General features: G+C 47.5%; 1 protein-coding gene across 2 annotated transcripts; it reads left to right on the forward strand.

The window, feature by feature from the left end:
* Positions 1-4,341: 4,341 nt before the first annotated feature.
* tnfrsf19 (tumor necrosis factor receptor superfamily, member 19) lies at positions 4,342-116,700 on the forward strand. 2 transcript variants are annotated; one of them, XM_072476860.1, is made up of 10 exons: positions 4,342-4,647; positions 6,270-6,398; positions 11,717-11,827; positions 49,027-49,205; positions 58,417-58,502; positions 104,105-104,269; positions 105,985-106,110; positions 110,336-110,435; positions 113,842-114,265; positions 115,553-116,700. In XM_072476860.1, exons 2-10 carry the CDS (start codon positions 6,330-6,332, stop codon positions 115,562-115,564), a joined length of 1,272 nt encoding a protein of 423 aa, XP_072332961.1. In that variant the 5' UTR covers positions 4,342-4,647; positions 6,270-6,329; the 3' UTR covers positions 115,565-116,700. The 2 variants fall into 2 exon arrangements, with proteins under 2 accessions (XP_072332961.1, XP_072332963.1); XM_072476862.1 differs by lacking the exon at positions 4,342-4,647 and adding an exon at positions 5,040-5,058.
* Positions 116,701-144,179: the final 27,479 nt, after the last annotated feature.

Consider the following 144,179-nt stretch of genomic DNA (forward strand, 5'->3'; position numbering starts at 1 on the left):
AGCATCACTACAGGGTGTTGGCCCTGGGCGGGCAGTATCAGCGGGTCTTGTCCATGGGCCGGAGGATGATGATGGTTCGCTGTGAGATGAGCTCTGATGTTCCTCATCGTTTGACAAACTCTGACTCCTGCATTCAGGATCACATTCCACTGTCTGCTCAGGTGATCCCTACATCTGTGGTGGCCATTCCATCTCACGGGCCCATAAGGGGTGGGGCGGGTGGGGGGGGCAGTTAAGGACATGGTGAGCTGTGATGGGTAACTCATTAGGTAAGGTGTCCCACAAGCACCCTCTCATTTCTGGACCCGTTCCCTACCAGCTCTGAGGGTGACCACAGGTGGAACATTCAATTGTCCTGGGGATCATGCACATTACCATTCTCCAAAACCCACACCACCAACCTCCCACACACCCCCACATGGCGCACCCTCTACATCCAGCATGCCCAACCCTCAATCCTTCAGATAGAGAATTATGGCACAAAGGTGTTTAATTTTGCATTATTGTGCCCTGACCCCTACCTCTAACCTATTTACTGTGCCCGTGCCAACTTAACTGGTGTCAAACTTCCTTATTCCATGTGGCCTGCTGCTCCTTCTAGGTGTGATCCCAGACAGCAAACAGACATGGAGACGGCCTGCTGCGTATCTCACCCTCTGACCTGAGATGCCTTTGACAGCCGTCCTCTGGAGGGCATGGCCAACTTTTGGATGTCACAGGCGACGATGTGCTACCCTGTTCTACCCGCTGCCCATGAGAAGTGCCAGTGTCAGGTGGGAGGGATTCATAAGTGCTGAGGTGCTCCAGCACCACCCTTGTGGGAGGCACTGGCATGGGTTCCAGCACTTCCTTCTCCCTCGGGTGCTCAATGGCCCCTGGGATACTCCATGGGACAGAGGTGAGGCCGAAGTGATCTCTGGAGGCTTGACCATCACCTGGCACTGCCAGTCCTGGAGGCTTGCTCTCGTCTTAACCAGGGTCTCAATGCCCTCAACCATGAAGCACTGAGACTCTGCCATGTCCTCAACGAGTGAGTCATATCCCCCTCATTGCCTCGGTCATGTCCCTCTGTGACTGGCCAAGGTCAGTCAACACTGGGTCAATGCTCCTGACACCCTCAGTCATGGTCCTTTGTGACTGGGCCAAGCTCTGGAGAGCCGCAGCAATGTCCATGTGGGCCCGGTACATGGCTACCTGTGATTGGGTTTCCCTGTCCTGAGCCTCAGCCATCAATCGCACAGTGTGCCCCAAGCCTTGGATGTCTTGACCCATGACTCTGACTTTTTAACCCAAGGCTTCCACCGCGGATGCCACCGGTTCAGTGTTGGCCTGAGTACCGCGCATTGTTGGCATGATCTCCTGTACCTGAAGGCGGTTAGATTCCTCCAGCTGCACTTGCAGGTGCTGGCAGGTTGCTGACACCCCCTCCTGTACATCCTGACTCTGCATCTGCATCTCCACCAGTGATGGAATCATACTTTCCAGAAGCGCGACACCTGTCCGGACTACAACTTTTTCCTGTGATCGGGCAGCCCTCTGACTGTCTGCTCCCTTGAGAGTCCCTACCTCCAGCGGATGTGCTCCAACATGTGTAACGTGTGCACCAGAAGGTGACCCAGGAGCCTCCTCACTAAAATGCCCCACAGAGGTGATAGTTTCTGTGATGTTGGAGGATGCAGGTGAATAAAGTGCCGAGAAATCAGTTTTGTCTCCAGACTGGTCCTCTGGGGTGTGCTGGGATTGTGGCTGGAAGCAAGGCATACATGGTTTGATTCTGCAAGCCAAAAGACAAGACACCTGGTGAGATCTTGAGAAGGAGTGGTCTGGGAGACAGGGGTGCCTCACTTGCTACAGAAAGATCATTTTGCATTAGGGGCTCACTAGCTTGTCACATGTCGACCTCCACCTTGGATGTATCCCTCTCCTGCACCTCCCCAGATAATTCTATCGCCCTCTGATCGGCGGGGGTGAGAGTCCCGAGATCTGGGTCGCACCCTCCAACCTTCGCCCGCTCTCTGCCGTTATTCATAGAATCCCTACAGTGCAGAAGGAGGCCATTCGGCCTATCGGGTCTGTACCGACCTTCTCAAAGAGCACCACGAAGGGGCAATTTATTATAGTCAAGCCACCTACCTGCACATCTTTGGTCTGTGGGAGGAAACGAAGCATCAGGAGGAAACCCACGCAGATACGGGGAGAATGTGCAAACTCCAGACAGTCACCCAAGGCCGGAATCGAACCTGAATTACTGGAACTGTGAGGACAGTGGCAGGGAGTTACATGCGGGGTCCGTAGCTGGTGGTAGGTGTGTGGAAGGTACCTGGCCAAAGAGTTCATACAAGTTTGGGGATTTTGTACAGGGTGGGATGTGAGGGAGATGTAGGCACGTGGGTTTTGATTGGCCTCTCTGGGAGTGGGGGTGTGATGTGAGGAGTGGAGGACAGTGGCCACAGGTAGTGGCTCACCTGAGCTGCCCAAAGGAGGTTGTTCATCTTCTTGAGACACTGCGTGCCAGTCTGCACGGTTCATGATTATGGGCTGGAGCCTCCTGCGCACCCTGGGAAGAGGATGTCCCGCCTCTCCTCCACCATGTCAAACATTGTATCGAGCTCTGCATCCGTGAAGCATGGTGCTGGTCTTTACTCGGCCATCTTCTTGGCTGGAATGAGAGTGTGTGCTGAGTGGAGTGCTTATAAGCAGTCCCAGCTTGTCAAGTTCTCCAGTGTCAATACTGTCCCCAGCGAATCCGACACTGGCGGATGTGATAATTACTCTAGATGCGTGCGGGCAGAGTGCTGGCCCATTAGCATGTCCTGAAGTGCTTCACAAATAGCACCCGCAACAGAAACGCGAACCGCACACAATTCAGCCCAGGCGTCAACACTTCGGACGAGGTTTACTGACCAACCAGCCGCATGTTTTAGGTGTGGAGGCAGCCTTCCAGTGGCATTTTATGGTCCTGCCATTGTCAACTGGATTTTCTGTTGACTGTGCCCCTCGTCGCCAGGAAACCCATGCACCATTGGTGGGACCGGAATATCCCGCCGGCGTGAACAGCAGGTAGATTCTGCCCATAGTCTTCCAAACGGATAAATTCGGCACAGGTCTAGTTGGTAGGAATGTCTGCAAGCCACTCACATTGTGTGTTAGCTAATTCATATCTTTAAAAGGGAGCAGAACAAATGCATGGTCAGAATTCAGAGAAAGTGCAGGATAGCTACAAAATAGAACAAAAAATTGCTATCATGGTTCCAAATAACAAAGTCCCATGACATACCTAGTGAATAGTTCAATTACACAGCTATATAAAAGCAAATTACTGCGGAATCTGAAAGAGAAAATGCTGGAAAATCTCAGCAGGTCTGACAGCATCTGTAGGGAAGCTTTGACAAAGAGTCATCGGACTCGAAACATTAACTCTTTTCTCTCCCTACAGATGCTGTCTGTCAGACTTGCTGAGATTTTCCAGCATTTTCTCTTTCGTTTCAATTACACAGCTCCCAGGTTCATTAACAGTCGGTTATGACCCAAGCCAGAGTGTCAGTATCCCTGCGTTCAAGAGAGGAATATCGCCATAATTCCCACTGTGAATCACCATCGAACGATTGAAAATCTGCATGTCTGAACATTGGATCAGCCAAAATTCAGTTTTGAAGCTGCTTGTGGTCAAATAGGCTGCCCCGTATTCACTGTCGCGTTTAAACATGAACAATGGACAGGAGTGCGATTGGACCAACACTTCAGCTGGGAAGGAGTCAGCACTTACCGAACAGAGTGGAAAGGTGGCAGAGAGAAAAATATAACAAAAACACAGCGAAGTCAAATTTCCATATGAAAAATCCTGCCAATGTCACGATGCCTGAAAATAGTGTTTTTTGTACTCAGTTGTGTGAGGTTGTACATTACAGAGGGTAATATTTCATGCAATACACTTTCAACAATAAGAATCCAGCAGTCGTTTATTGCTACAAATAAGTGAGCACAGTATGAAGTCTTACAACACCAGGTTAAAGTCCAACAGGTTTGTTTTGATGTCACTAGCTTTCAGAGCGCTGCTCCTTCCTCAGGTGAGGTTCACCTTCACCTTCACCTGAGGAAGGAGCAGCGCTCTGAAAGCTAGTGACATCGAAACAAACCTGTTGGACTTTAACCTGGTGTTGTAAGACTTCATACTGTGCTCATCCCAGTCCAACGCCGGCATCTCCACATCACAAATAAGTGAGTTCACGCATTCATATAAATGTGTGTGGCTTTGTCCCGTGCTGGTCAGGATTACCTTCTCAATTTGAGCAGGCATGTGTGCAAACCCAGTCTGAAGGAGGATTAAAGTTTTGTTCTCCACTATTACCAACTTTCCCCAGGATGCCTCATTCCTAACCAATCCCCTCTGCAGTCTGGAGTTTAGATGATGTCATGGGACCTGAAGAGCGAGATGAAAGGGATAGACTGTAACCCCTGGCGCTGAGAAGTACTTCACAGAGAGAGTCTTCAAACTCCCCAAACACCGCAGAGCCGCTGCGATTACACAGATCAAATATCGCAGGAAGGCTGCCGCCGTTCGCTTAGTTTTCTTTACATTCCCGGATTGCTAGGGACAAGAAAGGGGATCTGCATCCGAAGGGAAAGAAAGTGGAGCCGACTTTCGAGGTACGACATGAAGTGTGTGTGTGTGGGGGGGGGAGGTCTGTGTCCTAACCCTTGCGCTCGGTGCTGTACCTGGTGATTGAATGCTGCTAGGTCCGCAGCAGCTTTTGATCGCTCAGTGATCTCTGCTCGGGTTACCAGAGGCTGCTTTGGCCCCACGGCTGCAACCTTTGATGTGGCTGCACCAGCCTTGAAAATGTTGCTGGGGCGATCAGAGGAGAGTTGTGCGGCGTGCTGGGCGGGGGTGGGGGAGGAGCAGTGTGCGGACAGGATCCGATCAGGAGAAAGTCAAGACCGCGAGTTTTTGGGGGGGGGGGGGGGGGGGCAGGTTAAAAAAAAAGGTGACTGCGGGCTTGGAGGGAATGGGCGGCAGATTGGCTCGCAGCCCCGCTTTCCCAACTTGTCATCGAACTGGTTGGTGGCCCGGGAACCGATCAGCAGGCTGGCACGGGGTGGATTTTCACATTTCGCCGCTTTGCCTAACACACGCGGGGAGAATGTGTTTTGGGGACTTTTTGTTTTGAGGAGTGAATGAACAGGGCGAGTTTGAACCCACCCTGAGGAGGGGGGGGGGGGGGGGGTTTATGATAATATTCACTCAGCCGCTAGAATCGGCGTCTAATGTTAAACTTACCTCCGATTTGGGGCTAGAATTGGAGACTGTGCGCGGATTGAATGTCGTGGAGATCTAAAAAAAAAACTCCATCTAGCTCAGGCTGTGTTTGGGGGGGCGTGGGGGGGATTTTCACGGAAAGTAAACAAGGGCTAAAATAACCATTAACGCCCTCGGCGCATCGAGGGATTATTATCTAAAATGGGAGAGAACTCCTTCCCTGGGAACGAGTAGTCTCGAGCCTGAAGATGTGACTGAGACAAACTGGAGTCACTCGAGGGACTGACCCCCGCTGACCTCCTGCCAATCCAACCGCAATTCGGGCGGAGTTGCAAAGGGAGCTTTGCGAATTCTGGCCACGTTTTAAAAAAAAAAAATTGTCTTTTTGTGGGGCGTCTCTCAAACACGACCTCTTGTTTCTAAAACCAACAGATAAATCCAGCAAGCTCAGCTGTCTGTGCTTAAATATTACACCCCCCCCCCCACACACACACACACAACTCCCTGCCTCCGTCCATGGAGTGGGAAGTGTGGCCTTTGAATTTGATAATCCTGCACTTGAGAATTCTTTAAATAATTTTGTGATCGACTGTGCGAACTCTTGGTTTTCTTTTTCAAAACCGGGCACTCAGAAGTACCGAATACACAGCATCTTCTGAGAAAAGACACGTTAATGTTTGGATGTAATCCTTCGGCAGGAGCATTGGGATATATTTACAATTTTAAAAAAAAGCAGAACAAGTTTTGTTGCAGTTTAACTTTAGAAAGAGGGGGTCACGGTTCCATATACTTCTGACCAATGCTGCTATTCTATTTATTTAAAGTGAACAGCATTCTGCTGGCATTGCATATCCATGTGTGTGGAACAGTGTCAGACATGACCAGTTCTTTTAAGCACTCCACTGGGGCATCTTACGTTACCGGTGGAAGAGCCGATTGTTGTGTGATGCAGTTTTGACTTAAAGAGAATTACAATGATTCGAGAATTACTAGAAAGCATTCTACTTTCCAGCCTTGTTTATTCATGAGAAAGCCGAGGTAGATCTCCGCGGAGACACTCTGTACCGCAGGAATGAGAGTCGGGATGTCCCACAAACAAAGACACATATTGCAACACCTGCTGATCGCTTTGTTGTGCCTGGTAAGGAGTTTGTATTTGATGTCTTTGTACCAGTCCTTGAAATAGTTCTTACTTTCCAGCAAATTGAAATGCACCATCGCAGGAACTAATGCAAATATTAGAAGACTCCAAAATGGTGATTATGGTGTTTTGTGTTGAAATGTATTTTGCCCCCAAATACAGAATGCTTTCACAAAAAGGGAGGGGAGCAAGGTGGCATTAAGTTCTCTTCTGCAGCTTGCGGTGCCCGCTGAGAGGCCCTTCCGAGGAGGGGCAGTCACCAGCCGGTTGCAACTCCGCTCGTGATTTTTTTACACTGCGACAGACTTCCGAACCGGGCGCCTTCTGCAGGACATACCTGTTCTCGGAGTCCTTCGTGCAGGATAGTAGGGGGACAGCCAAGTCACGCCCCACTCCCTTTTGGGCACGAGCTACCATATTTTAGTAAGTTTTCGTTTACTAACAGTGAAAAGCTTAGGTACATTTCAATAGCTTTTCAGCGTGTTAGAAAATGAGTGTGAGGTAAGTGGATAGGCTGGTGGGAGGTGGCAGGGTGAGTATAATAGTAAATGGTAAAGTGAGTAGGGTAGCAGGCTGGGTTAGGGTGCCAGGTGGGTGGGGGGGGGGGCAGGGTGGTGAGGTGGGGTCCAGGAGGTGTTGGAGGGTTGTGGGGCATCAAAGGGTTTAGGGACTCGCAAGGGAAGTTGAAGGGCCTGGGTGGAGTTAGGGTTGGGGGAGAGACAGTTGGGGAGTATAATTATTCAGGGGTTTGATATGGGTTTTGTCCCATCTGATATTTCCTCAGTAACTATTCTGGTCAAGTGAGTCTAACTCAGAGTTAGAGACTTTTCTGGAGGGTTCCAAATGCTGGGGAATTGTCCATTGGAAGTTGAAATGCCCTGGGAAATTTCCAGAGTCCTTGGATTGGGACTTCTGAGGTGTCCTGAGCACATCTTCTGGGGTACCTCCACGGGTCCTCTATTCAGAGACTGGAAGATCTGGACCAATGTTGGCTGAATACAGATTGTCTGTGATGTTGACTCAACTAAAGCAGAAGCGGAATATGAGTGAGAAGTATAGGATATTACTATCAGCTCTCTAATTCTCCAAAAGCATGTTACACAAAGGATTCTTGTTATATTTTTACACAGGATTGGCATTATAGCCATTCCAAATATAATTCTGCATTCCTTTTGCCAAATACCATTATGGCAGATAATCTTTCCAAAATATTCTTTCCAAATTGATGTGTTACTGTTAACCCTTTAATGCTTCATAGTTGTGCACATTTTTTTATATTTGTTTATTCAGAAGGGGCAGGAAAAAGGCTAGTTTATGTATATATATTTCAGAAACAACTGAATGCAGTCAATCTTTGTTATAACCAACTTATGGGGACTAACAAAGCATTTCTTATAATCAGGAATTTTGCTTTTGAGGTTTGAGCCTTTATACTCAACATTATAGCTTTTGCCTGACCTGAGAGCAAATATGTTCTCAAAAACTGTTTGTAATTTATGCTTTTAATGAATCTGAATAATTTTTGCCTTTGCCTTAAATCACCAGCCAAATGCATCCTTTCAGTTAAACATTTTAGGTCCCGTTTTACCCTTTGTTCATGAAAAGAGATCAAAACAAATATGGAAATCTTTGTAAAACTGCTACTCTCTGGAAAATAGATTTTCTTTTTACTTTCTAAAATTATCAGAAGAATTGATGGCGTACCACCAAATATTTCACATCTGTGCTGCAGTGACTTGCATTGGCTCTCTTTTGAGCAATGCCTCCATTTTAATATTGTTAGCTTTGTTTTCAAGTCTCCATGAACTTGCCTCTTTGTATCTGTGTAACCTCCTCCAGCACTACAATCCTTTGAGATATCGCCAGTCCTCGAATTCTGATCCCTTGGCATCCCCAATTTTAATTGCTCCACTATTAGCATCCATGCTTTTAGTGTCCAACTCTCTGTTTCTTTTCCCCCTTCAAGATTCTTAATAAAACTTGGGGCGGCATGGTGGCACAGTGGTTAGCACTGCTGCCTACAGCACTGAGGACCCAGGTTTGATCCTGGCCCTGGGTCACTATCTGTGTGGAGTTTGCACATTCTCCCCATGTCTGCATGGGTTTCCTCCCCCCACAACCCAAAGATGTGCAGGTTAGGTGGATTGGCCACACTAAATTTCCCCTGAATTGGAAAAAAAATAATTGGGTACTCAAAATTTATTTTAAAAAAGAAACAAAACTTATCTCTTTGAGCTTTCAGTTTTATTTGTTTGGTTCTTTTCTGCACCTAGTTGTGCTAAGGCAGATTTTCAGCTGTTTTTGTGGCAATCTTTTTGCTGGAACAGATCACTAGCCTGTCACCAGAGGCTTAAAGCTTGAGGGGCACCACACTGCATCAAGCCCGGCTGACCAAGGATTTCTCTCTCTTACCGCCCGCCATTGGTATTATGAATGCACAGTTCTTGGCCATCAGTCCTGGGGTGGAACTCAAACCAGGAGCTTAGGGCCGCTACCCACTGCACCACAAGGCCACTTGAGCTTTCAGTCACAAACACTAATATCTCCTTATGTGGCTCTGTGTCAGATTTTGTTTGATTATGCTCCCTTTGATGCACCTTAGGGTGTTTTACTATGTTTTGTTTTTAATTTAGAGTACCCAATTGTTTTTTCCAATGAAGGGGCAATTTAGTGCGGCCAATCCACCTAGCCTGCACATCTTTTTGGGTTGTGGGGGTGAAACCCACGCAGACACGGGGAAAATGTGCAAACTCCACACAGACAGTGACCCGGGGCCGGGATCGAACCGGGTCCTCAGCGCCATTGGCAGCAGTGCTAACCACTGTGCCGCCATGCCTCCCTCGGGTGTTTTACTATGTTAAAGATGCTATATAAATGCAAGTTGTTATTGCCTTGTTCTGTCATTACACCAGATTCTGCTCACCCATCCTTCCTGAGGTTGGTGATCTACGCTAGCTCCTAATCCCACAATACCTCCAGTTTAAATTATCGTTCTCATCTTCAAATCCTTTTCCTATCTCTGAAACCTCCTTCAGCCCCACAACTGTTTGAAAACATGCATCCTCTGACCTCTTCCCCACTTGTACAAAGCTCCATCCCCTTCAACCCTCCATCGGCAGTCTTGCCATCAGCCATTTAGACCCTAAAATCTGGAATTCTCTTCTTTAAGCCTCTGCCTTTCCACCTCCCTCATCTCTTTTCAGACCCTCCTTAAAATGTACTTCTTTCAGTCACCATTTTTTAACGCCTTTCTTTGGCTTGATGTCAGTTTTTGTTTGATAGCATTTCTGTGAGGCACATTGGGACATGTTTATATTTTAGAGCTGCAGGTATCAATGCAGGTATGACGACGTTATCCCAGTAAAGGATCTCTCCAATGTGTAAATCAAGCAATTGCTCGACTTTTCCACAAGGTGACTTGGATGTAACGCCCCATCAGTAAATCAGCTATTCTAATAAAATGTAAGAACCTTTCAAAACTATAATTTGAGAAAAGATAATTCAACCAGCACATTTGGTTCTATTTATGTTTCAATATTAAGGTGAAAAGAGCGAAGCAAAGTAAGAATATGCTTGTCCAATTAAGTTATCTTTTCGTACTCCTGCTGGGGTACTTTCATTTGTCTTAATGTCAAACATTTTACCCTACTCCTTGCTGAATTCTCTCAAATTCTTTTTGGATATTATTTGTTGAGTTGTAGTTAACTGCACTGGGTGACAGGCTAGCTCAGAAGTGAATAAAACCTTTTGGGGCTGCAAGTTACTTCTCAAATTACACTCAACCCATAGTTCACCAAGCTGATTACATATAATTTACAGTGCAGAAACCAGCTGTTCGGTCCAACATGCGGTTTATGCTTCACACAAGCCTTCTCCCACCTTCAACTCATAAGTTATTAACTTATCTTTCTATTCCCTTTTCCTCATATATTTATTTAGCTTCCTCTTAAATGCATCTAAAAATGACCTACCAGTCTGAAGATATGCCTGCCTTGCCATTTTTAACGTATTATATTTAGTACTGTTATCTCCTTGCAAGTCCAATTGGGGCCATGGAAAATTAGCAGCCTTTAATTATGCAAAATGAAGAATTACTTAAGAGTAGTGATTGCAAAAACATAAATCGGAGTGAATGCCTATGCAGTAGAAGGAGCATGTCAGATAACTGCTGTAATGGACTCCCAAGTAGATTCTTTACAACCCTTGCAGTGTTGGTGCAGCTAATCTCTCTTTCTATATCACAATGCAGCAACTGCACTAAAATTACATTGCACTTCACAGACGTTTGTTTCTGTGAAGCCCACTTAATGAGGCCTTGTTTATCTTTTATTTTTAAATGAACGTCAAGGACTTTTCAAGCTTGCTGTTCCTTAACCCCTTACATCTTTATTCAGATTTCAGTAGTTATGCTTTAACCACATATTCTTATACCTGTTTCAACATTTCTGAATTAAACAAAACCAGAGGCAACCGGTCGAGGAATTACCAGAATAATATTCAAGAGAAAAATTATGCAGTGAATAATAATAAATTTGGAACTTAAGTTGGCATCATGCTGAGGCCATTGCATGACCCAAATGCTGGGAGTTCCAGAAATAAATGTGCCCTTTGTCAGAGAAGGTTTTGATGTTGGAGACCACGCGGTTTATGTGGTGTTACCTCCCAGAGCAAAGTTATGCAGGTATGGTTCATTCTGGAACCTGCTGAGATGTTCGATACCCCCAACATTTACATCACTACAGGCGTCAGACCATGGATTTAAGCCCTGCATGCAGATAGAGAAGATTGTAAAACAGCAAAATCACACTGCCAGCCTTCTATTGGCCTGAAGACAAATGACACAGATCAAACATTCTTGCGAGAGGCTTTGTTTGCAGTGGCAGTGCCACTCTTGAGCTTGCAGTAGCAACTGATGCAAAATCCACTCCGGCATATAAGCTACATCAGACTTCTGCCAGCAACAAAAATCAGAATACTGCGGATGCTGAAAACCCAAAGTAGGAATACTCAACAGCATCTGTGAAAGAATAAAAGTCTGTGAACTGACATTTTGAGATTTAAAGACCTTTCCTCAGGCTTTATCTGCTCTGATTCCGCCTTGATTTAGGGAAGCCAGAAAACGTATACATTTGCTATATATGTTTCATTTGTCAATAGTGGCTTTTTAAATATTACCCTGTATACAAACAGAGAGGGATATTCTTTTTGAATTACCCGGTTACTACTTACCAACTTTTTTATTCTCTTTCAACTTCAATGAAAAACAAAAGATTTTAATGGAACTGAGTTTGTTCAGTAAATCTGCCTGTTTTCATTAGGTTCGCGGAGCTGCGGGTGAGACAGGAGACTGCCGGGAGCAGGAGTACAGAGACCAAGCTGGAAACTGTGTGGCCTGCAAACAGTGTGGTCCAGGGAAGGAACTCTCAAAGGTACGAAGAGCTGAATAATTTATTTCTCCAGTTTCATCCTTTGCTTCCTATAGTCAGAATGCATCAATGAATCGAATTCAGCATATTCTGAGTAAGTTCATTCTGAAATTTGAATCTCCATTGCATACACTTGCCAGCACAAGTTCTCAGTGAATGGAACTACAGACTAGTACTGGCAAAGTACAAAACACATGCCGCGAGTCATCGCTAAAAGCTGTGAGTTAATGCTACTTCCCCTGGGTACATTTGAAACAATTAATTTGAATCAGTTGCTGCCTCAGACTTGAAAATTGAGTGAGTTCATGTCATTTGGATTTGTTTATGGGTCATAGCACACAAAGGGGCACTGGTTCAGAGATCACAAGGAAATACAAAAAGGTCAGGCCCAGAGCCCTGCTGTGCTCTGCATTGTCTTTTTGTGCATACGTAGTAAAATCAACTCTCTACACACTGAGGCTTAGACTCATTCACAATAAATGCTGGAAAAGTCCATTTACATAGGGGAGGGGGCACACACTCAATAAAGAACAAAGTAACATTTGCACTGACATGAGATTTGTTTTAAATGTATTTTGGAACATTTTAGAATACATTTAGAATTATTGCCAAAAAATAAATACATTTTGCTTTTCTGAACTAAAACCCAGTTTGCTTTTACTCTGATGTGCTGCTTTGTGTTGCCAGGCAATCTGATAAAATGGTGGTAGGTGGTGTTTTCAAAACATGTGCACTAGAAGTTTTGCCGATGATGTGAATGCATAACCCAGGATATGGGTCTGGCATCCCAATGCTGGAATTTGAGGGTTAGCCTGATTTAGATCTTCTGGGGGCTCTGCCAATTCTCTGCTGCAAATTCAGAATAAAAGTTAACAGAATTGACTCCAGATTCACTGTGAAAATGAAGCTTAAGGCCAGAACTGATTAAGAGGCTCCTTTTTTAAAACAAAGAATATTAGAAACATACACTGTTCTTTAAAAAAAATATTTAGTTTGTTAACTCATTATGTTCAGAATGCGACAACCACTTGCTATTACTTTCAAAAAAATGTTATCCTAAAGGCTGCATGTTTGAGATGAAAATGAAGATAATATCGGAGTAACATTTTGCTATCAGTTAATTGAATCTCTGCAGAAATCAAAAATCTAATGTCTAAATATAAGTCTAAAATGCTCTCATATTTCTCGAGCGGTTAATAAACTTGTTATCAAAAGATCAAAACTAACTTGCAGCAGTTACAGTCCTAATTTAAAATGCAACTTGATTAAAATTGATTAATGATTAGCATGAAAATGGGAGGGGAAGAGAGAGAAAAGTGATTTAGAAGTCCTATTGTTGGGAAAACTAGATTAAGTTGTTGTTTACTTTGTCAGACATTGATGACTGTTTTGGCTTCAAGTTATCTTTAGTTCTATCATCTTGTTCCTATCCACATTAGAACTGCTTTACATGGTCATGCTAAGAAGTCAGGGACAATGGTGACTTTTTGTTTGTGAGAATACCATGTCATCCATTGAAATTCAAGTGTTTGTTCTTGAGCACATTGTGCCTTTGTGTTCAACTAACCTTTTGTTGTTCATGGACCATTACGAATTTTGATCGTTGGCCCGAGAACTAAGGAACAAAATTACACACAAGTTTAAACGAGTAGTCGAATTAATGATTCCTATTTACAGTCTCGTGGTCTTCCTCTGATATTCCTGTACTCGCAGCACAGATCCTGCTTTCCTTTTACACCCTTTAGTTTTGGAAAGAATATTTCTGTTACAATTATTGCATTGTGTGCCGAGTTAGCTAATCTCAGCTGGGGGAACAGCAGGAGCACTGCAATTGGACTGAGTGCCCCTGGGCTAGGGAGTGGAAATATCAGCCACATTTTCAACTCTCGATCAGTATTTGATTGCTGCTGGAAAGTGCATATGTGTGTGTTAAATGAAGTCAGCTGTGATGCCTTCTGTAACTTTATGGCCCTTTTGGGAGCACTCTTCAAACTGGATCAGAAGGATATGGCTTTAAGCCCCATAACAAGGATTGAATTTATAATCTAGGTTGACACTTGAAGCACAGGAGTATGGCATTACTGTAGATACTGACTTTAGGATTATTGCAAACTGAAGATCTTTGCTTGTTCCAGTCCCATCTGCATGCTCTGGTAGTTCCAGTGGAGGTTGAACATCACAAGGCAGAGAGAGAATTATCGTATGTTTTGGGCATAACCAACAGCACCAAAAAGCAAACTAAGCTGATGTACGCATAACCCCCTGTTTGTAAATGCTGTTAATGCGAGTGGCTGTCCTACTTGGTTACCAAGCAACAGTCACGGCACTCAAAAAGTAATTTATGAAGCATTTTGAAAAAGTTCCATTTGATTAAACGTATGGCTTACTATTAGTTATTAGGATGATTGAATCTGTCTTGTTTAAAGGCAACAATTTGCATTTATATAACTATAATACAGTCAAACATCCCAAAATGCAAGGGTGGCATGGTGGCACAGTGGTTAGCACTGCTGCCTCACGGCGCCGAGGTCCAATGTTCGATCCCGGCCCTGGGTCACTGTCCATGTGGAGTTTGCACATTCTCCCCATGTCTGCGTGGGTCTCGCCCCCATAACCAAAAGATGTGCAGGGTAGGTGGATTGGTCATGCTAAATTGTCCTTTAATTGGAAAAAAAATTGGATACTCTAAATTTATAAAAACAAAAATCCCAAAATGCTCACAGGAGCTGATCACATTTCTGTGTCATTACTAAGATCTTCCACTTCTATAGCATCATCTGACTGTGCCTCGGCGTCAGATCATTTGCTGCTGAAACCTTCATCTGTGCTTTTATTACCTCTAGATTGAACTCGTACACATTCCTGGCCAGTCTCCCATCTTCCGATCCTCCAAAAATGTAGGCTCATCCAAAATGCTGCTGTCCATATCCTAACATGCACTAAATTCCATTCACTCAACACCTCCCTGAGCGTTGACCTACATTGACTTCTGATTGATCAAGTTTAAAATTCTCATTCTTGTTTTCAACATTCCCAACCTCTGTAATGCCTCCGAGATAGCTGCCCTCCCCCCATTCTGATCTCTTGCACATTCTGGATTTTAATTGCTCCTCCACTGGCTGCTCTGTTGTCTGTTGCCAAGGCTGAAACACTCTCTTGAAGAATAACCCATTTGGCTTAACATTCAGAGTCAACTATAAAGCAGCATGGGTCTAGAGGGAGGAGAGTACATTACTTTGGCTTTGCAAAAATCTCTTGCTCTGTCACTTTAACTCAGCTGGTAGCATTTGTTACTGAGTCAGACGGTTCAAGTCCCAGTAAAGTACATTATCTAGGCTTGCATTTTAATGCAGTACTGAAAGGGTACTGATTATCTTTTACTTGAGATGTTAAGTCAAGACCCGGGTTTGCCTGCTCGGGTGAATGTAGTTGAAGAACAGTGATTTCACCGTATCCTTAACCAACACACTGGAAACAGTTTTTCAGGTCATTCGTTCAACATAGAACATAGAACATAGAAAATACAGCACAGAACAGGCCCTTCGGCCCACGATGTTGTGCCGAACCTTTGTCCTAGATTAATCATAGATTATCATTGAATTTACAGTGCAGAAGGAGGCCATTCGGCCCCCCGAGTCTGCACCAGCTCTTGGAAAGAGCACCCTACCCAAACTCAACACCTCCACCCAACACCAAGGGCAATTTGGACATTAAGGGCAATTTATCATTGGCCAATTCACCTAACCCGCACATCTTTGGACTGTGGGAGGAAACCGGAGCACCCGGAGGAAACCCACGCAGACACGGGGAGGACGTGCAGACTCCGCACAGACAATGACCCAAGCCGGAATCGAACCTGGGACCATGGATCTGTGAAGCAATTGTGCTATCCACAATGCTACCGTGCTGCCCTTAAGAACAAATAAATCTACACTATATCATTTTCCCGTAATCCATGTACCTATCCAACAGCTGCTTGAAGGTCCCTAATGTTTCCGACTCAACTACTTCCACAGGCAGTGCATTCCATGCCCCCACTACTCTCTGGGTAAAGAACCTACCTCTGATATCCCTCCTATATCTTCCACCTTTCACCTTAAATTTATGTCCCCTTGTAATGGTGTGTTCCACCTGGGGAAAACGTCTCTGACTGTCTACTCTATCTATTCCCCTGATCATCTTATAAACCTCTATCAAGTCGCCCCTCATCCTTCTCCGCTCTAATGAGAAAAGGCCTAGCACCCTCAACCTTTCCTCGTAAGACCTACTCTCCATTCCAGGCAACATCCTGGTAAATCTTCTTTGCACCTTTTCCAGAGCTTCCACATCCTTCCTAAAATGAGGCGACCAGAACTGTACACAGTACTCCAAATGTGGCCTTACCAAAGTTTTGTACAGCTGCATCATCACCTCACGGCTCTTAAATTCAATCCCTCTGTTAATGAACGCGAGCACACCATAGGCCTTCTTCACAGCTCTATCCACTTGAGTGGCAACTTTCAAAGATGTATGAACATAGACCCCAAGGTCTCTCTGCTCCTCCACAATGCCAAGAACTCGACCGTTAACCCTGTATTCCGCATTCATATTTGTCCTTCCAAAATGGACAACCTCACACTTTTCAGGGTTAAACTCCATCTGCCACTTCTCAGCCCAGCTCTGCATCCTATCTATGTCTCTTTGCAGCCGACAACAGCCCTCCTTACTATCCACAACTCCACCAATCTTCGTATCGTCTGCAAATTTACTGACCCACCCTTCAACTCCCTCATCCAAGTCATTAATGAAAATCACAAACAGCAGAGGACCCAGAACTGATCCCTGCGGTACACCACTGGTAACTGGGATCCAGGCTGAATATTTGCCATCCACCACCACTCTCTGACTTCTATCGGTTAGCCAGTTCGTTATCCAACTGGCCAAATTTCCCACTATCCCATGCCTCCTTACTTTGTGCAGAAGCCTACCATGGGGAACTTTATCAAATGCCTTACTAAAATCCATGTACACTACATCCACTGCTTTACCTTCATCCACATGCTTGGTCACCTCCTCAAAGAATTCAATAAGATTTGTAAGGCAAGACCTACCCCTCACAAATCCGTGCTGACTATCCCTAATCAAGCAGTGTCTTTCCAGATGCTCAGAAATCCTATCCTTCAGTACCCTTTCCATTACTTTGCCTATCACCGAAGTAAGACTAACTGGCCTGTAATTCCCAGGGTTATCCCTAGTTCCTTTTTTGAACAGGGGCACGACATTCGCCACTCTCCAATCCCCTGGTACCACCCCTGTTGACAGTGAGGACGAAAAGATAATTGCCAACGGCTCTGCAATTTCATCTCTTGCTTCCCATAGAATCCTTGGATATATCCCGTCAGGCCCGGGGCTCTTGTCTATCCTCAAGTTTTTCAAAATGCCCAACACATCTTCCTTCCTAACAAGTATTTCCTCGAGCTTACCAATCTGTTTCACACTGTCCTCTCCAACAATATCGCCCCTCTCATTTGTAAATACAGAAGAAAAGTACTCATTCAAGACCTCTCCTATCTCTTCAGACTCAATACACAATCTCCCGCTACTGTCCTTGATCGGACCTACCCTCGCTCTAGTCATTCTCATATTTCTCACATATGTGTAAAAGGCCTTGGGGTTTTCCTTGATCCTACCCGCCAAAGATTGTTCATGCCCTCTCTTAGCTCTCCTAATCCCTTTCTTCAGTTCCCTCCTGGCTATCTTGTATCCCTCCAATGCCCTGTCTGAACCTTGTTTCCTCAGCCTTACATAAGTCTCCTTTTTCCTCTTAACAAGACATTCAACCTCTCTTGTCAACCATGGTTCCCTCACTCGACCATCTCTTCCCTGCCTGACAGGGACATACATATCAAGGACACGTAGCACCTGTTCCTTGAACAAGTTCCACATTTCACTTGTGTCCTTCCCTGCCAGCCTATGTTCCCAACTTATGCACTTCAATTCTTGTCTGACAACATCGTATTTACCCTTCCCCCAATTGTAAACCTTGCCCTGTTGCACGTACCTATCCCTCTCCATTACTAAAGTGAAAGTCACAGAATTGTGGTCACTATCTCCAAAATGCTCCCCCACTAACAAATCTATCACTTGCCCTGGTTCATTACCCAGTACTAAATCTAATATTGCCCCTCCTCTGGTTGGACAATCTACATACTGTGTTAGAAAAGCTTCCTGGACACACTGCACAAACACCACCCCATCCAAACTATTTGATCTAAAGAGTTTCCACTCAATATTTGGGAAGTTAAAGTCGCCCATGACTACTACCCTATGACTTCTGCACCTTTCCAAAATCTGTTTCCCAATCTGTTCCTCCACATCTCTGCTACTATTGGGGGGCCTATAGAAAACTCCTAACAAGGTGACTGCTCCTTTCCTATTTCTGACTTCAACCCATACTACCTCAATAGGGTGATACTCCTCGAACTGCCTTTCTGCAGCTGTTATACTATCTCTAATTAATAATGCTACCCCCCCACCTCTTTTACCACCCTCCCTAATCTTATTGAAACATCTATACCCAGGGACCTCCAACAACCATTTCTGCCCCTCTTCTATCCAAGTTTCCGTGATGGCCACCACATCGTAGTCCCAAGTACCGATCCATGCCTTAAGTTCACCCACCTTATTCCTGATGCTTCTTGCGTTGAAGTATACACACTTCAACCCATCTCCGTGCCTGCAAATACTCTCCTTTGTCAGTGTTCCCTTCCCCACTGCCTCATTACATGCTTTGGCGTCCTGAATATCGGCTACCTTAGTTGCTGGACTACAAATCCGGTTCCCATTCCCCTGCCAAATTAGTTTAAACCCTCCCGAAGAGTACTAGCAAACCTCCCTCCCAGGATATTGGTGCCCCTCTGGTTCAGATGCAACCCGTCCTGCTTGTACAGGTCCCACCTTCCCCAGAATGCGCTCCAATTATCCAAATACCTGAAGCCCTCCCTCCTACACCATTCCTGCAGCCACGTGTTCAACTGCACTCTCTCCCTATTCCTAGCCTCGCTATCACGTGGCACCGGCAACAAACCAGAGATGACAACTCTGTCTGTCCTGGCTTTCAACTTCCAGCCTAACTCCCTAAACTTGTTTATTACCTCCACACCCCTTTTCCTACCTATGTCGTTGGTACCAATGTGCACCACGACTTCTGGCTGCTCCCCCTCCCCCTTAAGGATCCTGAAGACACGATCCGAGACATCCCTGGCCCTGGCACCCGGGAGGCAACATACCTTCCGGGAGTCTCGCTCGCGACCACAGAATCTCCTATCTATTCCCCTAACCATTGAATCTCCTACAACTATTGCTTTTCTATTCTCCCCCCTTCCCTTCTGAGCCCCAGAGCCAGACTCAGTGCCAGAGACCTGGCCGCTAGGGCCTTCCCCCGGTAGGTCATCCCCCCCAACAGCATCCAAAACGGTATACTTGTTTTGAAGGGGAACGGCCACGAGGGATCCCTGCACTGTCTGCCTGTTTGTTTTTTTCCCCCTGACTGTAACCCAGCTATTCTTGTCCTGTACCTTGGGTGTGGTTACCTCCCTGTAACTCTTCTCAATCACCCCCTCTGCCTCCCGGATGATCCGAAGTTCATCCAGCTTCAGCTCCAGTTCCCTAACACGGTCTTTGAGGAGCTGAAGTTGGGTGCACTTCCCGCAGGTATAGTCAGTGGGGACACCGGTGGTATCCCTCACCACCCACATCCTACAGGAGGAGCATGTAACTGGCCTAGCCTCCATCCCCTCTTACCTTACAGAATATAGCTGCTGTGTGGACTAACTAGATCTCCGCCCTCCGACTCTGCTACACTTCTTGTAAACTCCTGGCTCTCTTCGCACTCTTTGCGGAAACGTCGGAAACAAAATGAAAGGAGCACCTTACTCCCTCCTCACCTAACTCCCTCGGTCACCAAACTCTCACTATAGCACTCAAAAAGCACCAAATTCAGCACTCAGTGTAAAAAAAAAAAAAAAAAAAAAAAAAAAAAAAATAAATATTTGTAGGACCAGGAGAGGGGGATTGGCGAGCTCCCACTAAAAAGGGCGGAGAGGAGCTTCAGAAACTTGGGGGTCCAGGTGGCCAGGAGCTGGGGGGCCCTGCATAGGCTTAACTTTACAAGGCTGGTGGAGCAAATGGAGGAGGAGTTCAAGAGGTGGGACGCATTGCCGCTGTCCTTGGCGGGTAGACCATAAGACACAGGAGCGGAAGTAAGGCCATTCGGCCCATCGAGTCCACTCCACCATTCAATCATGGCTAATTTCAACTCCATTTACCTGCTCTCTCTCCATAGCCCTTAATTCCTCGAGAAATCAAGAATTTATCAACTTCTGTCTTAAAGACACTCAACGTGCCGGCCTCCACCGCCCTCTGTGGCAATGAATTCCACAGACCCACCACTCTCTGGCTGAAGAAATTTCTCCTCATCTCTGTTCTAAAGTGACTCCCTTTTATTCTAAGGCTGTGCCCCCGGGTCCTAGTCTCCCCTGCTAATGGAAACAACTTCCCTACGTCCACCCTATCTAAGCCATTCATTAGAACATAGAACACATAGAAATATTTGTAGGATTTTACAACATGAAAAGTGCCTGCCTGTCACATGGCTTATGTAACAACAATGACTACATTTTAAAAGTAATTAATCCAGGATGTGATAAGACATGAGATAAATACAAGTTCATACTTTATAATTATCTCCATAATTATCCATTTATTACCCATTGCCAATATTACCGCGTTGTATGATAGGAGTCATAGAGTTTTACAACATATAAAGAGATCCTTTGGTCCATCGTACCCATGCGGGCAATTAAGCATCGATCTATTCTAATTCCATTTTCCAGCACTTGGTCCGTATGCTATGGCATTATAAGTGTTCAGCCAAATGTTTCTTAAATGTTCTAAGGGTTCCCGCCCCATCACCCTTTTAGGCACACCGTTCCGGATTCCCACCACCCTCTGAGTGAAAAAGGTTTTTCTCAAATCCCCTCTAAATCTCCTGCCCCTTATCTTGAATCTATTCCCCCTATTTTGAACCCTCTACTAAGGGGAAAAGTTTCTCCCTTTCTACCCAATCTATGTTGCTCATAATTTTGTACACCTATTAAGCCTTCTCTGCTCTAAGAAATCAATCTCAGTTTTTTGTAAAGATCAAAAAAAAAGTGTTGACTGTCTGACACCTCGAGTAAACGCCCATTTGTTCTTAGCTCCTTTAAAATACCTTAGCGATTGTATATCATGATGCAAATCAAAGATAAGGAAAATATTATTATGTGTTTCTCAGCTTTTTCCAACACTGTTTGAATTGTTTTCAGCTTACACTGTTTGGTTTTGAAAGGATGGAACCTCCAATCCTTTCATATATAACGGCGTAACACACTTGTACACTACTCCTTTGTGAGCTATTTTTACGCACATCATAGCCTGTCTATATTTTAAAAGGTGAGCACATAGGGTGTAGTAGAATCATTTTATGTATATGGACAAATCATAGAATCCCTACAGTGCAGAAAGAGGCCATTTGGCCCATCAGGTCTGCACTGACCTGAGAGAGCACTCCAACCAAGCCCACTCAAAGAACAGTACAGCAGGAACAGGCCCTTCGGGCCTCCAAGCCTGCGCCAATCACGTGTCCTATCTAGACCAACCGCATGTATCCTTCTATACCCAGTCTGTTCACGTGCCTATCCAGATAAATCTTAAAGGTTGCTAACGTATCTGCCTCAACCACCTCACTTGGCAGTGCATTCTAGGCCACCACCACCCTCTGTGTAAAAAACGTCCCCTGCACATCTCCACTGAACCTTTCCCCCCCTCACCTTGAACTTGTGCCCCCTTGTAATTGTCATTTCTGCCCTGGGAAAAAGCATCCAACTGTTCATCCTATCTATACCCCTAATAATTTTATAAACTTCTATCAGGTTGCCCCTCAGCCTCCATCTCTCTGGGAAGAACAATCCCAGTTTATTCAATCTCTCCTCATAGCTAATACCCTCCAAACCAGGCAACATCCTGGTAAACATTTTCTGTTCTCCCCCACCGTATCCCAATAACTCCTTAACCTAACCTGCACATCTTTGGACTGTGGGAGGAAATCGGAGCACCCGGAGGAAGCCCATGCATAGGAAGAATGTGTAAACTCCACACAGTCAACCAAGGCCAGAATTGAACCCGGGTCCTTGGTGCTGTGACTGTGAGGCAGCAGTGCTAACTACTGTGCCACTCACACGTGTGTGAACTGTTCGGAAATTTTCTACTCAAATGTTTAATAAATGACCTGCATACTTGGTAACAAAAATCCCAAGAGCCAAATATTTTTAGTGGCCAACAATAGGGACTGTATTTGGGCATTTTTGGCAATTAGCACTTTTTTGTAGAATTTACTGACTTAGTTAAAACAGCAGCTGAGCCTCATTTTCTGTGGCACCCATTCTCATTAGAAACAATGACAGAACGTGAGACAATAGTAATACATCTGTAATAATAGTAGTCACATTTCTAAGTATAACTAGCTGTTACCATACCTGAATAAGAGCTTGGCATTCCTGCTCTGGTATGCATAATAATTATATATAATGACACCATAAAAATAGAGAAGATGCCAGTTTAGCAACACAAATCCACACAAAATACAAATTTCAAATCTTCTCACTGACGTGTTTCTCTGGTCCATTCCTGCTTGTGCATTTGCTTTAGAGATGCAAATTTTATAGGCATTAAAACATAATTTCTACATAATTGCAATAGATTCCAGCTACTTCACACAGCCTACTCTTTCTGTTTACCTATAAACTGCATGCACGCCATTAGCATGTGAACAAATGTCTCCTTGCAAATTGAATACATTTTACAAACTACTAATTCAATAAATACATGATGTGGAGATGCCGGTGTAGGACTGGGGTAAGCACAGTAAGAAGTCTTACAACACTAGGTTAAAGTCCAACAGGTTTGTTTCGAATCACTAGCTTTCAGAGCACTGCTCCTTCCCCAGGTGAATGAAGAGGTGGGTTCCAGAAACATATATATAGACAAAGTCAAAGATGCAATACGATACTTTGAATGCGAGTCTTTACAGGTAATTAAGTCTACAGGTCCAGACGGAGCAACTGGAGAGAGGGATAATCACAGGTTAAAGAGGTATGAATTGTCTCCAGCCAGGATAGTTGGTAGGATTTCGCAAGTCCAGGCCAGATGATGGGGGATGAATGTAATGCGACATGAATCCAAGGTCCTGGTTGAGGCTGTACTCATGTGTGAGGAACTTGGCTATAAGTTTCTGCTCGGCGATTCTGCGTTGTCACGCGTCCTTAAGGCCGCCTTGGAGAATGCTTACCCGGAGATCAGAGGCTGAATGCCCTTGACTGCTGAAGTGTTCCCCGACTGGAAGGGAACATTCCTGCCTGGCAATTGTCGCGCGATATCCGTTCATCCGTTGTCGCAGCATCTGCATGGTCTCGTCAATAAATACATGAAGAGATGACACAAGGACTTTGTACAAATCTTAACGAGTTGCCTCATCGAATGAGGACTTATTTTTGTGTCGGCCGACTATTAATGTACCGCAATTTGAAACAGATCCAAATGCCTATAATCATAGAATGATTACAGCACAAAAAATGATTTGTGCACCTATAGTCCCAGCTCTCTCAGAACTCTCACCGAACGCTGACCTTTGTTCTGCTATTAAGACATTCTGTTATCATACCTTTATGTCACTATCAGCACCTCCTTTGGTCTTTAACACTATCATTAACACTCCCCTTTTTCTTGTGCCCATAACATCTTTGTTAAATCTCCTAGTTCCCACCTATCACTGACCTTCCACTCTGCTCCAGCTGCTCCCTACCCTCTTAAACAGTATAAAATCCATTACATGTCTCCCTACCGTTAGCTCCGAGGAGGATTCATATGGACTCAAAATGTTAACTCTCTTCCCTTCAGGGCAGCACGGTGGCGTTGAGGACCCGAGTTCGAATCCCGGCCCTGGGTCACTGTCCGTGTGGAGTTTGCACATTCTCCCCGTGTCTGCGTGGGTTTCACCCCCATAACCCAACGATGTGCAGGATAGGTGGATTGGCCACGCTAAATTGTCCCTTAATTGAAAAAAAAAATAATTGGGTACTCTAAATTTATTTTTTAAAAACTCTGTTCTTCTCTCCACAGATGCTGCCACACCTGCTGAGTTTTTCCAGCATTTTCTGTTTTATTTCAGATTTACAGCACCCACAGCATTTTGCTTTTATTATATTATCCTCAGCTCTCTCTGTCCCTGCACCCCCTTTAGAATTGCATTCTTTTGCCTCGCCTTGTTCTTTCTATCAAACTTATCACTTCAATCTTTTTTGCATTAAATTTCATCTGCCACATGCTTGCCTATTCCACCAGATTTTAAGTCCACTGGAAATCTATAACTATCATCCGGAGAGTACACAATACTTCCAAGTTTTTGTCATTTGCAAATTTGTATCCTGTACACCCAAGTCTAGGTCATTAATATGTGTTAAGAAAAGCAATGATCCAGCACCTGGGAAATATTGTTGTACACTATGCTCCATTTCAAAAAAACAACCAATCACCATTACTCTCTATTTCCTTTCTAACTCAGCCAACTTCATATCCACATTTGCTTTACTTGGGTTTCAACTTTGCTGACAAGTCTACTATGAGGCACATTATCAAATGCTTTTTGAAGTCCACATGCACCATATCAACTATGTTATCCTCATCAGTCCTCCCTATGAACACATCAGAAAGTTCAATCAAGGGTGGCACGGTGGTGCAGTGATTAGCGTTGCTTTCGCCTTGTGGAGCCGAGGACCCGGGTTTGGTCCTGGTCCCGGGTCATTGTCCGTCTGGAGTTTGCACATTCTCCCCATGTTTGCGTGGGTCTCAGCCCCACAACCCAAAAGATGTGCAGACTAGATGCATTGGCCAGGCTAAATTGCCACTTAATTGGATAAAAAAGAATTGGGTACTCTAAATTAAAAAAAAAGAGAAAGCTCAATAAAGTTGGTTAAACACAATTTATATTTAACAAATCTGTGCTGATGGTCCTTAATTAATTAATTATTGTCAAATAATGTCATTTTGCCCTGGATTATTGTTTCTAAATGATGTCCTATCATCGAGGTTAAATTAACTGTTCTACAGTTGCTAGGTTTCTCCCGGCATCCTTTGTTGACATTTGGAATTCTCTAGTCCTCCAGCATGGAAAGGTCTGGCAAGGATCTCTGCAATTTCCACTCTTACACCTTCAGACTCCTCTGATGCATCTCACTCAGTCCTGGAGACTTATCAACTTTTAGTAGAGCTAACCTTTCTAATACCTCCATCTAATTTTAGTCCATCATGTAACTTTCATGATGACTTTGGCAGCAGATTCCTCCTTGGTAATGAACATGCAAAATATTAAGTTCACATCTCAGCCAAGTCCTTTGCCTCCTGATGTAGACCCTCTTTTTGGTTCCTCAACAGCCCCAATTCTCCTTTTGCTACCTTTTCACTATTTATTTGCCTATAGAAAAAAATACATCCTTTTTTATGTTAGCTGCCAGTCTCTTATACTCTCTTATTTCCTTTTTCATTTCCACCATGAACTTTCTGTATTCTGCCTGCTTCTCACTTGCATGACATCTGTCATATGCCTCCTTTTTCTGCTTCATCTTAGTCTCTATCTCTTTCATTATTCAGGGAGCCCTGGCTTTGATTGCCCTACATTTCCCCCCATGGGTATGTGCCCTGAATGTATCCAAATTACCTTCTGTTAAAAGACAGTCCACTGTACAATTACAGTTTTGCCAGCCATTTTTAAATTCAATTTTACATGGGACAGCTCTGTTCTCATCACACTGAAATCGGCCCTCCTCCAATTAAGTATTTTTACTTTAGATTGTCCCTTACCTTTTTCCATAGGTAACCTAAACCTTATGATACTATGATCTCTGTTCCATAAATGTCCCATCCTGTTACTTCATCCACCAATTCCAAAAAGATTCTGATCAAGATAATTCTTCCGTACACACTTTCGGGACTTTCCCCCCTCTCTGACAGCTACACTATCACTGTCCAAGTTTATATTAAGATAATTAGTCTCTCATTATCATTAGTTATAGCTTTTGCATCTCTCAGTAATTTTACTAGAAATTCGTTCCTCTTTTATCTTTCCTACTAGTTGTGGTTCAATGGCGACTTGTTTGTTTCTTAAGTCTAATCAAATGGATTCTATTCTTTACCCCAGCAGAGTGAAAGTTAGCACATGCAGCACCGTTATTCAAGAAATGAGGGAGAGAGAATGCTAGAACTGTGGGTCAGTTAGTCTGACCCAGTCAGGAAAATGCTGAAATCTATTATCAAATAAGTCTTAACAATGTATTTTTAAACATTTCTATTGTAATTCAATAGAGGTTCAGAAATAATACATTTTTATAATGCAGAAATCAACAGCAGAATTGTTGAGCTGAATTTTATGCTTCCCCAGGGATGGGTTGGCAGATGAGATTAAATTGGGCACAGTGCCATGGGTGTCATTCCTGATGCCTCGCCACCCACCTTCACCATAGGTTTACATGGCCGTCAATGGGCCAATTGAGTCCCATAATTCTACAATTAATGACCACAGAAAGACTGCTTACTGCCCCACGACAATCTTTCCCCTGGTGGGTGAAGGCCAGTGCCAGATGTGAGGCCCTGCAACTTTCATTGCTTAGGCTGGTGGCAAGGGCCTCCTTTACGGCCTCTCTTCAAGGTCAAATGTCCCCTACATTTCCTTCACCCCCACCCCCTGGAATGGCTATCCTCAGCCCCCATCCCACTCTCCAGGGCATGCTATTCTGGCCTCGGTGATCCTCCCTGCCACTTAGCTTGATGTTCGGTACCACAAGCAATCTCCGCTAGGGACTGGATGCAATTCTAGCAGTGGCCGCTGTTCCAGTTGACGCTCGGGACCAGAGGACTGCCAGCTGTTTGGTTAGCTGCCAGCTCTCTGAGGTGGGGCTTCTTGATGGCCGTTACATTGTTGCAGGGCAGGTAGACAGGGCAGGAACACGTTTGTCCCCTGATACTCACGTTAGGGGCATTGGGGACCCTGACACTGCGTAGAATTCCACCCATTTTCTCTGACCTCAATTGCATGCTGTGGCGATGTTTGGCATCCTTTCTGTTCAAAGCTGGCTATTGCCAGTTTGAAGTTTGTTAAGCTATTTTCATTTTCATCTACAATGTCCGTGTGCTGTGCTGAGCAACTTTTACTTTATTTGCATTACCAAAGTTTTAATAGCACTTAATAAAAATTATTATTTGTGGTAATTTTCAAACATTTTAGGATGGAAGCAAGGCTCAGAGGAGTGGTAATAAACAAAAGCATGAGTGCTGCTCTCCATCCACCTTGCTCACCTCCTGGCTCATTTTTGTGTTAAGTGAACCCAGAAGTACCTGTGAATTTTTTCTTTGCATGTGTATTGTTACCATTCATATTGCTGTTAAACCTTACTAGCATATGCTGCCTGGTATTGCTTGCAGGATATCTGGGGCTATCAATGTACTGTTAGCAGCAGGGTTTTTCAAACTGGGGGTTGAGGCCCACAGGTGGCTGTCGGAAGGGTTGCGGAGCGATCGGTCGTGGCGTTCCCAATCATGCGAGACGTGGTCAACGGCTACAATCGGCTTTTAAGAATGCCGGCTACGACCAGCTTTGAAGTTGAGAATGCCGGCCGCGTCTGGCCTGAACATGCGGATGTTGGAGTCTTCCCGTCATCAGATGCGGCGGCAGGGAGCAGGTCACATGCTCGGCACATACATTGCCATCACATGCCCTGTACGTCCGTGCTTTGAGTGCAAAATCACAGAGAAGGGATTCCTCCAATTCTGTAGCTGCCAGCAAAGCAAGCAACAGGACTGTGAAGAGCTGAAGATGGATCATTTTGTAATAAGGAAGAGAGGGCCAGAAACACAACAGACCAGGATCTCACAACTGAATCTGCTGGAGAGAGTGCACAGGAGAGTCTACGGCTGTTAGGAATGGGAGGGGGAAATGAGAGACCCCAGTCCAAGAGGCAGGCTGGGGACAGTTCCAGCCCCCAGGGTCAACGTGTGCAGGAAGTGTCTCCAGTTGCACTTTCAGAGCTGGAGCGGCTGCTGGAGACACTGTGGAGCATCCGCGAGTCGGAGAGCATCGTGGATAGCACGTATAGAGAGGGGGTCACTCCGCAGGCAGGAAGGGAATGGGTGACCACCAGGCAGAGCAAGAGAGTGAGGCAGGTAGTGCAGGAATCTCCTGTGGCCATTCCCCTGCAGAACAGATATACCGCTTTGGATACTGTTGAGGGGAATGGCCTCTCTGGGGAAAACAGCAACAGCCAAACTTGTGGCACCACGGTTGGTTCTGCTGCAGAGGGGAGGGGTGATAAGTGTGACAGTGCAATAGTTATAGGGGATTCAATTGTAAGGGGAATAGACAGGCGTTTCTGTGGCCGCAAACGAGACTGCAGGACGGTGTGTTGCCTCCCTGGTGCTAGGGTCAAGGATGTCTCGGAGCAAGTACAGGACATTCTGGAAGGGGAGGGTGAACAGCCAGTGGTCGTGGTATACATCGGTACAAACGACAGAGGTAAAAAAAGGGATGAGGTCCTAAAAGCAGAATACAGGGAGCTAGGAAGGAAGTTAAGAAATCGGACCTCGAAGGTAGTGATCTCAGGATTACTACCGGGGCCACATGCTAGTCAGAGTAGAAATGACAGGATATATAGGATGAATAGGTGGCTGAAGGGATGGTGTCAGGGGTAGGGTTTCAGATTCCTGGGGCCTGTACAAACTGGACGGGTTACACCTGGGGAGGACTGGAACTGATGTCCTAGGGGGGCTATTTGCTAGAGCGGTTGGGGAGTGTTTAAACTAATGTGGCAGGGGTCTGGGAACCGATGCAGGAAGTCGGAAGGTAGTAAAACAGGGACAGAAATAAAAGGCAGTAAGGGGGAAAGTGTAAGACAGAGAAGCCATAGTCAAAAATCAAAAAGGGTGACAGTACAAGGTACAGTGACTGAAGGGAGCTCAGTGAATAGGTCCAGTAATACTAAAAGGAATAAAATGGGAAGTAAAAACATAAATCGAAAGCGACGCAGCAGGTTGTTACATGAAGATATGGGTTCAACGACAAGGAAAATTAGGAGAAAAGTTAAGAGGAAAAATAACTTAGGAGAGGTTACTGATCACGGTGTTAAGATTCAAAACAGAGGTAAAAAAAGCCAACTTAAGTGTACTTTACCCGAATGCTCGTAGTATTCGGAATAAGGTGAATGAGTTGATGGCGCAAATCATCGTGAATGACTATGATTTAGTGGCCATTACGAAACATGGTTAAAGGATGGTCACGACTGGGAGTTAAATATCCAAGGGTATCAAGCTATTCGGAAGGACAGAGTGGATGGTAAGGGAGGTGGTGTAGCTCTGTTATTTAAGGATGACATCCGGGCAATAGTAAAGGATGACATCGGTGCTATGGAGGATAAGGTTGAATCCATTTGGGTGGAAATCAGGAATAGTAAGGTGAAAAAGTCACTAATAGGAGTAGTCTGTAGGCCACCAAATAGTAATAAACAAAGAAATAACAAATGCATGTAGAAATGGTACAGCAGTTATCATGGGGGATTTTAATCTACATGTCGATTGGTTTAACCAGGTCAGTCAAGGCAGCCTTGAGGAGGAGTTTATAGAATGTATCCGCGATAGTTTCCTAGAACAGTATGTAATGGAACCTACGAGGGAACCAGTGGTCCTAGATCTGGTCCTGTGTAATGAGACAGGATTGATTAATGATCTCATAGTTAGGGATCCTCTCGGAAGGAGCGATCACAATATGGTGGAATTTAAAATACAGATGGAGGGTGAGAAGGTCAAATCAAACACTAGTGTTTTGTGCTTAAACAAAGGGGATTACAATGGGATGAGAGAACAGCTAGCTAAGGTAGTTTGTAAAGGGTAGGCAGTTGCCCTTGAATGTGCTGCACTTGTTAAACATGGTGCTCTGCCCATCAGAAGAGGGTTAGCTGGAGATGGTGGTGGTGCTGGATGCGGAGAAGGCATTTGATCAAGTTATTTGTTTGTGGTGTTGGAGCGGTTTGGGATTGGGGCCTATTTTTGTGGCATGGGTCAAATTGTTTTATAAGGAACCGAAGGCCAGTGTTTGTTCAAATGAGGTGAACTCTGGATATTTTCAGCTGCATAGGGGAATGAGACAGGGTTCCATGTCCACACATTTGTTTGGAGATGGAGCCTTGGCCATTGCCAAGGTGCTTGGATAAGTGGAGAGGGATAGTAAGGGGGTGTGGAGCATAAGGTGTCGCTGTATGCCAACGACATTTTGCTGCATATTTCTAACCCGGGTCCCACGGTGACGGATATAATGGAGCAGCTCAGACGATTTTGGACTTTTTGGGATACACATTGAATTGAGGGAAGAACAAGTGCTTTTTAATTTCCTCTCTGCGGGTGGGAGCTGGCTTGGGGGGGTTGCTGTTTTGTATGGAGAATACTCACTTCAGGCACCTGGGGTGCATGTGGCTCCTTGAGACTAGGCCTGGCTATCTAAATTGAATTTTATGAGCCTGATGGGTAGGGTCAAGGCAAATTTGTTGAGGTGGGGCAGCCTTCCCCTATCATTGGCAGGCCGGGAGCAAACGGTAAAGATGAATATCTTGCCGCGGTTTTAATTTTTATTTCATTGCTTTTTACCGAAGGCATTTTTTGTGGGGGTTGATTTTGTCGTTTGGTAAGATGGCGAGGATTCGGAATTCGGTGCTTCAGAGAGGGTGACAGTCGGTGGGTTTGGCTCTTCCGAATCTGATGTATTTGGAGAAGCTTACCTTGAAAGGGGTGATTGAGAGGTTCCACAGGAGACTTAGAGTCTGTTTATTCCTCACTTTAAAGAGTTGTTTACTGTCAACTACTGGAGGGGGGGGGGGGGTAGGGATGGGCGGGCTATTCTTTGATTTATTGGGGTGTTGTTTGGTAGAGTGGGGCTCTGTTGTTCTTGCTGTTTTGCATTGTTTTGTTTTATGTATAAAATGTTAAGAACCAAATTGAAATAAGGTGAACCCTCACATGGACAAGGGGAAAATCCACCTTCCAAACGCAGAAGGGGACCAGCGACATGGACATCCCCTCCACGGAGATGGATCTACTCCCCCCCCCCCCCCCCCCCCCCCCCCCCCCCTCCCACAGGTAAGGGGGCAGTGCCAGGGTACTTCCTAGCCACCTTAACTGGCCTCCAAGCTCCCCACCCCGCAGTGTGGTACATGCCTGGTGCTCTGCTCTGCACCATTCTCATGGGCCTCTCACCTCTGAGTCACAAGGTTATGGATTCAACTCAACTTGAGCACTAAATCTAGGATGACATTCCAATGCAGTACTGAGGGAATGCTGCACTGTTGGCGATACCATCTTTCAGATGAAATGTTAAGTTGGGGCCCTATATGCTCACTCACATCAAAAGTTTCTATCCACACCAGCCTGCCTTTCTACCATACCTCGCTGCAGGTGGGCTTAACAAGGTCTCTGTGGAACTTCCACCCCTCACTGGGAAGGAAGTCCTGTTGGCCGGCAGGTCCCTCAGTCCCGGCAGGGCCAAGTGCACATTAGTGTCCGCTGCCAGGACTGCAGGAAGAAAATGAGGAAGGCCCAGCGATCCATGAAACCAGTAAGTACGGGGTATTGAGCAGGTTTTGGGATGGTCAGGGGGAGGGCCCTGTATGTTGGGGGTTGGTTTTAAGGAATTGGGGATTAGAAAGAAGGGGGGTTTGTAACAAGGGGGTTGGTAACAAGCCTAATTGACCCTTGATTATCTATTTAAAAATGATGGGTGGACTGTTAATTTCACCACCTGCCCCCCTCCCCTGTATTATGGGTGAGAGCTCATGGGTGGGTGGTAAGTGGTAGGGTGGCTACCGGCTGAAGAGGAAGGGAGTCCTTCGTAGTCCTGGAAAATATTTATCCCTCACCATTTCCTTATATAACAACAGTGGCGAAAAAAAAGTATTTGATTAGGTACAAAGTCCTGAAGTGCTATATTAATGAAGGCGATTTATTTTATGTTGAAAAGTCAACCAACCCAACCATTAGCATTCACTGATGGACTACAGTGTTTCTAAAACATTTAGTTATATTGTTTGCACTGGAGATACTAAACTCATTCTATCATCTGTCACCTGTACACCAATGATTGCTTTCACTAAGTGGGTCCTTTCAAATTGAGGACACATTCCAAAAACACTGGATAATTAATTCCAACCCACAGGACAATGCAGCAAACAATTAACTTTATTAAATTAATACTGCACTAGTTTTGCAGTTCTTTTGACAGAAAGCCAGAAGATTCTGTGTACTGTAGCCAAAAAGGGATATGATGCAGAATGTGCAGTTTCCACTATAAACCTGAGTGAATATATAATCTGTAGTTTACCAGCATTCAACGGGGAATATAACATGTCCAGAGGTGTTTGGAGATGTTTGAATTGTTGCTTATTTAACAGGTTACATTTATATAGCGGAATATATCATGTCCACGATCCAGTGTGGGAGGATATTCTTTTAAAGAATGGTGTTACCTCTACACAATCCACATCTTTGCTCTTATCTAAATGTTACTCTGCATTCTTTTCAATAGATGTCAGGAAATAGGATTTTCACAAAGCCATTTCTATGTTTTACTCATGCTTGGTGCACACTTCAAAGTCATTCAAACTTGTTAATATTACAGCAGTTTATGCCTGAATAATTTGGCTCTGACTGTCCCTTTTTCCATGTAGTCTCATATAAACTCATGTTTGCAGCCCCAATCTGACAGGCCCCTTCATCATTTTATTTGGCTGGGGACGTTCTAATTAATGTTTGTTTTGGTTCTGTTTCATATATTTTGGGAAGATAGCTTTGAAAACGGGCTCAGCTCAGCAAGGGAGTATACTGCAGAAGATAAGGACATTCTCCTTGTTATAGGAAATAATAAGACAACATTATTTTTTTTAAATATCAATAAATGCACTACCAATTATGGAAGGGAGCTATGCAGGTAGAAAGTAAATTCAGCTATCCTGCCCAGAATTAGCTGATCTAATTTGGACAGTGGTGGGCACTTCAGGGGCGTCATTCTCCGACCCCCCCGCCGGGTCGGAGAATGGCCGTTGGCCGCCGTGAATCCCGCCCCCGCCGAAGTCTCCGGTACTGGAGATTGGACGGGGGCGGGAATCGGGCCGCGTCGGTTGGCGGGACCCCCCACTCAATTCTCCGGCCCGGATGGGCCGAAGTCCCGCCCAGAAATTGCCTGTCCCGCCGGCATAAATCAAAGCTAGTATTTACCGGCGGGACCAGGCAGCGTGGGTGGGCTCCGGGGTCCTGGGGGGGGGGGGGCGCAGGGCGATCTGACCCCGGGGGGTGCCCTCACGGTGGCCTGGCCCGCGATCGGGGCCCACCGATCCGCGGGCGGGCTTGTGCCGTGGGGGCACTCTTTGCCTTCCGCCTCCGCCACGGCCTCCACCATGGCGGAGGCAGAAGAGACTCTCCCCACTGCGCATGCGCGGGAAACTGTCGGCGGCCGCTGACGCTCCCGCGCATGCGCCGCATTTCCGCGCCAGCTGGCAGGGCACCAAACGCCATTTCCGCCAGCTGGCGGGGCAACAAATGCCATTTCCGCCAGCTGGCGGGGCGGAAATCCCTCCGGCGCCGGCCTAGCCCCTCAATGTTGGGGCTCGGCCCCCAAAGATGCGGAGCATTCCGCACCTTTGGGCCGGCGCGATGCCCGTCTGATTGGCGCCGTTTTTGGCGCCAGTCGGCGGACATCGCGCCGTTGGGGGAGAATTTCGCCCCAGGTTTCCATTGGTTCCCTCAATCAGCAGGAGGAAAAGTCAGCCTGGCTTCTCATTCTGATAGTGATTGTTGCTGGAAATTTAATGCTAATATTGGATGAGGACAGGATTGAGCATACTTTTGGTGCCCTGCCAACGTGCACAACCTGATCGCACCCATTCTAAGGTGGGATATTAGAGTGCTGACATGCCAGTGGAACCAAATGCCAGTAGGGATCATATCGAACATCCCCAATTCTGACCTTATGATGCTGGGAAGCAACTGAGGATTTCTTGCAGCAACTGAAATAAATAGCCTCCAACAATCAAGATTTTTCTTTAGGCATGACTCCAACCAGTGGAAAATTTTCCCCTTGATTCCCATTGACTTCGGTTTTGCCAGAGCTCGATTTTGCTAGTCGCATTTGATTTGTCCTGGACAGGACACACCTGAGCTATTTTCCATCGAGTAGATGCCAGAGTTGTAGTTGTTCTGAAACAGCTTGGCTAGGATCACAAGTCTTCAGCAATACCTCTGGATGTTGTCAGGATCCATTGCCGTTGCTGTATCCAGTGCTTTCAACAGTTCGTTGATATCACGTGGAATTAATTAAACTGACCTGAGGACTGGCATCTGTGATTCTGGGGGCTTCAGAAGAGGATGAGATGAATTATCTATTCAGCACTTCTGGCTGAAGGTGGTTGCAAATGCTTCAGCCTTATGCACTGACACGCTGGGCTCCCCCATCATAGAAGATACGGATGCTTGACGAGCCTCTGCCTTTGCTTAGTTGTTTCATTGTCCACCATTCATGACAAGATGTGTCAGGACTGTAGCGCTTTGATCTGGTTTGTTGGTTGTTGGATCGCTCAGCTCTCAATCACAGCTGCTTCTGCTGTTTGGCATGCATAAAGTCCTGTGTTGCAGTTCACCAAGTTGGCAATCTTGTTTTGATACCTGGTGCTGCTCCTGGCATGCCCTTCTACCCTCCTCAGTGTAGAACCAGGGTTGAGCCCCTTGTTTGATGGTAATGGCAATGTGAGGAATAGGGCGATCTGACCCCGGGGGGTGCCCTCACGGTGGCCTGGCCCGCGATCGGGGCCCACCGATCCGCGGGCGGGCTTGTGCCGTGGGGGCACTCTTTGCCTTCCGCCTCCGCCACGGCCTCCACCATGGCGGAGGCAGAAGAGACTCTCCCCACTGCGCATGCGCGGGAAACTGTCGGCGGCCGCTGACGCTCCCGCGCATGCGCCGCATTTCCGCGCCAGCTGGCGGGGCACCAAACGCCATTTCCGCCAGCTGGCGGGGCAACAAATGCCATTTCCGCCAGCTGGCGGGGCGGAAATCCCTCCGGCGCCGGCCTAGCCCCTCAATGTTGGGGCTCGGCCCCCAAAGATGCGGAGCATTCCGCACCTTTGGGCCGGCGCGATGCCCGTCTGATTGGCGCCGTTTTTGGCGCCAGTCGGCGGACATCGCGCCGTTGGGGGAGAATTTCGCCCCAGGTTTCCATTGGTTCCCTCAATCAGCAGGAGGAAAAGTCAGCCTGGCTTCTCATTCTGATAGTGATTGTTGCTGGAAATTTAATGCTAATATTGGATGAGGACAGGATTGAGCATACTTTTGGTGCCCTGCCAACGTGCACAACCTGATCGCACCCATTCTAAGGTGGGATATTAGAGTGCTGACATGCCAGTGGAACCAAATGCCAGTAGGGATCATATCGAACATCCCCAATTCTGACCTTATGATGCTGGGAAGCAACTGAGGATTTCTTGCAGCAACTGAAATAAATAGCCTCCAACAATCAAGATTTTTCTTTAGGCATGACTCCAACCAGTGGAAAATTTTCCCCTTGATTCCCATTGACTTCGGTTTTGCCAGAGCTCGATTTTGCTAGTCGCATTTGATTTGTCCTGGACAGGACACACCTGAGCTATTTTCCATCGAGTAGATGCCAGAGTTGTAGTTGTTCTGAAACAGCTTGGCTAGGATCACAAGTCTTCAGCAATACCTCTGGATGTTGTCAGGATCCATTGCCGTTGCTGTATCCAGTGCTTTCAACAGCTCGTTGATATCACGTGGAATTAATTAAACTGACCTGAGGACTGGCATCTGTGATTCTGGGGGCTTCAGAAGAGGATGAGATGAATCATCTATTCAGCACTTCTGGCTGAAGGTGGTTGCAAATGCTTCAGCCTTATGCACTGACACGCTGGGCTCCCCCATCATAGAAGATACGGATGCTTGACGAGCCTCTGCCTTTGCTTAGTTGTTTCATTGTCCACCATTCATGACAAGATGTGTCAGGACTGTAGCGCTTTGATCTGGTTTGTTGGTTGTTGGATCGCTCAGCTCTCAATCACAGCTGCTTCTGCTGTTTGGCATGCATAAAGTCCTGTGTTGCAGTTCACCAAGTTGGCAATCTTGTTTTGATACCTGGTGCTGCTCCTGGCATGCCCTTCTACCCTCCTCAGTGTAGAACCAGGGTTGAGCCCCTTGTTTGATGGTAATGGCAATGTGAGGAATATGGATTACAGATTCTGGTTGAATACAATTCTGCTGATAGCCCACAGCACCTCATGGATGCCCAGTCTTGAGGTGCCAGATCGGTTCTGAATCTACTCCATTTAGCATGGTTGTAGTGCCACACAGCACGATGGATGGTATCTTCAGTGTGAAGACAGGTCTCCATAAAGACTTTGCAGTGTTCACTCCTTTTTTAAAAAATTTAGCGTACACATTTTCTTTCCAATTAAAGGGCAACTTAGCATGACCATATCGCCTACCTTGCACACCTTTTTGGGTTGGAGTGGTGAGACCCACGCAGATACGGGGAGAATGTGCTGTTGCTAACTTTTGGTTGGTTCAATTGGCTCTGTTTTATAACCTTTGCTCTAGAGTCGCCAGGTATCTTTATGATACCGCCACGAGGTTCAAGTTCAAGTAATGATCAATAACTCAACACACCAATTAGTAAGATTCAAATCAAAACACATTTATTATACACAGTAAATCGCTACTCATGTATAAATTTTACTTCTAAGCTATTTTTACAACTAACAGGCCTATACTTAGCTTCGGACTGGCCCACCAGGTCAGGGGAACAAATGGCCTTTCGTTCGGGTTCTGAGTCTGTGGGATTCAAAAGCTGGTATGGACTGGTAGCTAGGAGCCCCTATCTCGTAGCGAGCGTTGATTTGAAACTTACAGTCTTCGGCGGCAGCTGAATGGGTCACTGTCAAGGGTTGGTTCGCGTTGCTGAGTGACCCTGTCAAGAAGGACGATTTGAACTTGGGGGCTTTACTTTATAGTCCCCAGGGGCTTCCCACCTTTCGGGGCGGACCCCATACCTGGTTCCAGGTGATTGGACTTCGTTCCAATCGCTTGGTTCGATTTCTCCAATACTGGAGCGGTTCCCTGATCGATGGGCGATCTTTAGGTGTCCGTTAACCTCTTTTGTGTTGGCTCCTGCTGGCGCCGAGGAGTCTGGCTTGGCCTTGTTTATCTCAAATGTTTTGATTGCTCCCGGGGATCGCGCATTAGTATGTAGATGGCTGCTACATTATTACGCAGATGGCTGCTTGTATCGATGCTGTCTGGGCTTTTGCAGAGTTTAATACACAGTAAACTTGCACCTGCTAGTTTCTGCCTGTGTTGGCTGAATTTCCCTTCAGCCTTTGCTGTTCTCCATTTTACATCGGGAATTGGCCAACCCAGGTGGCTACAGTGCAAATTCCACATGGACAGTCACCCAGGGCCGGGATTGAGCCCGGGTCCTCAGTTCTGTAAGGCAGCAGTGTTAACCACTGCACAGCCATGCCGCCCATCCATGTGCAGTGTTCACTCCTACCAATACTGTCATGGACGGATGCATTTGTGACAGGTAGTTTAGTGGGGCCAAGGTTAGGTAGGTTTTTCCCTCTTGTTAATTGTCCACCATTCTATCTATCAAGATAAAGATAGATAGTTTTTTGAAGAATAAAGGGTTATGGTTTTCAGGTGGGAAAGTGGAGCTGAGTCCACAAAAGATCAGCCATGATCTCATTGAATGGTGGAGCAGGCTCGAGGGGCCAGATGGCCTACTCCTGCACCTAGTTCTTATGTTCTTCGTTCTCTCACCAACTACTGCAGATCCAGTCTAGCCAATATGTGCTTCTGGACTCGGTCAGTAGTGGTGCTACATAGCCCATGGTTGGTTTGATGCCACGAGAATTCATGGGGCCTGTATTCAATGTTGAGGATTCCCTGGGCCACATGGGTACCGCCACCTCTGGTGGATCAGGACATACCCAAGAATGGCTATGGAAGAATCTGGTGCATTGGTTAAAAGATATGGGGTGGGATTCTCCCCTACCCGGCGGGGCGGGGAGTCCCGGCGGGACGGAGTGGTGTGAACCACTCCGGCGTCGGTCCATCCCAAAGGTGCGGAATCCTCCACACCTTTAGGGGCTAGGTCCGCACCTTTAGGGGCTAGGCCCGCCCCGGAGAGGTTGGCGCCCCGTTGGCTGGTGTGGAAGGCCTTTGGCGTCATGCCAGCCGGGCTGAAGGGACTCCGCCGCGAGTCCGCGCATGCGCGGGAGCGTCAGCGGCTGCTGACATCATCCCCGCGCATGCGCGGGGGGGGGGGGGGGGAGTTCACCTACGTGTCGGCCATGGCGGAGGCTGATGGTCGGCGCATAGGAAAAGAGTGCCCCCACGGCACAGGCCTGCCCGCCGATCGCCAGATAGCCCCCCCCAGGACCCCGGAGCCCGCCCGCGCCGCCAGGTCCTGCCGGTAAGAGACCTGGTTCAATTAACGCCGGCGGGACCGGCATAGAAGCAGCGGGACTTCGGCCCATCGCGAGCCGGAGAATCGCCGGGGGGCGCCCGCCGACCGGCGCAGCGCGATTTCCGCCCCCGCCGAATCTCCGGTGCCAGAAAATTTGGCAGCCGGCGGGGGCGGGACCCTCTGGTGGCGTTAGGAGAATCCCGCCCATGATTGTGCGAGTATGGTCATGCCAGATTGTTACATGACTAGTCTGTGGGACAGCTCTCTGAATTTTAGCACAAGTTTCTAGATGCCAGTGAGGATTGAGGATTGATTGATTGATTTGATTTATCGTCACATGTACCGAGGTACAGTGAAAAGTATTGTTCTGCGTACAGTCCACACAGATCATATCATACATGAAAAAACATAGGACATACATAAATACACAATGTAAATATATAGACACAAGCGTCGGGTGAGCATACGGAGTGTAATACTACTAAGCAGAGGTGTGAATAGATCAGCTCAGTCCATAACAGGGTCATTCAGGAGTCTGGTAACAGCGGGAAAATTGGACCTGCTGCTGACTCTGGAGCAGGTGTCACAGCCTTAATAACTTGAAGAGCCTTTTGTATATTTTGTTAAAAAGACACTGAGCTGCTAGCTCCAATGCCAATAGAACTGGACAGACACATTTCAACAACATTTCAAAGATGTTTAAAAGAAAGTTGTGAACTGAGTGATACTTTCGCACAAGTACAGTGTTAATCAAAAATGAAAATAAAATGAAACAAGCCATTTAATTAGCATCAAAATTGGTTCCATCAATCTAGGCCAGGAACCACATACGACTTCAGAGCTGCAGACCCTTCCTTGCCTTAAATGGAGACCCCCCCAAAACAAATTACTTCTAAAAAATTGTTGATTTGCCAAATTGCCATTTTTAAAATCCCAGATAATGACTTAAAAAACTGTTTAAAGTTGAGATTCAGTATAAATGTTGATTTATTTAAAAATATTGCTCCAAGTGTATTTTAGTATTTATGTCCCCACCCCCACCCTTGACATCAATTTGCTCCTTTCTTGCCTCCACAACTCGCTGGGACAGAGAATTCCAAACAATCACACCCCTTCGAGTGATGAAATTTCTCCTTATCTCAACCCTGAATGATTGAAGCCTGAGCCCTAGATACATCAGCCAGGAGAAACATTTTTTCAGCATGTACCCTGTCAATCCAGGGGCGGCAGGGTAACACAGTGGTTAGCACTGTTACTTCACAGCTCCAGGGTCCCAGGTTCAGTTCCCGGCTTGGGTCACTGTCTGTGCGGAGTCTTCAGTTTTCTCCGTGTCTGCGTGGGTTTCCTCCGGGTGCTCCGGTTTCCTCCCACAGTCCAAAGATGTGCAGGTTAGGCGGATTGGCCATGCTAAATTGCCTTTAGTGTCCAAAAAAGTGAGGTTACTGGATTACAGGGATGGGGTGGAGGTGTGGGCTTAAGTAGGGTGCTCTTTCCAAGGGCCTGTGCAGACTCGATGGGCTGAATGGCCTCCTTCTGCACTGTAACTTCTATGATTCTATGAAGCCCTTTAATTAAGAATTTTATATGTTTCAATTAAATTTCTTCTTCTGAACTCAAAGCAAATTTCTACAGTTCATCTCTCCTCATAGAACAATCCCCTCATCCCAAGAAACAGTTTAACGAACATTTGCTGTACTTCCTCTAGGACAAAGAACAATGGATAACCAGGAAGCCTCGAGATTTGTCCCTCTTAGTCCAGGGATGCTGAAGACAATTCTTGTACCCCAAATACTGCCCTGGCTGTTATTTCCCAAATCAGCACAGACTGTTTATTGAGCATGCAACCTTTGGGTCTGCGTGGCTTAGTGCTGCATTTGACACTGCCAATAGTTATTTATGGAGCTGCTCTATTCTATTTTCTGAAAGTAATTTTCAAAAGATGTGTGCAGACATTGAGGAGGAATTTCTTCTCTCAGAGGGTAGTGAATCTGTGGAATTCTTTACCGCAGAGGGCTGTAAAGGCTGAGTCGTTAGGTATGTTCAAGGCTGAGATGGGCCTATTTTTAATCAGTAAGGTGCTCAATGGTTATAGGGATAAGGCAGGGAAGTGGAGTTGAGGATTATTTGTCAGATAAGTCACAATCTTATTGAATGGCGGAGCAGACTCCATTGGCCGAATGGCCTACCCCTGCTCCTATGTCTTATGGTCTTTAAGTCTTCAACTTTAGTTTTTTTCAGGAGTAACCTTCACCAGAGGAGATACATTAGTTTCAGTGGTTGATTTTGGATATCTGCAGAATTAGAATTTAGCCTTTGTCTGCAAAAATAATGTTTTCTTTCATCATGATATTTGAATTGTGTGCAAAATGCATCAGTATGTTTTTAATGGGTCATGCCTTATGTTCCATGTGCGTGGAAGACTGGGAGCTGGTAACATCTCTTTCAACATTGTTTATCTGAGTCCCCTTGTTTAGGACTGTGAGATAATGCACCAAGACACAATCTGTTCTATTAAATCAATAATGAGGTGGGGCTTTAAAAGGCAATGACTCATTATTATGGTTCAATAAAACATGATGGACTCTGACTTCAGAGGGTTTTCCTTTTACAAATAATGAACTAATTAAACATAATAAAGTAACTATAGGATGAATAATGTATCATCAAAAACTAGAAAGAATTTACAAGTAGATCACTTTAAGTAGAATGCGGCCATTTATTTCATGCAGCAAGTTGTCATAATTGCTTTAATGAGCTCCTGAGGGTAAAGTTTTCATTTAAATTATTTTATTATCTGAACATCTGGAAAATCATTTCATTCCTAAGGCAAGCACTTCAACTTACATTCAAATCTAATGCATATTGGTTCTGTACCACATTTTAATGATACTCAGGCTGTCTCTGAGCTTCATTTTGAGCACAAGGCTGAAGTTTATAGTATTTGCACTGATTCAACAACTTAAAGATGGCATTGTGCCTTGAAGCCCACTGCTGCCTGTAAACAAACCAGGAGAGCTTGCTGCAGGCAGGCTACATAATTGTAAGCTCAAACAAGAATGGGAAAATGGATCCCAAACATTGACAGATGATCAGGAACCCCATCTTCTTACCTGCAACCATTGGTTGGGAGGTAGTCAATCCCATTTAAATGTTCTATCCGAGTTCCAATCAAAGAAGTTAAAGGCCACAGAATCCATACAGTGCAGAAGGAGGCCATGCGGCCTATTGAGTCTGGACTGACCCTCCAAAAGAACATTCGACACAGGCGTACCCTGTCTCCGTAACCTAACCTGCACATCTTTGGACTGTTGGAGGAAACCCTCGCATCCGGAGGAAACCCTCGCTGATATGAGGAGAATGTGCAAATTCACACAGTCACCCAAGACTAGAACGAACCCGGATCCCTAGCGCTGTGAGGCAGCAGTGTGAACCACCGTGCCACCTAATGAATTAGCTTTTGCAGCTGCAGTGAGACACCGGCTTAGTGGAACGGCCAGAGTTACATTCAGCATTCATCACTTGCATTGCAAGAAAGAAAAACAAAACTACACAAAAATGCAGTTTTTTAGGAGGAGATGGAAAATGATTTAAGTGTTGTGTGAGGACTGAGGGTTTAACATTTGTTTCAGAGGGTGGGGCGCAGTGCAAAGGCAAAACAAAGAGGTTGCAATGAGAAAATTCTCTTGGGACTTGGGAGGACAGTAAATGAGATCTTAATAAAAGAAACTAGCAGAATTCTATATTTTTGAAAAGAGACAGTAAGAAGCCTCACAACACCAGGTTAAAGTCCAACAGGTTTATTTGAAATCATAAGCTTTTGGAGTGCCCAAACCAGTCCAGTGCCAGCATTTCCACATCATGGCTACCTTTGAAAAGAGAGACATAGAATCATAGAATTTAGACTACAGAAGGAGGCCATTCAGCCCATCGAGTCTGCACCGGCACTTGGAAAGACCACCCTACTTAAGCCCACACCTCCACCCTATCCCAGTAACCCCACCTAACCTTTTTGGACACTAAGGGCAGTTTAGCATGGCCAATCCACCTAACATGCACATAAGACGTAGGAGTGGAAGTAAGGCCATTCGGCCCATCGAGTCCACTCCACCATTCAAACATGGCTGATTTCAACTCCATTTACCTGCTCTCTCTCCATAGCCCTTAATTCCTCGAGAAATCAAGAATTTATCAACTTCTGTCTTAAAGACACTCAACGTTCTGGCCTCCACCGCCCTCTGTGGCAATGAATTCCACAGACCCACCACTCTCTGGCTGAAGAAATTTCTCCTCATCTCTGTTCTAAAGTGACTCCCTTTTATTCTAAGGCTGTGCCCCCGGGTCCTAGTCTCCCCAGCTAATGGAAACAGCTTCCCTACATCCACCCTATCTAAGCCATTCATTATCTTGTAAGTTTCTATTAGATCTCCCCTCAACCTCCTAAACTCCAATGAATATAATCCCAGGATCCTCAGACGTTCATCGTATGTTAGGCCTACCATTCCTGGGATCATCCGTGTGAATCTCCGCTGGACCCGCTCCAGTGCCAGTATGTCCTTCCTGAGGTGTGGCCCAAAATTGCTCACAGTATTCTAAATGGGGCCTAACTAATGCTTTATAAAGCTTCAGAAGTACATCCCTGCTTTTATATTCCAAGCCTCTTGAGATGAATGACAACATTGCATTTGCTTTCTTAATTACGGACTCAACCTGCAAGTTTACCTTTAGAGAATCCTGGACTAGGACTCCCAAGTCCCTTTGCACTTCAGCATTATGAATTTTGTCACCGTTTAGAAAATAGTCCATGCCTCTATTCTTTTTTCCAAAGTGCAAGACCTCGCACTTGCCCACGTTGAATTTCATCAGCCATTTCTTGGACCACTCTCCTAAACTGTCTAAATCTTTCTGCAGCCTCCCCACCTCCTCTATACTACCTGCCCCTCCACCTATCTTTGTATCATCGGCAAACTTAGCCAGAATGCCCCCAGTCCCGTCATCTAGATCGTTAATATATAAAGAGAACAGCTGTGGCCCCAACACTGAACCCTGCGGGACACCACTCGTCACCTGTTGCCATTCCGAAAAAGAACCTTTTATCCCAACTCTCTGCCTTCTGCCTAACAGCCAATCGTCAATCCATGTTGGTACCTTGCCTCGAATACCATGGGCCCTTATTTTACTCAGCAGTCTCCCGTGAGGCACCTTATCAAAGGCCTTTTGGAAGTCAAGATAGATAACATCCATTGGCTCTCCTTGGTCTAAACTATTTGCTATCTCTTCAAAGAACTTTAACAGGTTTGTCAGGCACGACCGCCCCTTACTAAATCCATGCTGATTTGTCCTAATCTGACCCTGCACTTCCAAGAATTTAGAAATCTCATCCTTTTTTAAAAAATATTTTCTTGAAAATTTTTGGTCAACCATCACAGTACATTGTGTATCCTTTACACAATAATATAACAGTATAAATAACAATGACCTGTTTTATAAACAAAGAATAAATAATATATAACAAAAACTAAAACTAAATGGCAACTGCCTTGTCTCAGATTAACACTCTCCAAAAATATGATTTAACAGTCCAATATACAATTATTTATAGCAACGACCTATACATATTATACATATATATTAACAACCCTGAGAGTCCTTCTGGTTCCTCCCCCCCTGCTGCTGCCTTCTTCTTTTCCATTCCCTCTATCTTTCTGTGAGGTATTCGACGAACGGTTGCCACCGCCTGGTGAACCCTTGAGCCGATCCCCTTAGGACGAACTTAATCCGTTCCAGCTTTATAAACCCTGCCATGTCATTTATCCAGGTCTCCACCCCCGGGGGCTTGGCTTCCTTCCACATCAACAGTATCCTGCGCCGGGCTACTAGGGACGCAAAGGCCAAAACATCAGCCTCTCTCGCCTCCTGCACTCCCGGCTCTTGTGCAACCCCAAATATAGCCAACCCCCAGCTTGGTTCGACCTGGACCCCCACTACTTTCGAAAGCACCTTTGTCACCCCCACCCAGAACCCCTGTAGTGCCGGACATGACCAGAACATGTGGGTATGATTCGCTGGGCTTCTCGAGCATCTCGCACACCTATCCTCTACCCCCAAAAATTTACTGAGCCGTGCTCCAGTCATATGCGCCCTGTGTAACACCTTAAATTGAATCAGGCTTAGTCTGGCACACGAGGACGATGAGTTTACCCTACTTAGGGCATCCGCCCACAGCCCCTCCTCAATCTCCTCCCCCAGCTCTTCTTCCCATTTCCCTTTCAGCTCATCTACCATAATCTCCCCCTCGTCCCTCATTTCCCTATATATATCCCCCTTGGCCCCGCCCCCAATGGCCAACGCCCCATCTCCTCCACCTCCTTTCCTCCCCCCACCACCTCCTGTGGAAGAGAGAAAAGTTACCACATCGCAGGATTAATAACATAAAACTCCTCTTTCCCCCCTTTTTACCCCCCTCTTCGCCCCCCATACTCGCCCCACCACTTTGTTTCAAACGTTCTTTTTTTCATAACCCGCTCATTCCAATTTTTCTTCCACGATAAAAGTCCACGCCTCATCCGCCGTCTCAAAGTAGTGGTGCCTCCCTTGATATGTGACCCACAGTCTTGCCGGTTGCAGCATTCCGAATGTTATCTTCTTTTTGTGAAGCACCGCCTTGGCCCGATTAAAGCTCACCCTCCTTCTCGCCACCTCCGCACTCCAGTCTTGGTATACGCGGATCACCGCGTTCTCCCACTTACTGCTCCGAGTTTTCTTTGCCCATCTAAGGACCATCTCTCTATCCTTAAAACGGAGGAATCTCACCACTATGGCTCTAGGAATTTCTCCTGCTCTCGGTCCTCGCACCATCACTCGGTATGCTCCCTCCACCTCCAGCGGACCCGCCGGGGCCTCCGCTCCCATTAACGAGTGCAGCATCGTGCTCACATATGCCCCGACGTCCGCTCCCTCCGCACCTTCAGGAAGACCAAGAATCCTTAGGTTGTTCCTCCTCGCGTTGTTCTCCAGCGCCTCCAGCCTTTCCACACATTGTTTATGGTGTGCCTCGTGCATCTCCGTCTTCACCACCAGGCCCTGTATGTCGTCCTCATTCTCGGCAGCCTTTGCCTTCACGACCCGAAGCTCCCGCTCCTGGGTCTTTTGCTCCTCCTTTAGCCCTTCGATCGCCTGTAATATCGGGGCCAACAGCTCCTTCTTCATTTCCTTTTTGAGTTCTTCCACGCAGCGTTTCAAAAACTCGTGTTGTTCAGGGCCCTATATTAAACTGCCACCTTCCGACGCCATCTTGGTTTTTGCTTGTCTTCCTTGCCGCTGCTCTAAAGGATCCACCGCAATCCGGCCACCTTCCTCTCCTATTTTCCTCCGTATCTAGGGGGGATTCCCTTCTGGTTCACCGCACAGTACTTTTAGCCGTTAAAATTGCCGTTGGGGCTCTTATTAAGAGCCCAAAAGTCCGTTCCACCGGGAGCTGCCGAAACGTGCGACTCAGCTGGTCATCGCCGCACCCGGAAGTTCGAGAAATCTCATCCTTAACAATGGATTCTAGAATCTTGCCAACAACCGAGGTTAGGCTAATTGGCCTATAATTTTCCATCTTTTTCCTTGTTCCCTTCTTGAACAGGGGGGTTACAACAGCCATTTTCCAATCCTCTGGTACTTTCCCTGACTCAGTGACTTTTGAAACATCATCACCAACGCCTCCACTATTTCTTCAGCTATCTCCTTTCGAACTCTAGGATGTAGCCCATCTGGGCCCGGAGATTTATCAATTTTTAGACCTCTTAGTTTCTCTAGCACTTTCTCCTTTGTGATGGCTACCATATTCAACTCTGCCCCCTGACTCTCCGGAATTGTTGGGATATTACTCATGTCTTCTACTGTGAAGACTGACGCAAAGTACTTATTCAGTTCCTCAGCTATTTCCTTGTCTCCCATCACAAAATTACCAGCGTCATTTTGGAGCGGCCCAATGTCAACTTTTGCCTCCCGTTTGTTTTTAATGTATTTAAATAAACTTTTACTATCATTCCTAATGTTACTGGCTAGCCTACCTTCATATTTGATCCTCTCTTTCCTTATTTCTCTCTTTGTTATCCTCTGTTTGTTTTTGTAGCCTTCCCAATCTTCTGACTTCCCACTACTCTTTGCCACATTATAGGTTTTCTCTTTTGCTTTGATGCATTCCCTAACTTCCTTTGTCAGCCATGGCTGCCTAATCCCCCTCTGATAACCTTTCTTTTCTTTGGGATGAACCTCTGTACTGTGTCCTCAATTACTCCCAGAAACTCCTGCCATTGCTGTTCTACTGTCTTTCCCACTAGGCTCTGCTCCCAGTCGATTTTCGTCAGTTCCTCCCTCATGCCCCTGTAGTTACCTTTATTTAACTGTAACACCTTTACATCTTTGGACTGAGGGAGGAAACCGGAGCACCCAAAGGAAACCCATGCAGACACTGGGAGAACATGCAGACTCCGCACAGACAGTAACCCAAGCTGGGAATCGAATCTGGGACCCTGGAGCTGTGAAGCAACAATGCTAACCACTGTGCTACCGTGACGTCCCAAAGATTTTTGGCTTGCACTAACAGGACAATTGCAAGAATGTCAAATTTCAAACGATTGCTACAACTCAAACTACAGGCAGACAAGCTGCTGATTGGTTGGCAAGTTGATTTTTGATTGGCCAAGTTATTGCCACGGTGAAAGCAGCAGGGAACTATTGGCTAGTCAGCTCCTGGGTAATTCAGCAAACTCGCCTGGCTTGAACTTATGAGCTGAACAACAAAAGGAATATGTTCAAGCCTTGCATTTTTAAAAAATTACCCAAGAGCTTGGGAAACAATATTTCCCCATTGTTTGCTCATTGGCAATGGCTCAGCCAATCAGTCAATTTGCTAACCAATCAGCACTCTTTTCTCCTGTTGCGATTGTTGGAAACTTGGCATTCTTGCATTAGTCCTGATGAGTGCAAGATGAAAAGCTTCAGCAACTTGTCTCTCTTTTCAGTAATATTCAAGTTCTTTGTTCAGAATTGCAGAGGGTCATGTGGGGAGGCGGTGGCATAGTGGTATTGTCACTGAACTAATAAACCAGAGACCCAGAGTAATGTTCTGGAGACCAAGGTTCAAATCCGGCCATCGCAGATGGTGAAATTTGAATGAAATTTAAAGTCTAATGATGACCATGAAACCATTGTCGATTGTTGTAAAAACCCATCTGGTTCACTCATGTCCTTTAGGGAAGAGAAATCTGCCCCCTTACCTGGTCTGGCCTACATGTGATTCCAGATCCACAGCAATGTGGTTGACTCTTAACTGCCCTCTCAATATATTAAGTCATAATTTTTTTTTAAATAAGTTATAGAATTTTGCTAGCAGTGGAGCAGGTGACTAGGAGTTGTGCCATCAGGGAGAATTGAAATGAAGTAGGATGTTTCTTTAAGCAGCAGCAGGCATGCCAACAGACTACATTGGAGGGAAACAACCTTGAGCAGTGGCTGGGAGGATCAACGGAGGAGCAGCAGCAAATTAGTTGGACAACCAAAAGGGTGATGTGGGATGTATTATTAATAGAGCCAAGTAGGAAAGGGGACAAGAGGAGGAGTGTGCTGCGCAGTCAGACCAAAGATGAGAAAGAAGAGAGCAGCACGAATCCAGAGCAACAATGAAAGGGGTGGTAGAACTTACAACTAGTAGGGCACCCTCGGTGAGGAAGAAGTGAGTTCCAAACAACCTATACGAGTCAATGCAGGTTGGGAAATTTGGGTATAAAAGTGTATTCAGACTTGATTAGTTGGTTGGCATTCAGTATCTGCGATTTGGATAGCAATGGGAGTCTGAGGCAGTGGATTTTGGCCTGGCTGGCAGGAAAGGCCTAGGGCTGAGCTGTCTGGCGGACGAACAGGGAGCCTGGTGGACACAAATTATTTTTTCTGTCAACAATGAAACATATGGATGCCTAATAATTGAGTGGTTGGAGTATGGAAATTCTTAAATTACACTCAGGGTTCCAGAGCTTTAATGCTGTTTTTTCATTGGTTTGGGGAATGTAAACAACATTTCTGAGCACACAAATTAAATTGAGTACTATAATTTACAAATAGATATTCAGCCTCAAACAGAGTCCTTGAGGGTACATAAATAATCTATTCCACAGAAGCAAATTAATCTAACTGCACTGTTCAGATTTTAGAACGACACAATGAATGAATGCAGAAGCATTTCATTTACCCTCTACTCCTGGGTATTCACATGACTGACTTAATTTTAAAAAAATAACTCCACCATAGCTATTAATAATGTAGCTGTAGGAGACCTCAAGCCTTATTGTCATTCAAATTATCTGTGTATTGTGAAATAACTGAATGATTAAGTGTTGATTAAAGCAGTAAGGGAGATTATTAGTAGTGAAAGGAACATTTGAATCTACTGAAAGGTTGCCATTGTCTCCTGACTGAGGCCTGTCTGCAGTAATCATTACACATGCCTCTTGTTTTTATCGTAGTAATTTCTCCTTATTCACGCTCCGTTTTCTCCCTAACAGTGGGTATTTCTTGTTAATCCTTCCAGGAATGTGGATTTGGATATGGGGATGATGGACAGTGCGTGACCTGCAGGCCAAGCAGGTTCAAGGAAGACTGGGGATTTCAAAAGTGTAAGCCATGCTTGGACTGCACTCTCGTAAACCGCATCCAAAAGGCCAACTGCACAGCCAGCAGTAATGCTGTGTGTGGAGACTGCTTGTCGGGGTAAGTTCAAGGAGCATCAGATTTGAGCTGCGTATTTCCCAAGAGTCAAAGGTGACCCAATTTCATTTTCCCTCAACTCAAAAGTGTTGGCAAAGCCGCACTTGTCAGTTCCCACGGGACACTTGTTTACAAAATGAAACCGCTCATTATCAATACACTTTTGTAAAATAATCCACCATTCCAAAAGCTTCCCCACTCATCCCAATGTCATTTATTCCACTTTCTGTTGTAACAACATTTTCTTGATGGTGAGAAATTTGAAGCGATTGTATACAAATAAAATATCGTCTGGTTTAGGAGAATTTAACAAGATAGCCGGTGTAGAATTTACTCTCTCATTGGATGCAAACCCTTTTCTGAATATCTGAATATCTTTTGGGAATCATGCAAGAATTTTGATTGTGCCTAAAGGTCTACAGACAAGTAAGAGGGATATCTCCCCGCGAAGTTCACGATATTCTGTAAGCAGCCATTGGGAGGTGGACAAGTCTCTCAGATGAAGATGTTTTCCCTCTCTCTCTCTTTCTATATTGCATGCACTCAACGCTTCCCCACAGCAATACAACTAAAAGATCAGGAGCTTAGTGCTGTGTGTTTGTGCGGTGAGGATTGAGGGAAAGGTTCATTGTGATATGACATAGAATGGTTACAGCACAGAAGGAGGCCATTCAGCCCATCGTGTTCACGCCAGCTCTCTGCAACAGCAACTCAGTCACACTCCTCCTCCCTTTCACAGCAGCAGTGCAAATGTTCTTGGTCTTGGTGACATATGTTTGAATTTCATCAAACTTCACTGCCTAGGTCTTGTATTAATCAAAACATGTCAGGCGTCAGTACTTCTGTCAGTGAGATGAGGGATTGTGAACTCTCTTTTTCAACTTGGTGGTACTGGTCCTCCACCAAGCATCCTCAACATAAACATTGCCCTGTAAATTGCACTAAAGAAAGTAGAATCCTAACCGACCTGGTCTTCCCTCATTTGACAGTCCCGCCATGCCAGGAATCAGCCTGGTAAACCTTCGCTGGAGTTCTGTACTGCACTGTGCTACACTTCACTAAAACTAGTTATCTGCACATAACAGGGACAGAGAAAGCGCAAGCTCAGCTGAAGATCCCCCTTCACTCCTCCCGAATATTTTCTCTCACTCACTCACTCAACTGCTCCGTTCCCAATCTCTTCCCTCCATCCCCAACTCATTCCCTTATTCCCTCTTGGAAATCGCCCCTCCCTAACCTTTTTCTTCTTTTCACCTCCCCCTCCAGGCTCGGTCCTTCCACCCCTTCCCTCCCCTTCACTGACCTTAACGGCATCTGACCTGAATACTGCACCTGGTCTTAATTTACTGTGGGCAACCCCACAGGAGATTGATTCATTATTTACGCATAGAAACATACATAGCAAATAGAAACAAGTGAAGGCCATTTGGCCCTTTGAGCCTGCTCCGTCATTCATTGTGATCATGGCTGTTCATCAAATTCAATACCCTGATCCCCCTATCCCTTGAGTCCCAAGAGCTATATCTAATCCCTTCTTGAAATCACACAACATTTTGGCCTCAACTACTTTCTGTGTAGTGAATTCCACAGATTCACCACTCGGTGAAGACATTTCTCCTCATCTCAGTCCTTCAAGGTTTACCCCTTATCCTCAAACTCTGACCCCTAGTTCTGGATTTCCCCACCATTAGGAACATTCGTTCTGAATCTACCTTTCTAATCCTGTTAGAATTTTCTAAGTTTCTATGAGATATCCTCTCACTCTTCTAAACTCCAATGAATATAATTATAACCAACTTAGTCTCTCCTCCACGACAATTCTGCATCCTGCGAATCAGCCTGGTAAACCTTTGCTGCAGTCCCTCCATAGCAAGAACATCCTTCCTCAGATAAGGACACCAAAACTGCACACAATACACCAGGGGTTGCCTCACCAACGCCCTATACAATTGCAGTAAAACATCTCTGTTCCTGTACTCAAATTCTCTCATTATGAAGGCCTATATACCTTCTTTACTGCCTGCCGTACCTGCGCGCTTACTTTCAGTATATAGAATTTACAGTGCAGAAGCGTCTGATGCACAAGGCCACCAAGGTCTCACATACTAATACTAATTCCCTTCAGCTCCTCACTGAAACTTGTGTCTCTCAGAACTTCCGGTACATTATTCATGTCTTCCTTTGTGAAGACAGAAGCAAAGTACGAATTAGCCCCTCAGCCATTTCTTTCTTTTTAGTTTAACATATTGAGGCCTAACTAGACGTTACTTTAATATCCCATGATGAAAATCATAATAATATGAAAATCATAAGTAACACTGATATTGTACTGTGGCCATTGCATTGCAAAGTTATTTCTAAGTGTTCTCGTATTTTTCTTCCTCCTTCTCCTGTGTTTGCCCCTTTGTGTCAGGTAGCTTTGTATGATTATGTCGACAGGCCTCTGCATGTACTTCATAGCCAGCTGTACAAAAGCTATCTCCCCAACATTCCCTTATCCCTTAAAAAAAAAAGCCATCAATCATCACCTTTCTTTAACATCTTAAAATGAGCAAGTTATGAGAAACCAGGGCCATGATCTTGCAGCCCCAATAGCCATGGGTCCAAATCCCCAGCACTTTGAAATTGCAGAGAGTGCTGTTAAATCAGGTGGGAAAATTCCTGGAGATCATAATCTCGCTTGATGCAGAGAAGGCATTCGACTGGGTAGAGTGGGACTATCTGTTTGGGGTATTTAAAAAATTTGAATTTGGGCCAGGCTTTGTAGCATGGGAGCAGTTGTTATATACGGTCCCATTTGCCAGTGTTTGCAATAACAAAGTGACCTCCGCCCCCTTTTGTCTCTGCCAGGGTACCAGGCAGGGATGTATGATGTCCCTTTTAATAATAATAATAATAATCTTTATTCGTGTCACAAGTAGGCTTACATTAATATTTCAATGAAGTTACTGTGAAAATCCCCTTTGCTGTTTGCACTAGCAGTAGAGCCACTAGCCATGACCCTGAATACATGGGGAGGAATAGTTAGAGATGGGGTGGAACACAGGGTCTCGCTTTACACCACCGACTTACTATTATCTGTGAGGGATCTGGAGGCATCAATAGATAACATCATAGGAATCTTGCAGCGTTTTGGGGCCTCCTCTGGTTATAAGATAAACATAGGGAAGAGTGAATACCTTGTGGTTGGGGTGCAGAGACAGAGAAGGTCTTTAGGGGAGTGCCGTTCTGGCTAGCTGGAAATCATTTTCCGTATTTGGGTGTCCAGATAGCAAGGGACTGGGGGAAACTCCAGAGATTGAATTATACAAATCTGCTGACAAAGGTCAAAGCGAACTTGCAAAGGTGGAACGGCCTCCCATTATTCCTGGTAGGCCGAGTGCAATCGGTTAAGATGAACACCTTGCCGAGATTTAATTTTTATTCCAGTGCCTTCTGATATTCTTGCCCAAGGCTTTTTTCAGAGAGATTGACCGTCTGTGACTGGATTTACTTGGGTAAGAACCCAAGGATCAGGAGGACGTTGCTCCTGAGGGAGAGACAATTAGAGGGTCTTGCCAAACTTTCAATACTATTATTGGACAGTTAATGTTGAAAAGGTGTTGGAGTGATTTGGATGGGTTCGGGTGGAAGCAGAGTCTGAGAGGGGAGCAAGCCTTGCGGCGCTGGTACTAGCTCCGTTTCTGGTGATACCAAAGAAAAACTCGTCTAGCTCGGTAGTAGTAGCCACGTAAAAAATTTGGAGGCAACACCGCCATCCTTTTAATTTGAGAGCTGCCTCTAAGCTGCTCCCCATCTGTGCGAACCAGTTATTCGAGCCTGCTAGGTCGGAGGTGAAATTTAGGGAGTGGAAGGATAAAACTTGAGAGAAAGTGGGAGACTTATTTTTAGAAGGTCGGTTCGCTACCTTAAGGAAACTGAAAGAAAAATGGGCTTACAGTTGCTGATGGGTCAGGTACCTCAGGTGCGCAGCTGGGTCAAAAAGTACGATTCAGCCTTTCCGAAGAAGCAGCCTTTACCTTGCTCGAGATGGTCTTATCCTGCTCTAGTTCGGAGGCGGCCAGCACGTCAGGTATACCAGTGGATGATAGGGGAGGAGACGGGATCTGTTGAGGGCATAAAGGCAAAGTGGAAGGAGCTGCTGGGACCGATTTTAGAGGTTTGGAGTGAGGCGCTGAGGAGGGTGAACTCGATCTTGTCCTGCACAAGGCCGAGTCTCATCATGCTAAAAGTGGTGTTCCGGGCTCACCTGACAAAGGTCAGAATGAGTTGATTTTTTGAAGAGGCAGATGATGATTGTGGTCGTTTCTGGGGGGGCCTGGCGCATCATGTACACATGTTCTGGTCATGCTCAAAGCTGGCGGACCTCTGGAGGTCCTTTCTTGAGACTCTGTCGGCAATCATTGGTGGTGATTTTTGATTTTGTCTGAAGTCTGGGCAGGGGAGGCATCCTGGCCTTTGCCTCACTGGTAGCAAGAAGGCAGATGTTCATGGGCTGGAGGTCGACTACACCGCCCAGCGCCTCGACGTGGCTTGGTGACTTGATGGAGTTTTTACACTTCAAGAAAGTTAAGTTTACCATGAGAGGGTCAGTGGAAGGGTTTTACCTCAGATGGCGGCCTTTTAAGGGGCTGGTCACTGTTAGCTGTTAGGTGGGGGAGATAGGGTGAGTGGGGAGGATTTGGTAACTAGGGGTTTTACTGTTGTAAGGGAAGGGGGTGAGTTATTTGTAGATTTTATATAAAAATTGTTAAAAAATTTAATTAAAATATTTCCAGAAAAAAATCAGGCGAGAAGAGGCCAGTGGGTTTAACACAGCTTTTTCTGCCTAATCCAACACTCTGCAATTTGGGGGAAATTGTACCTCATGAATGTAAACTTAAAATTTACAATCTGCTGCATAAAGCAATGAAATGCACCATGGTCTACATCAGCCTGATGTTCATCAGAGTTCACCGTGATCTGTGCAATCTTCAATTTATTTATGATAATATGTTAGCAGAAACATTGTTGTATTAATCATGAAATTAAATTTGGACATAGATTGTTTAAAGTTTTTCAAAATCACATGTGCCACTACTTTTTTATTTGTTTATGTATGTGATGACTTGATCCTTTGGCTAACACTGACAACTGTGACAATTAGAGAAGGTTTTTACAAACCATTAGCATGTCTCAGTTTTATTGCCTGCCATTCTGTTTATTGCTCACTCTGAGATGAACAGCCTGACGCAGGCCCTTTAACCACCCCTTTGTTCACTAACTATGCTTTTAAAGGAAATAATGGAAGGTCAGTTTGTAAAACGAGTGTCTATCATTTTATTTAAATGCTTGAATTTAATACTTTGTCAATTTACTTTTGTGAGGAATTAACTCAGGAAATGAGAACTGTAAACAAGGGTGGATACCAAGAATGTTCAAACAGCAATGTCCCTGGCCCTGACATGTAAAGTAAAAGGTAAAGTTGCCATAGTCCCAGGTGACCATAGATTGCTCTCCCCTTTGAGGGGGAGAGCTTGACTGGTGGTGATTTAACCTGAGGATCACCAGAACTCAGGCGAGAGCAATGATTAACCTGACAAATATGTGTGACTTTTACACTATTTCAGCACAAAACAAGCAAACTCTCCCAGCTTATCAAAACAAAAAACTTTTCCTTTCATATTTATGATTAGAATTTTTTTTTGGGGGGGATAGGGAATCTCAATTGAAGGGCCTGCAACCACATCACCAAGATTGAAAAGAGTTGGTGGAAAAGAGTAGTGGTTAACTGACGCCTAGCTTGGGCTTTCAGAAGTAGGTTGTTGGAGAAGCTCTCCAAAAACAAAAGATAACGGGTAAAATTCTCAGTTTGGGAGACTGGGTGGTATTCTCTGTCGGTCGACGCCAAAATCAGGAAAGGCGATTGGGCGGGGAATCGGTTTTGACGCTGAAACTGTGGCACGCCAAATTGCAATTCTCCGGTGCCTCAACAGCAGTGTCAAAATGTTCCACTCCTCACATACAGTAAACGCCGTTTGAATATCCTTAGTGGGCCTGACTCGGTATTCTCCAGGGCCTCCGCCTCCACCGAGGGGAATTCCTGACGGCGAGGGTCACTTGTGCTTTTAAAAATTGAAAAGCAGCCGCCGTGGCTGATGAGGGTCAGAGAGGAGGTAGGACATGTAGAGGCGCAACTGTGGGCTGCTGGACCTGACACTGGCTGGTGTTGGGGGCTGCCAGGGTGACGGACTGGGTTGGTGTCCAGGCATGGATTGCCATTGCCACAGCTTACAAGGCAGCCATCTTGCTGTGCGCCCCACTGACCACCCACCATGGTCCATGGTTCTGCAGAGTGCCACCTGCATCCCAGCCCCTGCACCCCACACTCCATCATATCACCCCTCCCCCCCCAAACTGGTCATCACCCACCGCCTGGGAACCACGTGGCCCGCCCAAGGGCAACGGCCACAATAGCCCCTGCAGAGGGCAGCTGGATGGGGGCCGTGGACCGTACCACTGGCAAGGGCCCCACCAGCCAACGGTACCCCAGCAGCAGGGATGAGCGCCAGGGCCAGAGGTGTGGGGGTGGGGGACATACGGGGCAGGGTCCGCAGTGCTAACCGGTTCCACCATGAAGGCCATTGGCATGGTTGGGCGCGGGGGTTTGCACCATGCTAACATGACAGCCTTTCACCCCCTGCAGACAGTGGATATTGGAATACAACCAGCAATTGTGGCCTTCCTCTTTTTAAAAATAGTTTTACTAAGGCATTTATGTATATACATTAAACACAACCGGAACCAAAAAGAAAAAAAACGGGAAGTCTTATAATAGATAAATAACGCCCCACCCTCCCTGCCGCTCCCCTCCATTCTGCTCTCCCCCATGTTTACCCCTATAACTCGTTTGTGTCGAGATCTCACAGAGCACTGTGCAGAGGTGCATCCGTATCATCACGAAGGCCCTGTATGTCCACTAGGAACAATACATCCATTTCAATGTGGACCAAGTCCACCAGTATGTCAGGGCAGCAGGGTTCGTTGCCATGGCCGAGATGCCCCGGGTCCAGGGAATGATCGAAAAGATGTATATTGCCCTATGAATACCTGCAGATAACAGGTCGATCTTCACAAACCGAAAGGGGTTCCACTCGATGAACGTGCAGCTGGTGTGTGACCAGCAGCTGTGCATCATGCAGGTCTGCGCCCGATATCATGGCACACTTGGCAGTTCCTGGCCTCTTCGAGATGCAGCCCCGGCTGGTGGATTGGCTCCTGGACGACAGGGCTTACCCATTGCGGACGTGGCTGATGACGCCTATCCAAGGCCACCAACTGACACGGAGACCCGCTACAACGATGCCCTTGCAATAATCAAATAGTTCTTCAGCATCCTGAAGATGCAGTTCAGGTGCCTGGACTACTCTGGAGGGGCCCTCCAGTATAGTGTTGGGAGAGTCGTCTACATCATGGTGGCCTGCTGCGTCCTCCACAACATCGCGCAGCTGAGGGGCAACATTCAGGAGAAGAAGGATCAACACCAGGCGTCGTATGACGAAGAAGATGCGGGGGAGGGCAAGGATGGACAGGGCATGGGGGATCTGGCCAGGGGCACGGATACCGCATCCTGCCACCTCCCCCCTGCCTGCCTGCAACCCCCTCCATGATACATACCTGCTGCACTATGGAGTACAGGCCCTACCTTGGCAGCCACAACGGATATGGTCCATGGGATGGAGGATGATGATAACCTGCTCTGGGATGAGCTCTGGTGCTCCACATCATTTGACAGCATCTGACTCCTGCCCACGGTAGCACTTCGCACCACCCATCAGGATGATCCCTTCATGCTCGGCCTGCAGTGATTCCCGCCCTCGGTGACCTGAGGCCCCTTTGGTGGCCGTCTTCTGGCGTGGATGTGCACCTGCAGGTACTGGATGCTCACCGACAACCCCTCATGTAGTCCCTGGCACTGTGACTGTTTCTCCACAGTCGTTAGGACCTTCTCTTCCAGAAGCCCGAAACCGTCTGAATGGCAGCTAGTCCCTGGGGACAGCCACCCTACGACTATCCGCCTCCTCGGAAATTCCTACCTCCACCTGCTGTACCGTGAGCATGTGTAGCCCGAAACCGTCTGAACGGCAGCTAGTCCCTGGGGACAGCTACCCTACGACTATCCGCCTCCTCGGAAATTCCTACCTCCACCTGCTGTACCGTGAGCATGTGTTTGGTGCGCACCAGATAGTGTCCCAGGAGCCTCTTCACTCGCATGCGCAAACGAAGTGAGTGTCTCTGGGATGGTGGAGGGTGTTTGAGACAGCTGTGATGGGAAATCAGTATCATCCCTGATAACAGGCCATGTTAAGATTTTTCTCCTTTATTTCATTTTACATAGAAGCATACATAGAAAATATCAGCAGGAGGAGGCTATTCGGCTCTTTGAGGCTTCTCCGCCATTCATTCTGATCATGGCTGATCATCATGCTCAATACCCTGATCCCGCCTTCCCCTGCCCCATATCCCTTGATCCCTTTAGCTCCAAGAACTATATCTAATCCCTTCTTGAAATTACTCAAAGTTTTGGCCTTAACTACGTTCTGTGGTAGCGAATACCACAAATTCATCATTCTCTGGGTGAAGAAACTTCTCCTCACCTCAGTCCTAAAAAGTTCTCCTTATCCTCAAACTATGACCCCTAGTTCTGAACTTCCTCACCATCGGGAACATTCTTTCTGAATCCTGTTGGAATTTTATAAGTTTCTATGAGATCCCCTCTCACTCTTCTAAACTCCAATGAATATAATCCTAACCAATTTTAAGTCTCTCCTCATATATGACAGTCCCACTATCCCAGGAAACAGCCTGGTAAACCTTCGCTGCAGTCCCTCCATAGCAAGAACACCCTTCCTCAGATGAGGACACAAAAAATATGATGTAAATTATTCAATGGATTTTACATTATGAAATATTCTGCTTCCTTCTGGTGGGCATTGTTTCCCCTCTCACAAGACTCAAGACCTTCGGTTTTACAGCTGCTACTGCTATAAAGAGTGAGCCAGCTGCAGACTCTCTGAATACTGGAAGTATAGTGGTTCCCAGGTGCTTGGATCTATGTTACTAAAGGGATCAAGGGATATGTGGGGGGAGAAAGGCAAATATTGAGTGCATTACTGGATCCCATAAAATTATATGTTCAATAAAACTGACATGGTCTTCTCTCCTCTCCTCCCAGATTTTATAGGAAGACCAAATTGGGTGGTTTTCAGGAAATGGAGTGCATTCCATGTGGGAACCCTCCTCCTCCTTATGAGCCTCACTGTAAGTAAACAGATTGATTTAAATATCTTTCAAACCAAGGACTGATGTTGCAATTCTTTTCGAGCTGGACCATTTGCTTTTGAAAGTGTAACAGAATCACTGCACAACAGGCAAATGGCATCACATTCAATCACCTCTACATTACAACAGTGCATTTCAAAAGAATCGTAAGATCATGAGAAATAGGAGCAAAAGAAGGCCATTCGGGACATCGAGCCTGCTCCGCCACTCAATAAGATCATGGCTAATCTGAATGGCACCTCACTGCTTGCCCCCTTTCCTGCCTTGCACCCTTATTTGGCTGCAAAGCACTTTGGGAGGTCCAGTGGCCATGTAAGTGCGATATAAATGCGAGTTTTTCTTAATTTTATTCCAAACTTTTAAAAAAATAATAGAGCAAATGTAACAGCCTTGGGCATATAGAATGCAAAAATAAAAGAAGTCAAATTAACTTTGCACTGAAAAGTATATAAAGAGTTCAGAATACAGATGCAGAGTAAATATTACAGAATAATTTTAAGCACATTTCTACCAATTATCCCTCGTTTTGAGCTCTATTAAGAAAATAGTGGTCAGAAAGTATCTGAAAGAATGTCAAGCTGCGTATTTATATCTAGTCTGATGCAAGAAATAAAATAATGCAGCTCTGATCTGGCCAAAAAGTGAGTCCGAGAAGATGCATATCGAAAGGCCTTGGGTATTATTGTATAATTGCAGAATCTCCACATAATTCATTCACACTAAACTATTGCCACACAGACATTGGAAAAATTAACAAACATACGTCCAAGACATCCTTGAAGAAAGTAGTTCAAGTGTGACTTTGAATAAACTACTCAATTTAGTCTTGTGGCTGACAAGAATTGGTATGTTTGCTGGTATGTTTTGCTTCGTTAAATGATTATGCTGGGCAGGGGAGGCTGCAGCCTTACTTGTAAGGTCCGGAACACCTCGGGGGAAATTCTCCGGCCTCATTGCACAAAGTCCTAGTCCCCTATGTCGGAAGAATTGCGGGAGAGCCACAAAATGGGATAAACGGCTGCCACCTCCGGCGAACCCTAGCATCGATCCTCTCAAGGCGAACTTGATCTTCTCAAGCCTGAGAAACCCAGCTGTGTCATTAACCCAAACCCCCGATTTTCGGGGTTCCGAGTCCCTCCACGCCAATAAGATCTGTCTCCAGGCTACCAGGGAAGCAAAGGCCAAAACATCAGCCTCACTCGCCCCCTGGACTTGCGGGTCTTCCAACACACCAAAAATCGCCACCTCTGGACTTGGAAGCACCCGTACCTTCAAAACTGTGGACATGATATCGGCAAATGCTTGCCAGAATCCCCTAAGCTTCGAACATTTTCACGGGCCATCCCGCACACCGCCCACACCTTCAAAGAACCTGCTCATACGGGCCACAGTCGATCAGCATATTTAAAGGTGGCTTTTGGCAGGCAGCCTACCTGTCTAAAATCTTTAGTAAGATTCACAGTCGGTGGATCCAGGAAATCTTTTGGGAGGAGATTTCAACTGCCATGTATTCAGTTTGGTTGAGTAGGGTTATGTAGCCTTCTGGGATGGCCACTTACAACCAGGAACAGAGAAGCTCACAAAGCATGGTGGGTAAAATGGACAGAGCAAGATTCAGGCAGGCTCAGAGCCTGAAATGTACATTTGCAAATATCGAAACCCCGACCAATTAGCATTTGATGGACCGATTACCATTTGATGGCCCATCTCCACCAGACAAAGGACTGGTACTTGAGCGACCGGTACAGTCCCAGACATTTCGGTGCTGCTCCCTGTTCTAGGGAAGCGTAAACAACGGGGTCAGTGACCGCTTGGGACACGCCCAGCCATCCAGGCACCCGCCATTTATTGGTTCGAAATCGAACATAGTGATCAGTGATCACCCAATTAGTGGGGTCCAAACTGAAGGACCGCCCAAAAGAGCGCGAAAACCCCAAGCAAAAGAAGAGAGTCCACCATGAGTTCGTCCTCTTTTGGACCTGGCGCCCGGCTACGTCTGTTTCCAAGTGCAGCAACACCAGATGCAAGTCCAAGTTCAATGCTCACTACCAGACGGATGATCCTAGCTGAGCAGCAGTTACTTCTACAGACCCGATAGATCCAGAATCGAACAACGGCCACTGTTCCTCTGACCTAAGCCGGGTGGCTGACGTTAAGTACAGGTTGTCTTAGTCGATAGATGTAGTTTAACTGGTAGTGTTTGACTAATTGTGTGCATGATTAATTGTGTGTGTAAATAAAGTACCTTTGACCTTGAACTAACTAACTGGTGTTTGGCTCTTTGATCGATAGCCGGTTGAACCTTGTGGTGGTATCATTTGATACCTGGCGACTCTGAGCATTAGAATATTGATATCCAATGGAAGGAGGGCAACCTCACTGACTGCCATATTTACAGTACGTAAAAAAGGCAACAGTTAACACCAACCCTTCTTCTTCAAGATACTTGTGTTTGATTTTGATTTTTCCTGAAATCCTAATCATTTTCAATTCAATCTTATATTTGACTAAACGCAATAACGTAGAACAGTGAGAATGCTTTCGGAACAATGTGTGGGTAAGCAGCATTATATTTGAATGGTCAGTTATCTTACAGGACTCAGCAGAGAGAGAAATTACAGAAAGTTGAACACTGAGTTGGGGCAATTTACCACTTTTTAAAAAAGGATACCTCAGTTTTTAGTTTATTCAGTGAAGGATTGGGTGTGCATGTGGTATTTATCAGGTCTGAGATATCCCCTTGATGGATGGAATCACCCAGTAAATGGAGAGAATCGCCCATCTGGTGTCAGAGTGCGATTTCCTGAATGCAGCTCGGTGTGGAAGGGCAAGTGGGGTCAGTGATCACACTGAGGTTAGACTAGAACAGGTGTGCCAAGTCAAGCATGTTTATGTAACATTAGCCCCTTTAATATCTGCGCGAAGAAGACGGTGATTAATGAGTGTTACCACAAGCTACAGTGACTGCACTTTCAAATCAGCCGGTGTACCGCAAGCACTTACCTCCCTAAAACAAATCCTACTGGAGCGACAGCAAGTAGCGCATTTGCTATTCGCTAATTCGAAATGTCACTGGAATCTTCACGCATTGTCTCCCGTGGTGTCTTTTGGAGCAAAGAATGACAACTTGATATCTAGGCTGACAAATGATAGCCCTCCATTGATGATTGTTTTTAATGTATACGCATAAACCAAGGATCAGAGAAACAAAACTCCCTTGAGCTTGCTGCAGTGTAAACGTGTGTGTGCATGGGTTGGAGATGCTCCAGACTAAAAGGACAGTAAAGTGGAGTCAAGAGGCTTCCTCCACAATAGTGACAGTTTTATGTTTAGATAATGAATTGTCCGCTCACATTCCTTCACTGTTCTCCAGCATTGCTTGTTGAAATTCCTCCTCTGAAATGGTAAGTGGTTGAACCCACATCAACAGTAAGGCCTCTTTGTGAGCAGATTAGGTGTTTTTTTTTAACTGTTAAAAAGCTTTCAACTGAATAATTAAGTAAAGTCAAGACTCGATCTGCCAAACTACAAATTTGTCTCATTGTGGTTTTACCTTTTTCAATTGTTTGTAAATAGGTTTGATGACAAAGATCTGTCAGTTTTGTCCAGTTAGAATGGATAGAATTTAATAAGAAGGGGAGTGGAGGGAAAATCCCATTGAATGTTAATTCATCCTTATCCCATTAGGCAATCCTTAACAGACAGCTATTTGCTTGTGGTCAGGCCAGTGTGCTCCAGACTGAGCAAGTACACATTCAGGTGTAAAAATAAATAGAAGTGGGCTGATGAATGGCTCCACCCACTGACAATATCACAATGAGGTACTTCCCAGCCTGAGTAATTCTTCGAAAAATATTTGATGCAAGAACTTTACCCAAGTTCTGTGGCTGAATTTTTATTCCCTTGAAAAAGGAGACTTAATTTAGCTTTCCTTTTCTGCTCATTTTAATACATCAAAAATGTTCAGCCTTTTTCATCATGATCAGTTAAGATCGCATCATTCCCCCTATTGCTGTGTACACGTGAGATCAATTGATTTTTTGTTATAACCTGCATGAGACCTAAGGGGTTGGAGCAATCAGTCTCCCCATGAGTCTTGCCAAATACGAGCTCCCCCGCTGAAGGGGCGGGGAGTTTGAGGACATTCATGATTGAGAGCTGTATAAAGTGAGGCTAGGTATGGAATCGACAGAGAAGACTCGGCTGGGATCTGATGTCTATTGTAAATATAATTGCTTTGCAGTAAAGTTTTCTTTTGACCAACTTGGCTCATTTGTGGCCTAATAAACTGGCGATGAGGATACATCTGGATTACTGTCGATGCTGCTACACTGTGTAACAAACAGCCATCTCCTTTCCACTGCTGGACTACAGTTGGAGATTTTTTTCTCTATTGCAAATATACCTTTGATCGGAAGATTGGACATGTTTGACGCAAGTATGCAGAACGCATGCATTACTTTTTCCGAACGAACAGTTAACACTGTTGAATGGCAGACAGTGGCATTGCTGCCTGCTTGTGAAGCTCATACCAATAGAGTGATAAAAAGCCTTACATATCCTGCAACAAATCCAATACCAGTAGAGGCTAGAGCATTACCCCAAGTGGGTCAAGGCGCCAAAATGAGAGAGGTCGTAGATACGGCTTCTGAAATGGTTACCCAAGTGTCAGAATTCTCCGATGCGAAGCAAGCAGAGCAACAGCCACAGACAGCGCATCCACCAAGGTGTTCTGAAATGAAGCGGCATTCACTGCCCAGACAAACACCGCCTGATCCAGCTCCACGAGTGCAGGAAATGCAGCCAAGGGCGAAGAGAGTCCGGCTCCCACCAACTCCGCAGTCATCAGAAGACTTTGGGGGGAAGGATGTTATAACCCGCACGAGACCTACGGTGTTGAAGCAATCAATCTCCCCATGAGTCTCGCCAAATACGAGCTCCCCCGCTAAGGGGGAGGGGTTCCCGAGGACATTCCATGATTGAGATCTGTATAAAGTCGGCCAGGTATGGAATCGACAGAGCAGACCCAGCTGGGATCTGATGTACATTGTAAATAAAATTGCGTTGCAATAAACCAAGTTTTCTTTTGACCAACTCGGTTCATGCTCATTACTAAATTTTTATTTAATGTTTCCTCTCAATGTTCTTTTCCTTTCTCCCCTCCTTTCACTCATGTAAGGTTTCCATAGCCCTCCAGTGGTATTCCTTATGTATGAATCTAGGCAGCAAGAATTGATGTTCCATTAATTTATTGAGGGCATCACAGCCAAGTCTGGTTCTTGTGCTGCCGAGACTATACATTTCCACATAAAAGACCTAGTGATGCTTTCTTATTGATTACACTGCCCACTGTGGTGAGTCACACAGCTTAGAAAGATCCCAGTTTTTATCCTGGCTTGCCTTGATACTTTTGTTATTGTGATGTGGGTGATGCTGGCAAGGCCACAAGAATTGTCAATCCCTAGTTATTCTGAAAGTTTGGTAGGTAGCCTTCTTTCCTGTCATTGTTTCCTTATGGTAATGGAACTGCAACCCAGCATCAGTATTATTTTTAAACTTCTTTCGCAGGATGCGGGCTTCGCTGGCTAGGCCTGCATTTATTACCATCCCTAATTGCCCTTGAGATAGTGATGGTGAGTGGCCTTGTTGAACTACTGCAGTCCCTATCATGCAGGTACACCCACAGTGCTATTTTCTAGTTCAAATGCTCTAAATCTGCTGATAGGGCACCTCAAGCCTGCAACAACAGTGCTATAAGATTTTGACCCAGTGAATGAGCTTATATATCCCAAATCAATAAACAATATGAGTTGATGGGGAACTTGGAGGCGATGGCGTTCCAATATATTGCTGCCTTTGGCCTTTTCTGTGACAGCCATCATGAACTTGGAAGCTGCTTTAATGTAACCTTAGTTACATTTAATTTAATGTAACCTCACTGTCTGTGCGGAGTCTGCACATTCTCCCCATGTCTGCGTGGGTTTCCTCCGGGTGCACCGGTTTCCTCCCACAAGTCCCGAAAGATGTGCTGTTAGGTAATTCGGACATTCTGAATTCTCCCTCTGTGTAACCAAACAGGCGCCGGAATATGGCGACTAGGGGCTTTTCACAGTAACTTCATTGCAGTGTTAATGTAAGCCTACAAACAAAGAACAAAGAACAAAGAACAAAGAAATGTACAGCACAGGAACAGGCCCTTCGGCCCTCCAAGCCCGTGCCGACCATACTGCCCGACTAAACTACAATCTTCTACACTTCCTGGGTCCGTATCCTTCTATTCCCATCCTATTCATATATTTGTCAAGATGCCCCTTAAATGTCCCTATCGTCCCTGCCTCCACTACCTCCTCCGGTAGTGAGTTCCAGGCACCCACTACCCTCTGCGTAAAAAACTTGCCTCGTACATCTACTCTAAACTTTGCCCCTCTCACCTTAAACCTATGCCCCCTAGTAATTGACCCCTCTACCCTGGGGAAAAGCCTCTGACTATCCACTCTGTCTATGCCCCTCATAATTTTGTATACCTCTATCAGGTCGCCCCTCAACCTCCTTCGTTCCAGTGAGAACAAACCGAGTTTATTCAATCGCTCCTCATAGCTTATGCCCTCCATACCAGGCAACATTCTGGTAAATCTCTTCTGCACCCTCTCTAAAGCCTCCACATCCTTCTGGTAGTGTGGCGACCAGAATTGAACACTATACTCCAAGTGTGGCCTAACTAAGGTTCTATACAGCTGCAACATGACTTGCCAATTCTTATACTCAATGCCCCGGCCAATGAAGGCAAGCATGCCGTATGCCTTCTTGACTACCTTCTCCACCTGTGTAGCCCCTTTCAGTGATCTGTGGACCTGTACTCCTAGATCTCTTTGACTTTCAATACTCTTGAGGGTTCTACCATTCACTGTATATTCCCTACCTGCATTAGCCCTTCCAAAATGCATTACCTCACATTTGTCCAGGTTAAACTCCATCTGCCATCTCTCCGCCCAAGTCTCCAGACAATCTAAATCCTGCTGTATCCTCAGACAGTCCTCATCGCTATCCGCAATTCCACCAACCTTTGTGTCGTCTGCAAACTTACTAATCAGACCAGTTACAATAAAGATTATTATTATAAATTGCTGCAATGCATTCTGTAGGTTGTATATTCAACAGAAACAATGCAGAAGGAGGCCATTTGGCCCATTGAATCTGCACCGGCCCTTTTGTTTTGAAAGAGCACCACACCTCCACCCTATCCCTGTAACCCAACCTAACCTTTTGGCCACTAACGGACAATTTTGCATGACCAATCCACCTAACCTGCACATCTTTCGACTGGGAGGAAACCGGAGCACCCGGAGGAAACCCACGCAGTCACGGGGACAAAGTGCAAACTCCACACAGACAGTCACCCGAGGCCGGAATTGAACCCGGACCCTGGAGCTGTGAGGCAGCAGTGTTAATCACTGTGCCATCATGCCGCCCTATTGAATATTGAGCCTAGCGGCAGGAAAGCTGTGTGTTGCGCCTCCACAATGGTGGTCTCTCAGCTGTGGCCATTTTCTAGTTCAAATGCTCTAAATCTGCTGATAGGGCACCTCAAGCCTGCAACAACTGGCTGCAGCTCCTTTCTTGCTGGAGAACCCCCAGCTTCAAGAGCCTGCCCTCCATTCTTCATTAGATGGTGAGTGCAGCCTCTAGGCCATATTTGGTCAGTCCAGGCAAAATCAATGTTGGCTTGCCCCTCCTGACACAGTTGCAGGGTTGGGGCCTACATTCGATGCCAACTTCGGTCTTCTGCTCCAAAACGGAAAATCCTGCTCCGTGTTGTGGTGCTACATTTCATTCCCTTCTTATTTATTTTAAATCTATTCCCTTAAAGTACTCACGCACAATATGTATTTAAATCTGAACTTAAAGCAATGTGGAGATTTTGATCGTGATAGCATTGGAATTTGCTTTCCAATTGAAAACAAAAGAAATATTGTTTGTTTGAGTGTTTACCACTGTCCCGTGAAGAGGCACCAATCTTAATATTTTTCAAGTCTGTACAGAGGGATTGATTTTGATCAGACGGAAAGGTACAATTTTTGTTCACCTTGCAATTTTATATTAAACTGGTTCACCTGAGATCTTGGCAAGCAAGAGAATGATTACACAATGTGTTGAGTGTACATTGAAAAAGTTCACAATATAGTGAAAAGCTACAGCAGAGCAACCTTCCTCATATTGATGAAACTCTGTTTTATCGTTCGCCATTCCTATTGATTAGGTGTCCTGCACCATCAATTTCCTGTTGATGCTCTCAAACACTTTGGCCACGAGCCTTTATATTATAAATTGTATTTAATTTGTATCTAAGAGATCAGACCTAATAAGGCCACCAGGAATCCAGCATACCCCATTGGAAGTTTCTGGGATTTTTTGTTCAATCTTGTGAGGTGTGCAATCTCAACACATCCTTCACAAGACTAATAACATTAGAGGGTAGATTTGGTAGGGTTGAGACTCCCGGCAATGGGATGTGGACCTGACAGAGTTGCAAGCTGATATGCAGGACAAAAATTTAGCCTTTGAACGCAGGATAGGCTGCAGGGATTTCCGGTGGTGGCCATGGAGTGGGTGGTCGTACACAGGATGGCCCATGCTTGAAGGCATTGGTTTTGGGCCTTTTTACCCGAGTTTTGAATAGTTTCAATGGAAAAATGATACGGAGAATGTAGGGGAAAGTTACTCCCCTGGATGGGCATGTTTATGGGTTATCAAACTCGGCAGAAAACTGTGAACGACCTGGCGAAAGAGTTGGAGGAGGCTCGTGGCGCAGCATCTATGACAAAAATGGCGGCAGGGGAAGGATCGTCATCGGCTGGAAAACTGCAAATGGAGCAGTTGTTGAGTTTCATCAAGGAGGAATTTCAGCTGCAATGACAGGAAAGCAGAACGACTGGTCAAAGGCAATGAGGTGGCAGTGGCCTCTTCGCAGGACCCTGGAACGGGTGGAGAAGTGCCTTGAGATGCAGGGGGCAACGGTCCAGGAGGTAGAGAAGGTGGTGTCCGACCAGAGTGACCGTATTGTGTCGTTGGAAACAGAGATGGCGATCTTGGGGGATGTGTAAGTTGCTGCATGTGAAGGTGGAGGACCAGTAAAACCGGTCCAGGCGGCAAAATCTGCAGAGTGTGGGCCTGCCGGAGGGAGTGGAGGGAATGAGTGCAACGAGCAGCGTTGCAAGGATGCTGGCCAGGTCGGTGGAGGAGAAGGTATTGGCCAAGGCCCTGGAGGTGGATCGGCCTCCCTCGAAGGTGTCTGAAGCCTGTCCTGAGCAAAGTCTCACATCTAACCAGCAGGAATATTGATTTTAGACTATGCTCCGCACTGGTTAGATGTGAGACTTTGCTCGGGACAGGCGCAGAGGTCGGGGTAGAGGTTGGATTCCGGGCTTTTGGCCGACGAGGAGTTCTGTGGGAAGATGAAAGTGGCGATTAAGAACAATGTTGAGCTTAATCAGAACAGTGAGGTGTTGGCGGCTATGTTTTGGGAGGCCTTGAAAGCTGTGATCCGGGGGGGGGGGGACTATTTTGTTCAACGTTCAAAGGGATAGGATGAGGAGGGAGGAGCACCAGTGGTTTTTGGAGGAGATAGCTGAGGTCGACAGGACGTATTTGGTGGCTCCCACGAAGGAGCTGTTGGCAGAGAGAAAGAAGTTGCAGGGGCAGTTTGACTGATTAACGACAGGGGAGGACAGTGGTTCAACTGCAGTGGGCGTGGGAGATGCAGTGTGAGTATGGGGAGCAGGCAGCACCAGCTGCGGCATCAGGCAGCATCGATGGTGAGGGCGGAGGGGAATGTGGTGTCGGACCCAGAGAGGATAAATGAGGTGTTTACGTCCTATTGATTTTGATTTATTATTGTCACGTGTTAGTATACAGTACAAACAATGCAAACCGTACATAGGGAAGGAAGGAGAGACTGCAGAATATAATGTTACAGTTATAGCAAGGTGTAGAGAAAAGATCAACTTAATACGAGGTTAAGTCTGATGGCAGTAGAAAAGAAGCTGTTCTTGAGTCGGTTGGTACGTGACCTCAAACTTTGGTATCTTTTTCCTGACGGAAGAAGGTGGAAGTGTGTCCGGGGTGCGTGGAGTCCTTAATTATGCTGGCTGCCTTTCCGAGGCAGCAGGATTTTAGACAGAGTCAATGGATGGGAGGCTGGTTTGCATGATGGACTGGGCTACATTCACAACCTTTTGTCATTTCCTGCGATCTTGGGCAGAGCAGGATCCATACCAGGCTGTGATACCACTAGAAAGAATGCTTTCTATGGTGCATCTGTAGAAGTTGGTGAGAGTCGTAGGTGACATGCCAAATGTTCTCAGTTTTCTGAGAAAGTAGTCGTTGGTGGGCTTTCTTAACTATAGTGCCGGCATGGGTGGACCAGGACAGGTTGTTGGTGATCTGGACACCCCCCGGCCCGTGGCATCAGATGCAAACTGGTATTCAAACTCATTTAAATATGCATTGCTGGGTTTTAGCTGGAGTCTCCCGGCTCCCGGGATTCACCACCCCTGCCGTTGCAGCAAGAGGCCCGCGGGAATCACTGCTGATTTTCATCAACGGAGACCAGACCTGATGACCGCACCAGGGTGCTTGGGAGGCCATTGGAGTCTCAGACAGGGCACTGTCAGGGTGCCAGGGAAGTGCCAGGGTGCAAAGGGGCACTGCCAAGGGGTGGGGCCTGAGGGGGGCATGGCCAATGAAAGGGACCCCATACTGGGGTGTCAGTCACTTGGGAGGGGGGCACTGGTACCAGCGATTGGGAAGTGGGGGTGGCGCCTGATTCCTGCACATGGTGGAGCGGAGGTCTCTGCTGGTGAGTGGCAGGAGAGTAACAGTAGGGTTGTCTGGTGTTTAGGACATCCTTTAAAAATGGCGGCCTGGCTGACATCTTTAGGTCCTGGACACCTGGAGCGAAATTCTCCATCCCGCCCCGCCACGTTTCTGCCCCGACCGGCCGGCGGGAGTCTCCGTTACACCGGCCGGTCAATGGGGTTTCCCATTGTGGGGCAGCCCCACGCCGTCGGGAAACCCCCGGGCGCCGGCAAAACGAAGACTCCCGCCGGCGGAGAATGACGCCCCTGTTTCCCGACGGGAATCTCCCCAAAATGCTCCAGCAAAATGATGAAGTGTGGGGGCATTGTGATGGGAATCACGGCATAAAATTCAGTGGGTTCCTCACTGGTATTTCCGCCCGAAATGACACTTAGGGTGGAATTATCCCTCCGTTCACGGCAGTGGGATTCTTTGATCCCGCTGCCGTGAATCTGAGATTTGGCTGAGTGCCAAATTCTTCATCCTCGCCAGCAGCAGCAGTGGTGTGGACTTGCAACAGAGAATCCTGGCCGTGGCAGAATTCCACCCACCATTATACCTTCATTTATATCTTGCATGTGTTGCATAACTAAGCATGTTTTGGAACCTTTGTGATCCTTTTCATAAAAGCAACGTGTGAACTCCCTCCGGCCCTCTCCACCAGTCCTTGCAAACTACTGCCTCATTTTCAAAGTACTTGAATGTGTCGCCACTTCCAAAATCTCCCCATTTTTCCTGAAAGTCTATGGGCTGGACTCTCTGAATCTGAGGTTATGCCCGGAGGATGCATGTGGTCGTCCGACCAAAAAGTTGGTGCCATCTCCACACTGATGCTCCATCCGGTGGAGGGCTAGCAGCCACGCCACGTAAAGCCCCCGGCTTTACCTGCCGATATGGCCGCAGAATGCCCGGGTCCAGGACCGCGCGCACCGTATAACATGGAGCCGGCCGCGCACGGGTCTGGCCTTCCAGAATCTGTCCCCCTGTAACCCCCACGCCACCCCCGGACCACCTCCCACCAGTCTTCCCCGTCCCCGCCGAAGAACCCCCTGCCAGCGGAACGTCCCACCACCCCACTGTGGCAGCGCTGAACACAGTCCGCAGCCGCCACTCCAGGTTTCCGAAAGTTGAGAGGACACGCGACCGACACCGTCCGGAAGTCGGCCCATCGGGGCGGAGCATCAGGGGAGGGCTTAGGTGATGTCCTGAAGCCGTCCCAACGCCGTGCGCCGTACTCCTCAAGTATGCCGTTTTTGAGGGGGTCGGAACATTGGGAAAAGGGCACCGCCCTCCATTTCGGTGTAAAGAGGGATTCTCTGGCCAATCGCCGAACGCAATTTTGGCGTCAGCAATTGGAGAATCCCGCCTGAGATTTGAATCCCGTGAATCAGGTTCTTGCCTGTGCCACAGTACAAAACGGCGTTTACTAAAGTAAAAAATTACATCCTATGGGACAGTGAATATGATAAACTACCCTTCCTCATCCTTCTCAGTCTATCTATAACCTTTGACATGGTTGAACCATCGTACTCTGACATCTCTCCATGGTCATCCAGCTGGGTGGGACTGCACTCACGTGTTTCCATTCTTATCTGCCTCATCGTAGTCAGAGTATTTCCTGCAATGGCTTCCCTCCTACTTCCATACAGTTACTTTTGGAATCCACCAAGGATCTATTCTTGGCCCTGTCTTATTTCCCAACTATGTGCTGTCCTCAGCAATATCACCTGACAGTGCCAGTTTCTACAGGAATGCTGATGACAACCTGCTCGACCACATCACCGCCTTTTTTGACCCCCTCCGTTGTCTGTAAATTGCGAACCTTTTGTCCAGAATCTGGGGCGGGATTCTCCGAAAACTGGCGCGATGTCCGGGACCCGGCGCCAAAATCGGCGCGGATCACTCGGGCGTCAGCCCCCCCCCAAACAACGCAAATTCTCCAGCCCCGAATGGGCTACCAGCGGCGTGACGCCATTCGCGATGGCGGCACCTCCCATGGATGGTAATGCCGTGTGGCGTCATTGACGCCGCACGGCATGACGGCTCCAAAGACGCACCCCCCCACCCCGGAAGACCCGACAAGATGGCCGCCCGCCGCGCAGCCCCGAGATTCCAGGACCGCGACATCGAGGCGCTCCTGGACGCAGTGGAGGAGAGGAGGGAGTCCCTGTACCCCGGACACGGCCGCAGGGCCGCCCCACGCCTCAGCCGGCGTCTGTGGAGGGAGGTGGCAGAGGCCGTCGGCGCTGTGGCTCTGACACCACGGACAGGCACCCAGTGCCACAAGAAGGTGAACGACCTCGTCAGGGCAGCCAGGGTGAGTCCCCCCTCTCCCTGCCCGATGTGCGGCACACCCCCAGGTGAAACCAACCCTAACCCGAACCTCTGCACCATACGCGCAACCGATGGCGTGCATTCATATACCTGTCTAGCACTCTTGCCCTTTACCCCTGACACCCACCCGCCCCCACAGGAGAAGCGCGCACACAACAATAGGGAGCATGAGAGGTCTGGAGGGGGCCCAGCTGATGAGAGGCCACTGACCGAACATGAGGAAAGGGCCATGGAACTGGCTGGCGGACCTGAGGACCGGGAGGTTGCCAATGCAGAGGACGGGGGTTCACCAGCAAGTGAGCCACCGACAGCCCCTCCCCCATATCCCCCCTCCCCCATATCCCCCCTCCCCCATATCCCCCCTCCCCATATCCCCCCCTCCCCCATATCCCCCCCGCCTCCCCCATATCACCTGATCACCGCCTGCGTGTCTAACCATGCATGCTTCATTGTGTATCGCAGGAGCAAACGTCGAGGCATCCATCCCCGCAGAGGCCGACCGCCCACAGGATGCCCCAGGGCGACCACGGGATATGGAGAGACCAGGACCCTCTGGCACGCGACGCCCACAGGATGCCCCAGGGCGACCATGGGATACGGAGATACCCGGATCCTCTGGCACGCGACGCCCGCAGGATGCCCCAGGGCGACCACGGGATATGGAGAGACCAGGACCCTCTGGCACGCGACGCCCACAGGATGCCCCAGGGCGACCACGGGATACGGAGAGATCCGGATCCTCTGGCACGCAACGCCCGCAGGATGCTCCACGGCGACCACGGGAGACGGAGAGACCTGGAGCAATAGAGAGACGACGCCCCCGCCTCGTGCGGGTGCGGCGACGCAGGCGTGTGCCACCCAGCAACGAGGGGGGCAGCCACAACCACCGTCGCAGCCGAGCCACGAAACCACTACCCAGGACAGCCCTACCCACGACACCACTACCCAGGACAGCCCTACCCAGGACACCCCTACCCAGGAGACCCCTACCCAGGACTCCCCTACCCAGGAAACCAAAATACAGGACAGTGACACAGAGTGGATGGGTGGAGACGAACCGCCACCCCAAAGTACCGTGGACTCAGAGTCGGACGATGCGCACGACACAACGCCACTGCTGTCTCCAACACCCTCCACCATCGCAGAGACACTCACCTCGGTTGGGCACAATAGTGCTGAGGCATCTGGTACACTCACTGGTGCGCACAACACAGCCGTACAGGTACAGCATAGAACATAGAACGATACAGCGCAGTACAGGCCCTTCGGCCCACGATGTTGCACCGAAACAAAAGCCATCTAACCTACACTATGCCATTATCATCCATAGCAGGTGGAGGTTGGAGCAGCAGATGGGCCGGGAGGTCGGAGGGCATCCTGGCACAAGCGAATATCTGCCGCCCAGATGGATCCCGGGCTCCTGGAGTTACCACACCCATCCATAGCCCCGATGCAACCACCGAACCTGGGACGAGCGAAGAGGGTGACGGCCGGCTTGCGGCGGCTGCAGTCGCAGGTGGAGGAGTGCACCCGCGTCCAGGAGCTGGGAGTGGTGCCGGTCATGCGTGCCACCCAGGCCGACACCGCAGGGTGGCGTCCGCGGTGGAGGCAATGGGTGCGACGGTGTCAGACATGGCAGCAGTAGGCGAGGCCTGGGCAGGCGGCGTCTGTGGCTCAGGACATGGCTGCCCTCTCACAGGAGGCCATGAGCCAGCACCAGCGGCAGATGGCAGAGGAGCTCAACGCCGTGGCCCTGCCTCAGCAGGCAATGGCCCAATCCCTGCAGGCCATGACCCAGTCTCAGCAGGCAATGGCCCAATCCCTGCAGGCCATGGCCCAGTCTCAGCAGGCCATCGCTGAGGGCATCGGCGCCATTGCCCATGTGCTAGCCGGCGTCGCACAGTCACAGACAGGGATGGCCAACTCCCAGAGCTCCATGGCTGCCAACCTGCAGACCCTTGTCGATACCAGCATGGGCCTCCACGACTGGCAGTGAAAGGTGTCGGAGGGGCGTCAGATGGCCAGTCCGTTTGCACCCCCGACCCATGTAGAGGCCTGGGGGCCATTGGGCACCCCGAGGGAGGAGGAGTTGCTGGCGCCTGTCCTTGGTCCCCCTGTAAGGGAAGTCCAGGAACACTCTCTCCCCCCCCCCCCCCCCCCTTCCGTCCCAGGTGCATCGGGTGGGCAACGGGCAGGACAGGCTGGAAGCTCGCCATCCCAGTCGCCCGGGCCGCAGCCTGGCCCATCTAGGCCAGGACGCCCCAGGAAACGGCCGCCAAAGGGATCCCGAGTCAGAGGGCAGGAATCGCAGGAGCCCACCTCCAGTTCTGCTGTACCGTCTGGGGAACCACCTAGGTGTAGTCAAAGGGCCTGTAAGGCCAAACAATTAGACACTGAATAAGTTGGCACCAGTGCAGGGCACAGACGAGTTTTAGGGGCTAGGGCACGTGTATGCACTGTTATTAAAATCACTTTAACATCTACAGATGTGCTCTGTGCGAAGCGTGCGGCGGTGTCATGTACGTTGAGCGCCAGTGTGTGTGTGAGGGGTGGTCTTACGTTGGCCTCAGGTGTGTCTGCCCCCTTCCCCCTGGGCCACCCTCACCATCCCCCTGGGCAGAGGACGGGACCGTGCGCTGCAGTGTCACAGCCGCATGCAGGGATGGTCCAGGTGGATGGTGGTACTGGGGCCATGGGTCAGACATCGTCCAACGATGTGGAGTCAGGAGCTCATCGCAGGGCGGGTTGTCATCATCCTCCATGGCCTGCAATAGACACGTTTCCACCGGCGCCCGTGAGAGCCCGGCCGTCGTGCCGCAGGTGGATCTGCAATGGAGGGGTGGTGTGCATGCGGGTAGGGTGGGTGTGGTTGGGGGGGAGGGGTGAGGGTGCTGGGTGGGGGGGTGAGGGTGTTCGGGTGTTGCCATGGTGTGCGGTATGTGGCCATACTCGCCGATTCCCACGCCCCCTAGTCAGTGAAGCGGGCGGCTATCAGCCTGTCCCGTGCCCGCTGGCCCAGCCGGTAACGGTGGACAGCCACCCGTCCATGTCTAGCCCATCTGCCCTGACCATTGCCCCCATCCCCCTCATCTGGGGAGGACTGCGCCTCTTCCTGCTGCTCCTCCACTCCGCCCTCTCTGCCTGCGGAACATCGCCCCTCTGCTGGGCTATGTTGCGCAGGACGCAGCACACCACAATGATGCGGCCGACCCTATCTGACGGATACTGGAGGGCGCCCCCAGAGAGGTCCAGGCACCTGAAACGCATTTTGTGCACGCCAAAGCACCTCTCTATCACACCCCTTGTCACTGCATGGGCATCATTGTAGCTGTTCTCCGTATCATTCTGTGGCTTCCGTATAGGCGTCATCAGCCACGACCGCAATGGGTAACCCCTGTCGCCCAGCAACCAGCCCCGCAGCCGGGGGTGGTGTCCCTCGTACATGCCGGGGATGTAAGACGTATGAGTCATGTACACTTCCCGGGTATCGGGCGCAGACGTGCAGGATAATCATGCGGTGATCGCAGACCACCTGGATGTTCATAAGACCATAAGACATAGGAGCGGAAGTAAGGCCCATTCGGGCCATCGAGTCCACTCCACCATTCAATCATGGCTGATTTCAACTCCATTTACCCGCTCTCTCTCCATAGCCCTTAATTCCTCAAGAAATCAAGAATTTATCAACTTCTGTCTTAAAGACACTCACCGTCCCGGCCTCCACCGCCCTCTGTGGCAATGAATTCCACAGACCCACCACTCTGGCTGAAGAAATTTCTCCTCATCTCTGTTCTAAAGTGACTCCCTTTTATTCTATGGCTGTGCCCCTGGATCCTAGTCTCCCCTGCTAATGGAAACAACTTCCCTACGTTCACCCTATCTAAGCCATTCATTATCTTGTAAGTTTCTATTAGATCTCCCCTCAACCTCCTAAACTCCAATGAATATAATCCCAGGATCCTCAGACGTTCATCGTATGTTAGGCCTACCATTCCTGGGATCATCCGTGTGAATCTCCGCTGGCATGGAATAGGTCCCCTTCCTATTGGTGAACACGGCCCTGTTATCTGCAGGTGGCCGCACGGCGAGATGCATCCCATCGATCGCGCCCTGGACCATGGGAAACCCGGCCACGGCAGAGAAGCCCACGGCCCGGGCATCCTGGATGTAGCGGTCCGCAATGGCATATAGGGCGTCTGTCACTGCCCGGATGAACTGGTGCACCGATGTCTGCGAGATGCCGGACAGGTCCCCACCTGGCGTCTGGAATGACCCCGTGGCATAAAAGTTCAGGGCCACCGTAGCCTTGACGGACACGGGGAGAGGTGTGCCCCCCCCAGTGCCACGCCAGGTGTGCCAGCAGGTGGCAGATGTGTGCCATGGTTTCCCGGCTCATCCGGAGTCTCCTCCTGCATTCCCGGTCCGTGAGGTCCCGGTACGACAACCGGGGCTGGAACACGTGAGGCCTCCTCGGGTGCCTCAGTTGCCGTGGGGCCGCGACGCCCTCCCCCCCCCTCCTCGTGTTCCTCCTCCACTACGTGCTCCCCCTGCTTCTCATCCTCGTCCTGTCGGAGTGTGTCCCTCCAGTCTGGGCGGCTGCCGCCTGCCCCTCTGCGGCAGCCTGCGCTGCCTCTCTGGCACGCTCCTCCTCCTCCTCCTCCAGGGCAACATGGAGAATAGCGGCTGGCGCCACGGCGGCCATCATCGCTGGCTGATCTGAAAACATGACGGCCTGCGGAGGGGGGGGGGTAACGATGACCTGTCATCATTGCCTGTACCCCCCCCCTCCCCCAGCCAGGTGGCATGGGCTGCATGGGCGCGACTGTTGAAGGTTGGCACCTGGCCAGGCGGACAAACTCCCTTGCCATCACACCCCCCTCCCCGGCACTCACCCCTCCTTCCCGGCACTCACCCCCCCCCCCCCCTCTCCCCCCGGCACTCATCCGTCCCCCCGTCCCCGGCACTCACCCATCCCCGGCACTCACCCACCCCCCGTCCCTGGCACTCACCCATCCCCGGCACTCACCCACCCCCCGTACCCGGCACTCATCCCCCCGTAACCGGCACTCGGCCCCCTCGCCGGCACCCCGTCCCCGTCCCAGGCACTCATTCTCTCTCTCTCTCTTCTCCCCGCCCTCGCCGGCACTCACCCCCCCCCTGGCACTCATTCCCCCCCCCGTAACAGGCACTCGCCCCCCTCGCCGGCACTCACCCCCCCGTCACCGGCACTCACCCCCGTCCCCCTCCCCCCTCGCCGGCACTCCCCCGTAGCCCACCCCCGTCGCGCACACACCCACACACACCTCTCCCCCACACACACCTCTCCCCCACACATACAGACTGCGGCCACGCCATCACCTCTCCTGCGGCCACCCCCCAGGCCGTGACCTACCTCCACGCTGGACGGCGTCAACCATTAGCACTGGTTGACGCCGTTAAAAAGGTGTTTTGATTTCGGCCCATCTGGCCGGGAGAATATGGGCATTCTCCGAGGCGGACGGCGTGATTGACTCCCCACCGACTTTTCACCCTTCGGAGAATTCAGCGGGGGCGGGATTTACGCCGCCCCCCCCCCCCCCCCCCCCCCCCCGCGATTCTCCAACCCGGCGGGAGGTCGGAGAATCCCGCCCTGGTACTGGATGAGCAGAAATTCCCTCCCACTAAACATTGAGGTGACCAGAGTCATTGTGTTCATTGCCCACAACAGACTCCAGGGGCGAAATTCTCCCCCAACGGCGCGAAGTCCGCTGACTGGCGCCAAAAACGGCGCCAATCAGACGGGCATCGCGCCGGCCCAAAGGTGCGGAATGCTCCGCATCTTTGGCGGCCTAGCCCCAACATTGAGGGGCTAAGCCGACGTCGGAGGGATTTCCGCCCCGCCAGCTGGCGGAAATGGCGTTTGTTGCCCCGCCAGCTGGCGCGGAAATGCGGCGCATGCGCGGGAGCGTCAGCGGCTGACAGTTTCCCGGCGCATGCGCGGGAGCGTCAGCGGGCGCCGACAGTTTCCCGCGCATGCGCAGTGGGGAGAGTCTCTTCCGCCTCCGCCATGGTGGAGGCCGTGGCGGAGGCGGAAGGGAAAGAGTGCCCCCACGGCACAGGCCCGCCCGCGGATCAGTGGGCCCCGATTGCGACCAGGCCACCGTGGGGGCACCCCCCCGGGGTCAGATCGCCCCGCGCCCCCCCCCCCCCCAGGACCCTGGAGCCCGCCCACGCCGCCTGGTCCCGCCGGTAAATACCAGGTTTGATTTACGCCGGCGGGACAGGCAATTTCTGGGCGGGACTTCGGCCCATCCGGGCCGGAGAATTGAGCGGGGGGTCCCGCCAACCGGCGCGGCCCGATTCCCGTCCCCGCCCAATCTCCGGTACCGGAGACTTCGGCAGGGGAGGGGGCGGGATTCACGGCGGCCAACGGCCATTCTCTGACCCGGCGGGGGGTCGAAGAATGACGCCCCATAACCTGGTCACTGACTCCATCCCTGTCCCCAACAATTGCCGGATGCTGAACCAGACCCTTCGCCACCTTGTTTTCATATTATAGCCCGAAATAAGCCTCCCACTACATACCCATGTCATCACTAACAGAGCCTATTTCCACCTCCATCACGTTGCAAACTTTGCACCTGCCTCCGCTTATCTTTTGCTGAAACTCTTATCGATGGCTTTGTTATATCGAGACTTCATTATTCCAATACTTTCCTGGCCAATCTCGTACATTCCACCACCCTCTGCAAACTTGAGGTCCAAAACTCTGCAATCCAAAACTCTGCAATCCCTATCCTAATTTGCACCAAACCCTGTTCACCCATCACCACCATGCTCTCTGACCAACATTGGCTCTGGGTTAAGCAATGCCTGGAGAGACCTGGACCCTCTGGCACGCGACGCCCACAGGGTGACCTCACCCTTCCCTATCTCTAATCCCCTCCAGCCCCACAAATCTCCGAGACACCTGCATCCCTGAATTAATTGCTCCACCTTTAGAGGTCAGACCCTCTGCTGCCTGGGGCCTAAGCTCTGGAATTCACTCCTTACCTTTCCACCTCTAAGACATTAAAGCCTATCTCTTGGAACACCTGGCCTAATATCTCCTTATATTTATGATGTTCCCCTGATGTACCTAGGAGCATTTTCAACATTAGACACTATATAAATACAATTTGTTATAATTATATATTTGTAGAACTTTAAGAAGGATTTTTCCAAACAGGGGAATCAAATGTTAAATGATTACCCTGTTCATTCTCTCCCACTGGCAGAGCTGAAGATTTTCGTTGTAATTGTAGACTACACTTTGTAATCAATGTTTTGACTAGAAAATGAATATGGTATTTATATATGTACTATTCTTGGCTAGAAATATTGTTATCATGATATTACCCCTGCAAAATTCCAATTCTTGACAGCTTTAAAGAGCCCAAGAGCAAATGTTAACACTTGCTAATTTGATAACATATCCTAAGGGTAGTGTTATTAAAACATTCCTGTGAGTCAGAAACACAAAATTAGCATTTGTCATGAAGTTAAAGAGAGTGTAAAACCCAGTGTGAGCATTATAGGAACAGTGAGAACTAACAAAGGTTAAGACTTGGTAGAGGCGGTCAGGTCCTATAATCAACGTGTGAAATTCAGGAACATTTTCTTTTCATTATACACTGTTAAGTATGTATTAGTGAAAGTGAAGGGTTACTTGTGAACCACATTAAAATTAACATTTTATTGTTTAAAAAAGATTACTGCATTGGTCTTACTAGGTATATTGCCTGCCTGTAGTTGAATGAAAATCATTGAGAAGCTAAAGAAACACACGCTGGAAATCTGAGTGTGTTTCCTCCGGGTGCTCCAGTCTCCACCCACAAGCCCCGAATGCTTGTTAGATGAATTTGACATTCTGAATTCTCCCTCAGTGTACCCGAATAGGCGCCAGAGTGCGGTGACGAAGAGATTTTCACAGTAACTTCATTGATGTGTTAATGCAAGCCTACTTGTGGCAATAATAAAGATTATAAAAAAGTAAAGGTGGAATTGTTCAGCAGCCCAGTCAACATTTGAGGGAGAGAAGAAGAAACATTTGGGGCTCGATTCAACCAAAAAGGGAACAAAGTCCCATAGCGAGCACATTTAGCCGCGTGTTTCCCAGCGCTCGCAGCTCCGATAAACACGTCTATTCAACACGACTCGCGTTGTATAAGGGACCTCAGCGGGGATGCACAGCCAAGGCCGCACATAGCCACGTTTTGTAGTCTGGGGAGCTCTGCTCGCTGGAATTCCCCAGTGTAGCGAAAGATCTGGACGCCTTTTTAAAATGGGGTACCGAACTCCGAGCCGCCCAAAGCGATCCCCAACCCCACCCCCCACCCCGAGCCCGAACGTATAATGAGAGGGTGGGAGGGTCCCCTCACCCAAGACCGATGCAGGGCACCCTGGCCCAATCATGCATGCGCAAAAATTGCCAGCATGCCACATTGGCAGTGCCAACCTGGCAGTGCCCATTCCAGCTAGCAGTGCCACCTGGCATTGCTAGCCTAGTTCCACGGGACAACCCTGCCCAAAGGGCATGGAACTGAGGGCCTCCAATTCCCTGAGAGACACAGAGCTCGAGCTCACAGAACTCCTCCTGGACGCCGTGGAGGAGAGGCGGATGACCTGTACCCTGGCCTGGGAAGGAGTCTGTCAGCCGCCACCATTTGCCGTGCCTGGGCGCAGGTGGCACAGGCAGTCAGCACAGTGGGCAACACAAGCCTAGCCAGTAGTGCTGAAAAAAACTGCACGACCTCCTCAGATTGGCCAGGGTGAGTAGGCACTATTGTGCTCCTGGCACCAACACCCGACCCACACAGCCGTAACCAGACCCCCCATGCATCCGGAGGGTGGAGAACCCCCACCCTGCAACATATGTTGGCATCCATACTGGCCGTCATGGCCGGGTGCCCTGGCCACTGATGCTACCAGCTACTCACCCCCTGCATGCGTCAGACTGTCTAGTACTGTCATTTTATGTTTTCCCCCTCCAGGAGACGGCTGCCCATAACCACCAGAAACGTGAGAAGACAGGAAGGGGACCGCCGGATCTGAAGCCCCTAACCATGGCAGAGCAGAGGGCCCTGGATGTGGTCAGCGGCCTGGAGAAAAGGGAGGTCGCCGGGGTGGAGTTCGGCTGCGGGCAAGGAAGTGAGACCCTGCTTACTTGCGGTTTCGGGCTTCTGGAGCAGACAATCCCATCAATTGTGGAGATGCAGTCTCAGAGCCAGGGACTACATGAGGGGTTGTTGGTGAACATCCAGCACCTGCAGATGCACTTGGAGGAGTCCAACCACGTGCAGGAGCAGAAGGTGGTACCGACCATGTGTGCCACCCAGGCCAGCTCTGCATGGGTTCCGTCCATGGTAGAGGCATTGGGGGTGATGGTTTTGGCTATGGTCCAACCTGGGGCATTCTGTGCAGGCTCTTGCCGTGACCCAGGACAGGGTTGCCAACTCACAGGTGACTATGTGCCAGAGCCACCTAGAAATCACAGCGGCGCTCCAGTGTGTGGCCCAGTCATAGCAAGCCATGGCTGGGAACGTTGGTGGCATTGCCCAGGTGGTGGCCGACATGGCACAGATGCAGAGGGAGATGGTCCAGTCCCAGAGGGAGATGGTGCAGTCGCTGACTGATATGGTGCAGTTCCAGACGGAGATCTGCATCAATGGCTCTGAAGGGGAGATGGTCGATAGCTTTAAGTTCCTGGGGGTCACCATCACCAACAGTCTGTGCTGGTCCACTCACGTTGATACAACGGTCAAGGAAGCCCAAATACTCTCTACTTCCTACAGAGGCTAAAGAAATTTGGCATGGCTGCATCGACTCTCTCAAACATCTCCAGATGTGCGATAGAGAGCATCCTATCCGGCTGCATCACAGCCTGGTATGGCAACTGCTCGGCTCAAGATCGCAAGAAACTGCAGACTGTGGTGAACTCAGCCCAACGTATCACACAAACTTGCCACCCCCACATTGATTCTGTCTACACCTCGCTGCCTCAGGAAGGCAGACAACATTATCAGAGACCCCTCCCACCCAGGCATTGCATTCTTCCAGACTCTTCCATCAGGCTGAAGGTACAGAAATCTGAAGACTCGCACATCTAGACATAGGAACAACTTCTTCCCCACAACTACAAGACTCCTCAACGACTCCCCCTCGGACTGATTTGTCCCCTGTAAGAACACTATTCACGACGCCCTATGCTGCTCTCGCTCATGTATTTGCTTCGTTTGGCCCCTTGTTCCACACTGTAACCAATCACTGTTTTGTCGATGTACCATTTGTCAATGTTGATTATTCTTGTGTCTACTATGTACGTACTGTGTACGTTCCTCGGCCGCAGAAAAATACTTTTCACTGTACTTTGGTACATGTTGCAATAAATCAAATCAAAGATGTGCTCCATGGCTGCCAGCATGCAGACCCTGGTCGAATCCAGAGCGGGCCTACAGGACTGGCAGTGCCTGGTGGCGGGAGAGCTTCAGGGGTTAGCTCCGCTTGCACCCCCGTCCCATGGAATAGCTTGGCAGTCATCGGGCACCCCGAGGGAGGAGGAGGTGATGGGACCTGTGCTGGTGACTCCCACAGGGAGTACCCTCCTCCGCCAGTCCCCTCCAGTTGGTGAACCTGAAGGCGATCAGAGCGTCTGGTGCGCATTGGCACTGGCGCACACGTCGTGCGGGCTCCAGGGCCCCCAGGTTCAATTCTCGGCTTGGGTCATTGGCTGTGCGGAGTCTGCATGTTCTCACAGTGTGTGCGTGGGTTTCCTCTGGGTGCACGGTTTCCTCCCACAGTCCAAAGATGTGCCGATTAGGTGGATTGGCCATGCTAAATTGTCCTTAGTGTTCAAAAAGGATAGGTGGAGTTACTGGTTTACAGGGATATGGTAGAGGTGTGGAATTAAGTGGGCTGCTCTTTACAAGGGCCTGTACAGACCCGATAGGCTGAATGGCCTCCTTCTGCACTGTAAATTCTATTATTCTATGACCTGCCCATCCTCCCCCTCCCCGCATCCTCCTCGTTGGACGTTCCTCCTCCTCCAGCACGTCGTCCCTCTGCTGCCTGATGTTGTTGAGGGTGCAGCAGGCCGCCACGATGCAGGTGACCCTCCCAGCGGCATACTGGAGAGCCCCTCCACAGTGGTCCAGGCACCTGAACTGCATCTGCAGGAGGCCGAAGCACTGCTTGATCACGCTTCTGGCTGCAGCATGGGTGTCATTGTAGAGGTCTGAGCATTGGTCTGTGACATCCAGATAGGTGTCACCAGCCACGACCGCAGCGGATAATCCCTGTCACCCAGGAGCTAACCATCCAGCCGGGTGGGGTGTCCCGAACATGTCAGGAATTGTTGAGTGTGCCAGAATGACGCCGTCGTGCACACTGCCCGGGGATCCGATGCAGACGTGAGACGTGTATGATGCGCAGCTGATGGTCACATATCAGCTGCACGTTCATTGAGTGGAACCCCTTTCGATTTGTGTAGAGCGGCCTGTCATCTGCAGGTACTGTAGGGAGATATGTATCCAGTCGATCACCCCCTGGACCTGGGACATCCCATCGGTGGCGGCGAACCCTGATGCCAGGGCATCCTGGTGGGCTCGGTCCTCATTGAAATGGATGTATTGAGCCACCTGGGCATATATGGCCTCGGTGACGGCTTGGTGAGGTCTGTATGATCCCGGCAGGTCCCTACTCAGCGCCTGGAAGGAACCCGTGGCGTAAACGTTCAGGGTGACCATTGCCACCGGGAGCAGGTGTCCTCCCCCATACCCTCGCGGTACCAGGTATGCCAGGATCTGGCAGATATGTCGGACTGTCTCCCTGCTCAGCCGGAGTCTTCGACGGCGTGCCCGGTCCGGCAGGTTCTCAAATGACTGGTGCTGCCGGTACACACTGGGCCTCATGTGTTGTCTCCTTGGCACCTCATCTTCCTCCTCTGCCAGTTGGGCAGCCGGCTCTCCATGCTGGGCAATTTCCACCTGTCTCTCTGTGGCACTTTCCGCTGCTGCCCACTCCGCTGCTGCAGCTTCCTCCTCCTCGAGCAGCTCCAGCTCGTACAGGCGCAGGGCATCCCCCAGGGATGCGGCAACCTGCAGGGGGTGAAAGGCCAACATGCTAGCATGGCGTGTACCCCTGTGCCCAACTAGGTCCAATGGGCTACATGGTGACCCCAGTTGGCACTGCGAGCTCTACCCCCTCATGTCCCAGCCCACAGCCCCGTCCATACTCAGCACCGTGGTAGCCTCTGGCCATGGCGCCCATCTCTGATGCCGAAGATATTGTCGGCTGGCGCTGCCCTTGCCAGCGGTATGCTCCACGGCCCCGCCTGGCACCCCCATAAGGGCTACAGTGGACGTTTCCCTTGCGTTGGCCGCCTGATTCCCTGCCGGTGGGTGGTGGCCATGTGGGGAGAGGGTGTATGACGGAGGGTGGTGTGCAGGGGGATGCACCCATACGACCGGTGTCACTCTGCAGAACTAGGGGCCAGGGTGGGTGATCAGTGGGGTGTGCAGCAAGATGGCTGCCTTGCAGGCCGTGGTAATGGCGGTCCATGACTGGACACTGCCACAGTCCTGTGGGAGGTCACCCCGGCCAGTGATCAGTCCGGCAGCCCACAGTACCGCCTCTCCCTCTCCTACCTCCTCTCTCCCTCATCAGCCACAAAGCCGGTTTCACGATATTTAAAAGCACAAGCGAACCACATGGTCAGGAATTCAGCCCATCGGAGGTGAAGAATCGCGGAGGCCTTGGAGAATACTGGATCAGGCACGCTAATGACATGCAAACGGTGTTTGCTGTATGTGCGTTCCAGACTGCATTGACGCCACTGTCGAGGTGACGGAGAATTGCAATTTGGCGTCAAGTCAGCGCCCACCATGATTTTGGCGTCAGAACCGATTCTCCGCCCAATCACAGTTTGCGATTTTGGCGTCAGCCAACGGAGAATCCCGCCCGTTTTATAATTTCATACTGGAACATTGGCCTCAAAATGCCACCCACTAATGCTGCCTAGCATTGACCCACACTTTAACATGGAACGTCAGCTCATTTGCATACTGATGTTGGTGGTAGCTGCTTGAAAGACAGAGTGAGGCTTCAGAAGGCAGTGGGACCCTGTCAATAGCCGTAGCAGGTAAGTGATCAAGTGTTTGACACGGTTATTTACTGTCGTCACATGTATAATGCATAACGCAGGTGGCAGTCTATGGTAGATAGAGCACTTGGGGCAAAGGGGATCAAAGGATATGGCGGAGGGGGCGGTGAGATGGGATCAGCCATGATCATAATGAATGGGGGAGCAGGCTCAAAGGGCCTGCTCCTATTTTCTATATTTCTGTGTACTGTGAGAGATATGGGGGATTCCTATTTACTAATGGGTTGGGAAAAGGGGTTGACAGCACACAGGAAACCTGCAAGTTTAGATTTCCTCACATGCTATAGAGTTTGAACCCTCATTGATATGCATGATAAAGGAAGATCTCCAGAAGGCTGTGGAATCTGGATCACAGCTGTTAGTGGACAGAAAGCAGATAGAATGGCACCCACCCAACATTACCGGCAGCATCAAAGAATCATTGGAAATGGTGTTAGATTTCAAGCTATTCTGTGGCTCGTAGGCTGCTCAGTGCTTCTTCCTCTTTGGGACTGATCAGGATACTTAAATTATAAATATCAATGATACATTGAGATAGAGGAGCATAGTGGTTACCATTACTGGGCAAGTACCAGAGGCCCAGAGTAACATGCCAAAAATATGAGTTCAAATTCCATCAAGGCAGAAGGGGAATTTAAAATCAGTTAATTAAATAAATCTGAAAAATATAATTAAATAAATTGGAAAAATATACTCGTATTGGTAATGTGATCATGCAATTGCTTGGATTGCCATAGAAACCCATTATGCTTAACTTCGTGTCCTTTTTCTTGTCATGTCGCCACACCTTCCCTCGATGCTATTCCATGCAGGCTCTGGAAATCTGGGTGGCAGAGTGTAATGTTGTGGAATGATTTGCAGGCTGCACAAAGGCTGACAGGGACTGTGATGTGAACACTCCTTCTGTGCCCCCACACAAAATGTTCCCTCGGGAAGGGAACCTGCCCTCCCCAACCCCAGGCCTATATGTGACTCCAGGCACACAGCTACTTGGTTGATTCTTAATTGTCCTTTGAAATGGCCTAGCAAGCCAATCAGAGGTGTAAGATGTGCTGGACCTGTCAGCAACTCCCACACCCTGTGAATGAATAATTTTAAAAAGCATCATCCAACAAAGCTAATTCTTTTGGTATTCTAAGTGTGTAAGTAGATATTTTAAAAATTAATATTCATCATAAACATTTACAGGTCTTATGGTTTTTCTCCTAATTCAATTAAAAGAGTGAACATTTCAACACATCAGTATGATACGTGATGCTAAAATTACTTAATTGAAGGTAAAGAAAGCTATTCAGCCTGAGGAAGAAAGTCAAATTCACATGATATTTACGATCAAATCCTTTAAATTGCAGAAGACTAGTATGCAAATTTCATCGTGCAAATCCTGTGCAAACAGATATGTGATGGGAGAGGCCAGATTCTGCTCCATCGTTACGCCACTAATGATTCATCTCCATTAAAAGCGGTAATTACAGTAAAGAATCAGTAACCCTTTAGCCAAGCAACTCTTTCAGCTTATACCAGAACAGAAGCTGTAAAAAAGAAAACAAATCAATGATTGCAGCACAATAATTGTACTACTGGTTAACGGTATTTACCTGTCCCTTTCAAAATACAGATTACGAACCAGACTGTCAATAACCATATGATAATGAGTTATATTCTAGAACGGAGGGTCACTGTTTAAAAATAAGGGTTGTTCATTCAAGACAAAGATAAAGAAATAGTTTTCTCTCAGCGGATCATGAGTCTTTCATAGATTATCATAGAATTTACAGTGCAGAAGGAGGCCATTCGGCCCATCGAGTCTGCACTGGCTCTTGGAAAGAGCGCCCTACCCAAGGTCAACACTTCCACCCTATCCCCATAACCCAGTAACCCGAACCCAACACTAAGGGCAATTTTGGACACTAAGGGCAATTTATCATGGTCAATCCACCTAACCTGCACATCTTTGGACTGTGGGAGGAAACTGGAGCACCCGGAGGAAACCCACGCACACACGGGGAGGATGTGCAGACTCCACACAGACAGTGACCCAAGCCGGAATCGAACCTGGGACCCTGGAGCTGTGAAGCAATTGTGCTATCCACAATGCTACCGTGCTGCCCATGAACTTTTTAAATTCATTTTCGGGATGTGGGCATCGCCTCATCCCATGAAGTAATTTAAAAAAAGATCACAATGAGTCTCTGTCATTGATGCCGTTCAGCCTATCGCTCCAGTTTGAACCGGCACAGTAATCTCTCCTGCTGCGGATATCCTCTGCTTAAATTAAAGGCACGGGCCACTTGCCTTAAAGACACATGTCCATTAAACACCAATGCAATGGCAAAAATGAAAGAAAGGAGAAATAAAGGAACAAACGGTGAACAAACACAGTCCAGTGACAACACCACTGTCATGTCGTCACACCTTCCCTTGATACTATTCCATGTAGGTTCTGGAAATCTGGGTGGCAGAGTGTAATGTTGTAGAATGATTTGCAGGCTGCACAAATTCATTCACAGGGTGTGGGCGTTGCTGACAGGTCCAGCACATCTTACACCTCTGATTGGCTTGCTAGGCCATTTCAAAGGACAATTAAGAATCGACCAAGTAGCTCTGTGCCTGGAGTCACATATAGGCCTGGGGTTGGGGAAGGCAGGTTCCCTTCCCTAGGGAACATTTTGTGTGGGGGCACAGTAGGAGTGTTATGCCACTGCCTCCTTGATCGATCCCCCTTCTACTCCAGCCAAATATCCCTCCCAATCCTCATGTCCCATATCTCAAAAATGCCTGCAATTCCTCTGCATGCTCTTATGACTCAGTTGCATTTTTTTACCCCTTTACTGCACATTAGCTCCTGCACGTTAGCATTTCCTTTGTGATTAGAAAGTCTGTAAAATACATTATTATACTTTTTATACTTCCCATTTGATTAACGCTTTTTATTGAGCCAAGATTAAAAGATTCAAACTTATTATGAGAAAATCACTGATTAAGGAAGGCTTTGGAAGGAAGAAATATGTCTTGACTCCTAAAATGATCAAAATCTTACCGTAGCCTAGGGATGAACTTAATTCCTCCATTCGGATGTGAGTCTCCTATTTAGGCCACCATATATTTTGCGATAAGTTTTCAGTGGATACTGAATTTAATCATCTTTAGCTGAGATCTATATTTGAAAACACTAGTAGTTTGAATAGTAAATAAACATATGTTGCCATACACTATCTTTTGTGGTGAAAATTAAATAAAAACATTCCTCCATCTAAAAAGACCAGGGGCGAAATTCTCCGGAAACGGCGTGATGTCCGCCGACTGGCGCCTAAAATGGCGCCAGACGGGCATCGCGCCGCCCAAAAAGCTCCGGAATGCTCCGCATCTTTGGGGGCCGAGCCCCAACATTGAGGGGCTAGGCCGACGCCGGAGGAATTTCCGCCCCGCCAGCTGGCGGAAACGGCCTTTGTTGCCACGCCAGCTGGCGCGGAAATGACATCTCCGGGCGGCGCTTGCACGGGAGCATCAGCGGCCGCTGACAGTTTCCCACGCCTGGGCAGTGGAGGGAGTCTCTTCCGCCTCCGCCATGGTGGAGACCGTGGCGGAGGCGGAAGGGAAAGAGTGCCCCCACGGCACAGGCCCGCCCGCGGATCGGTGGGCCCCGATCGCGGGCCAGGCCACCGTGGGTGCACCCCCGGGGTCAGATCGCCCCGCGCCCCCCCCAGGACCCCGGAGCCCGCCCACGCCGCCTTGTCCCGCCGGTAAGGTAGGTGATTTAATTTACGCCGGCGGGACAGGCAATTTATCGACGGGACTTCGGCCCATCCGGGCCGGAGAATCGAGCGGGGGGGCCCGCCAACCGGCACGGCGCGATTCCCGCCCCCGCCGAATATCCGGTGCCGGAGACTTCGGCAACTGGCGGGGGCGGGATTCACGCCAGCCCCCAGCGATTCTCCGACCCGGCAGGAGGTCGGAGAATGTCGCCCCAGAATAGGATTGTTCAGTTAAAGTCAGACTGAAAGTAGAATTGTTTTTTTTTTTTGTAAACATTTTATTGAGGTATTTATGGTTTTATAATAGTAACAGAAGAAACAGTGTACATACAAATACAAACATAGTGCAAAAACCGTCTTCCTCTCTCACAGGTCCCACCTTTTCTCGCCTCCTACTCTACACTAAACTACCCCCCCTTCTGCTGACAGTTAATTTTCCCTAAAGAAGTCGACGAACGGCTGCCACCTCCAGGCGAACCCTAACATTGACCCTCTCAGGGCGAACTTGATTTTCTCCAAAGAGAGAAAGCTAGCCATGTCAGATAGCCAGGTCTCTGACTTGGGGGCTTTGAGTCCCTCCAAGTTAATAATATTCGTCTCCGGGCTGCCAGGGAAGCAAAAGCCAGAACGTCTGCCTCTTTCTCCTCCTGGACGAAAGTACAATTGTTGTACTTACCTAAACAACACAATAGCGCCAAGAGTTACTACCTATGCTGTTAGAAAGCACAACTAGTTAAAATTGAGGGTCTAATCAACAGTTTCATCAACGTATCTTTTTTATGTTCTCAACAATTTTTCAAGCAGACTTTTAGTTGCAATTCCAAGGATTTTCGTTTGCGAGATTAAATGGCTCCAAGGCCAGTTGAGATTATTGCAAAATTGGTATGCAGCTAGACCTGCGAATTCTGATATGTTCATGTAAGGTTTAACATTCCTAAACTTGGACATTTTTTGACAGTAAATATATTGCCTTGCAGCACCTCAATCATGTAAACCTTTGGTGGCTGAAATAGAATTTGTTCAGCACTGCTGCTGCCCTATTCCCTGCATTAAGAGTTATGTTGTGTTCTTCTAAGACTTTTATAAATTTGCAACAAAATCACCTTTACATATGTTCTGTGAAAGAAAATTTGCCCAACAACATAGTATGCCACAGACGGAAGCACAAGATATTTACTCATTTAAACTGGGGATCAGTGCCAAACCCATTTCAACATATACACTTGACATCCTCCCACCAGCTAGTGGATAGCCCACTTAAAAATTCAATGTCAACCGAGATGAACCAGGACAATTTAATTAATCATCTTATTTTTTTTACTGCTTGTTTTGAACAATTTCAAAGGAGTTTGCAAGAACTCACATGAGTCAACTCCGGCCTCAGTCAGTACCCATCCTAATTCAAGATTCTACCTGTCATCATTCAGTATGTACACAGACAGGACTCATTTTGGGTGTAACTTCAAGTAAAGCACACACTTCAGAAAATGCTGTTTAAACTTGCATGTTCATTTTCCAACCGGAAAATATTAAAGTTGTCCAATGTACATTAGCCAGATGCTTGCTTTCACAGGAACAGGCCATTCAACCCTTTGAACCTGTTCTGCCATCCAATTAGATCATATATTGTAACTCCAGTCCCCCACCTTAGTTCCATAAACCTTAATAACATTCCCAACAAAACGACTTATTAATTAAAAATTTTGTTCTGGAGCAAAGTGCGAACCCTCATCCCAGAATCTTTTAGCGGACACAGTGAACAAGCTGCAGCAAGTGTGGGCTACAGAAGTGGCTCCCGAGTAACGGAATGGTGGCCATTGTGTCTCTAGGTGCTGGTTCAGTAGGAGGCTCAAATAGCTGCTATCTCAGGGGTGAGTGCAGTGTGACTGGGCAGGGGAACTGGCACTTCTGCAGGAAACAGGTTTGAGGCTGTGGTGATGGAGCATGTGCAGGTGGCTCACTCCCTGCCCGACACAGAAGTGGAAATGCTGGGAGTGAATGAGCAATGCCTCAGCACAGTCCCAGCAACACCGACTGACGGGTTGCCAAGCTGGGGGAGAAAGTCGGGGTCCATGACAGGTGTCAGCAGCACTGGCTCATCCCTTCCTGGGCAGTGACCAAGAGTGAGTCTTGCTGTTCAATGGCCAGAAGCCACTTTGCCATCGCTGCCAAGCTGCAGCTAATGATCCCGGGCAAGGATGGCATGCTGGTGTGCATGTCTGGAACCTTCCTGCTACAGCTCAGAAAGTGGCACTGAATCACCAGGCAATTAAACTGCTGGAACATCATCATGAGCTTCCTCTCACCTCCGAGGGGGACTGTGCACAGACGTTTCTGATTCTGATACCTCACTCTGCACTCTAGTGCGGTGACTTTCATTCACCCTGTGTCACCCACTCTACACAAGTGCACATCCCTACAATGTCGGCACGGGGCGGCAGAGTAGCATTGTGGTTAGCACAATTGCTTCACAGCTCCAGGGTCCCAGGTTCGATTCCGGCTTGGGTCACTGTCTATGCGGAGTCTGCACATCCTCCCCGTGTGTGCGTGGGTTTCCTCCGGGTGATCCGGTTTCCTCCCACATTCCAAAGATGTGCTGGTTAGATGGATTGGTCTTGATAAATTGCCCTTAGTGTCCAAAATTGCCCTTAGTGTTGGATGGGGTTACAGGGTTATGGGGATAGGGGGGTGGTGTTGATCTTGGGTAGGGTGCTCTTTCCAAGAGCCGGTGCAGACTCGACAGGCCGAATGGCCTCCTTCTGCATTGTAAATTCTATGATCTATGATGTGCTTGTATCTGAGGGGGTAGAATGTGGGCGAGTCGGATGTGACGCTGCCTCCTCAGACTTCTTTTCCTCTTCATGTCTGAGGGTCGATGCAGCCTGAGGGATTAAGAGAGCAAAGCTGGGACCTGTGATGGACACAAAAGGCGTTATTTAACTCTAGCCCTTCTCATTGTGAATGTACACTCTGATGTACAACATTGACGTATCCGGTTGTTGTACTCCCTCTCATGCCAACATTCCCCAGTGCTCAGTGAAATGACAGTTTGACCTCCACCATCACCATCAGGTGCCATGGTGATTTCGACACCTCCTTTATCACTTACTACCACGATTCACCATCACCAGCAGACAGCTGTTCAGGCACCCTGGCAATCCACTTCGCACTGCAAAAACAACATGAATTTATGACAGCCTGATATAAAGTGCATGAAGGGATATTTCTCACTGTGTGTGCATCACAGTGTTAATTCATATGTGTTCTGCGTGCACTGACATGAGCTGCATACACATAAAAGCTACAGTGCTGAAACAGAGGTAAGTGCCATGTCTCGTACCTCAGCTGCAGTGTGCAGATATGACCCTTCCCTTGGAGCTCTGTGCGAATGAGCCAAGCTACTTATCTTGCTGGAATGCAGCAGGTCATTGAATCATTTCCTGCACTGAATCCTTGAGTGCTGAAGATCTCATGCTGCGCTCACCACAGCTGCGATTTGAATCCAGGCCTTCTTGGTTGTAGCAGATGGATTGCAATAGGCAGCAGGGTAAAGGACTGAATTCTTCCTCAGTATCTCTTCCGCTAACTCCTGAAGGTCCTAATCAGAGAAGTGTGGGGCAGATGGACCCATCTCTTCGCCTTGCAGCTCCTCTGAGTGACATTCTTATCAATAAAAAATATACGTCAAAAAGGGTCATGAGCCATTCAGATTCCAATGCTGTCATTCACTTTTGCGCTCACATTCACTAACTACTCTCACCATAGTATCAATGATTACTGTTCATATCATCAATGATTACTGTTAACCGTGTGTGGAAAGAATGGCTCTGCACCAGTGCTTGGTGTCTTGTCTGCTGCAGCTGTGAATCCAAGGTAGAATGCTGAGCCCCATGACCACTGACAACCCTACTGGTTTGCACCCTCTTAGTCACACTGTTATGCTGTGACATTGTGCAGTTATGAGGAATGTGGCCAAGGATCAACAGTGTGGCATATGGGTGGCAACAGGGCGAGTGGATGAGATAATGAACAGGGCACTGTCCATCATTCATCAACCCACAGAGCCTTGACAGATAACCACATGGCTGCTTACTATTTCTATCAAGTAATGGTGGCCAGACGGTGCCATCTCCATGGCTGCGGCTTGAGAATCTTCTCCATGCTTTCAGTGGTTCAGTAGAGTACACTTTGATTCGACAGAAACAATGACAATTCCTCCATTGCGAAAGCCCATGATGGGCCATCCATTCCAGGATCAGATAACAGTTTGACAACATTTACATTGATCACACTCACCTGACAAGGCAATGATGTCTCCTTCAGGCTCAGGATGTTTCCATTGATGATCGGTCTCTCAAATGGGCCTTGCAGGAGGTCTGCTTTTCATATGTGCCCAAGACACCCAACCCACACTGGCCCTGCCTCTAACCCCTCACGACCTGTGGAGCTGCCTGCCCGAGTTCTAATCTAATCCACCCCTTGGGCTGAAAAGTTCAGGCAGCCATCTTTAAAGGTTGGGTTCATGGAGCCAGGGGTTATGCTGACTCTGTGCACCTGACCGGTGGCTGAAAATCCAGGCCTTAAGTTTTGATTTGATTGAGATTTCTATGATCTTGAAAGGAATTGATAGAGTAGATAGAGAGAAGGTTTCGCCACAGGCTGTGGTTTATATGCTTTTAAAATGTTTGCATTCCCACACTTACAACCTTTTGCTTTCAGTTTAGCTTTTGTTTTTCTGTTACTCCCAGGCTTGACTAACAGCACAAGAACAGAATAATCAAACAGCAAACATAGATAGAAGCAGGAGGAGGCCATTCGGCCCTTCAAGCCTTCATTATGGTCATGGCTGATCATCAAATTTATTACCCTGGTTCCGCCTTCCCCCCCACATATCCCTTGATCCCTTTAACCCCAAGAGCTATATCTAATTCTTTCTTGAAGCAATTGAATACAGCATCCTTTCCACTTTGTTCAACGAAATAACTTTATTTTGAATTAAACTATCCCAAACAGCAAACACATGTACATCGAGCCATTTCTTTGAAGTCAGCATGTCCATTTTTTCTAAGTACAGGAATAGTCTTTGAGATGCGAAGATTGTTGATCAAGGCGCTCAAATCTACGACCTTGAGGTTGTGGTTTTGCGTGATGAGGCAGATAATCGACATCGCGATCACACATTGGAAATCTAAATGTATTCTCGTAATCACTGTTCTTGAAATATCCTGGTCTTCTCACTATCAAGTAATTTGCCTTTCACTTTCATGTTGTTATCCAATTGGTACCGAGCAACCACTTGATCTGCTTTGGTCCTGTTAGAGATGATATGAGCTTGTGCTTACAATATGGCCGTTTGATGTGAACCTAATCTCCAACTTTAAACTGTAGTTCACTTGTGTGTGTTCGCTGGTCGAAGGCTGCTTCTGCTTTACCTTGCCACTCTGCGATTTTATCTGCTTTCACTGACAGTCTCATTGGATAGAAGAAGTGGCATAAGAATGGTTACTAATATGTGAAAATTATGACCTTTCATAGGTTAGGCCAATGCCTTTCTGGTCAGATGGATCTATTTGTACAAATAAGGTATGATCAGGTTGTTGAAATGTTTACCCCTCCAATATACTGGCGTTAGACTGAATCGTTCGCGCTGTCATTCAATTGCTGGTTATATTGCAATGCAAGTTGGTGTTGAATTCAATAGCTTGCAAGGAACTCTGTGACGCGATTGGAAACAAAGTGCAGTACATGGTCTGTCGTGATAGTGTCCAGCAAACCCCATTTTGTAAACAACTTGCCTAGAATGTCAATGACCAAAGTGATGGTCATTGACATTCACTTAACGCACACACAGTTTGTTGTGGCCATTTCCATCCGGTTTGCAATGTAGGTCATGAACAAGTAAAAAATGTCAATTGCTAGGGGCTGCTTGCACTTCTCCAAAAATAACTACCTGGGAGTTGTTGCTGTTGTTTTGTTGGCCATGAAGTCGGTTGTGGGACATGGTTTAACAGATTTTTCATTGAGTGTACAGGTTACTCAGTTTCTTCCACACAGCGATCTATTGCTGGCCACTAGACTGCTTTGCGGGGTTGTTGTTTCATCGCAACAACAACTGGATAACATTCATGGGCAAGATGCAATAAATGAAGCTGTAGCGCTTTCGGGATAACTGCGTGCAATACAGTTGTCACCAAACAATGCAATATCATTGTATATTCCAGAGTACAGGATCAGTTCTTCCTTTATTTCACAAGACTTGGTTTTTAGGTACTGGCTTTTAAAAAATATTTGTTCATGGAATGTGGGCATCGCATGCTGTGCCAGCATTTATTGCCCAACCCTAATTGCCCTTGAGACGCAGTTAAGAATCAACCACATTGCTGTGGGTCTGGAGTCACGTGTAGGCCTGACCAGGTACGGATCGCAGATTTCCTTTGCTAAAGGACATTAGTGAACCCGATGGGTTTTTACAACAATCGACAACGGTTTCATGGTCATCATTAGATTTTTAATTCTAGATTTTTATTGAATTAAAATTTCACCATCTGCAGTGGAGGGATTTGAACCTGGGCCCCCAGAGCATTACTCTGGTTTACTAGTCTGGTGACAATACCACTATTCCAATCGCCTTCACTGGCTTCTGCATTATGATGCCTATCGTCGATGCTGTCTTCAACTGTTCTCGTGTAAAAGGATTTGTGGATGCATGTGAAATCACCATGATCACATTGTCTTCATGTCACAAATCACTTCCCTATCATTAACACTGCCTGCAATAGTGCCACAGCTAAATGTGTCAGGCACTCAGTTATGTAAACCTGAAAGATTCTTGACCTCAAAGTTGTACTGATGAAGATGATCTGACCATCTGTAAATGTGCAGAGGTCAATGACCAGATCCTGATGTAGCTAACAGTGGAAGCAGTGCTTGACGATCAGTGCACAGAGTGAACTTACTACCACAGAGATACACGTGGCAGTGTTCACAAGCAGTAGGTGGAACTGGTGCTTTCCATTTGCTAGTAGAATATTTATATTCAGTTTCCGACAATGTGCGTGATGCATGAGCGATCAATCGTTTGCTTCCTTCCATTAATTGTGAACGTACAGCACCACTCGCAGTTCCTGACTCGTCTGCTTTCGCATACATTTTTACATGTGTGAGGAAATGTGATTCTGCATGTGGTTTGAAATGTATGAAGACTGGTATCTTCACCTAACATATCAACACTGTTTGCTGTGGGGTTGTCCATTCCCATTGTCCTTCTTTGAACGGTACTTTCTGAAGAGGCTCTATGATCTCTCCATACTTTGAAGTGAACTTGTGATTAAATTTGGTAGCGCCAATAATTCTTCCACATTTGACCAGGTCGGCAGCGCCAAATGACTTTGATGTTATTGTGTGTAGACTTTGCTCCAGCTGCTGTCACTTTGTATCATCAAAAGTCAAACTCGGATGCAGCAAATTTGCATTTGTCCTTGTTGAATGTCAAACTGTGTTGTACGATTCGAGTGAGCACCACTGATTTTGTTCTGCCCTGTCCTTTCCATGAACAACAACGTTTTCAAGTAAGCTGAGCGTCCCCTCAGTGTCTGACAAAACTGAAGAAATAGATCTGGAATGTGCTAGATGCTGAACTTTGTCCACAGGACATTCTGTGGTACTGAAACCTTTGGGAATAACAAAAGCTGTAGGATATCAGGGTTTTGCTCTAATGGCGGGATCTGAAGATAGCTCCACTGCATTGAGTTTTGTGAAGGCTAGAGTCATGAAATGATGCTATAGTTCTTGGATCATAGGAAGTGAATACCTGAATGATTACTTTGTCGACCACCCTAAAGTTGACACAAAGTCTTGCTTCCCCATGATAGGCTTACTCGTAACACTGGCAACCGTATACTGGTTGCAGATCACACTTTCCTGTGTCCCAAAGTATTATTTGCGAGCACTTGCCACCATATCAAATGGAGACATGTCTCTGTGAGTTGCTCAAATGACTAGATTAGATACCCACGGTGATGAATAGATTCACTCTATGATACCATCTGCTTCTAGTCATGTAAGCTCCTGTGACATGTCAGCATGAATTGCAAACAGCAACCATCTCAAATGTTATGAAAGATAGCAGCATGTACAGTCTGTCATCCGTCCTTTGAATGTGTGCTCCAGGGGGGCCTTCAAGTTTGAAGCCAAGCTTATCAAACCAGTTTACCTCAATAAGGTTTCTGCCTTTGGCTATGTAGAACGTGAACCTCACGAGAGTGACAATTCCACTGGAATTGTGATTGGTTCCAAAACTGGAATAATAAAGAGTCATCATGAGCTTGAAGAGTGTCTGTTGCAGGATTGAAAGGAAGTTGTGAAAAATAACCGCGGGAGAGTTTGTCACTCAAGATAGCTACTTTCGCACCAGCATCAATGAGGGGAGACACTGAAATGCAGTCTCAACTGAGCATTCCTTAAAATAACCTTGTTCTTTACCATCTAAATATGCCTCACACATGATATAAACATGCCGTAGCTACCTCTCAGGAAGAAACTCCCCTATGTGTTGAATTCTTCTTTGACAACATGTGCAGCTTTGCAAAATGATTTCACTTAAAGCATGAGTTGGACTTTTCCTTTGAACTGGACATGAAATTGTGGATCACTGAGAAACTCTACAATTTGGGCACATTTCTGAGGGTACCTGGCCATGATAGGCTTACTCGTATCACTGGCGACCGTATACTGTTTGATCATCACACTTTTCTGTGCCCCAAAAGTATTATTTGCGAGCACTTGCCACCATATCAAATGGAGACGTGTCTCTGTGAGTTGCTCAAATATTCGCTGGCCTTCCCCCCTGAGACAACGTATAAGTATCAACTCCTTGGGGGTTGCTGCTACATTCGAACTATCCATCTATTTAGCATGCATGTAGGTGTTGAACCCTGAAATCCATCCATCCCATGAGTGGATCTCATGGCAAAAAAGGAACGGTGCTAGAGCCCATAATTTTAACCGTTGCTCCATCTCGACACCAAATATTAAACTTATCCCTTGTAGATATGCAGAGATGACACAGTTACTTTACCATGTGTGCACAGGAGCTTTTTTCAATGCTAATTTTTAATTTTTAAAAATGTCTGCACTCTCATGCCTACAGCAAACATCGAAGAGGGTGAAAATGTGTGCAGTTTGACAACACTGCACACATTTTTAGCACGGTAGCATTGTGGATAGCACAATTGCTTCACAGCTCCAGAGTCCCAGGTTCGATTCCGGCTTGGGTCACTGTCTGTGCGGAGTCTGTACATCCTCCCCGTGTGTGCGTGGATTTCCTCCGGGTGCTCCGGTTTCCTCCCACAGTCCAAAGATGTGCAGGTTAGGTGGATTGGCCATGGTAAATTGCCCTTAGTGTCCAAAATTGCCCTTAGTGTTGTGTGGGGTTGCTGGGTTCTGGGGATAGGGTGGAGGTGCTGACCTTGGGTAGGGTGCTCTTTCCAAGAGCCGGTGCAGGCTCAATGGGCCGAATGGCCTCCTTCTGCACTGTAAATTCTATGATAAACCAACACCATCCTGCGCTCGGGCCCTTTTCTGGAAGGGAGTTGGGGCTAGCAGGACAAACTGCCTCCATGCATGGGGTAACCAATTGAGCTAGTTAAAACCCTATTAAGTTCAAGTTCTATGTACCAAAGGGTGACCCGGATCTTCCAAATAGGCTGCAGGTCCCGTCCCCTACCCTGAGCGACTGGAGACCAGGCCTCTTGCCGGGAGGTGACTTCCCAGCAGCAGACTGAGTGCCAGGGCTCTAGGCAAGCTTTGAGGCTCTCCCCGACTGCTCGACACTGGTGCGGCCCCAGACGTCCAGTGGAGGAATCCATTCTTCATGATGGTGGCTCAGTTCCTGAGAGCAATTTTAAATTTGGTAGTGCAAGAAGCTAAAGAATGACACTTCAATATGAAGGCAGCCTCTCCCTCTCTTTTTACCTGATCTGCAACCCTTTTATCTCCTTCCAAACCCTCTGGCCCCTAATTGGCCATTTTAGGCAAACTTACTGCTAGGTGAGTGTTCTCCAAATAGGGCAGGTTTTTGACCCTCTCCCCATTTGACCCCTAACCAAAGACAAAATTCTGCCCACAATGTTAAAATCAGTGTCAGATCACAAAGATAGGATAGTAAATGGTGAACAGGACATTTGGAGTCTGCATAGAGATATAGATAGGTTAAATGAATATCCAAAAATATGACAAATGGAGTATAATGTGGGAAAATGTGAAATTGTCCATTTTGGCAGGAAGAATATTATTTTTTTAATGTTCTAATGCATGAATCACAAAAGGTTTGTATGCAAGTACAGCAAGTAATTAAGAAAGCTAATTGAATGTTATCATTTACTATGAGGGAAATTGAATACAAATGTAGGGAGGTTATACTGCAGTTATACAGGGCATTGATGAGACCACATCTGGAGTACTGTTTACTGCATTGATCTCCTTATTTAAGGGAGGCTGCAAAAGACTTGGAAGCAGTTCAGAGAAGGTTTACTAAATTAATAGCAGGAATAGCAGAAATGCCTGATGAGGGAAGGTTGAACAGGCTAGGCTTGCAACCACTGGAGTTTAGAAGATTTAGACGTGAGTTGATTGAAACATACAGGGCTGGATTCTCCGTTGCGCCGGGAGCACACCCACGCCCGGGGATTTCCCAACGGCATGGGCTTCCCACAATGAGAAAACTCATTGGCCGGCTTGTGGGACGGAGAATCTCACCCATAAGATACTGAGAGGTCTTGATACGGTGGATATGGGAAGGATGTTTCTCCATGTGGAAGAGTAGAGAAATTGGGCTCACTGTCTAAAAATAAGGGGTCACTTAATTCAGACAGAGATTAAGAGAAATGTTTTCTCTCAGAGGATCATGGGTTTTTGGAACTTTCTTCCTCAAAAGACAGTGGAAGCAGAGGGGGCAATTCTCCAATATTGGGCCCAAGAGTTTGAGGCCTCGTGAACGCCGTCATGTTTCACGACGGCGCGAACCAGGCCCGGTTACGTATGGGGCCAGCACGGCGCTGGAGCGGTTCACGGCGCTCCAGCCTCCTTTCCCGGCACCAAATGGGCACCGCGCCAACCCGCGCATGCGGAGTTGGGCCAGCTCAATCCTGCGCATGCGGAGTTGGGCCACACCATCCTGCGCATGCGCAGGGGACTTCTTTAGAGCGCCGGCCCTGACTCAAGATGGAGTCGGTGTTCAGGGGGGGGAGAGGCCGGCCCGCCGACCGTGGGCCCCGATCGCGGGCCAGACCCCATCGGAGGCCCCCCGCAGTGAAGGAGCCCCCCCCCCCCCCCCACAGGCTGCCCCCCGACCGTTCCCGCAGAGTTCCCGCCGGCATCGACCAGGGGTGAACGGCGCCGGCGGGACTCTGTTGTATCGGCGTGGCCGCTCGGCCCATCCGGGCCGGAGAAACGGCGGCGGCGGGGCGTTGTGGCACGGTTGCGCGCCGCGGGGCACAGAGAATCGCCCCCAGAGTCTTTGAAAGCATTTAAGGCTGAGGTAGATATATTAATAAGCATGGGGTTGAAAAGCTACTGCGGGGAAGGGGGAATGTGGAGTTGAGGTTACAACCAGATTGGCCATGATCTTATTGACTGGTGGAGTAAGCTTGAAGGGCCAAGTGACCTACTCCTGCTCCTAAGTTACAGATCAGCCATAATCTCCTTGAATAGCAGGCTCGAGGGTTTAAATTGTCTCCTGTCATCCCTATTTTTCTTTACAAGAGTTATGCAAAGGAAAGCAATATTAGTTAAAAGGCTTCACTGAATTTACTTAGCAACAAAACTAAACACTGATTAAATTTTTTTCTATTAAATGTCCGTTCCAATTATTACAAATAGAATGAGGTGGGTAGCCGGGATTCTCCCATCCCCCAACCACGTGTTTCTTGATGGTGCACCATTCACTGGCAGCGGGATTCTTTCTTCCTGCCGCTTGTCAATCGGATTTCCCATTGAAGCCACCCCACGCCGCCTGGAAACCCATGGGCCAGGAGTGCGCTGCCAGCGGGAAAAGAGAATTCCGGCCCATGTTGCAATCTGCATTTGTAAGGCTAATGACAGATTTCTGAGTTGAGATCACGCTGTAACTATCCACCAAAGTCAACATCTGTTAGTATTAACACCTTTCTCCTAAACTATGTCACAGTGACTTTAAACTGGTAATCATAGCATAGTGTTACAAATCGTCTGTTGCTGTGCATTCTTTAGTAACTATTGTTCCTCTTTTATTGATAAATTAGTGATTTGAGACAAGTTATTAGTTGATTAGTTGTGATCTCGGTGGTGGTGAGGGTGCATGTCCCAACAATGAACCATGGACCAAACCCATTCGCTCCATGGAAGAGGACCAGGATCTTGTGTTTAAAAGTTCCTTTCACCATTGCCTGTGTATGTGCAAAATCAATTTCTCCTTTGGCTCACTTGCAGTCCTTCATATCGGCAATACTGGAGGAATCAAAAAAACTGCTCCCTGATTGGCAAATTTAGACCAATTACGGATTAGCCTTTGGCACTAATAAAGAAATCAGCCTTTGCCAGTCCGTCAGTCTCTGTAATACAAAGTTCTGAGGGTGGATTTTATTTTATTTTATTTGATTAATTGTCACATGTACCGAAGTACAGTGAAAAGTAATTTTCTGCGACCAAGGGAAAGTACACAGTACGTACATAGTAGGCAAAAAAAAGAATAATCGACAGAGTACATTGACAAATGGTGCATCGACAAACAGTGATTGGTTACAGTGCGGAACAAGGTGCCAAACGGCAAATACATGAGCAAGAGCAGCATAGAACATCGTAAATAGTGTTCTTACAGGGAACAGATAAGTCTGAGGGAGAGTGGTTGAGGAGTCTAGTAGCTGGATAGGATGCTCTCTATGGCACATCTGTAGACGTTTGTGAAAGTTGATGCAGACATGGTGAATTTCTTTAGCTTCCATAGGAAGTAGAGACATTGACTGTTGCATCAATGTGAGTGGACCAGGACAGATTGTTGGTGATGGTGACCCCCCAGGAACTTAAAGCTAATAACCATCTCCACTTTGGAGCCATTGATGCAGACGGCGGGGGGGGGGGGGGGGGGGGGGGTCGTGCTACGTTTCCTGAAGTCGATGATCAGTTCCTTGATCTTTCGACATTTAAAGAGAGGTTGTTTTCAAGTCACCATGCAACAAAGTGATTTATCTCCCTTCTGTAGTCTGATTAGTCACTGTTTGAGATACGGCCCACCACAGTCATATCATCCGCAAACTTATATATTGAGTTGGAGTTAAATCTTGCCACACAGTCGTGTGTATAGGGAATACAGTAGGGAGTACTAGAGCATTCTAGTTTTTAATCCTCACTGGAGTTAAAGAAAATGGGCTCCAAGCAAAGAGGGTGTTGGCTTAAACGTTTGTGTATGATCAATCTCAGTTGTTGTGGATGACAAACATTTTTTTTGTAAGTCTGGAAGTCACTTGGTTTTTTGTACATGGGATTTTGAATTTTGTACATAGTGGTAGTTTTATTTCAATGTACAGGAATTTGTGTTTCAGTATAATCATACTGTCTTTGACACTCATTGGTGTTTACATATGTTTTTGGCATGTATCTGAAACCTAGCTTGATATGAATTTGCATCCTTGCCCTCAGAAAAACAATAGAGTTTGGCACTGTTTCTCTTGCCTACAGCCTGATTATCAAATTAGCAAGAAAATGTACACGAGAACAGAATAAACAAAAACAGAAAATGCTGAAAGTAGTCAGCAGAATGGTTTCTAATTAGAATCTGAAGTTCGCAGCTACAACCCTCCAGTGTAGTAATGAAGCGTTATGCTATGTTTTCCCAAATTCAGCTTGCTTTCAGTAATAAATGAGATAATGAGGTGGATTTTACCGAGTGCCGCGATTTCCTGCCACTCCCGTCTAAAAAGGTCATCGACTGGGGGACTCCGGCGGCTGTCCCACCGTAATTTAACCCGAGGACATTTAAGATGAGAGTTCTGCCCTTTTCTCAAGAAGAGAAGCTCTCTCGAAGAGAGTTGCCGGCCTATCAGTCGGATGGCCAGCAGCTCTGTAGCCCACACAGTGCCAGCTAGGAGTGGCAGCCACGGCTGGCAGTGCCACCACACCAAGCAGTCCGGGTAAATCCAGGGTCGAGATTCTCAATGAGGGAGGTGAGGGCATTGGGGGTTGGGGGGGCCGGGTTCAACCTGCGTCCTTTTGTAATAATGCAGGTAGCCTGCAAACTGCTTGCTAATTTAAATGATAGTGGCATGCAACTGAGTACAGTTAGCATACTACAGAGTGACTGCACACCTCAGCAGGTTGCGTCAGGCTAGTACCATCTAATGCTAACCTGTGTGGCACTCTAGAAAGGCTGTAGCAGGAACTAGAACTTGTTCAAGAAGAGTCTCTCAGCAGAAAGGGGAATGCAAGTAGTGCAACAGACTAGAGAATAAACAATCCCAGCACTTGGTGAATTCTGTTTCAGAGTGTTCCCAACATAATCCAGCCCTCTTCCCGGCTTTCCCTGCAGCAGCTTGTGAATCCAGCGAAGAATCCCTGTTGTGATAACAGAAGCCAATTGAGTGCAATTAAGGGACTTGTTTTAGCATGCAGTCCCATCTTTTCCATGGGTCACATGCTATGTCTACACCTGGCAAAGGGGAGTACACAGCAAGAGCCCAACATCGAGTGGAACTGTCCTGATATGAGCAGTGTAAAAACTGAAACCAGCAAACCCTTGGTCAGCCACAGTGAAAGGCTAACTTTAGGGAGCCATTCCTTCATCCTAAACTCTCTGATTTTGTTGGGGCCAGCAACTTTGTATGTAACTTATATCAATTGGATACCACTGAGAGTAATCTCACCTTGTTGTCTGTATATCCATCACATTGCTAGCAAATCATTGGTTGAAACTTTAATTATGTTATAAACAAGAAGAAAGTATTGTGATCCAAAAAATGGTTTCTCATGGGTTGGAGACTTCAGGCATAGAGGCAAAGCACGGTTCCACCTTGAAAGGTTGAATTGGTTTGTATCCTGGCCAAACATCCCAGATATGCCGATCATTCCTTCCTCAAGGTATGAGATGGGGGTCCCTGGCCTGGAGTCACAGTTATGTCAGTGAAGCTGGGGCAGAGACATTACCACGTGTGTATGTATGTATGGACCATAAAATCCATTCAACCAAAATAATAAGGTTCAAACTGCAAAATGTTTGAAATTTGAAATTGTTGCATCATCCCAATTTATAGATGAGAAAAGTACTTAAAAGCATTGTCAGCCCTGAATATTAAAAATGTGTCAATGTGGACATTGCAAAGAACAGAAATTGGTATGGTTCTAACTTCTGGCTGAAGTGTGGGATTCAAGGTGTTGGGATCTTGTGGTAATTTTTATTTTTCCTAACATGCCTTTTCACTTGTTCCTGTTTTTAGGCAGCACTAGAGTAAACCTGGTGAAGATCCCATCGACTGCCTCCAGCCCACGTGACACTGCATTAGCGGCTGTGATATGCAGTGCTTTGGCCATGGTTTTGCTGGCTCTCCTTATCCTGTGCGTCATCTACTGCAAGAAGCAATTTATGGAGAAAAAACCCAGTTGTAAGTTTATTTTATAACAATATTTCTGACTTTCCAAAGTGGCTGAATAGATGAATGCATTTCCGAGCATGAGGTAAAGCTGTAAAGGCCAAGAACGTCACGGGTTTAATTTCTGGTTGGTGATGAACTCTCCCTGATACGGTTAGGAACACGCTAAAATTAGTATTAAGAAAAACACATTTGTGTGCCAGAGATGGGAAAAGGGTGTACCTGTTTTGGTGGATATCTAGTGACTCCAATCTGGGACCTATGTATGAATGGATTGAACTCAGTAATTTATTCAAACAGAGCATGAACACTCCCCAGCAAGACTTGGGTGGTTATGTGAAGGGCCAGTTGTACTGCATTCTGGTAAAGTCATCACCTGCAGGAAGTGAAGGGGAAAAGATTGGAAGCAGCTTCCACCTTCTAAATAGACGTTACATTTTCTCAGGAAATGTGAAACCTTTCGATCTATACATATAGTTGGAGATACAAGGCAATAGCAAGTGCTCTCCAAAGGTTCAACATGCTACAACTACAACTGGCCTGCAGTGTTCAAATGTGTTAGGATAGAAATCTCATTTTTTTCTCAGTCTCTCATTTCAGCAAACAAGTTAACAATGCTGCTCCCAATAAAATGGGACAGCTTTCCGTTGCACAAGCAACATCGGCAATTAGGCTTGAAGCCCCCTCATAAACTGGCACTAACATCAAATGCCAGGCTGCAGACCACCCGTAGACAGCAGTTTTATTGTACCTAGACAAACGTTGTGTATTTTAAAGATTGATTGATCTGGGAGGCAGATGACCTGTCTAACACATTGATTGGGTCCAGGCATGGCTAAGACTCCTAAACTTAAAAAAAGTGAAGAAGGAATATTTTCAATTATATTACGTTAAAATCGTCTTCACGGCTGAACAAAAATATTAATGAAGTGACCAACCCTGTCAGATCAACGATGTGCAGTAGTCTGGTGCAATACATCATTGGTGTGCAGGAAGGACTGCAATAATTCATTAACTCCTTTCATTTAAAATGAGGACTGACTTTTAAATTCATTAAAAGATGCAGGTTGGTTGTGGAATTGGGTGTGTTCATTTAACTATTTTTAGCCATCTACATGAAAAAATGCTTACGGTTTGATTTGGAGCAACTGGTTTGAGAAGAACGAAGTTATGGCTCACGCTGCCTTCTTAGATTATCCAAAGATGAAGGAAACTGAACAAAACGATTCAGAACCCTGGCTGCGTATTGTCCTAGTTCAAAATGCACAACTGGTTTGGATGAGCACAACTGTCTAGAATGTTCTTTGTCATGTCCGTTACAAAATGTCCTGATTTTTCAGTGATACGAATATTTATTATAGCATTGCAGTGCGTATTGGAAGCATATAAAACCCAACAAGTCTCATTTTCTTCTGGTGTCCTTTAGTGTTCAGGCTTTCTAGAAAAATTGGTAACAACTGGCATGCTACATGCTACTGCTATATTGTGTTTTAAATGAAAGGCTAAAACAACCTTTGCGTTTGTGGGTCTGTAGTCAGAATAACTTTTTCTCATAAAGACTGCCTCTGTTGCTCTGACCTGAGAAAAGTTGAGTATTTGAAAAAATATAGTGGTCACAGTCAATAAATCAAAGACCACACAATGTACAAAACAGTTTGTGGGAATTATTAAAGTCTGTCATACTCACCATGCATCTTTTATTGTTCCTCTCTTTTCCCTCTTCAAAGGGTCAATGAGACTACAGGATACTCAGTTAAATGGGGCGGAACTGTCATCTTTTGACAGGCAGAGGATTAATCTGAGTCCACACAGGACCTGCACACACTGTCAACAAGGTCCAGCACAGACTTGCGGTAGGTATGAAGAAAGAATCCTCAGAGGACTGCTTTATTAGAGAAGACTTGTCGACGCTCCCATTGTAGTTGGATGATGTGGTTTCGCCTGAGTACATCCCATAAGTGTTTAAGACAGTACACAATCACTTTTTATGTGCAACACGCGATGATTGTGTAGATAGTGGCACTGCAAAAATTGCAATTTTCATTGTGTTTCTGTGCATTGTTAACAGGAGCATAAAACATTTCCAGTCGATGAAAGAAATACAGCAGTTGTTTATTTTTCCATGATATATAAGCACATTTAAATAATTCCACAATCCACTGACTTGATGCCCTTGACAAGATCCTTGCTGTTCATCCACAATTAAATGCATGCCATTTTTAGCAGTAATCGGATAAACAGTTTATCTTATTTGTCACTTGAACCAGGCCAGCTCAATTTTGTGGCCTTGTTGGTCTGATCAAGTTACTGCAGGGAGTCTGCCAATGTTTCTTCTTCGAATTGGAGGTGGAACCTATCGCTGCCTGCCTTCTCTCCCTCTTTACGGTAGCTGTTCACAGAGTAGCATTTGCAGCAGTTAAAATGATTTCTCAGCAGACGTCTCTGTGTATTTTATTGTTCTGCCCAGACAAGTATTGACAGCAGCGAGTAATCTTCGGGAGATTCTGGGTATCTTTGGATAGTTCCCCAGTAGGAAGTTCCTGACCTCAGCTGCGATGTTGGGAAGATGCCAACCAAGGGACTTGAAACTGCTTTCTCAGGGCAGGAGGAAAAATTGGGAATTGAATCATCCAGACAGGCTCTTGTGCCTCCAAGGAAATAATTACAAAGCGGCTTTCACAGGGTCCTGGGAGTAGGCCATCTGCTTGGCCCTTTTGATCATAATACAAAAGAACTGAAGGAGAGCGAGAAAACAACAAAGAGGGATTCAATAGGAACACTATGCTTGAATATCAATTTATCTGGATCAGTTGTTTAAAGATGATTCAGATCTTAATATGGTACAGTTTATTAATTAATAATTTAATTAACAGGCTGATATTTTAACCGGGTATGTATATTTCTCCTGATGAGGCTATCTTGAAACTTCCCACTGTCAAAAGAGTTACTGGTTTCTCAGCATGAGACTAAAACTGTAATAATAACTGTCCTTAAAACAACTGTGCGTTGTTACTGAGATCAAACAAAGATCTTTTTATAACGGAAGGAATTGTTGGAATATTAACCATAGGATTTGCCAAGATTTTTTATTTATCTTTTAAAAATGTAGCTCACTACAGTGTTGACCCAAATGTGACAACATATCTTTAGAAATTCCCAGAGTCTGAAATTATAATCCCTTACGGGGACTGGCAGCATAGGACAAATGGACACAGAGGGAGCAGAATAAAGATCCAGATCTTGGATTGTCGCAGACCAGACATACAAGTCAAGATGTGCGCTGGGACCTGAGGAAGTGATGACATATTTACTTCCATGGGAACTACCTGGGGAGGTTGAACTCTTTGACTGTTTCTATCACTCAGTTGGAGTGCAGGTCTTTGGAGCAATCCGATGTACTGAACTAAATAATTACCCAGGAAAAGCGTAGTTTATGGATACTGGGTACCTTCAGAACTGAGCCCCCAACTCCTCCCTTAAACCTCTGACTACTCCTCAAACCTCTGACTACTCCCTTAACCTCTGACGACTCCTCTAACCTCTGACTCCTCCTCTAACCTCTGACTACTCCTCAAACTTCTGACTACCCCCTTAACCTCTGACTCCTCCCCTAACCTCTGACTCCTCCGCTAACCTCTGACTCCTCCCCTAACCTCTGACTCCTCCCCTTACCTCCAACTACTCCCCTAACGTCCGACTCCTCCTCAAACCTCCGAGTACTCCCCTAACCTCAGTCTATTTTACAAACTGTGGACTACTCCCCTCAGTTCCAAGTCCTCCCTCAAACCTCCGACTACTCCTCAAACATCCGACTACTTCTCTGACCACTGACTCCTCCCCTAACTAAAGACTACTCCTCTGGTCATTCCCCAGACAAGCCTCCCAACCATGTGACTACCCCATTGACCCACTGCCCACAGAACCTGACCACCCGACTACACCTGAAACCCCCCCGGCGACCCCACTGACAGCTCGAACACCATATTACACCTGACTTCAACTCTGGCCAGTAACTCCTCCCAACCAGGCTACATTCCTCGACCCATGTGCCACCCCACCCATCTGCCACCCCACCCACCTGTAATTCTACATACTGGCCACCGACCCACGTGCCACTCTATCTACCTGCCACTTCACCCATCTATCACCCCACCCAGCTGCCAATCCACCCACTAACAACTCTATCCACCTACCACCCACCCACCTAACATCCCAACCATCCCACCCACCTACCACCCTGTCACCCCAACCACCTCCCACACTACCCACTTATCTCACCCACCCTACCAACCTCCTCATTCTCTCATCCACTAACATTCAGCTGGAGCTTTAAACTTACCATACAACAGCTAGTGCTGCAAAATGGGCATGTCCTATCTACCCGCGACTCTACTGCAATCTAGTGCAGTTCTCCTGGTGACACTGCACTCACCGTTTCTAGGAAAGCTTGACTCGGAGGACCTGGCAAGAGATGAGTCGCATCGAGGTGTTGAAAAGTTTGAGCCGAGCAGCAATCCAACGATATTGCCGCTCTGCAGAAGATCTGGGCCATTGATATCTTGATCCCTGCACTAGTCCTGCAACAGAACCATATTTTGGACAAGCAGTGAACAACCTCCATGGTGTAGTATCCATGTGCAGGGTGATCTCAACATCATGGGGATCACCATTGAGCGGAAACTGAACTGGGGCCAGCCATTTACTGAAACTGAACTGGGCCAGCCATATAAATATTGTTTTAGATGCTGCAAATTCTGCAGGAAGTAACTCATCTCCTGATTCCCCAAAGCCTGTCCACCATTTGCAAGGCACAAGTCAGGAGTGTAATGGAATACTCTCCACTTGCCAGATGGCATGGTTAAGTGTGCTTGTCCTTTTCGATCAAGATGTCCTTCGTTTCTTTAATTATTTCATGGAATGTGAATTTTGCTACCAAGATTTGTTGATTCCTAATTGCCTTTCAGAAGGTGATGGTGAGCCGCCTTCTTGACCTGTGGCAGTCCCATCTGGTGTAGGTACACCCACAATTCTTTAGGAAGGAACGGTGATACAGTGCCAGGTCAGGATGATGTGTGGCTTGGAGGGGATTTTTAGATGATGGTTCTTGACTGTTGTGGGAGCTGCACTCATCCAAGTTCATATGACAAATAGGATCATTGTTTGATCCAGTTAAAATGAAAAGTAGTATACATTTAATTTTGGACAAATACCCGGCCTGGGATTCTCCATTCCCGGCGATCGGGCGGAGATTCCCTTTTTACGCTGGAATCGGGGGCGGCACCTGTTTTCGCATGGTCCGCCCCCTCCAAAACAGCATAATCGAGGAGCGCGCCACATGCTGTTGGGGTGGCCTCAGGACGTCACCTGAAGGCACTCCCCTGATGCTCCACCCCTGATGGGACGAGTTCCTGACCGCACAGTTGACTTATCTCAACGGTCGGGAACCCGGCGTGGCGGCTGCAGACTGTGTCCAGCGCCACCAACAGTCAGGCGGGAGCCGTGCTGCTGGCCGAGGGAGCTTCGGCGAGGGCTGGGGGGACTGGTAGGGGATGGACAGGGAGTGGCGATGGGGTGTCCAAGGGGGCACTATCTGGCAGATCGGGTCCGTGCACGGCCGCCACCATGTTGAACGGCGTAACCACTGCAGGCCGCTGCTGTGCGCATGCACGGCCATGGACCAGGCAATTCTCCGGTCGATTTTCTCGCGGGGGCCGGGAGTTTTGTGTGGCGCGGCTGCTAGCCCTTCACCGGTCAGTGCATTCCCTCCCCCCACCAAGCAAAAAGGTGGGTGGTGTCAGCGAGTAGCTGGCTGCTGTTCGTAAATCTGTCACCCCTAAGAGCGGAACTCAGCTCTGTGTATAAAGTGACAAGTGGCAGCAATTGTAAGAATAAAATAATTAATTTTAGCTCAGACTTCACACCCTTTACACTCAAAACATTTAGTAAAAATTTGAAAGTAAAAATGGAAAATATAGGCTTGGCTTCTCTAATTAAGGATAATCGTTATCTCCATCCATCTAAAATTGTCCATTCCCTCTGTGTTTAATAACTGCAGCGATGGTATTTTCTTTCCCTTAGGGCCTGTTCACCTGGTCCCGTCATGTTGCTTCGATGATACTTGCAGCCTGGAGTACAGTAGTGAGAGCTTCTACCCATCTGGATCTGAGATCAATAAAAGGTATGAGATGCATCTAAGGACACTGAGGGAAGTGCGAATGGAAATTGCGGAGGCACCAGCTGTAATTTTCCAGTCTTCCTTAGACACAGGAGTGGTGCCAGAAGAATGGCGAATTGCAAATGTTATACCTTTGTTCAAAAAAGGCTGGAAAGATAAGCCCAGCAACTACAGGCCAGTCAGTTTAGCGGGGTGCATGGCTGCCTAGCAGGCCGCGGCAATGGTGCTCTCTGCCCGTCCACCTTGACCCCACTGGCCACCCCCCGCTACTCCCCCCCCCCCCCCCCCCCCCCCCCCCCGGCCCTGGCAGAAACCACCTCCCAGCCATTGGCACAACTGTCAGCAAACTTGGGTGATGTTGGACACTTTCCGTACCACCTCTCTCCCCCAGCAGCCACAACACTGGTTTCATGATTTTTAAAAGCACAAATGAAACTCGTCACCAGGAATTCGACCCATCGGAGGTGGAGAAACGCGGAGGCACCGGAGAATAGCGAGTCGGGCCCACTAATGATATGCAAATTGTGTTTACTGTACGTGCATTCTGTAATGCATTGATGCGCTATCGAGGCAACAGAGAATTGCAATTGGTCGTGAAATTGGCGCCCGCCGCGATTTCAGCGTCAGAACAATTTTCCGCCCAATCACGTTTTGCTATTCCGCCATTGGCCGACGGAGAATCCCGCCCATGGTCTTTCCCTCCATCAAGGTCAATGGAGAAACCCTACCAAACGTGGAACATTATCTATACCTGGGAGCCACCTCTCCTCTAAGGCTGACATTTTGATGCAGAGATCCAAAATCGTATCCAATCCACGAGCGCCTCCTCCAGACCCCTAAGGATGAGAGTCTTGGATTAACCGTTCTGGCACCAAGATCCTCAAGTACAAGGCGGTCATCCTCCCAACTCTTCTATACCGCTCAGAAACTTGGAATACATTGAGACGCCACCTCAATGGCCCTGGAAAGGTACCATCAATGCTGTCTGGGACAGATTTGCCGCATCAGATGGGAAGACAGGTGTATTAACAGAGTCTTTGAAGGTGCCAAGAGCACTAGCATCAAGGCCATGAAACCAATTTCGCTGGGCTGTCCATGTACTGAGAATGTCAGAGTCCTGACTGCCAAAGCAAATCTTCTTTGCCCAGTTCAAGGAAGGCTTCTGAACAAGAGAAGGACAAGAGAAGTGCTTCATGACACCCTGCAGGCTTACCTCAAGAAATGCAACATAGTCATCAACACCTGGGAGACTCTTTCTGAGAAGAGACCTACTTGGAGAAACCTTCTGATTGAAGAGACAGAATTCTTCGAGGGCATCTGGCGGCAAGAGGAGGCCCGGATAAGGAGTCTTGAGAAAGAAATACCAGCGATCTAGAATCCAAGAGCCAATCACACCTCCAGGAAACACCTGCCTAGTGTGCAGTCGAAGATGCGGCTCTAGGATCAGGCTCATCACCATGAAAGGACCCATGGAACCCATGACCAGTAACATGGAGTTTCTTAGGTGGACAATCATACTCGTTAGCGAGTGATCGCCGAAGAAGATTGAAATACCCAAGCCTCAAGATCTTATCAATGAACACTGTAACGTTAAAAAAACATATTAATTATATAATATGAAACTTCATTAGTGGATCAAGTTGGATCCCTGGAATTATTGTCTCTTGAGACCGAACCCTTATCGTACCGAGTAGACATGGAGGGATGGATCGTTAGTAAACATCTCTTGAGGAGTAGAGAGATGCTCCACAGTCAGGGTTGCCATCAAGAAATGATTTTGAATCCTTAAGCACCAAAATACCTGATCGACCTGTTGTAGACATCACTGATGTCTCCATGGAAGAAAATAGTGATGAATCTCCGATGCTGTTATTGCGGTTCCTGTTAATGTCAATCCTGTGGAAGCATCTCAGACAATAGAATTACGCTGCTCTAAAAGAAACCCCTTCAAACACTCGACTTCTAATTGTACAACTCATGTTAGTTAATATTTAGGATGGATGAATTGGTTATTGAAGATTGTATAAAAGAGTTAAAGGGGGAGAAATGTGATGATTGTCCCTTTAAGGGTAACACAGCAGACTAAGTAAAAGTAAAGTTGCCATTGTCCCAGATGACCATAGGCTGCTTTCCCCTTTGAAGGTGGTGATTTAACCTGAGGATCACCACACCTCAGGCAAGGGACAAGGTTGAAAAGGGGGGCCTTCATGAATAACCTCAGGTGGTTTGGGGATTGAACCCACGCTGTTGGCCTCGCTCTGCATCACAAATCAGCTGTCCTGCCAACTGAGCTAAACCAGGCCCCTAAGCAGAGATGGGTCACCTGGCCTGGGGGACCAATGGAGACTCAGAGTGGGCAATCACCTCAGGGGGTGGAGTCCTCTTAGGCAAAGAGACATTTTGGGTGCTTGCTGCAGCCATGTGACTGCTGAACAATTCTTATTAATGAATACCTTTTGTGTTCACTAATGGATTCTCTGAAAGTGCATTTTTACACTGCTTGATCCTATATTTTGAAAAGCATGCCATAGAAGCTCCTTACGTGGTACTCAACTTGACACATCAGCCATCTTAATAGATAATCAAAACAGAAAATTCTAAAAATATTCAGCAGGGCTGGCAGTATCTATGGAGAGAGAAACAAGGATTAACCTTACAAGTCCCTGTGACTCGTCTTCAGAACCATTCCTTTAATAGTCCTCGTTCTATCCTGTTCCTGGATTGTGGCTGGTAAATCTCTTTTAATTTAGAAGTCTGAGGAGATTAAATTAATCTTCATCGCTCATGCAAAATGGGGATAATGAATCAGGTTGTCCAACGTGCCTGTTTGTTAATCTAAAAAATATCAGGTGGACTATATTGTGGGCTGCTGGATCCCTATCTCCCATTTTGCACTACACCTGCAGAACAACTTCACCCACCGATAGTATCATCTATCAAACTGGGCTGGATTTGAACTTCTGTCCCATAGCTGAAAGGACAGTTCACTGGCCCACCAGAATACCTGATATTTCACTGAGCAAACAGGTAGAAATTTCATAAGTGGTTTTAGACATTGTAACTTTGATTCTATTGTACCTGATGAATAAACATCCGCCAACAAGATACCCCAAACTCAATATTAACATCTCATGACAATTGATGCAACTCCAAAGTCATTGACACCCTGGAGTTCTTTTTATAAATGATGCATGGTTCATGAAATTGCCGACTTGTAGCCAGTTACATCTTTGTGTAATACCTTCATCTCACAGACACTTGTGACATTATAGCATAAATATTGGAATACTCTCATATGGTACCATGGAGTCATTGATTGCAACCACACTGTATAACACGAGTTCAGCAGCATACCATTAGCATTTATCATTCTGTATGTTAACTCGAATACACTTTCTGTCACACACAGGAACATGGAATGTTGTGGAGAAATGCTGCCTTCTCTCCGCGATGTATTTACACCCTCTTTTGGTGGAGATGCCTCAGAAGTCTGGCCTCTAATGGGAGACTCTGCCTGCAGTGATGTTGGCTCTTTTTGTGAATCGCTTAATCCATCAAACACTGAGGCTTCCCCAGAGGACGATACTGCCTTTAGCCCACAGTCGGAAACCCCAATAATCCCACCTGCAGATAATACATGCCCAAGGCAGGAGGATCAACCTGAATCTGTTTGTCCGCAATCTCTTTCGGTGGAGGTTGTTGGAGCTACAGTAGCATTCGAAAAGCAAGAGGATGCAGTAGACCTAGGACATCTTCCATCATTAAACAATGGAGGCCAAGATCAGCACCAAATGGAGAAAAGGGCTGAGCAAGTTTCAATTGAAGATGCTGGGGTAAGGCATAACACTCAAACACTCCTTTATCTGTACTATTTCACTGGAATCTTAGACCTCACCCTGTTAACTAATACTGATAGACATCAAGGGCTTGATTTTCATTGAGGGTGTAGGACGGCATTGCCGCACAAAAGGTAAGATCACATGGGGTTACGGTTAATTTGTTAGCTTGGATAGAAGACAGGCTAACCGACAGAAGGCAGACAGTCGGGATAAATGGATCTTTATCTGTTTGGCAAGAAGTAACTAGTGGGGTGCCACAGGATTTGGTCCTTGGGCCCGATCTATTGACAATATATATTATGACGGATGCAGGGATGGAAGGTACTATAGCCAAATTTGCAATGACATGAAAATAGGTCGGATTGTAAGTTGCAATGAGGAACTAGAAAACTTACAAATGCATAAAGGTAGGCTAGGTAAGTGAGCCAAAATTTGGCAGCTGGTGTTTATCGTGGATAAATGTGAGGTTATTCATTTGGTCTGAAAAATAGAACGGCAACCTATTATCTAAATGGAGATAAACTTCGGAGTGCTTTGGTGCAGAGAGATCTGGGTGGCCTCGTGCAAAATCGCAGAAAACTAGTATGCAGGTACAGCAGGCAATAAGGAAGGGAAATTGAATTTTGCCACTTATAGCTAAATGAATAGAGTATAAAAGTAGGGAAGTGTTGCTGCAACTATGCAAGATATTGGTGAGACCGCACCTGGAATACTGTGTACAGCTTTGGTCCCCTTATTGGAGGAGGGATGTAGTTGCATTGGAGGCAGTTTGGAGGAGGTTCACCAGATGGCATTGAGTGAATTGCTCCTGCAGAGAACCAGCACAGACACGACGTGTCGAGTGGCCTCTGTGCTGTAACCATTCTATCAATTTGCTAGTGCTTTGCCAATTACAGACAGTTCAAATTCAAAATAACTGAATAGCTATGTTCAGATTTTCACCAAAGTTCATTCACAATCCTGAAGTTAGCCCACCACACCCTACCTAGAAGGTTGAAGTTTGTAACCACAGATGTGTAAGAACTTAGAGTGACTTGCCAATAGAAATGATTACTATAGGGTAGCATGGTTGTGGACGCTTTAAAAGTGATAAATGTGTTCCTTTTTAATTGCTGGCATATCAAAAAGGTATTTCTGTCCAATAATGTCAGATTAAACATGCGGGTACTGGTGTTGGAATAAATAAGGACTTTTTTACTGGTTTGATTGTTGTGCTAAAAGAGTCAGTGAAATCCATTTTTGGTTTGATCCTTTGTATTGACTGTAATTTTCTGTTTCCAGAATTTTGCCTAGAACATATCTTGATGGTGCCAGAGGAATGTCTCTGTTTTTGTCCTTCTCTGTTGACTCCCGACAAGCTAAAGGCACATCCTGCTGAGGCCTGACATTTCAGAATCTTACAGTTTTCCCAGATGAACTATGGCAAATTGTGTGCTACATCAATTGGTCTGCATTCATCGCAGACAGGAACCACATCCAAGTGAATCTATGCTTCATTTTAAGCAGCAGTCTATTTCTACCACTTGTGATTTACTATTTGCTTTTTTTGTATGAAATATTTGGCACCTTGTTTAAAGAACTTGGGAGGAATGTTTACTACTGGAAAGGTGGCAATGAAGAACTCTGTCAAAACGTCATTATGCTCAAACTGCTAAAGGGTTTCTGAAGATAAAGGATGACAGAGATCCATGGTTCAGATAGCAACCAGTGCGATAAAAGCTCTCGTTGTGGTTGGCTCTTACATGTGAAATTGAAGCATTAACAACTGTAGCCATAGACACTGCCTGAGGAAGATTGTGGGAGGTGGTATTCCACAGAAATGATTTTAATTCATTAGGTATCCAACTATAAATCTTTGTTATTAAAGCTTTAGAAAACGCAGTTATACACTTTAATGTGTTTTTTTTTAGAAAATTGCCACTGTACATTGCAGAGAATGAATTTTTTAAAGTATTAATAATTATAAATGAAGACGGTAGCCATTTACATTGTGTTCCACCTCTACTATTGTACTACTTCAGTGTGTCAACAAAAAATTGTTACTATTACCGATGCATTAATCATTCTCTTTACTGAGGGAAGCGAGATTGGTCTAGCTGGTAGTGCACTAAATATTGGAACAATTTGGAGGTGGAATTGTATGACTTCCGTTTTTACATGTTAGTGCATGCTATGAGTGGCCAGAAGATATGTTTGCTCATCATACAATGTTCCAATTCTCGTCAAAGGGTTTGATAACTTTCAGTTGGGTCATATCATTTGAGAGATTACGACATTGTTTATTGATAATAAAGGTTGAGCTTCGGTGCTCATTTACAATTTATTAAAAAAGTTGGTTAACAGTACATCTCAGTAGAGTAGATTGCAAGATATCCTTCTTTAACTAATGGCTATAAACACAATAAACTACAGGAAATCACATACTACAATTTTGTCTTTCTTGTGCATCATTAAAGTGACAATGTTCCCTGAATAACGGCACTGTTATCTCGATATAAGCAGCTTGGATTTATATTTATCCCAAATGACCACTCACTGTCTCCGTCTGGTGGAACATTCTGTCAGCAATGGCGCCAAATGAATTTGTGGAAAAATGTGGGCTGAGGTAACTGGAGCATTTAGGATGCAATCAGACGCTTTGGATATGCAATCTTAAAGTTAGAATTCCAACAGAGATAAACAGTGGGGAAAGAAAGAACTAGCATTTTTATATCGTCTTTCACAGTCAAAGGAGATCAGAAAACGCTGTATCACTGATGAATATTTTGAATCATAGAATCCCTACAGTGCGCAAGGAAGCCATCCAGCCCATTGAGTCTGCACCGACCGACTGAAAGAGCACCTACCTAGGCCCGCACTATCCTGCAAGCCCACCTACCTGCAAGCCTACCCTGCACATCTTGGGATTAAGGGGCAATTTATCATGGCCAATCCACCTAACCTCCAAAACATCTTTGGATTGTGAGAGGAAACTGGAGAAAACCCAACACAGACATGGGGAGAACGTGCAAACTCCACACAGAGAGTCACCCAAGGCTAGAATTGAACCTGGGTCCTTGGCGCTGTGATGCAGCAGTACTAACCACTGTGCCACCAGTTGCTGTTGCTGAGGAGGCAAATGCAGCAGCCAGTTTGAACACTGCAAATTTCAGGAAGGAGTTAAATGACCAGTTCTATCTGTTTTGGCAGAGGTATAAATATTAAGTCAAAGAATTCTCTTGCTCTTCTTCCCATGGTATCCTTTAGATCAAAAAGAGTCAGATAAAGCCTAGGATTTCACACCTTGTCAGAGATGGTACTTCAAACAGTGCAGCACTCCCTTGGCACTGCACTGAAAAGTCTGCCGGCATTATGTGCTCAAGCCTCAGAATGCATTTAAACCCATATCCTTTTCAATTCTAGAGGCAAGAGAACTATCACTGAGCCAAAATGACTTAGTAATAAGCAAAATGCTGCGGATGCTGGAATCTGAAACAAGAACAGAGGATGCTGGAAAAACCTAGCAGGTCTGCTAGCATCTATTAGGAGAGAGGCAGAGTTAACATTTCGAGTCCTTAGACTCTTCATCAGAACTGAAGAGAGAGAATGACCAGGGTTCTCCAGGGCCACCGACTAACTGCAGGATTCACAATGGGCCACTATATTCTGCGTCAGGCCAAAATTGAGATTTGTGCTGGAGGCCAAGCCCATCCTAAGTCTCCCGGCCTACCCCGCCGGCTAGAACGCCCCGCGCTGGCGGGAACGTGCAATGTATTCATCAGCATTCATTTCAATGCTATCATTGGGATGGAAGCCCAATTCAACTGTGTTGCTCCCCTCCCCCCACCAGACAGGAGTATGATTTGGTGCAAGTATTGAAAAACGGGTTAAGGAAGAACCCCCCACCCCCACCTCTCCACCCTGGAGGCAATTGTAGGGAGGGTACTCACACACTTGCCACCCCTCAGACTGCTAACCACCAGGTTGGCCTGAACAGGGGGAAATGAGTTGGTGGACTGAAGGGGGGTAATGAGGGGGGGGGGGGGCTGCTGAAGGGGGAACTGGCCATTCACTGTCCCGTCTCAGTCATGGTGAATGGCCACACACATAAAACCAACAGTCAATGGTTGTAGTCAATGAGGAGACAATTTAAAGTTAGTTATGGAAAGGGAGTAGCAGAGTCTTTGAAGCAGATACCTGTTCTGTCAGGTGGGAATACCTTGCTGAGGGGAGATAAGGAGAACCTATGTTTTGAATCCTCATGAAGGCTGTAGATTGTTGCGGCTAACTGATAGTTCCCAGCTGCTGGGTATAGCTTGCAACTCGGCAGATTTGGTAAATATGTACACACTGCTGCTTCAAAGCTTTCCTTTAGATAATTATTGGCAAAGGATCAGTGAACTGCATTTTCTTCCACAGCTAGGAAATTTATCAGTGTCAGAAAAATGTACTGCTCGTCTGAATCACATTTTTCCAGAATGAATGAGGGGGTGGGGGAGGAGAAAGCATCATCCAGCAGTTCTACAGTTTATGAAATAATGCAACAGAATTAGCTGCAAAGTACAAAATGGTGGAAAGTGGCCAAATGTATTTCGGATTCCACTATGTGCTGTATCGTGGCATGAACCATCTCACTAGAAAATGTTTCGAAGAATAACAAAAGCTATATAAACCTTTATGTTTTAACTGAGCACTCCTACATGCCAGATAGTCACTCAGTAACTTGTGTAAATGGTTGCAATATGCACAGTTGTCAAATTATTGAAGAAAAACTCCAAATGAATACTGATACTATCTACAGCCTGTGTGATCCAGAATGTGAAATCTGAAAGTTCACCAATGCTTAGCATTTGAAACCAGTTTCCGTTCCCTGTTCAATGTTAGAGTGATAAGTCTGAATTTTAGTGATTATGGGTTGGACTTTCATACTCAAGATGCGTAGTGGGAGCAGGCAAACTTCCCAGCTTGGCTCACCCGCTTCAGAATAAGATGCCCGTAAGGACAGGATTGTCATTGTGGGGGGGTTGCAGTGTGTGTGCTGTAGTCGGGCCGCCTGGCACAGGACTGTTTAAAAGGCACACCTCGTTGTTGTGGGGCATCTTCCCAGTTATAAACAAAACAAAGATCCTTAGGGCCTCACACCCCTCACCCCCCACAGACTCTCCATGCCCATCCATGTACCTTAATTCCTCATTCTGTTCATGCCATGGTATTCCCCCACTCGCCCCCATCTATCCTTGCATGACCCCATTCCAATAAATCCCCCAAAGGGCAGCACGGTAGCACAGGGGCAGCAAGATAGCACAGTGGTTAGCACAGTTGCTCCACGGCTCCAGGGCCCCAGCTTCGATTCCCAGCTTGGGTGACTGTGGAATCTCACAACCCAAAAGATGTACAGGGTAGGTGAATTGGTCACGTTAAATTGTCCCTTAATTGAAAAAAAAACAATTGGGTACTTTAAATTTATTTTAAAGAAAATAAATAATACTCGTGCTATATAAAGTCATTTAAAAGTTATTGAAAAATGTCCTCAAAATCTTTCTAATCAACTTAAATATGTCTTTGAAAAGAACAATAACATTCCTAAAAAGGAAGGAGTAAGTAGAAGTCAATCAGATTTCTTTTGCTGTTATCCAGCCCCAGCCCTATACTCACCCCTGTTGTGAAAGTGCAACCTTATTATTTACAGCAGCACAGTTGTTTTGTCTGGTAGCTTGACACGGTACGGTATTTTTTTCCAATTCAGGGGCAATTTAGCGTGGCACACCCTGCGCATTTTGTGGGGGTGAGATCCACGCAGTCATGGGGAGAATGTGCAAACTCCACATGGACAGTGACCTGGGGCGGGAGTGGAAACCGGCGCCATGAGACAGCAGTGCAAACCACTGAGCCACCATGCTGCCTTCGGTATGTGCCTACGTGAACCATGGCACTGAGATTATAATGGGAATCAACAGAGCCCACTCCTGGCATAATAATAATAATCTTTAATGTCACAAGTAGGCTTATATTACATGAAGTTACTGTGAAAAGCCCTAGTCACCACATTCCGGTGCCTGTTCGGGTACACGGAGGGATAATTCAGAATGTCCAAATTACCTAACAGCACGTCTTTCAGGACTTATGGGAGGAAACAGGAGAACCGGGAGGAAACCCATGCAGACACGGGGAGAACATGCAGACTCCGCACACAGTGACCCAAGCCGGGAATCGAACCTGGGACACTAGCGTTGTGAAGCAACAGTGTTAAACACTGTGCTACCATAATAATAATCTTTATTGTCACAAGTAGGCTTACATTAACACTGCAATGAAGTTGCGGTGAAAATCCCCTAGTCGCCACATTCTGGCGCCTGTTCGAGTACATAGAGGGAGAATTCAGAATGTCCAAATTACCTAACAGCCCATCTTTCGGGCCTTATGGGAGGAAACCGGAGCACCTGGAGGAAACCCATGCAGCCATGGGGAGAATGTACAGACTCCACACAGACAGTGATCCAAGTCGGGAATCGAACCTGGGACCCTGCAGCTGTGAAGCAACAGTGCTAACCACTGTGCTACCTGGCCACCCATGACCACCTTCATGCATGCTTTTCAGCAATTTTAACCCTCGCAGATTTTTACTCCCTGGACCTAGGTAAGGCGATCAATTGGAGTTCTACTGTCAACCCCAGGATAATATCTGCAAATTCACTGGGATCCAAGAATCAAACTGGTGCATTCCTAATATCTTTATTATTATCACACTGGGTGCTTTATTTAATAACTGAACTATCAGGAAGCAATCAAACAGCTTTCATGTGGAACTGACATAGTTTAAACCAGGAGACAACAACTATCCTCCAAACAAGGAAAGTGCTCTCCAGAATGAGAAATATTCAGGAGTAACTAAGTCACCTCATTGTCATAGTGACCAACTCCACTGGTGATACTCCTGTATCAACTAAGGATGACTGGTGAGGGACACCACTTTGTTAAAGAGGTTTGTGCGAGGGACACCACTTTGTTAAAGAGGTTTGTGCGGGAACACATAACAACAAATGGCAGCATGCAGAGCAGTGAGAAGATGAAGGAAATCAACATGCAACCTCGAGCCACACACACGTAACCCTTTTAAAAATAAATTTAGAGTACCCAATTTTTTTTTTTCCAATTAAGGGGCAATTTAGCGTGGCCAATCCACCAAACCTGCACATCTTTGGGTTGTGGGGGTGAAACCCACGCAAACACGGAAAGAATGTGCAAACTCCACTCAGTGACTCAGGGCCGGGATTCGAACCTGGGTCCTCAGCACCGTAGTCCTAGTGCTAACCTCTGTGCCGCATGCTGCCCCCCCCTCACACACACACGTAACCCTACCCCCCCCCCCCCCCCCCCACAACCCGGAGGGCAGCCGAACTACCACACGGCACCGTATGTCAGCACCCATACCGACCGCCATGGCCGAGTGTGTGGGGGGGGTTCCTATGTGTGGGGGGGTCTGTGGAGGGGGTTCCTGTGGGGGTCCCCTCTTACGGGGTCCCTGTGGGGCGTCCCCCTATTACAGAGGTCCTGTGGGGGTTCCCCCTTTTACAGGATTTCCCCAATTGCACGGGTCCCTGCGGGGAGTTTCCCTATTACAGGAGTCCAGGGGACAGGTCAGGTCACCCCAATACCGGCCCAAACTCCCCAATTGGGCAGCATGGTGGTTAGCACAATTGCTTCACCGCTCCAGGGTCCCAAGTTCGATTCCCGCTTGCGTCACTGTCTGTGCGGAGTCTGCACGTTCTCCCCGTGTGTCCGTGGGTTTCCTCCGGGTGTTCCGGTTTCCTTCCACAGTCCAAAGATGTGCAGGTTAGGTGGGTTGGCCATGCTAAATTGCCCTTAGTGTCCAAAACTGCCCTTAGTGTTGGGTGGGGTTACTGGGTTATGAGGTTATGGGGATAGGGTGGAGGTGTGCGGTTGGGTAGGGTGCTCTTTCAGAGAGCTGGTGCAGTCTCGATGGGCCGAATGGCCTCCTTCTGCACTGCAAATTCGTTAATACTTGGAGATAGTGGAGGGCACACAGACAATGTAGGGTTGGGGGCTCCTGTATGGTATTGGAGGGGTTTGGGGCCATTTTGCGGGGGGAGGGGGGATGGTGGCCGGCCACGGAACCTCGCTATTAGGTCGCCTGTTCATGATGGCAGCCCAATAGCAAGATTCCTGGGAATCCCTTTTATTCCACGCCATGAAAAACTTTTTTAAAAAAATATATTTATTAAAGTTTTTTAACACAATTTTTCTCCCTTACAAACAATAACCCCCCCCACCCCCCGTAACAAAAAAAAGGAGAAATCGCACAGAGCAAGATATATACATGGCAAAATGATATATTTACACAGCTTTGTACACTGGCCCTCACCCGTACGTGCCAGTTTCCCCAACCCTTCATGTTATCTCTTGCTCATCCACCCTCCCAGGCAGTCCCCCCTTTACCCCCCCCCTCCCAGGACGTCCCCTCCACCCGCCCCCCCCCCCCCCCCCCCAAGGTTGCTGCTGCTGCTGACCGACCTTCCTCTAACGCTCCGCGAGATAGTCTAGGAACGGTTGCCACCGCCTGTAGAACCCCTGCGCAGACCCTCTCAAGGCGAACTTAATCCTCTCCAACTTTATGAACCCAGCCATATAATTTATCCAGGCCTCCAGGCTGGGGGGCTTCGCCTCCTTCCACATTAGCAAGATCCTTCGCCGGGCTACTAGGGACGCAAAGGCCAGAATGCCGGCCTCTTTCGCCTCCTGCACTCCCGGTTCGTCCACTACACCAAATATTGCTAGCCCCCAGCTTGGCTTGACCCGGACTTTCACCACCTGAGATATTGCTCCCGCCACTCCTCTCCAGAACCCCTCCAGTGCCGGGCATGACCAAAACATATGGACATGGTTCGCCGGGCTCCCTGAGCACCTTCCACATCTGTCCTCTACCCCAAAGAACCTACTCAACCTCGCCCCCGTCAAGTGCGCTCTGTGGACCACCTTAAATTGTATCAGGCTGAACCTGGCACACGAGGAGGAGGAATTAACCCTACCTAGGGCATCAGCCCACAGACCTTCGTCGATCTCCTCCCCCAGCTCCTCCCATTTACCCTTCAACTCTTCTACCAGCGCTTCCCCCTCTTCTTTCAACTCCTGGTGTATTTCCGACACCTTGCCCTCCCCGACCCATACACCCGCGATCACCCTATCTTGAACTTCTTGTGCCGGGAGCAACGGGAATTCCCTCACCTGTCGCCTCACAAAAGCCCTCACCTGCATATATCTAAAGGCATTTCCCGGGGGTAATTCGAACTTCTCCTCCAGTGCCCCTAGGCTCGCAAACGTCCCGTCGATGAACAGGTCCCCCATTCTTCCAATCCCCGCCCGATGCCAGCTCTGGAACCCCCCGTCCATCTTCCCCGGGACAAACCGGTGGTTACCCCTGATCGGGGACCACACCGATGCTCCCATTGCAACCCGGTGCCGTCTCCACTGGCCCCAGATCCTTAGCGTTGCCGCCACCACCGGGCTCGTGGTATACTTTGTCGGCGAGAGCGGCAGCGGTGCCATCACCAACGCCCCCAGGCTCGTTCCTTTACAGGACGCCATCTCCATCCGCCCCCTCTCCCTCCATAACCCACTTGCGGATCATCGCCACATTTGCTGCCCAGTAGTAGCTCCCCAGGTTTGGCAGCGCCAACCCTCCTCGGTCCCTACTGCGTTCCAGGAACCCTCTCCTTACCCTCGGGGTCTTATTCGCCCACACAAACCCCATAATACTCCTGCCTACTCTCTTAAAAAAGGCCTTAGTGATCACGATGGGAAGGCACTGAAACACAAACAGAAACCTCGGAAGGACCACCATTTTGACTGACTGCACTCTACCCGCCAGCGAGAGCGGTAACATGTCCCATCTTTTGAAATCCTCCTCCATTTGCTCCACCAACCTCGTCAGATTCAGTTTATGTAGGGTCCCCCAACTCCTAGCTATCTGGATCCCCAGATACCGAAAGTTCCCCTCCGCCCTCCTGAGCGGTAGGTCCCTTATCCCTCTTTCTTGGTCCCCCGCCTGTAATACAAAGAGCTCACTCTTCACCTACATTGAGCTTATAGCCCGAAAACTCCCCAAACTCCCTTAGAGTCTGCATGACCTCCACCATCCCCTCCATTGGATCCGCCACGTACAGCAACAGGTCATCCTCATATAGCGACACCCGATGCTCTTCTCCCCCTCGGACCACCCCCCTCCATTTATTAGACTCCCTCAATGACATGGCCAATGGTTCGATCGCCAATGCGAACAACAGGGGGGACAGGGGGCACCCCTGCCTCGTCCCTCGGTACAGTCGAAAGTACTCCGACCTCCGCCGGTTCGTCACTACACTCGCCATCGGGGCTCTGTAAAGGAGCTTAACCCAATTGATAAACCCTACCCCGAACCCAAAGCTACGCAGCACCTCCCAGAGGTACTCCCACTCTACTCGGTCAAAGGCCTTCTCCGCGTCCATAGCTGCCACTATCTCCGCCTCTCCCTCCTCCGATGGCATCATGCCATGAAAAACCTGCATGGTGTGGAACACTGAATTTCATCCCCCTTTAATTTGTATGTTTGTATGTTTATCTTCGAGTTGGGTTTACAGCATCGAGGTGGGAAGCTTGAGAAGAGAAATTTCCTGCCTCGGTAGATCCTTTAAAAAGGCCCTGTCTGCCATGTTTTCATTTTTGAGAGGCATTGGGGGGTGGGAGGTTATAGTGAAAGCTGGAATTGGCCCCACTGCCTCTGGAAGCAATTCTGAGGCAGCCACAGAAGCGGGCCAGTACTAAGGCAGATTTTTTCAAAGGCCTGCCTTAGTTCTCTGAGGCTTTGGCCTACTTTTATAAGAGGCCGCCATGTCCTTGAGCCCATACTCTGCCACATCGCCACTCACCCTATATGAGGACAGACAACAAAGCTCCCTGCTGAAATTAGTGGTTTGGAGCTTATGAAACTCAGCCACGCATTCATAATAGGCTCAGCTGTAATAACAGCTCCTGAGAATTGTTATCAGTAAAGACTAATGAAACTGGAGCAACAGATGGCTATTTGTTTTCTAAGTTGCACCAGATGGCCTGTCAATGAATGCACATCTGGGGTTTTAAGCTTCAACCTTTTTATTCATGCCTAAAGTGCTGGAAATTTAGATCATGACACGTAAACAGATCTTTTTTTTAATAAACAATTTTAATGAGGTATTTTTGGCATTACAAACAGCAACAGTATAAAAACAATGTACAAAGAGCAATAAATATAGTGCAATCACCGACCCCCATCCCGCCAAGACCCGCCTAATTGACCCCCTATTCAACGCTACCCTAACCCCCCTCCCACGCCCTTCCCCCCACCCCCACCCCCACCCCCCCTGCTAACAATTAATTCTCTGCGAAGAATTCAATGAATGGTTGCCACCTCCGGGCGAACCCTAACAGTGACCCTCTCAAGGCGAACTTAATCTTGTCTAGGCCGAGAAAGCTCGCCATGTCTGTTAACCAGGTCTCCGAATTCGGGGGCTTCGAGTCCCTCCAAGCTAGCAGTATCCGTCTCCGGGCTATCAGGGAAGCAAAGGCCAGAACATCTGCCTCTTTCTCCTCCTGGATTCCCGGGTCTTCCAACACCCCGAAAATTGCCACCTCTGGACTCATTGCCACCCTTGTTTTCAATACTCTGGACATGACGTCCGCAAACTCCTGCCAATATCCCCTAAGGTTTGGACACGCCCAGAACATGTGGACATGGTTCGCTGGTCCTCCCGCACATTTTACACACCTGTCCTCCACCCCAAAGAATCTACTCATCCGGGCCACTGTCGTGTGGGTCCGGTGGACCACCTTAAATTGGATCAAGCTGAGCCTGGCGCATGTTGCGGTCACGTTGACTCTGCTCAACGCATCCACTCATAAGCCATCCTCCATCTCACCACCAAGCTCCTCCTCCCACTTACACTTCAGCTCCTCGGTCTGTGTCTCCTCCGCCCCCATGAGTTCTTTGTAGATGTCCCCTCTCCCACCCATCCCCTAGACACTACCCTATACTGGATCCCCCTTAGTGGCAGGAGTGGGAAGGACGATACCTGCCTGCGCAGAAAGTTCCACACCTGTAAATATCTAAATTTGTTCCCCCGGACCAGCCCCTTCCAGCCCCTTGAAGCTCTCAGAGCAATCGCCAGCGGCTCTATAGCTAACGCAAACAACAGTGGGGAGAGGGGGCACCCCTGTCTTGTCCCCCTGTACAGTCTAAAATAGTCCGAGGTCGTCCTATTCGTCCTTACACTAGCCTCCGGGGCCTGGTACAACAGCCTGATCCAGTCGACAAAGCCCCTACCGAACCCAAATCGCCCCAGCACCTCCCATAAATAGTCCCACTCCACCCGGTCGAACTTGCATGCATTGCATTGCCACAACTACCTCAACCTCCCTGCTCTCCGGGGGCATCATGATCACTTAAACACATCTTAAACCTACGTCACCTCCTCCATAAAATCGTAGTTCCCACATTGCGGGTTAAAAACCCTTGGAACAAAGAAAATGGGGTCTGCCCTGGTGACTTCAGATTTCCCTTCTGAGACTTTCAAACCTCATCCCACCTCCCATTCCAGCAAAAATGGGATCTGCCAAAAATGGGAGTGGAACATCCGTATCCTGGTCCCACCTGCTATTTTTGCTGCTGGTTAACCTTTGCATGTTTTATTACTCTGGGGAGTTTAGTTAACAGAACATGATTTTGCTGGTGTACTGTCAGCTGTCTCAGAGATAGTTTGGCTGCCTTTGGGGCTGGAGGATAAAAGGGAGCAGCAATGAAGACAACACAGAGTGGGAGCTGCTGTAATAAAAGGGAAGAGAAGGAGGGAACTGAGCAAAGGTCAGATCCACAGCAGGTTTTCAAAGAAGAGTTTCAGACATAGTCCCTAAGGAGGATGGCAGTGAGATAAGTCACCTGCTGTAGCGACAACTCAAACCACACACCAGCACCGTCAGTGGCTGTCAAGTCTCTGTGGCCTTTAGCTTTAATGCCACTTGCTCCATTCAGGTTGCAGTCGGCGAGGTCAATGTCACCTCACAATTTGCAGTACACCACTGTATCAGTCTCTTTACACCAGGGAAAAGACTTATATTCCCATCCCTACGGACAGAGAGAAGCAGGATGAGCAAGAACTAGGCTTTGCTGACATGGCAGCAGTTACCAGAACGCAAGATGCCTTGTCACTTTGCCTTGCGACGTTTTTGGAAAGGCTATGATATATATTGTGACCTTTCATTTTAATGTGAGGGTTTGATGCTTTATGGTTTTTTCAAAAAATATCTCTTTGTATGCTTATGAGTGAAATGTTTGTCATGAGAATGAATGATAGGTCCTAACACATGTGCTTAAATACACTTGTCAGCCTATTGGATGTGAGACACAAGACTGAATTTTCAATTGCTCATGGAGACAAGATCTGTGCGAGCACCCTCTGAAAATAGCTCTCTCAAATGGTATGTCAGTCTTCCGATGCCTCCATGATGCACTGTGATGTTCTTTTTAAATTTAGAGTACCCAAATCTTTTTTTCCAATTAAGGGGCAATTTAGCGTGGCCAATTCACCTACCCTGCACATCTTTGGGTTGTGGGGGTGAAACCCACGCAAACACGGGGAGAATGTGCAAACTCCACACGGACAGTGACCCAGAGCCGGGATCGAACCTGGGACCTCGGCGCCGTGAGGCAGCAGTGCTACTCACTGCGCCACCAAGCTGCCCTCAATGTGATTTTCAAAGGGAAATACTTGGGTACTTGATTGGACCGTGAGGCTCCTGGCTTTCTGCTCTCCTGCCTGCTCCATCTGCCTTTGAGGATTGCCCTCAAAAGCTAGTTACGTCTGTGCGGCGCCCTGCGTCGCTAATTGGACACTCAGCTCACCTTATGCCCAATTGGGATTTTGCATATTAAAATTGTTGCATCGCTGAAGTTGCTAAGGTGTATGGTCCAGACCCAGGCATGATCCAACGGTCGCATTCCGGAACGCAGATTGAAAATACAGATTTCAACTGACCTGTGTTACACAGTAAAGCGAGGAATCTACTGGGATTTGATTCAGTGCTTTTATGATCTTGGTTTTAGATTTTAGAATCCTAAAACCAAGGTGTTCCTTAAATGAATGAAACCCCAAAGCTCACAGTTGAAACAAAAGAATTTAGCTAAACAAAAATCAAAGAACATGGACTATGTTAGCATGCCCCATTTAGGGGGCGAGTTCTCAAAGGGTTATGTGATCTTTTCAGCCAATTGGGCTGGAGCATGTGAATCCTGGCACTGAGCACGGGTTTTACTGTTTAATAGGAGTTTGGAGTTATGGAGTACAATAGCCTTCATCTCATTCTCTGTATATAATTACTTACCTTAAAAAAACATTTATTCATTGATCTATTTGGTGGTCGGCAGTCTTCCAAGAATCTACATTTGGCGATGAGGATCAATCAGAGTGCCTTCCTACTGCTACAGAAATCGGGAGAGCAGACCTCGTGTAGCAGATCTCATGTAGAAACCTTTCTTTCGAGCAAACTCATTCAGCAGCCTGCGAGTGACAGAATGCTCCTGTTTGGAAAACTAGAACCATTCAACCCTAACATGGAGCACTGGATGCTATATGTCAAACGCCTGCGCCTTTCATTATGAAATTGGGATAGAAGAGAAGCAGTGGGTAATTCCAGCAACAGCCTGCGGGACTCAGTCCTAAAACCTGATTAGGAGTCTGCCTTCTCCGAATGCCCCTGCAAAGCTTTTGAGGAGCTGGTGGAATTAGTTAAGGGACATCATCACCCAAAGCCCTCGGTGATCCTAATCAAATGGGGCAGCACTGTGGCACAGTGGTTATCACTGCTGCCACACAGCGCCAGGGACCCAGGTTCAATTCCGACCTTGGGTTACTGTCGGTGTGGAGTTTGCACGTTCTCCCCATGTCTTTCCTCTGGGTGCTCCGGTTTCCTCCCACAGTCCAAAAATGTGCAGGTTAGGTGGATTGGCCATGATAAATTACCCCTTAGTGTCCAAAAGGTTATGTGGTGTTACAAGGGAGGGTGGGGACATGGGCCTAGGTAGGGTGCTCTTTCAGAGGGTCGGTGCAGACTCGATGGGCCAAATGGCCTCCTTCTACTCTGCAGAGATTCTAGGAATGCAATTCTTCAAATATAAATTTAGAGTACTCAATTATTTTTAATCCTCACTGCCTCCAATATTGAAGCTACTTGTTTCCCAGATTAACACATGCAGGGGATTTGGCTCATTGATGTCAATAACAGAACTGGAGGGGAATCCTCTCAAAAGTACGTGAGACTACATGACTTGTGATGCAGAGGACAAAGCAAGGACCATGTCGAGTGATTTCCCCTTCTGCCCAATTGAGGGCAGGTTTGGCCACAGGTTCCTGGAGTTTGATTGCAAGCCGGACAGTAAATGTCCGAAGCTCTCACTGTGGCTGTGAATCCGGAGACTGGGGAGGTTAAGAGTGGCAGGGTGAAGGCCGCACCCAGGGTCCAGGACCTCACAATGCTGCTGCTGCTGAATGTCTGTGAGTCAATGTGTAGCTGCAACAACAGCAGTAACCCTGACTGTAAAACAAGTACTGACTTTACACACCCTGCACACAGCTTTCTCATAAACAGGTGTTTTAGGGTCTATCATGTGAGAGTACCTTTAAGAAATGGGTGTTTATAAATGGGTGTGCATATAAATTTCTGTAGTGAGAGAACCTTTAAGAAATGGGTGTTTACTACTGCAGTGATGTCAGAGTGTGGGTGGAGCTGGGCTGTCTGTCAGCTTTTTACTTTCATTTTGAGTAGGCAGGGTGTGTTTTAGTTTCGTTTTCAGTTGGAGCTGAAGCCAGACCAAGCTGGTGTACTGCTGTTCTCTCTGCCATCAAAAGACTATCTCTTGATCATTTGGTGAATTCAGAATTATAAATGTTCTCAGTCGTGGATGTAAACCTAATGTGTTTCTGGTAAAAGGTGTTTTAAGTCTTATGGATGTTAAAAGGAAAGCTCAAAGGATTAGAACAAAGAACAAAGAAAAATTACAGCACAGGAACAGGCCCTTTGGTCCTCCAAGCCTGCGCAGATCCAAATCCTCTATCTAAAACTGTTGCCTATTTTCTAAGGATCTGTATCCCTCTGCTCCCTGCCCATTCCTGTATCTGTCTAGATACGTCTTAAATGACGCTATCGTGCCCGCCTCTACTACCTCGCCAGCAATGCGTTCCAGGCACCCACCACCCTCTGCGTAAAGAACTTTCCACGCATATCTCCTTTAAACTTTTCCCCTCTCACCTTGAACTCCTGACCCCTAGTAATTGAGTCCCCCATTCTGGGAAAAAGCTTCTTGCTATCCACCCTGTCTATACCACTCATGATTTTGTAGACCCCAATGAGGTCTCCCCTCAACTTCCGTCTTCCTAATGAAAATAATCCTAATCTACTCAACCTCTCTTCATAGCTAGCGCCCTCCATGCCAGGCAACATCCTGGTGAACCTCCTCTGCACTTTCTCAAAAGCATCCACATCCTTTTGGTAATGTGGCGACCAGAACTGTACGCAGTATTCCAAATGTGGCCGAACCAAAGTCTTATACAACTGTAACATGACCTGCCGACTCTTGTACTCGATACCCCTTCTGATGAAGGAAAGCATGCTGTATGTCTTCTTGACCACTCTATCGACCTGCGCAGCCACCTTCAGGATACAATGGACCTGAACAACCAGATCTCTCTGTACATCAATTTTCCCAGGGCTTTTCCATATACCGTATAGTTCTCTCTTGAATTGGGGCTTCCAAAATGCATCACCTCGCATTTGCCCAGATTGAACTCCATCTGCCATTTATCCACACGCCCAAATTTGAATCCCGTGAATCAGGTTCTTGCCTGTGCCACAGTACAAAACGGCGTTTACTAAAGTAAAAAATTACATCCTATGGGACAGTGAATATGATAAACTACCCTTCCTCATCCTTCTCAGTCTATCTATAACCTTTGACATGGTTGAACCATCGTACTCTGACATCTCTCCATTGTCATCCAGCTGGGTGGGACTGCACTCACGTGTTTCCATTCTTATCTGCCTCATCGTAGTCAGAGTATTTCCTGCAATGGCTTCCCTCCTACTTCCATACAGTTACTTTTGGAATCCACCAAGGATCTATTCTTGGCCCTGTCTTATTTCCCAACTATGTGCTGTCCTCAGCAATATCACCTGACAGTGCCAGTTTCTACAGGAATGCTGATGACAACCTGCTCGACCACATCACCGCCTTTTTTGACCCCCTCCGTTGTCTGTAAATTGAGAACCTTTTGTCCAGAATCTGGTACTGGATGAGCAGAAATTCCCTACTACTAAGCATTGAGATGACCAGAGTCATTGTGTTCATTGCCCGCAACAGACTCCAAAACTTGGTCACTGACTCCATCCCTATCCCCAACAATTGCCGGATGCTGAACCAGACTCTTCGCAACCTTGTTTTCATATTTTAGCCCGAAATAAACCTCCCACTACATACCCATGTCATCACTAACAGAGCCCATTTCCACCTCCATCACGTTGCAATTTTGCACCTGCCTCAATGGCTTTGTTATATCGAGACTTCATTATTCCAATACTTCCCTGGCCAATCTCGTACATTCCACCACCCTCTGGTGGAGGTAGCATGGTAGCATTGTGGATGCATTGAGAGCAGCACGGTAGCATTGTGGATAGCACAATTGCTTCACAGCTCCAGGGTCCCAGGTTCGATTCCGGCTTGGGTCACTGTCTGTGCAGAGTCTGCACATCCTCCCCGTGTCTGCGTGGGTTTCTTCCGGGTGCTCAGGTTTCCTCCCACAGTCCAAAGATGTGCAGGTGAGGTGGATTGGGCATGATAAATTGCCCTTAGTGTCCAAAATTGCCCTTAGTGTTGGGTCGGGTTACTGGGTTATAGGGATAGGGTGGAGGTGTGGACCTTGGGTAGGGTGCTCTTTCCAAGAGCCGGTGCAGACTCGATGGGCCGAATGGCCTCCTTCTGCACTGTAAATTCTATGATTCTATGATTCTGCAAACTCTCCAATCTATCTATATTCTGCTGTATTCTATGACAGTCCCCTTCACTATCTGCTACTCCACCAATCTTAGTGTCATCTGCAAACTTGCTAATCAGACCACCTATACCTTCCTCCAGATCATTTATGTATATCACAAACAACAGTGGCCCGAGCACGGATCCCTGTGGAACACCACTAGTCACCTTTCTCCATTTTGAGACACTCCCTTCCACTACTACTCTCTGTCTCCTGTTGCCCAGCCAGTTCTTTATCCATCTAGCTAGTACACCCTGAACCCCATGAGACGTCACTTTCTCCATCAGCTTACCATGGGGAACCTTATCAAATGCCTTACTGAAGTTCATGCATATGATATCTACAGCCCTTCCCTCATCAATCAACTTTGTCACTTCCTCAAAGAATTCTATTAAGTTGGTAAGACATGACCTTCCCTGCACAAAAGCATGTTGCCTATCACTGATAAGCCCATTTTCTTCCAAATGGGAATAGATCCTAGCCCTCAGTATCTTCTTCAGCAGCTTCCCTACCACTGACGTCAGGCTCACCGGTCTATAATTACCTGGATTATCCCTGCTACCCTTCTTAAACAAGGGGACAGCATTAGCAATTCTCCAGTCCTCCGGTACCTCACCCGTGTTCAAGGATGCTGCAAAGATATCTGTTAAGGCCCCAGCTATTTCTTCTCTCACTTCGCTCAGTAACCTGGGATAGATCCCATCCGGACCTGGGGACTTGTCCACCTTAATGCCTTTTAGAATACCCAACACATCCTCCCTCCTTATGCCGACTTGACCGAGAGTAATCAAACATCTATCCCTAACCTCAATATCCGTCATGTCCCTCTCCTCGGTGAATACCAATGCAAAGTACTCGTTAAGAATCTCACCCATTTTCTCTGACTCCACGCATAACTTTCCTCCTTTGTCCTTGAGTGGGCCAACCCTTTCTCTAGTTACCCTCTTGCTCCTTATATATGAATAAAAGGCTTTGGGATTTTCCTTAACCCTGTTTGCTAAAGATATTTCATGACCCCTTTTAGCCCTCTTGATTCCTCGTTTCAGATTGGTCCTACTTTCCCGATATTCTTCCAAAGCTTTGTCTGTCTTCAGTCGCCTAGACCTTATATATGCTTCCTTTTTCCTCTTAGCTAGTCTCACAATTTCACCTGTCAGCCATGATTCCCTAACCTTGCTATTTCCATCCCTCATTTTCACAGGGACATGTCTGTCCTGCACTCTAATCAACCTCTCTTTAAAAGTCTCCCACATATCAAATGTGGATTTACCTTCAAACAGCTGCTCCCAATCCTCATTCCCCAGCTCCTGCCGAATTTTGGTATAGTTGGCCTTCCCCCAATTTAGCACTCTTCCTTTAGGACCACTCTCGTCTTTGTCCATGAGTATTCTAAAACTTACGGAATTGTGATCACTATTCCCAAAGTAATCCCCGACTGAAACTTCAGCCACCTGGCCGGGCTCATTCCCCAATACCAGGTCCAGTATGGTCCCTTCCCGAGTTGGACTATTTACATACTGCTTGAGAAAACCCTCCTGGATGCTCCTTACAAATTCTGCTTCATCTAGACCACTGACACTAAGTGTATCCCAGTCAATGTTGGGGAAATTAAAATCTCCTATCACCACCACCCTGTTGCGCCTACATCTTTCCATAATCTGTTTACATATTTGTACCTCTTTCTCACGCTCGCTGTTGGGAGGTCTGTAGTACAGCCCCAACATTGTTACCGCACCCTTCCTATTTCTGAGCTCTGCCCATATCACCTCACTGCTCAAGTCCTCCATAGTGCCCTCCTTCAGCACAGCTGTGATATCCTCTCTGACCAGTAATGCAACTCCTCCACCCCTTTTACCTCCCTCTCTATCCCGCCTGAAGCATCGATATCCTGGGTGTCATCCGGGTGATGAATGGTGTGCCACCCTAACGGTCAACCGATCGCCAATCACATTCCGCTTAGACACTGGTGCCTCCGCCAATCTCATTGCATGGTCAGCCTTCCACACCTTGAAGGTTAAACCACTGATTCTGCCATCCCACTGTCAGCTGGTTGATTATAACGGAAACGTTATCCCGGCCATGGGGTCCTGCCAGCTCGAGGTTGCACACAATTCACATACAGCCACATTGGCTTTTGAGATAGTTGGATCCTTGAAGGACTCTCTGTTAGGCGCACAGGCGTGCAAGATCCTCCACCTCGTTCAGCGGGTACACACTTTGTCTCCAGAAGGCACGTCCGGTTTCCCGGATGCAGACTTGATAGCGCAGCTCCACTCGCTCCTCACCCTCAACCAGGAGGTTTTTGAGGGCATGGGCACACTGTCCCACACTTACAGAATACGGCTCAAACCGGACGCCACCCGGTCATTCACGCACCTCGTAGAGTCCCAGCACCATTCAAGGACCGCCTCAAGCGGCAGCTGCAGGACCTGCAGTACCAAGGAGTGCTTTCCCGGGTCACGGAGCCTACGCCATGGGTCAGCTCCATGGTGTGCGTAAAAAAGCCCTCTGGCGAGCTCCGGATCTGCATCGACCCAAAAGACCTGAACAACAACATCATGAGGGAACACTACCCCATACCAAAACAAGAAGAAATCACGAGCGAAATGGCCCGGGCTAAAATTTTCACCAAGCTTGATGCCTCAAAGGGTTTTTGGCAGATTCAACTGGATCAGTCCAGCAGGAAGCTGTGCACTTTCAACTCTCCCTTTGGCAGATACTGCTACAATAGGATGCCGTTTGGCATCATCTCGGCATCCGAGGTGTTTCATCGCATCATGGAACAGATGATGGAGGGCATCGAAGGGGTACGAGTCTATGTTGACGATGTCATTATCTGGTCCACCACACCACAGGAGCACATCAGTCGTCTCCAGCGTGTCTTTGCACGGATACGAGATCAGGGCCTGCGCCTCAACCGAGGCCAAACTGAGCTAAAGTTTCTGGGGGACCACATATCCCGGTCAGGGGTCCGGCCGGATGCCGACAAAGTGGCAGCTATCACAGCCATGCCGCAGCCGGCAGACAAGAAGGCAGTGTTATGCTTCCTTGGGATGGTCAACTTCCTGGGGAAGTTTATTCCCAACCTTGCCTCGCACACAACAGCTCTTCGCCACCTGGTCAAGAAGACAACGGAATTCCAGTGGCTGCCCGCACAGCAGAAGGAATGGGAGGAGCTCAAGATCAAGCTCACCACCGCCCCGGTATTGGCGTTCTTCGACACCACTCGGGACACAAAGATCTCGACTGATGCCAGCCAGTCCGGCATTGGGGCGGTACTCCTGCAACGGGACGACACTGCACCATGGGCCCCGGTCACCTATGCCTCGTGGGCCATGACCCCCACAGAACAGCGCTATGCGCAGATTGAAAAGGAATGCCTGGGTTTGTTGACCGGCATCGACAAATTCCACAATTATGTGTATGGTGTTCCGCAGTTCACTATGGAGACCGACCATCGCCCCCTGGTTGCCATCATTCAGAAGGACCTCAGCGATATGACCCCTCGCCTCCAGCGCATTCTGCTCAAGCTCCGGAGGTATGACTTCCAACTTGTCTACACCCCGGGAAAGGACCTCATCACCGCGGATGCCCTGTCCAGAGCAGTGAACACACCGCCCAAATCAGAGGGGTTCGGTGTCAGGTCGACGCACAAGTAGCCTTCACATCGGCCAATCTGCCGGCTACTGATGCACGTCTGGCCCACATTCGCCGTGAGACTGCGGCTGACCCCCTTCTACAACGTGTGATGCGCCACATGACGGAAGGGTGGCTCAAGGGGCAGTGCCCACAATTCTACAATGTCCGGGACGACTTGGCCATTATTGATGGTGTCCTCCTAAAGTTGGACCGGATTGTGATCCCACACAGCATGCATCGGCTTGTCCTCGTACAATTGCACGAAGGCCATCTTGGGGTTGAAAAGTGCAGGCGGATGGCCCGAGAAGCTGTGTACTGGCCGGGCATCAGCGACGACATCGCTAACATGGTGCTCAACTGCCCCACCTGCCAAAGGTTTCAGCCGGCGCAACCCCCTGAGACACTTCAGCCCCATGAGTTGGTAACGTCCCCCTGGGTGAAGGTGGGTGTGGATCTCTTTCATGCGCTCGGCAGGGACTACGTCATTATAATTGACTATTTTTCAAATTATCAGGAGGTCATACGCCTGCACGACTTGACATCATCAGCTGTCATCAGAGCATGCAACGAAACCTTCGCTCGCCATGGAATTCCGCTCACTATCATGTCTGACAACGGGCCCTGTTTTGCGAGCCAAGAATGGTCTTCTTTTGCCGCTTCATACGACTTCACACACGTGACGTCCAGCCCTTTGCATCCCCAGTCGAATGGCAAGACGGAAAAGGGCGTCCATATCGTGAAGCGGCTCCTCTGCAAGGCTGCTGATGCCGGATCTGACTTCTGTTTAGCCCTGCTGGCCTATCGCTCGGCCCCACTGTCCACGGGCCTCTCACCAGCCCAGCTGTTGATGGGTCGCACCCTCAGGACCACTGTGCCATTCATTCATGTTCTCAAACCCGACCATGCTCCAGTACTGCAAAGGATGCAACAGCAGCGTGCTCAGCAGAAGGTGGCACATGACGCTCGAGCAACTGATCTTCCTGCCCAGGCACCTGGAGACAGCATCCGCATACACCTACCGGAGGGTGGGTGGTCGGCAACCGTCGCGTGGCTCCCCGCTCGTTCCTGGTTCGCCTGCCTGATGGCTCCATTCGCCGGCGTAATCAGCGGGCCCTTCGGCTGCTTCCGCGCTCGCTACGTGATCATGCACCAGTGCCACGACCTCCTGTTGTCCCTGATGTCGACTTTGTTGAGCTTCCTGCCACTCTGCCTAATTCCTCTCTCGCCCGTGGCCAGGCCCATTCCTCAGCCGGTGGATCCTGACCCACCCTTGAGGCGGTCAACCCAAATTCGTCGCCCACCTAATAGACTGGACTTGTGAGCCTGTTTTCACATTGGACTCACTGAATTGTTTTGCAATACTGTTAACGTGTTTCTTTCTTGTCGTTCCAGAAGTTCTCTTTCGATATTTGCTGATTGCACTTGTTTTGTTTGTGGTACAACCTCGTTGCTCTGTTGCACCTGACACCTTCCTATGTATATAGTTTAGCCTCATGTACATGTTGTAAATATTGCACACACATACGCAGATGCACTCAGTACACATTTCTATTTATTACCATATAGGCACATATCCTTGTGAAAAGGGGGATGTCATGATATCCACATTAACATATCATGGTGCAATCACACACACACACAGACTGATGGACAGGTAGTTGGACCAACCAACACACACACATCGCAGCAAATCACCAGTGAGAGCACACGCACTATAAAACAGGGAACGCCACAGTTCCCGCTCATTCTACCAGAGCACAGAGCTCACAGCGTGCCACTCAGACATACACCATGTGCTGAGTGCCTCACTAAGATAGTGCTAGGGCTGAGTCCACAGGTTTGCTAGTGAAGTACGAACCACACCCAGAAGTTAATAGTTATTATTGTACAGAATAATAAAACAGAGTTGTACCATCTACAACCGTGTTGGTTCGTTTGTGTATCGGAACACCCAACACGACACTGGGATATTTAGTTGCCAATCATGCCCTTCCCTCAACCAAGTCTCAGTAATAGCAATAACATCATACTCCCAGGTACTAATCCAAGCCCTAAGTTCATCTGCCTTACCTACTACACTTCTAGCATTAAAACAAATGCACCTCAGACCACCAGTCTCTTTATGTTCATCATCTGCTCCCTGCCTACTCTTCCCCTTAGTCACGCTGACTTCATGATCTAGTTCCTTACAGGCTTTAGTTACTACCTCCTTACTGTTCACTAACCTCCTCATTTGGTTCCCATCCCCCTGCCACATTAGTTTAAACCCTCCCCAACAGCGTTAGCAAAAGCCACCCCAAGGACATTGGTTCCAGTCCGGCCCAGGTGTAGACCGTCCAATTTGTAGTAGTTCCACCTCCCCCAGAACCGGTCCCAATGTCCCAAAATCTGAACCCCCTCCCTCCTGCACCATCTCTCAAGCCACACATTCATCCTGCCTATTCTTTCATTTCTACTCTGACTACCACGTCACACTGGTAGCAATCCTGAGATTACTACCTCTGAGGTCCGACTTTTTAACTTGGCTCCTAACTCCCTAAATTCTGCTTGTAGGACCTCATCCTGTTTTTTACCTATATCATTGGTGCCTATATGCACCACGACAACTGGCTGTTCACCCTCCCCCTTCAGAATGTTCTGCAGCCGATCTGAGACATCCCTGACCCGTGCACCTGGGAGGCAACACACCATTCGGGAGTCTCGTTTTCGACCACAGAACCGCCTATCTACTTAGTGTTGTATTCTTTGGGGGTTGTATTTGAATTAATGGTTGCTAAGATGTTCACTGTATGTTTTAAAAAGGTTAACTTGAGTTCATAGAATAAACATTGTTTTGCTTTAAAAAATACTTTTCCATTTCTGCTGTACCACACCTGTACAGTGGGCCGTGTGCTCCCCATACCACAATCTATTTAAAGTTGTAGATCAGGGGAACTCCATGATATACTTTGGGGTTCTCTAAACCCTGGCCCATAACAGGTCTTTGAAGCTAAGGCTCCCAGGATCTAAAGCAGCATCAATATCCCCAAACATCCTGCTTCGTTTGTCTAATTAATTCCTCAGCTGTGATGGCCTGAGGATTTGAAAGGCAGTATAGTGTTTGTTTACCCTGCTGGCAGCTTGACATGGCGTTTATGTGGCACCAAAACATGCCATTTGGCCCACCTCAACTATGTTGGTGTTTATGTTCCACACAAGCCTCTTCCCACCATGCATGATCACACTGCCAGAGTAACCTTCAGCTTCTCTCTTCCTCATGTGTTTCTAAATTTCCTTGAATATATTTATACTGGAACCATAGAATGGTTAAAGCACAGAAGGAGGCCATTGAGCACATTGCATTTGTGTCAGTTCTGAGCAAACAACAACTCAGCTAGTCCCACTCTTCCACCTTTTCCCTGTAGCCCTGTAAAATCTTTGCTTCAGAAGATTGTCCAGTTCCCTTTTGAAAACCGCAGTTGAATCTCTCTCCACTACCCACTCAGGCAAGGCATGCCACATCCAAACCATAATTGTTGCATAAGATTTTTTTTTCTCATGTCGTCTCTGGTTCTTTTGTTAAGAGGGGTCTTGACCTTCTGCCAATGAGAACATTTTCTCCCCCGTTGCACGATCCAAACCCCCATGATTTTGAACACATCCAACAAATCTCCTTTCAACCTCCCCTTCTCTGAGGAGAACAGCCCCAGCTTTGCCAATATACTCACATAACTGAAATGTCTCATTCTCGGACTATTCGTGTAAATCTTTCCTGCACCCTTTCTAAAGCATTCACATCCTTCCCATTGAAGCTGAATCAGTGTTTTATGAAAGCTCATAACTTACTTGCCGTTGTATTCTGTGCCTTCATTAATAAAACCCAGCATTCAGTATACTTCATTAGCTGCTTTCTCAACCTGCCTTGCTACTTTCAATATTGTATACACAGATACACCAAGGTCCCTCTGCTTCTGCATTTCCTTTGGAACTGTACCCTTTACTTAATGTCAGCCCTCCTCGTTCTTCTGACCAAACTGTGTCTCAATATATATACTTCCAAGTCTGCCATCATTTTCAAATTGTAACATTGTGTCCTGTACACCCAGATCTACTTTATTAATAGAAGTCAAGAAAAATAGTGGTCCCCTAAAAACACGGTAGCACAGTGGTTGGCACTGTTGCTTCACAGCTCCAGGGTCCAAGGTTCGATTCCCGGCTTGGGTCACTGTCTGTGCGGAGTCTGCACGTTCTCCCCGTGTCTGCGTGGGTTTCCTCCAGATGCTCCAGTTTCCTCCTACAAGTCCCGAAAGACGTGCTTGTTAGGTAATTTGGACATTCTGAATTCTCCCTCTGTGTACCCGAACAGGCGCCGGAATGTGGTGACTAGGGGATTTTCATAGTAACTTCATTGCAGTGTTAATGTAAGCCTACTTGTGACAAGAAAGATTATTAGTATACTGTCCCCCAGTGAGAACAGTACGAAGTCTTACAACACCAGGTTAAAGTCCAACAGGTTTGTTTCGATGTCACTAGCTTTCGGAGCGCTGCTCCTTCCTCAGGTGAATGAAGAGGTATGTTCCAGAAACACATGTATAGACAAATTCAAAGATGCCAAACAATGCTTGGAATGCGACCATTAGCAGGTGATTAAATCTTTACAGATCCAGAGATGAGGTAACCCCAGGTTAAAGAGGTGTGAATTACATCAAGCCAGGACAGTTGGTAGGATTTCGCAGGCCAGATGGTGGGGGATGAATGTAATGGGACATGAATCCCAGGTCCCGGTTGAGGCTGCACTCATGTGTGCGGAACTTGGCTATAAGTTTCTGCTCGGCGATTCTGCGTTGTCGCGCGTCCTGAAGGCCGCCTTGGAGAACGCTTACCCGGAGATCAGAGGCTGAATGCCCTTGACTGCTGAAGTGTTCTCCGACTGGAAGGGAACATTCCTGCCTGGTGATTGTTGCGTGATGTCCGTTCATTCGTTGTCGCAGCGTCTGCATGGTCTCGCCAATGTACCACGCTTCGGGACATCCTTTCCTGCAGCGTATGAGGTAGACAACGTTGGCCGAGTCGCACGAGAACGTACCGCGTACCTGGTGGGTGGTGTTCTCACGTGTAATAGTGGTATCCATGTCGATGATCTGGCACGTCTTGCAGAGATTGCCATGGCAGGGTTGTGTGGTGTCGTGGTCACTGTTCTGAAGACTGGGTAGTTTGCTGCAAACAATGGTTCGTTTGAGGTTGCGCGGTTGTTTGAAGGCAAGTAGTGGGGGTGTGGGGATGACCTTGGCAAGATGTTCATCGTCATCAATGACGTGTTGAAGGCTGTGAAGAAGATGACGTAGTTTCTCCGCTCCGGGGAAGTACTGGACGACGAAGGGTATTCTGTCGGTTGTGTCCCATGTTTGTCTTCTGAGGAGGTCGGTGCCGTTTTTCGCTGTGGCGCGTTGGAACTGTCGATCGATGAGTCTAGTGCCATATCCCGTTCGTACGAGTGCATCTTTCAACGTCTGTAGATGTCTGTTACGCTCCTCCTCGTCTGAGCAGATCCTGTGTATACGGAGCGCTTGTCCATAGGGGATGGCTTCTTTAATGTGTTTAGGGTGGAAGCTGAGGGCCCCAGTGAGAAGTAAGTGAAGATTTCTGTAATTCGTGTTTTTGATAGAGTTGAATTAAAAATTAAACATTTGCATGATGAAATTCTAGGTATGGTGAAGACTATTAAAAAAAAATGTTTTAAATTAAATTTAGAGGACCCAATTCATTTTTTCCAATTAAGGGGCAATTTAGCATGGCCAATCCACCTAGCTTGCACATTTTTGTGTTGTGGGGGCGAAACTCATACAAACACGGGGAGAAAGTGTAAACTCCATACGGACAATGACCCAGAGCTGGGATCAAACCTGGGACCTCGGCGCTGTGAGGCCGCAGTGCTAACCCACTGCGCCACCATGCAGGTATGGTGAAGACTAATGATTCAAAATACCACATGGTTCAAAATGAAATGCCCACCGACACTAATAGTTTTCACTTAAAAAGCATTGTTTTACTGATGTTTGTAGACTCAAAGGATTAATACATAGAAATCCAACATAAGAGTAGATTTAGAAATGATATGGCCAACACATTTTCCTCGAGCTCCTGCACTTCAAAATTTGGTGTTACACTTCTGCACCACTTCTACTTGTGAGGGCCTCTGGTTTCTTCCTCCCTTTCCTGGGGGAAAGTATATCCCTCCTGCTCCTGACTCCACCCAACAGTAATTCCAGTGATGCATCATTGAAACTGGCTGCTGCCCTTCTCAAAATAGAACATCAATTGTGAGCATTGTGACCACCTCCAATTTCTAATTGTGCATTGAAATCCAGATCAGATCACATCATTCGAGTATGCAGCTTGGAGATGTGAAACCCCAGATGTCAAAATTCATGATTTCAATTCAGTTACGATTGCAGATTCTGACCTGCTGGGGTTTGTCCAAGCAATTCCAGCTCATCCCCACTCATAGCCACATTGAGATTAATATTGGGCCCAGCATCAGATGAACTAGCCACACAGCAGCTCATTTTTCCTAACTTCAATCCAAATCATGGCATTTTCTAATGAGATGGAATCTATTAAATTATGGCTGAATAAAGCATTATTCTTCAAAGCCTAGGTGCGAGCAGGTGAAACACATAAAAGCTAGCTGGAAAGGAATAGTCATACAAGATAAATAATTAACTGAATTATCTTTGAATATGTTCTCCTGAATAGGATACTATGATTGTTGGCTATGTGTTTGACTTCAAATGGCGTCTTCCTTTGTTGTACATCTTATTCTTTGAAGTTCTAAACACCTGTAAAGAATAGTCCATGAGTAATGTCTGTCTTCATGTGTTTACAGATTCCTTCACAAAGCATCAATGACTGGGCGGTGCAGTGAATTTGGTCTTTCATCTCTCAGCTCTTAATGTGAATCCGGCACAGATTGGTTGAAACTAATTTCTCTGAATGCAGTAAGGTTTCGAAGGTAGACGTCTGCAGTGGGATTCTCCATTCTTGAGACTAAGTGTTGACTTTGGGGCAGAATTCGTGGACTTCCCTGACAGCAAAACTGGCGCCGCACCTGGACCGATTCAGCGACTGTTGAGGGGCTAGCACTGGCGCCACGTGGAACACAATCAATTCCAACAAGAAACGGTGCCGGATTCACCGGATTTGTGATTGACACTCAGGAGGCTGACAAGCTGCAGCCACATATAAACACTTCACTCCTCACACACACCATCCCAGCCAACAAGATGGCACGGGTTGTGCTGGAGCTCGCCCATCCTGCTGATGGGTCGGCTGGAACCAGAGGGCACCTGGGGGGGACACCCATACGACCTGTGGCCCTACGTTCACAGTGGGCAGTCAGTGGCGTGCGCACCCCGACCCCACAGCCCACTTCCTGGCCAACCGCGCTACTCCCTCTGGCCTTGTCAGAAGCCCCCCCCGGCCAGCGGCATGACTGTCAGCAATGTATGGCGATGTTGGACACTTTCCATACCCCATCTCTCTCTTTCAGTAGCCACGGCGCCTGCTTCACGATATTTGAAAGCAGAAGTGAACCTTGCCGTCGGGAATTCGCCCCGGTGGAGGCGGAGAATCGCGGAGGCCCCGGAGAATACCAGGTCAGGCCCGCTAATAATATGCCAAGCGTTTTTACTGTACATGTGGAGTGGAATGCATTAACGCCATTGTTGAAAACCAGCGCCCGCCACAATTACGGCATCAAAACCGATTTGCAACCCAATCAAATTTCCCGATGGAGAATCCCACCCCATATTTTCACCGCATGTTCAATAATAGCTACATTTGTATACAGGCTGGGAAGACTATCCAATTATACTGACCGTTTGTATTATTATAAAGGAGGAATTAAGCTCTGTATAAGCATGTATTCTGCTTGCTGGAGAAACGAAAACCACAGTAAAAGAGAAGAACTAAAGGAAAATGAAAGACAGGTGCTGTACCAGCCACAGCTACAATGCAGCATAAAAAGGTCAAAGTGAGATGATCTAGATGCAAAGTTGCTAAGGCTGAATTCTACCAATGATACAATTGGTATATGTACAGCCCAAAGTGGAATTTAGCCACACAGGCTGGGAAATCATGGGCTGGATTCTCCGACCCCCCGCCGGGTGGGAAAATCGCTGGGGGCTGGCGTGAATCCCGCCCCC

This window comes from Scyliorhinus torazame, chromosome 15, assembly GCF_047496885.1.
Source record: "Scyliorhinus torazame isolate Kashiwa2021f chromosome 15, sScyTor2.1, whole genome shotgun sequence".
NCBI lineage: Eukaryota > Metazoa > Chordata > Chondrichthyes > Carcharhiniformes > Scyliorhinidae > Scyliorhinus > Scyliorhinus torazame.

Bases quoted from the DNA above. Each gene is read 5' to 3' on its own strand.
- tnfrsf19 (XM_072476860.1), top strand. From the start codon at position 6,330: ATGAGAGTCGGGATGTCCCACAAACAAAGACACATATTGCAACACCTG. The intron at 11,828-49,026 runs GTACGAAGAGCT...TAATCCTTCCAG, and splicing joins CAGGGAAGGAACTCTCAAAG to GAATGTGGATTTGGATATGG. The intron at 58,503-104,104 runs GTAAGTAAACAG...TCCTGTTTTTAG, and splicing joins TCCTCCTTATGAGCCTCACT to GCAGCACTAGAGTAAACCTG.